The sequence below is a fragment of the Contarinia nasturtii genome, unplaced genomic scaffold (genome assembly GCF_009176525.2).
Source record: "Contarinia nasturtii isolate CC-2019 unplaced genomic scaffold, AAFC_CNas_1.1 Cnas_scaffold_1037, whole genome shotgun sequence".
Classification (NCBI taxonomy): Eukaryota; Metazoa; Arthropoda; class Insecta; order Diptera; family Cecidomyiidae; genus Contarinia; species Contarinia nasturtii.
The window spans coordinates 1-106,223 of NW_022198383.1; the positions used below are offsets into that span (position 1 = coordinate 1).

Consider the following 106,223-nt stretch of genomic DNA (forward strand, 5'->3'; position numbering starts at 1 on the left):
AATACCATAAATTATTTACCACAAAGTTTTCTACTTCATTTTTATGAATATTTATGTTGTGATAAAAACGCTTTTATTGTTGTAAATTAACATTCAATATTATTGACATATACAAAATAATAAATCCATTCATAGTAATTTCATTCATTTTAAATATCGAACCTTTATCATTGAATTTTATGTTAAAGACCGCATTTTCGTTGTTGATAGAATTTCTGTGCCATTTTCTGAACTTTGTATCGGATAACTTTGCCGGATGGTGTCATTGGCAATTCATCAACAAAGTAAACGCCACCATCAAGATGCTTGTAACTAGGCAATTGATCTGTGTTAAAAAATAATGGAAATTTACATTTTGACACTGTTACACACTGAACATCTTACCGGCAATAATAGCATAAACTTCATTTTCTGTTATTGAACAATTATCTTGTTTCACAACAAGTGCAGCGGGTAAATCTGTCACTGCTTCATCATCATAGACACTAACAACAGAAGCCTCTTTAATGGCTGGACTTTTTATGATGAGATCCTCAAGCTCAGCCGGCCAAATGGAGAATCCACAGTTTTTAAAAATTTCTTTTTTTCTTCCGACAACAATCAGCCGACCAGATTCATCGAAATAGCCAAGATCACCGCTGATAAAATACCCTTCACTATCATAGGCACTTCGAGTGGCTGTTTCATCTTTATAGTATCCGATTGCTGGAACTGGAATCTTCACATAAATCTCGCCTTCTTTACCGATTCCACACTTTTCGCCGGTTTTTTCACTTATTATTTTCATTTTTGCGCCTGGAACTAAGCGCCCAACAGAATTTGGATATTCTTCCAATTCATTTGGTGCAGTACAACTCGCGCCTCCACCAATTTCCGTCATTCCTACAAAATTTCAACACAAAGAAATATATTAATATAAGTAGCAAAAACCTACTTAAGTTGCAAGCAGTAGAAATTCAGTCATACCGTAACCTGTAAGCATACTGCATTTTGGATGGAATTTTTTTAGCGTTTGAACTAAAACGGATGGAATGAAGCCACCAATAATAAAACACGCCAAAAGTGATGACAAATCAGCCTTAGCACATTGCTCACTCTTAAGAAATGCTTGCATTTGACACGGTGGACCAAAGAAAAATTGAATCTATACAAGAGTAAATGAGTCAAGGAATTGAAATTGAGTTTTTAAAATGTAACCAAACTGTAAGTACTTACCTTATGTTTTACCACTAACTCGTAAAATAGTTCAGCAGAAAATGGTTTCGTGGTAAAGATACGGGTATTTTTAAAAGCCGGTGATATGCTTGCCCAAATGCCAGATAACCAATACAATGAACTAAAGCTCAAACTAATGAATGGAAATTGAGAAATTCGATTCGAAAACATGTTCAAAAAAAGGGCATGACTCATGCAAATCGACTTTGGAAGTCCGGTGGAACCAGAAGAGCAAGAAATTACAGCCGTTTGCAAACATGCATCGGCTATTTTTGCACACCTGAAATGAAAACCGGTGTTTTTACCAGTACAAACGCATTATTTTGTTACCTTTTTTGGAAATACATACACAAAAGAGTCTTCAGTGCCAGTTTCAACCATTAAACTATCGATTGAATCAAATCCATTGAGTGATCCATTCACCGTAAACAGCTTTGTATTCAATCCAATATCGGTGGTCGTTTCCTTAATCGTTTGCAAAACATCAGAATCGCAGAAAATAAATGTTGGTCTTACTCTTTGAAGAATCAAAGAAATTCCATCTGTAAATGAACAAAACAGTCAAATTTAACGATTGCAAAGCGCAATAGACAGACATAAAACGTCGTCCAACTGTTCAGATGAATAGCCACACCCACGAGAAAATTATGAATTTTAGAATCGTCCTAGTGACTTGAAATAATATTCCTTATATTAAAATGATCGATTAAAAACTTCTTTGTATATTGTTCGGGTCAAGGGGCGGAGATGAATGATACTCAAACATGTGCTTCTTCTTCAAGACAATACATACACAAGCATCAAATGTACAGCAGAAGTCAATTAGTACCCGAGTGGAAAAAAAGTGACTAAGTTACTATTGACTGTAAGTGACTATAGTTAGCTATATTCATGAATTTTAAAATTTTGTTTTTGGAAAACAATCGACTATAGCTACTCAGTCAGTCAGGCGATTATTTTGGGACGTTTTGACTATCGGGTGACTATGATTATTGTCAACTATAGTTAGCTGTTGCAGTTAACCATAGCTTACTTTAATTGATTGAAGTTAACTAAATTTAACTAAGGTTGCTTGTTTTTACAGTCACTTTTTTTGTACACGGGTATTCATCACAGAAACAAAGCTGAGTAGCGCGCGCATGTATTTGTGCTTGCACTCAGCACTTTGCTGTTGTGGCGTATACTTTTGATGTTTGTGAGTTAGTGTGTATTGTATTGTTTTGAAGAGGAAGCACATGTTTGAGTCTCACTCGTTTAGATGTAAATTACATAGGCATTTCCAGGCCATGGTTCGGGTAATTTCATGACGATTTGTGTCTACGTTTAATTTGTGTATAAAAACTACACAACGGCGAAGTTTCACTTATACACTGTTGCAATGATGTAACGTAGTACTTGAGTGCCATTGAAGTATAAATCAATTCCAAAGTCTTAAATTAAATTGAAACGAACCTTTCACTGTCACAACATCCAATGGACTAACCGGAGATCCAATGCAAATTGCTGCATATAGAAGCGGCGTTAAATTGTGATGATTACGCGAAATAATGCTGATACAATCATTTTGTTTGCATCCCAATCGAATCAGATTTTGAGCACATCGTATCGTCCGCTTACGAACTTCAGCCTTTGTGAGTGTTTCGCCGGTGTCACCATTAATCTACACATATGTCACAGTATTACATATTAAATCTGAAAAACTATTTTGAAATTCACTTTACTTGTATCACCCGTTCGGCATCAGTATCGTTAAGGTTTTCCAAGAGAATATCACCAAAGTTGGTTTGCTTATCTATTTTAAAGTCACTACTTGGACCAAACCAAACCTTTTTATTTGCATCAAATCGCGTTGAGTACTGCATCTTTGCTAATTTCCTTCGGCCGACTGATTCAATAGAAGAACTTTTAAACCTGCTATACCGCTTACAAAGTACTGGAATATTTCTTTGCTTCAACGGTTTTGCTTATTATTGATTTCCTCCACTCGATGAAGAAAAAACTCGTTTTTATCAATCTAGATAAATATAAACTTGTGATAATGGCGCACAAGTCTTTTTCTTGATAAGTTCTTATCGAAATCAGGGCAGATGAATTAATCGCTATTTTGAAATAAATAACAATTCACTCATCAGATTGATTGAATTCACAATTTTCCAACATATTTAAGCAATTCTGCAACCGATATTTTTGTATTCCACATATTCGTATTATTTACACATACAAGAAGAGTAATCCACTCAATTTTATGTCATAAATTCTCGATAGTAGGGATCTAGAGCAGGGCTGTTATTTTCACTCTGTCAGTGTGCGCACATAGTAGTGTGTACAATCACATTCCATGTACGACGCACACTTGCACAAAAGTTTGACATCTCAAAGGATGGTTTACAATTTTTGGACAACGGTCAAAAACTTGTGGCTAAATGTGCGTGCACATTGAAAATACAAGCATTGTGAGCGTCGCACATGGAACGTGAGTGTACACACTACTAACCAAGTCAGTAGAATACTTTTTTAGGAGAGAGTAGACTCTTTTCTCACTCTTTTCGTATAGTTTTATTCGACTCTCTTATCACTCTTTTGCATTAAACACGTATATTCAATTCCCATTCCTTCCATGTGTACTATGCATACGAATAGAGTGAGAAAAGAATGTACTCTCTTCTAAAAGAGTATTCTACTGACTTGGATATGTGCGCACACTGACAGAGTGAAAATTACAGCCCTGATCTAGAGCAAAAATATCAATTTGACATACTAGCTCGAAGTTTACATATGATCATCAGATAATGCTTTATTCTATATTGTGACTTTTTTTTATTTTGCACTGCATATAGGCTGTATGTGATGTTTGTGCATCGTTTAACTGGTGCACATTTAATTTTTTCAGATCGTATAATACATAATATACTTACGGATGTAGAATGATGTAGAGAGAAAGACAATAAACGTTTAATAGAAAGCTGTATATGCTACAACTTGTAGCCTACAAGGCGACACTACAAAGTAACTTTAGTTAATCGTCATAAAAAATGAGTGTACTTTTTGTTGTAATTTTGCCATATAAATACGTCGGAGAGTAATTGAGAGTATTCGCAATTATAGTTAATTTGTTCACTTAAAAGTATTTTTTTTTTTAATCCAACCATTACATTGAGTTATTTTCAGGCATCTGATTCAGCTCAGAAAGCTAACGTCAGGCGCTGAAACGGAGTGAAAATAACAGTAAATCACCTACATTGCTGCAACCGCTATAACAATAAGTTGTCAATAACTTCTATTGTTTCCACTCAGTTTCAGCGCCTGACGTTAGCTTTCTGAGCTGAATCAGCTGCCTGAAAATATTTCAATATAATGTTTGATTAAATCTTAAACAGAATAAACATGCATGTGTAAAACTAAGAACTTAATAATGAAAGTACGATCTCTTTAGCTTTTCTTCTCAAAATTTTGCCCGATGGAGTTGCAGGCAATGAATCAACGAAAAAAACTCCACCGCGAAGCTTATAAATGTCCGAATAGTGTTCTAAAAGGAATTTGTGGATGAGAAAACCTTGAAAAATGATAGATGTACTCTTTTTCTTCAATATCGAAATTACCTGAAACTAAATCAAACACATCCTTTTCCGTGATATTAGATCCTTCAGTTTTAACAACAACGGCTGCTGGTAAATCACCAGCAAAATCATCAGGTACTCCAACTACACACACCGATTTAATATGTGGCGATCCAATCAAAAAGCTCTCAATTTCTGATGGTGAAATCTGTGAATTGCAATATTTCAAGAATTCCTTTTTCCGATCCACAATGTATAAATAACCATGTTCGTCAAAATGGCCCACGTCTCCGGTCAAAATAAAACCTTCGCTGTCAAATAATTCGTTGGTGGCTTTTGGATTTTCGTAATAGCCCAAACATTTATAGTTCGTTTTCAGGCAAATTTCACCGTTAACATTAATACCGCACCGTTTGCCGTTTTCATCAATTATTTTAACATGTATTCCAACATTAAGTCGGCCAACAGTGTCCTTGTCCTTTGACAAAGGATCGTCAATTGCAGCTATGCCACTGATTTCGGTCAGACCATAACCAACATATACCCGCCCATTCGGAAGACATGAATTCATCTCATTTTTTACAATCATGGGAGTTCTACTTCCGCCCGTCATCTGTCGCTTTAAACTTGATAAATCTGTTTTAGCAAACGCAGCACTTTTCAGCATCAATGTTAGATGATGTGGTGCATTCATCGTAACCGTTACTTTATATTGCTCGATGAAACGTAATTGCAACTCTGGCGCATAGGCGTCGGTTGTAATGATACGAGTTGATCCATTTAATGTTCCATAAAAGAGAAAAACAATCCCACTCAGCCAATATAGAGAACTGAAGCATAAAATCTAATCAATAAAAAAAAATCACAGGTAAAATCACAGCTGGTGAGTGATCATATTTTCAAAAAATACCACGTCACTTGAATTTATCGAAGTGCCACGATCCATCACACTAAGAAGAGATGCATGCGATAAGCATACTCCTGCCAATAATTGAATATTATGTTGGGCAATTTATAAAAAAAAATTAGATTAGTTTATGTTAACGACAAGCAAGCAAGACAATGCAATTGTAAAGGTTTGGTAAAGACCTTTTGAAAGGCCGGTAGTTCCACTAGAACAAGCAATGAAAGCAATTTCATTTTCACCATCAATATTCAACGGACTGTTATAAAATACGTTATTTACATAAAAAACATCAAAAAAAATGATTGTATAATGAGTGTGGATTTCTAATTTGTTGAGTTTTGAAAGTTAACTCACACAAAATCGTCTTCATTTTCAGTTTTTGAAAGTAGATCCTCAACTGGTTTTGATCCATCCTTACTACCACCGAATGTGAAAATTTTGGCACCATTTCCCATTTCCGTTAAACACTCTTTCACCAAATCATAAGCCTCGACATCACAAAACATCAGCGCTGGCTTTGTTATACTGAGCATATGAATCAATTCGACTTTTCCAAATGTTGGATCTAGTGTATTGACTGGACATCCAATACTTATCAATGCAAATACAATCGGTGCGACATTATGTGAATTTTTTGCCATCAATCCAAACACCTGTTTCGGCTCATATCCAAGTTTTTGAAGATTTTGTGCGGCTCGAATAGTTTTTAGGCGAATTTCATCAAAAGTCAATTGAATTCCATTATCGTCGCTTATCTGCAACGAGAATGCGTTTAAAAAAATCACTTATCTAAAATGTTATTTACACGAATAAGAAATAATGAACCACAATTTATCACGAAAATCACTTAATACTGAATTACAAGCTGAATTGTATACGTACTTGAGCAATATTTGATTCATATATCATACAGGATTTTAAGATTACATGACCTAATGAGATTTTCGGATTGAAAATTGGAGGTCTATCATAACCACTCTATTCTTTGGCTTCTTCATTGTACTTTGTACAGCACATTTTTTTTAATGAAACAGATAAATAAAGGTGTTTTTTCCTGTAAAAACTGACTGAGTTAAAAGAGCGTGTTCTGAGAATGACTTTACTGTTAGACATTCAAAATTATACTGAATGAACATATACAGTAGATTCAATTATTATATATATTATTTGTGTACATATCATTTATCGCATGACAAACATGATACATGTTAAGATAATGATTGTAATGGGCCCATTACAATGCCCACTGTATTAGGGTGAATCGATTATAGAAGTAGTGCAAATTTCTTGGACGTTGAACTTTTAACCTATCAACCGGCTAAGCCTATGAAGAGACAAAATGCGAATTCCCCTCATCTGTGCCATCTTGTATTCCATAGTTGAACTCAATTTAGTTACAATGAATTGAATCGAAAAAGAGAAAAAAAACAACAACAGTAACATGGCTACATAGATCTGTTGACCAGTGAGATACGTATAGCAATGGAATGAAAGAATGAAGAAAGCGTATATGTGTATGTATGCATCAGCACGCATAGATGTACAGCTCTGTGTGGCCGTGCTATTGTTGTTGTTTTTTCACTTTTTCATTTCAATGCTACAGAATTAAATTCAGTTTTTGCATCTAATTCACACTAAAATCAGATGGCGCTCATTAGCGAGATTCGCAAAAAAAAGTCTCCAATCTCATACAAATATACACCGGCTGTAACCTATGCACTGCAAGTCGATTTTTTATTCTGACCCAATCAGAACTTAAATTTGACGAATTCCATCGAGCATCCGACCAATACTGAATTCCGAAAAAAATTCGATGGCGAAATCATTCCGATACTGACTGTTCTCCGACCATCTTCGGTTCGGTCGGGACCGGCGGCCGGTCGGAGTCGAACACTGAGCGTGTATGTAGATTTTGTTAGTGTAATTTGGTTAGTTCGAACTCGCACCGCTTCAATTTATAATTCAAATCAAATGCATTCGAGTGCGGCGCTGTTTGCATGTTCTTATTCTTACGCACAGTGTTCGGTCGGAGTTGCGAACTCTGCTATGCAGATTGAGACCAAGAGATGATAGATAACTAGATGTTGTTGTTCTTCGCCTTATATTGATTTTACTATATTAAATTCTTTCGAATTTACAATCCAACTACTTGCTTTCGGAGCGTCTAACGCACCATCATAAGCAACGACAACAACAACAACAACAACATCTAATTGTTAAGAATTTTACGACAGTTCACGCTGTGATTAGAATGAGAAAGCAGAATCTAAGTTTTGTGATAAAATTAATTTTCGATGTACTTTTTATATAAATATTGCGAAAATGGCCAACAATGTGGATCTTTGAATGTGAGACATGTATGATATAGGAAAGATGTGAAAATATTTGGTCCGAAAGTTCGAATGACTTCTATTGAAAATTGGGTGTACCTCTCGCACAAAATTATTTTTATTTGGATCAATATCAACTTTTCTCATCAATCTGCATAGGTTAAATCCCAGCGTTCAACTATTATCGATACAGCCTAATGGACATCTAAAACTACAATCAAAGCCGTGTTTTGAGTTTAAATATCTATAATACTGAATAATTGGACCTTGTATCATAGATTTTTCTGTAAACAATAATGATAATAAAGTAATAAAAAAAATAATAGATTTGCCTATAGATTCCACTGGAAGTTTCGTGTGTATTAAATGATACAATGTGTCGCATATGCTATTCCCGATAACAGCCCTTTGTGTAATTGCGCCATATCATATTTTTTGAACCAAATAAAAACAACTTCGACTTTTGTTCATAAATCAATACGTTTATTACTCAGAATTTAGCAATAATGTCAACAATAAACTGATTGATAAACTTTAAAAGTGCTAAATGTAGTTAAATTAAATTAAAAGTTCTTCTAACGTACGATAAATTCAAAGTATGAACTTTTGTATAAATTCGAATATATATTTAAGAGTGAATGTGCGTTTTCATGCGAATTTGATTTATTTTGATTTTCCATCAAACAAATTTGGTGAAAAAAAAACTATTCTTTATGTATGTTGTACAACTCAATTGTACTTTCTTTCACTTTTCTTCTTAATACTTTGCCCGAAGGTGTTGTCGGCAACGAATCAACGAAATAAACTCCACCGCGAAGTTTGAAGTGATCGGAAAAATGTTCTAGAATAAAAGTAAATATTATTTTCTGTTAGCTATATCAATAAATAGGGAAAACTCTCGTCTGAATTGAACTCCCTCATAACATACCTGCAACCATATTATAAATATCTTCTCCGCTCACATCAGATCCGTCTGCTCTAACAACAACTGCTGCTGGCAAATCACCATTTTCGTCATCTGGTATGCCAATGACACATACCGATTTTATCTCCGGCGATTCAATAATATAACTTTCAACTTGTGACGGTGAAATTTGCATGTTGCAAAATTTCAAAAGATCCTTCTTTCGATCAACAATGAATAAATCTCCGTCGTCATCGAAATGGCCAATGTCTCCTGTCATCATATAGCCATCATCGTCGAATAATTCTTCCGTTGCTTTGTCATTGGCATAATATCCAAGAAATTTGTAATTGGTTTTCAAACAAATTTCACCATCAACATTTGGTTCACATTTTTCACCCTGATCATCGATTATCTTCACTTCATATCCATTACTCAATTTGCCAACGCAATCTTTTTCGATTGACCCTGGGAAATCACATGATATTACGCCAGACACTTCGCTCATACCATAACCAGAATACACTTTTCCATTCGGTAAATACGAATTCATTTCAGTTTTAACATGGAGTGGACATTTGCTTCCGCCAACAAATTGATACTTCAACGTTGATAAATCCGTATTAGTAAATTGCTCATTTTTCATCATCAATGTTAAATGATGCGGTGCATTCATTGCATACGTCACTTTATATTTTTCCATTAAACGAAGCTGCAATTCGGGTGAATAAGGTTCGGTGGTAATGATACGCGTTGCACCGCAAATTGTACCTTTCAATAAAACCATTAAACCGCTCAGCCAGTATAACGAACTGAAACATAGCATGATATCACTGATATTCGACAAACCGAACATGTTGATTGAATCAAGTAGCGCTGCATGCGACTGACAAACTCCTACATTGCATGCAATCAAAGATGAATTTATTTAAATTGTAGATTGTAATAAATAAAATTAGCAAAAAAACCTGTTGTTTATTCAACAACATTGAAACAATTTGAAAAATATAAAAAACAACGCAATACGCAAATGAGACCTTTTGGACGTCCGTATTAGTGTAAATTACCTTTGGACAGGCCGGTCGTACCAGAAGAGCAAATTATCGTTGCCGCTTCGGTTTCACCATCAACTCGAACGGGGCTGAAATATAATTTCCCCAAAAAAGTTTATTTTCCGCGAATGTGTACATTTTGCTTTTTTTTTCACTCACATAAAATCATCCTCGATATTTGTCTCCGAAAAAAGACTGTCGACTGATTCTGCTCCATCTTTGGTGTCATTACCAAATGTGAAGACTTTTGCGTCGTTTTTCAATTCCGTCAAACATTCACTCACCAAATCATAATTATCGTCGTCACAAAACACTAGGCACGGTTTGGTGGTATTCAGCATATGAATTAGTTCAATTTTACCGAATGTCGGATCAAGAGTATTAACTGAACAACCAATACTTATCGATGCAAATACAATCGGTGCGACATGATGTGAATTTTTTGCCATCAATGAAAACACTTGTTTCGGCTCATAACCAAGGTTTTGAAGATTTTGAGCGCCTCGAATTGTTTTGAGGCGTATCTCCTCAAAAGTCAATTCAACGCCATTATCGTCGCTTATCTGTAACGAGAATGCATTTCAAAAAAAAGTGCACTTACATGATATTAAATTTGTATAATTACTTGGGCCACTTTCTGTCCCATGTTTTTCATTGTGGTAAGAAGTACTTGAGCCAGTGAAACCTTTGGATTGTACATCGGCACTTCATCATGACCCCTCCACACTTTTGTTTCTTCGTCGTATTTTGTTGAGAACATTTTTTCTTTCTTTGAACTAATTAAATTAAATCGAATGCATCCAATATAGCGGCCGACCGACGATATGATTCAAATCGAACTGAATTGCAATTCACCGTTTATAATATTGATTCCAGAAAAAAAGTGATGTAGTGTTTGTACAACACAGAAAATAGGCTTTTGTTAGCAATTTCAATCAATCAATAATATGGATATGATATGTTGATCCTTGGAATGAAAAACGGCAAATGTTTCAAATTCTGAAAATTGTCGCTCGTTTTAAGCGAGACGGTTTTTATTGAAATATTCAGTATTATTCACTGCAATTCTAATGAACTGCAGCTGTATCATTTGCTCGGAAACATTGAAACACACACGATAATTACGAATAGAAATAGTATTTTAAACAAGTGTGCAATGTATACAATGTAGTGATGAAGTATACGTATTCATTTGCACAGCGTTTTGTTTGAATATTGCATGAGAAAAAAGGCATGTGATTCATTTGAATTTTTCATGATTTAGGCGTCTAGTTCAAGTGTATCATTGTACAATTTGATGGCCGTTTCTCTTACACATCGACGTAGTATCTTTCCTGATGGCGTCAAAGGTAATGTATCCACAAAATATACACCTCCACGTAAACGTTTGTAATCCGCAAAATTATCTAAGAATAACAAAAGTTAAATTCCATATATTATCATGTCATTGTTCGTTCAATTTTTCTCGTAAAATTCCAGCCAAAATGTAGGCAACGAAATTATTGCAAGTCATTCTTACAAAACAAAAACAATGTCATCACAACTCATCGACAAACGTTTTTATCATTTACCTAGTTATTTAGTTGACAGTTTTTCATAAATAAGTTATGTGATGTCATAATGTACAATTCAAAAGTCTAGTCAAAAGTTGTCGTACCTGTAATCATTTTTTCAACCTCGTCATGTGTTATCGATGTTACGTTCTCATTTCGAACGATAACGGCTGCGGGTAAATCACCAACCGTTTCATGCGGAATACCGACGACACAAATGGCCTTAATACTTGGCACCTTAATCAAATATTGTTCCAGTTCGGTGGGTGAGATTTGTGATGAACAGTATTTCAAAATATCTTTTTTTCGATCGACCAAGTATAAATTATTGTCGTTATCAAAATACCCAATAACGCCCGTTTTCAAAAAACCTTCATCGTCAACAGCATCATTTGTGGCTTCTTCATTACCAAAATAGCCTAAAAATTTGAACTTTGTCATTATACAAAGTTCACCACATTCATTAATTCCTAACCGATTTCCATCATTATCGATAATTTTTGCCTTTGTGCCAAATACCAAACGGCCCACGGAAGTGTCTAGTTCGGTTCTCACAGCTGCAACTGATAAACAACCGGCCGCTTCACTCATTCCATACACCGGATAAATGGCGCCGTTTTTTAAAAACTTTTTCATTTCCAATGCCGTTGCAATTGATAATTTGGTGCCACCGCACATTAACACACGTATACTTGAAAAATCCGTTCGATAAAATTGCTCACATTTCAAGGCCAAATGAAGAAAATGACTTGCACTCATAAAAAATGTAATCTAAAATGGGACGGATTACTAGTTTAATTGAAAAAAAATTGGAAAATGTTCATATATCATATTTGAATACAGCTCGTACACGATGCTCTTCAATCATGTCCAGCATTAATTCAACGCTGAAGCGTTCAGTTGTAATTATTCGACGAAAACCCTTAATAGCACTGCATATCAATTGCAGAAGGCCAGAAATCCAATAAATTGTACTAAACGTTAAAACCACATCATCTTCACGGACCATGTTTTCAACGCATTGTTGCATTAAAATGGCATGCGATAAACAAACACCTGGAGAAAGAGAAAACATTTTGACAAATAATTTAAACAATTAACTTTTGAACTTGAACCTTTGGGAAAACCGGTCGATCCAGATGTACAAATAATAGCAACGGTTGTATTCTCTCCATCGACGTCAACTGGGCTATAACATATTTAAATCGATTTCCTCAACATTTCAATTCAAAACTAATAAAAACTGTCATGTTTTTCTTACGAAAATGTGTCCTCGTCGTTGACCTCTTCGAATAAATCCTCGACTGGAATAGAATCACCTGATTGGCCACTGAATGTGAACACTTTCGCGCCATTTTCGATATCGTTCAAACAATCTTGAATCAATTCATAGATGTTCGCATCACAAAACATAATTTTTGGCATTGTAATTGATAGCATGTGAATTAGTTCGGATTTCGAGAATGATGGATCCAATGTATTTACAGGACACCCAATGCAAATTGATGCAAACACAATTGGTGCAACGTAATGACTGTTTTTCGCAACAATACCGATTATATCTCCCTTTTCACAGCCAAAATGTTGGAGATTTATGGCAGCACGAATTGTACAGCGACGTATATACTCACTGGTCAGTTGGATATTTGTTTCGTGGTTGATCTGATGTTCACCGTTTTATATAATTAATAAATACGCTTTTGTAATGAAGCAGGCTTTATTTAACGTCAAGCTCATTACGTTACCTGTACGATTTTATGTGGATTCTTAGATAACGTCCATAAAATACCATGGCCTAATGAAATCTTTGGATTTAATACAATTGGTGGGCAAACACTAACCCACGTTTTCATTTCTTCATCAAAATAGTTTGAGGACATCCTAAGAGTTTCAGTGGATAATGTATAAAATGTTGAAGTGGACACGAACCAACTGCTTTTGATACTGAGAAATTTGGTCAACTTGAGCTCACCTTTATTTGACTCTAATTTTTTTTATTTATTGATGAAAATTGATCGAAGTGAAAAAAAAAAAACTCATCACCACATCGTTGTCGTCAACCACTTTTCATCAGAGTACATAAGAATCGATAATTGAATTTTCAGCTAAAAATATTATTCGGTTACAAATCAATACGTTCCGGCTATGAATCAGACAAACTATTTATTATTAACTTAAGGTTAAGTTCACTCAACCTCTCTACAGTAAAATTTCATTACCATCCGTTAAAAAATTATATGTTATCTCTTTATTAAGTTAAACAGACTTCGATTTTCTAAAAATGGTCTTCTAGTTTCATAATAAAGTCAAAGTTCATCGTTGGGTTTTTGTAATGCCATTTTTAGTTTAGTTGGTATCATTATCTAGTTGCTCCGCTGTTTTCTTCTTCCTTCCTACCTTGTTAAAGGAACTTTGAAGTTATGTTTTTTTAATGAAATTTTAAGGCCAACGCATTTTTAAGCAATAGAGAGAGAGAGAGAACTAAATATTTTCGTTTAAATATTGCATTGATTTATGTTTTGAATCTAGAACAACAATCATAAAACGTGTAGTACTTGCATGAAAGTAAATATGATTTGTACTTTATCGTTTATAATATTTGTTGAGGTCTACCTTAGGGGGTATAAACGTTTCATTGCGATTCTTTATAATTTGAATTATGTGAACGATTCGAATCAGTTTGACAAAAAAAAAACATTTTGTTTAATCGAATTTAAATACAAATTTCAAAAATATTAAATATATTTGAATTTTTATGCTTTAACCGAATAAATTATGTTATATGACATTCATTCAAGCATCAACTATCGGGTTAACAAAGTTTCCTGCGATGACTTTAAAAGATTCGAAAATATTTCAAAGGTTTCCAATTTACTTGCAATTGTTCAAAAAGATTTCTTTTTAAGTAATTTATTCTTTCAAAATTGATTCTCGAATATTCGGTGCGCATTTTTCATTTCAATACTAATAGAGTTGATGATATTAATTTGTAAAGAATAATTCTTTTCAGTAGAGCCGCAAAACGAGCACCCACACAGACATATATCTGTGCAGTGTAATACAAAAACAATTTGACAGTTGTTGTACTTAAGTAGTAATTAGTACAACTATGTGAGATTCTTAATTTGAGTATCGATAAATAGCACAAAAAATTACAACTAATTTTATTTTTTAAATTTTACTAAGAGGTTATTGAGCCAATGAAAACACTCGGTTAATTTTTTTAAACAAAATTATTTTGAATGATGGTAGTTTATTTCAAGAAAGTATCGTAAAGTTTGGTTCTGAGTATGTCAGTCTAAGTATGACGTCTCACGTTTTGATGCGTTCTTAAAGCTACTTTATGTTGCAAATCATTAGCAAAGAGTTTGCAAATGAGTAAGTAGTGATTGTTATTGTTTTTGTCGATACGGAGGCTCGGGGTAAATATGACTGTCGCAAAATATTTTATCATTGTACTACACTATTGTCCTGACTGTTGAAGAGTGAACACAAAAAAGGAATTTTGACTTCAAAAAGTGAATTAGTATTGTGACTCAATTGAAAAAAAATTGAGAGAAAAAATAATTAAATTGTTTAAAGATTTAAACTAATTATTATATCAAACAAAAGAATTATTATAACAGAAGAAAGTGTATTGCACCTTAATAATTATTATAAATTGAAATAAGATTGTGCCTTTGCGTTGAAATAAACAGCAAAAATGTCAGCGATTCTTCCGTATCGAGCAGAATATTCACCGCATGATCAATTCTATTGTAGATATTGTCGAAAATATATTCAAAGTGGTCACGCAAAAATCGGTTTTATGCAACAGGTGAGTACCTATTTTGTACTAATTACCATTTAATGTGAACACTGAACTAAATTAAACGATTTGTTTTATACAGAGCACGAAAGACGATTGTCGGGAAGTACAATGGTTCCACATAGAGTGTTTTTTCAAATTACGTCGACCTGCTTCCGAAGATCAAATCGATGGATTTGCCAACTTAAGATATTCGGATCAAATGACAATTCGCACATATTTTTCGCCAGGTGTGGATATTAATTTGCCAAGCACATCGGCTGCTGATGAGCCTCCAACGAAGTTAAAATTTATACCAACATTGGAACAACAAATTGAAGACCAAAACAATTCAATGTTTGTGACTTACGACAAACTTAAGAACCTTAAGGATGCGGATTTGGTTGCCATCTTGACTGAGATGAATCAATTTGTTCCCGAAACAAGTATAAATGTAAGTAATATGTTCTCTGTTCACTCAATTTTTCTCGACCTGAATTTTTTCAATAATTTTTTTTATAATTCGAATATTTCTGTCCATAGAAATTGAATCATGTGTGTGATATAATTTCCTTTGGTGCATTGGCACCATGCCCGACATGCAAAGATGGTAAACTTGTGTTTGCAAACTCGACCTATCGTTGCACTGGATATGTTACAGTCTGGACCAAGTGCCAATACTCAATTAAAGAACCGACGCGCATGCCAGTCCGAATACCAGACGCATACAAAGAACTATTGGGAACCAATTTTGAAATTTTGGGTCCACGCATTCTCCGCAATGTGAGTGAATTCAACGAAGATGAATTCGAGTAAGTATTTTTGTTTTTCGCTTGAAAACTTTGAACTCTAACTTTAAAAATAATTAATAATTACTTTTAATTGTTTAATTTTAGACAATACACAAAACAGCCACTATTTAACCTTGAATTTGTTATTATTGGCGATACAAAATATCCAAGAAATGTTATCGAAAAGAAGATTCGTGCCATGGGCGGTAAAGTCACTTCCGGTCCGATACATTCCCGTCTTGCGGCAGTTATCAGCAATGCTGACGCTGTGAACAAAGGTGATAAGGAGATGAATAATGCTTTTATACATAGCATCCAAGTGATTTCAGACGAATTACTTGACCAAGTAATGGACAATGATCCAATTGATCTGATCGTCAAAAATGACTTAAGCAAATGGGGTAGAAATGTAAGTTTATTTGGCCAATACTTATTATTTAATTTTGAAACTAAAAATGGATTTCTTGTTGCTTTTTTTAGCCATATGATCGTATACCTGAACGAAAACGCCTCTTCAATGACGAATATAACCCAACGAGTTATGACAACGAAAGATTATGGAAAAATTCCATAGTTTATCGCGAAGGTAGTCTACGGTACGAAGTCATGTTGGACTTTGTCGAAATCAATATGAACAGAAACTCATTTATTAAATTGCAATTGGTCAATGAAGGTAACTCAAAGTAAGTATTAGTGAAAAATAAAATGTACCCGAATCTGTCTCTTAAAATCATTTATTTTTCATTGCAGATACTGGGTATGCGAGAAAAAGGGCCGAATCAATGCCAATTTAACTGGATATTGTAGTCAAAAGAGCTATATGACATTGGTCGATGCAAAACACGCATTTCATCAAATCTATCTAGATAAGACTGGTAATACATTCGGTGCAAAGACTTTTGAGAAGATACCCGGAAAGTATAATCTTGTGAATGTGGATTATAATGTTTTGTATCGACATGTGCAAAATAACAACGTGCCGACTAAACTGAGTGAACCCCTATACAAATTGATGGAATTATTGTTCGTTGGGCGTGTAATGAATTCATCATTGCTTGCATTTTGTTTTGTGGATTTTGAACGAATGCCATTGGGAAAAATTAGCAAACCGCAAATTCAAATTGCTTTGAATCTCTTAGGAGAGATCTCATCGATGCTGAGTACAGGTGACTCGCATGAAATCGAAGCAGCCTCCAATCAATTTTATTCATATTTTCCACATGATTCTGGCCTGAAGCCACCTCCAGTTATAAACACCCCTGAAATAATTCAGCAAAAAATTAACTTGCTCCAAGATCTATTACAAAAAGATCTCAAGTATGACAATATTACCAGAGCATCGTATAAAGAGCGAAACCTACTCGATATATGCTATGAACATTTACAAGATTCGGCTGAAATAACAATGCTTAACAAGTCATCGGGAATGTATAAGCAAATATGTAACTATATTATAAACACCCAATTGAATGATACTGTGAATCCGGTACCAAGATTTTCGCGAAATGCAGGGGCGTTTGAAGTTGACGAGGTGTTTGAAGTGGCGCGTCATGAAGAGTTCTACCGATATCAGCCGCATGAACAGAATTTTAATCGTCAGTTGCTATTTCATGGTTCACCCATTCAGAATTTCATTGGAATTTTAACAAATGGCCTAAAAATCGCGCCGCCTGAAGCACATTTTCATGGCGCGATCTTTGGTAGAGGCATTTATTTTTCGGATTCAGCAACAAAATCAGCTGGCTATTGTTGTCCAACAAATCGAACTGGCTTGCTTCTATTGTGCGAGGTCGCTGCCGGGTTAACCGATGTTCGATATGTTAGTAACACTACGAAAAAAATTGATCACTGCGAATCGGTTCAAGCAATTGGACAATACCAACCAGATCCACTGCACATACGACCTGATGGTTTGAAAATCCCAAATGGTAAACTCATTAGACGTACCGAAACTACCGGTATAGCCTTCAACGAATTCGTGATAACTGACGAGTCACGAGTAAAAGTAAGATACATGGTCAAATTAAAATTTCATCCGGCAAGAGCACCCGAATTAGTTGGTAGTATACCAACCATGCCGAACCCGCCTAGTTCGATGAGCACCTTCCAGTTCGGGAATGCTCCACGTTAAACTAACTACAAAATTCAACTTAAATGAAAAATAATAACCCAAATTCAACTTGATGCATCCACACACCTGATAAAACAGTTAATTGAAACCATTTGAAAACAAATCCATATCGGTTTATTTTTGCATGCGTTTATTCATTGTATGTGTAAATTGCAATACATTATTATTTCGATAAATGGCTATGGTCAAATAGTTCAGTTGATTTTATGTCAAGATTTTATAGAGGAACTCTGTGGAAAACTGAAAAAAGATCACAAATTTTTAAACACTACCTCTTGGTTTATATATGTTATTATTGTTTTGAAATATCAATTTGTGTTATTTTGACAATCTGTTATAATTATATTAGAGGCTGAACGGACACACGTCCCAATCATGTCTTTTCGGTCGTATTAGCAATTCGGTCAATTCCAGATTATAATTCCTGCTCTTTTATATTCTTATTCCATAATTTTTGAAGCTAGCAAAAGATATACTTAACACAGTAAACAACACGCTACATCAGCTATGACATTCAAAATTGTATTTGTTTTTCTATCAATTAATTTAAATTAATATACTGTAAAAATGGGTTTGCTATGACAATTACATTTAGAAATCGAATATACTTAAAATGTATGAAAAAACTAGATTCTTATTTATTTTCTACCTAAATTTAGGTTCAAATTTCACTCATTATTAGAAATAGTTAAAGCAGGTGCCAAGCGATTTTTTTATGAATTTTTTATGTAATTTTTTTAAATTTGCAAATAAACTAAACGGAAAAAAATATTCTAAAGCCAGTCGTTTTTATTCGGTTTGTCCAAAAAAAAGAGGATTAAATCACAAAATCCAAATTGTATACGTATTTGTTATAGTTTTCAATTGGTTTTTGCATTGATGTTTTGGTGAAACCTTTTTCTACGAGTTTGTCAATAAATCATATTTTGCTTGACACTTCACATTTTTCTTTGAAATTAACTCATTCAACAACCAAATATTTGTATAAAATATATTCAAATCGTCATTCGAATCAATTTCACTCAATAAATTCACAAGGATTTTATCCAAGACACATTGCACTTACCAAACCTAAAATTTATCATTCGATGTAAATAAAAAATATTTTTCGGTTTTTTTCTTGTATTTTTTTTTAATTTGGAATGATTTAAATTATACAAAAATAAAAAAAGAATTAAAACTTATGATATACAAAAAAAAAAAACACAATAAAACTTAAAACTAAATTTGTTTAGTCTTTTTTTATATAAAAATTGATTTCAATAAAATACAAAAAAAATCCTCGAAGATTGTTGAATAACATAACAAAAAAATGGGTTTAAATAATGAATCATTATTTATGATATTAAATCGAAAATGATAAAAATATATAGATGTAGTAAGAAGGTAGCGTGTAACAAAGAAGAAAAAAATTTCAACGAAGAATACGGAAACGGAAAAGGGATTTTTTTTCAAAATGTTTCATGCAATCGTTTAGAAGGTAAATAAAACTAACGAGGAACACATTAATGAAATTATTAGATAAGAAAATTGTAATTATAACGTAAATATGATCAAGGCGAATTTTCAATTCTTGTCTTGCTTTCATTTTCTTGTGAAATGTGTAAATTACAATTTATAGCCTATGCAAATTCTAACGTAAAACAACATTGCTAAAGTGTATATGAGAAGGTGAGAGAGTCATTTCACCGAATTTCCCTTTTGTGACACATCAATTTTGGTTTGAACCAACTTTTCCATTTGATTTGATGACAATTTCTCAGAGGCGATTTTTAATTTACACTTGCATTTTGGGCATTTTTGCATGTTTATGAACATTTCCCGAAATGCTCATTCCAAAATCAGAGAAAGATGCTTTCTTTTTGTGTTTAAATAAATATTTGTTTTGTGTATTCGGTGAAATAATTTAATTAATTTTACTTAGACGAATGTGATAGCTTTATCATCTATCGAATATATCATGCTAATACATACTTTGTATTTGAACAATGCATTATCGAAAAGCAATATGTGAAAAAATACATAATAATCAATATATGTTTTCTTGATAATCCATTTTGGATTTATTTCAATTTCATAGACGAATGTGTTCGTTTGATTGATTTCCTACTACTCCTAATAGGATGTTCATTTTTTGGTACGAATTAGCCGTTATACTCCTGCAACATCGATGCACCACAGGTGATTCAGTGGTTTTGCGATCGCGATTCAAACAAAGCAGCGACATCTCGAATTGATATTTGTGGCGACACTGGATCGCGTCTGAAACAAGAAAAATAATATTTAGTTTTCAAAGTAAAAATTGCACATTTCAATGCAAACTCACTGCAAATGTGCTGACGTTCGAACCGTTCCATTCAATGCTGTATTGAACTCTTGTTCACGTTTCAGATCAATAGATCGCCGATCGAATTTTCTTGTTCGGAATGCGACACTTTGTGCATCAATATTGGTCGTTGTATCAGTACAATCGTTTTGATTTTTCTCATCGCTAATGCTTCTCACTCGACCCAATGACCCGTCATTGGCGCCGCTCATCAATGCCAATGACGAATCGGCATCATTTTTATTATAAATTTCATTACGTGATTTCGATTTGTACTGCAATGAATCGGAAATTTTCTTATCAGCATCTTTCAATTCGTTCAATTCAATTTTTGACTTTGATTTGGCTTTGCTATTTTCTTTTTCGCATTTAAACGATTCCGAACGGAATTTTTCATTCAATTGATGTCGACGCTCTTCTTTGATTCTCTCAATGCGTTCGCGATCCAATTTAAAATTGCTTAAAACTTTGTTGCTAACATTGGTCGCATTGCGATCGTCGTCGGTTGGTAATTTTTGATCAAAATTCACATTGTGTTGAATCAATGAAATCGGATTTTCCGTGGTCGGTGTGATTTTTATTTCAGCCGGCGACATTGTTTCATTGATATTCTCTTTTTTACATAATTTATTCTCGGCATCAGTTAAACTGGGCAAACGTTTTGGTGGATTTAACAGTTTCGGTTTTGTTGAATCGTTCATCGAACGCCGAATCGGACTGTTTTCCGTTAGAATATTTGTAACAATTGGAATTTGATGTGTGCTTCGATTGACCTTTTCATTCGATCGGCTACTACCGAATTCACGAACAAATGCATTTTCGTCAAGACTTCGTGTGAAATTTGAGGTTTTATTGAGTTGTTGTTGTTGTGGATTTTTCGCCTTTGGCGGATTTGGCGGATTTGCCGAATTTCGATTTGTATCACAGTTTTTACGGGCAAACGGTTTTGAAAAATCAAACGGTGGCTGTGCATCGATCGGACTAGTTTCGAATTTATTTGCCAATTGTTTTACCGTAAAATTGGCCGGTTTGCTATTCTCTTTGCCAATGGATATTGTGGCATTTGTTTCGGGTATATTTAGTGATTTTGTTTTACCATCCAAACGCATGTTTATGTTTTCGTATGCATTTGGTGATTTTCGTAAATGTACATTTTCATACATCGAGATGTTGGCATCAAATTCCAAACTGTCCTGAGTTAACTCTTGCTCTGGCATCAGAACATCGCCCGAATCACTTTTATTGTCATCGACAATTGTTTCGCCGAACACACGGTCGTTGGACGCGGTCACCGTTTTTGCACTTTCGATTGTAGGAACAATTTGTGGAGTATTCAAATCATTGTTAAACTTATTGTGTGTGCCTTGCTGTTGCTGCTGTTGTACATCATTGCCGTTGTTAAGCAAATGATTTACTTCGGAAACGGCACCTTTGAAAAATTTCAGTTGCTCGTAAACACCGTTGTCATCGAAACTTGTCTCCAATGGTTTTGTCACCACCGATGAAATCACATCGACCGGTTCATAATCTGGGAATTGATTGGGATCCGGCGATATTGGTCGATCATTTGTAAACATAAAGTTCGCTGACGGTGCATTGCGTATCGGTGATTTGTATGTGATGTTTATTGTAGCTTTGATTGGACTTTTCGTTTTAATCGGCGGTAGCGATTGTACAGGCGTCGTTACTTGTTCATAATTTGCAAATGCCTGTTCGAGCGTCTCGTATACATCTGACTTTGGTGAACTTTCAATTGAAACAGCATTCGATGCCCGATTCAAATTTTGATAACCGAATTCACTAGGTGTCATCGATTGACTGGTGCTGCCCGATGTTTGAGTGAAATTTGGAGTATTTGATGTTGATGACATATTTAAATTATGCTTATTTGATGGCGGCGACGCATCATCGATGGACATTTTTGATTTTTCCAAGTCCAACGATAAATCGCATCGAATATTTATCGGTTCGGCTTTTGGATTTTGGTTTGTCTGTGGAAAAAAATAGCGAAAAAAGGTTAACATTCAAAGTTAAATGAAAAAAAAAAAACTTTTCAAAAATTACATTTTGTTCAGTGTCTTCCGTTGACATAGGTAAGCTCAAATCTTTCGGCTCTGCACTGCAAATTAAACTCTTTATTTCATTCATTCGTTGATCAAAGTGTTGCGTTGCCGAAGACATATCCATATCAAAAGCCGGAGTATTCAATGTGCTACTGTTTTCCGAGCTACTTTCACCCAACAGCGAATAATGTGGACTCTTGCTCGGACTCGACGGTGTCGGTATGCTTGACTTCGAATGATCATTTTCGTTTGCTTTCAAATGGTCCGGCGAACTATTTGACAATACAAGTCCAACACTGCTGCGACTGTTGGTGTGTTTGAAATCACTGAAACTGCGTCGGTTCCTATCGTTATTGTCATTGATCGAAAATCGGCTTAAGAATCGTTTTTCATCCGAGAATTTTTCGCCCATACCCGGATAACTGAATCGACTCTCTTTATTCTCAAGTTTATCGTTGGTTTTATTGTCTAAAGCGCTGACTCTAAGCTGTGGCCGTTCGGCCGTCGGCGTTTCTTCGAGTATTGATGTTCGATTTGATGCTGGCGGATTATGAACTTGTGCACATGCATAAATTGTATTCGCTGTGATTGTATGTTCAGGTGTAATGCTATCAATGAATTGAATATCGGATAATGATTGACGCTCTTCTAAATTATTTTCCCGTTCTTCGACTTTCGTTCGTTTTCTCAAACTGCCGTCATCCGATTGGTTGTTGTGATTGCTTGCATTCCATTGATTCTCTTTGGAATTTGGCAAATTGAGACGCGGTTGTTTCTTTGGGCTTGGATTTACGCTATTTACAGCGCCTGAATCGTCCGTTCTACATCGTGTTACACGACGTGATTGCATCTAAATTGAAAAATAAAGAACGTTAGCATAAATTCATAATTTAATTCAAAATCAATTTCTTGTACTTACTTCTCTCGGCACTCTTGGACTGCTGACCAAACTTTCGCTTTCCGAGAATATTCTCATTTCGGGTTCTTCACGATCGAAATTGAGACCCAATTCCGAAAATTCGCGTGACGGTGAAACAGCAACAGCTCTCAATGGTGACTGAAGTAAATCAAAGTACGAATCATGTGAAACGGACCGACTGTGGCCGGCCGTACGTAAGCTGTCCGCTGAACTGGATCGTTGGCATATCTCCATTGGTTTGCCATCACCAAAATCAATACTTTTTATCACTTTCTTTTGGCAACTTCGTGTTATTTGCTTCAATTTATCATCCTCAATGATTGGACTGGAAATGCTTGCGCGATGAATTTCTTTGGCAATGCTAGGTGTCGATGGATTCAATAATTTAAGCTCATTTGAATTGGAATTTCGTTGGCCACGCGAAAACAATGATTTCCATGAATGAGTCTTACGTTTTTGCCAACTTCGTGGCACTGGAAGAACGGTATGATATTTATCAGGTAAGCTGGATGGACCGCCACCAACTTCGATGTATGAACTTGAACCGCCCGGTGTATTCATTGGATTTGTTTTATTCAAGTCAATGAACTCGATTCGATTATGACGATTTTGTGCCTCTTCGAGGCTTATCAATCGAGCACCACTACCAACACCCAAACTCTTCGGTCGCTCTATACAAATTGGTGCCGACAGCTCATGATCACGTGAATCGGAGTGCACCTCTTCAGCGTCTTCGATTGGGTCGCAGATACTTGTTTCAAGACCACTCTCAAATGTTTCGTCAAATATTTTATGACAATTTGTTATGAGATATTCTATGAATGAAATGAAAAATAAATACATATTTTATCTCAAAATTGATAAGAAAAACAATTCAAAATGTCAAAACTTGTTTTTCAGCTTCAAAATTTATCTTTGTGGTTTGTTTGTTTCCAACAAAAACACAAGATTACTTACCAGTAACTACGGCTTGAACACCAACACCTCTCAATGCTGCAACGCCACCCGCCTCAAGCGATGGACTACGCAGCAAATTTGGAGCCCAAACAATTGCCAAATTTCGATCGGTCATTCCAGTTCGTGCCGAATGCTGTGCAATTTTATTTAAATGCGTCATCAGATACTTTAGCGTTCTGCAAATAAAAAACAAACACATCACCAAACAATCAAATTAAGGATCGAATAAAACAATTTACAAAGCAATTTCGTGGAAATCATCATTAAATTGAATAATCGCAACCGTACCTGTAATGTGGCGGAGGTAATTTTTGTACCGTTTCTTTCATCGCATTTAGTCTTTCCTCGGGCTCACCACGATTTTGAATCGCTTCGACAAAATGCTCATACAATTGATATGTGCACAATGGATTTGGTAGCTCACGGAAATACATTTTAACTAATGAGCTCATCGCGTGTATATCTTGTCTCACTTCTGGATTGCCCAAGTCTGGGACGCGTTCTTCATCAAAACCACTACGAAGTTTTTGAATATTTGATGTGATGCCCTGAGAAATAAATGCAAACAAATGTTTTACATAGTTTGTCCATGTATTTTGATGGCAGGTGACGAAACACATTCGAATCATACATACCGATAGACGATAAATGCCATCAACAATGCCAAATTCTTCGATAAATTGTGAACAAACTTTTAGTACCATTGGTATCTCTTGTCCGCTATTCAATAAATGTTCACTTAAATCGCACGAAAATACGCGCTCCTTATAAATACCGCTCTGTTTGAGACAACGACGTGATGGCCGCGATAGAATAAAGCTACGGAAGAATGCAATCAATTTGCCATGTTTGCGTAGAACAGGTTTCGTTGGTGAGACATCCAATGAGCCAACCAATGGTGCTGGCAATACTAGATTACGCGGCACCTTGTCGCCTATCGTAGCCACACAACTTTGTGGAAAAAAACCGACCTCGTATTGACTCTTTTGCAAGTGGCTCTTTTTACCACGCCACCATACCGATTCGGCTGGACTTGGCATATCGATCACCGATATCATATCACCGACTTCAATCGAAATTTCATCACATGCCTGCGCATTATATCTACGACACACAGAAAGGGAAACAAAAAAAAGTTTAATGACACCATCAATCGATCGTCCATTTCAAACGAGAAAGATCTTGAATTGAGATAAATGAAAATATTTTTCCATCGATTTGAACGGTTACTTACTTGCGAATGCCATAGGCAGCACCGACAGCCGGTGTGTTAATGCTTTTCATGGTATCTGAATCGGCTAGTGGAAGACGTTGACCTTTATTGTCCAATTGAAACCAGCTCAATATTTGACCGCATGTCAGTGAATCCGAAACGATTGAAGTGAATCGTTCCAAATATTCGGCAACTATACTGTCCATTTGAAGATCATCTCTTTCCAAATCGCTTAAATCAACCAAATTACTGATTTTTCGATCGTATACGCATCGATGCAGCATTTCATCCAACATTTTCATATTTTCAAATGAACGTCGTATTAAAAATGGTTCCGTTTTTTCGGCCGTAACACGAATTATAAACCATAATTGTTGCGATGCCGTCGATGATCCGGATGTGTTGGCATCTTGTGCTATTAAATTACTATTGTGCGGATCGAATTTTTCGTCGTTTAATTTAATATGGATTTTTCCCAATTGAACACGTTCATAGTGGAAATGTGCGCATTCTTCCAGCTTCGGAAAGCGACAATACTCCTGTGATGAAGAGAAAGAAAGAGAAAGAAAAAACCACAAAAATTAATGATAAACATAAATAAATAAAAGTCAAAGCAAAAGCAACGTCAAATAGAAATATGTTGTTTATTCAGATGCAAATACATATCCACGTTATTCATCACGTGTTCGTTTACAGGATATACAGATATTATTGATTCAGTTTATTCAGTTTGAATACGTAAAACTAGAACGGTGTCGCCAATCAATGGCGATCGATTTCGAAAAACAAATTATTCAGTCGAACGACATCAAAATAAAGTTTTATTTACATTTCTGTTTTTTTTTTTGTTTTCATTAATAAATTTTGTGTATGTTTGTGACGGCCGATAAAAGAAACAAGAATAGTGTCGCAAACAATGAAACGAATATTTTTGCGAACAGCGACAGAGAAATATAAATTAAATTTATCGGCGACCATTTAGGTCTTTGTGATTGTTTGTAGAACAAGTTTCATATCAATTAAACAATTATTACAGAAAACTAGAAATTCATACTGCATTAGATAATTTGTGTTTTAATTAATTCATTTATATCATTGATTCAAGTTTTTTTTTGTTGGTTCTTATTCATTCAATCTTCTTTTTCATTGCTCAAGAGAATATTCCATGCCAAGAAATGCTATAAATCTATTTGAATTGACGATACTCGCTTTGATTAATCTGACACACAAATTCAAATGCATCGCTTCCTTTGTCTTTGTGTCACAAGCGCTCGAGCGTTTGCAAGCTGATTGCATGCATTTAAACGATACACTTAAAGTTATACATATTAAAATTACACAAACAGTAAATGCGATTGTGTGTTGATTTGAATCTTTGTTGGTCCGCTATATGACTGCTCTTTGCATACGCTTTCGCGATTTATTTTGTCGAACTTTTGTTTTTTATTCGTACGAAACGAGAGAGAGATGCACATAAAACTTCACATATGAAGTCATGAAAAACTCATAAATCTTCATGAAAACAAAGTAATTATTTTATTACTTGTCTTGGGTTATAACAAGCGCATTCGTAACTTGTGCAGGCACGCATGACCCACTCTATAAAAATATTCATATGCATTGCAGATTCACCCGATACGGCGGCAATTTGTTTGTCCATTCGGTTGATTGTCTCAAAAAAATAGTATGTATGCACAACGAAAGAGCGCAAAATATGAGCAGCAGAACCGAAAATATGAACAGTAGAAAATTGTTTACGCGCGCACATCGCGCTCCGTTGCAAATGTGCCAAAATTACAGTGAAAATATCGTAAAAATTTTGTGGATATGCGGTTGTGTATATCTCGAATCGATATTCAATGCGCGTTGAATTGAATTGGCGATTTTCCATTTCGATGGAGCGCATTTATAATCCATTTAGGCGCGCTCTCAATTTTCGATGGTGTCGATTGCTTCGATACATATACATCGCCACACCAAATGGCAAATTCAATTTTGTCTGGCAATTTGTACAAGAATTTTTCACACATGCAATGTTCAATAACAAATCGCCTGTCTGCCGTATCGCCAATTAAATGGACAAAATCAACATCACCGCCTGTTTACAATCTCTTCTTTTTTTTGCGTTCTCTTCCATTTCATTTTGTAAACGCTTTTTTTCGCTTTTTTCCGCTTCTTTTCTTTATCTTCATTTTAATTTCGTTCGATTCATTGTATGGAACCGGTAATGATTTGAATATCATAAATATATCATTTTATATTTCACTTCGTTCCACACAGAATTTCATTCGGTGATTTTCAGTTTCCGTTGGAATACGTAATAAATAGATTAATTGAGTGCACGTCGGTTTGTGTGACAGAGATAGATAGAGACGGAGAGAATCACTGTTGTGTATCGTAAATTAAAAAGATTTCAGCATCATCCAAGCATACGACACCCATCTATATCTCGACATCGGTCTCAGTCGCTCTCAATCATTCTATCTTTGTTTCGTTCTCCTCTTCACTCTTGTGAACTCTTTAAGCTTGTGGCAAATCTCCGCTCGATCGCCGAGCGCTTAATTTGTTACTTCAAATCAAATTGAGTGTGATGGCAAAAGACGGTTCGCCATAAATATTTTTGACATTGCATTAATTTATCGCCCATTCGCACTCGCTGCACTGTTGTATACAAGCACTTTTTTATTTATGTGTACAAACAATGAATGTTAATGGAACGAAACGCGTCACACATTCTCATATATTTTATCAGGTGCCTTAAAACAATTCCATGGTTAAAAGCAATATAATCAGTTTTAATATGGAATTAATTCAATTTTAATAAGTCTCCCTTCACAGTGTCACCATATACGCGATAATGAAGATAAACGCGCGCTCATTTTAATTTTCGCTTGCCAACAAAACAATTTATTAGAATATTTCCTGCGTATGCCTTTTTTTTTTGCGTAAATGTTTCTCTTCAAATTCATTGCCATAAATGGTGTTCACAATTGAGAGTGACAATGACAATCGACACATGACCATAAAGAATGTCAGCAGCAAACGAAGCAACGAAAATTATTCTAAATGAAAAGAATAACTTGAAATGAACACCTACATAGATTTTGGGAGTGAACGCGACTAAGAATCGAACAACTCCGAATGCTATGGAGTATCATTTTAAAATGTTTTTATTACTTCGAGAATATGGTGACCATATTGCGTTGTCAATGTTGTTGTCATTTGCACACACTTTCTCTCTCTCTGCCCCTCTCTCGGTCTATCTCAATTTTATACTCCGTTGACAAATTGTGAATGTGTCGATTATTTTAAATTATTATCGATGCTTCGCATTTTGACTTATAAATAATACAATTTTCCATTAAAATGTGTTTGATACGACGTGCATTCGGGCGAAGCCATACTATAACAGTCAGACGTACAGAATCTTCTCTCTCTATGCTTTTTTTTCTTTTAAATTTAATTGAAACTCGTTTTGCGTTTAATTTATTTCGTCGAGCGTTGTAGAGTTGTGTGGCTGTGGTATGGAGTGGTTTCTTGCATATTTTATGTTTTGATTTGGCATATTGGCAACCATAGCTCACACCTACATTCATTGGAATCGATTTTATGTTCTTAAAACCTGTCGTTCATACCTCATAAAAAAGGCAACTTTAGGGCGAAGTCAATAAAGAAAGAGATGGAGAAAAAACGCAGCATTTTTTTTGCGTTGTATGTTTAAGGCAATTTCCTTTTTGATTTTGTATTTTATCGGCTCGGTTGGTGTTTCGGTGCGTATGTTTATTCACATTTAGTTTGCTTGGCAGTCAATCAATTCATGTGAATGGTTAGTTAATTTGATGTAAAAACGCGAAATCGCAACTAAAAATCATTTGTCAATTTCAAACATTTGCACAAATGATTGATTGATCAAATGAGTGTAAATCAGAATTGCTTAGTCAGTTGTGGCCCATAAAAGACAAGTTTTATTCATATTAAATGTATGGGCATGTATACGTGTGTATGCTTACACAAGCGACCGTTAAAACCGTTAGATATTGACCGTTGAATGATGAATAAAATGCATGACATTCAGTAAATATAAGCGCTAATTGACCAAACCCAGAAAAATGGACTGCGTACTCATTGAGACACACACACACACACATAAACATTGTACGAAAAACCATTTATTGTTGAATAATCATGCGCTTCTTATCACTCTCCGCCAATTCCAAGACTCGTCTTTATTCACACATATCGACTCTATAAACAATGCGAACATAAACAGAAGCGAACGCACATCTAACCAAACCCATGCACAAATAGAATGATGTCACTCATAATGCTCTTATCATAGAACGAACAGTAGCTTGATATTTCTCTATCTCCCTCTCTCCCTCTTTCATTTGTATGCCACTAGCGGTTTCGAATTAGTTCAAACTTTATTTTTAATAAACTTAATGGAAAGCGCGTCAAATTTCGGTGCAGTTTAAGTAAAAGATATCACGCAATCTATTTTTGATGACAACAGGCGCACAAGATTTTAATGTCAAGTACATATACATAATTTATAATGAACTAACACCGACACAAAAAATTGAAGGACTATTTTTTTATATTTGCCATGGTGTTTTTTGTTTGTTTGACACCGCACCCACAGAGAAATTCCTCACCAGTTTTTCTAACTGCATTTTGTGTTCTTGTTTTTTTTGTGTTCTTATTCGCATGTATAGCAGAAAAAAGTGTCTTTGAAGTAAATTGAATTCAAGGACTTTCGAAAAATAAGTGGAACTAATTCTAATGTGTTAAAAAAATGAGGGGACGACACGACCATTGCACGATGGCGCTATTTGACCTTTCTGTTTACAAAAACGCATGACAATTTGCGTTGATTAAAAGACCGGATGAACGAAATTTTGTTTCATTCAATTGTTCGTTTACCATTTTCCCGTCCAATTTGATGGCATTTTTAACGCTAAATGAGTATTTTGTTGTTGTTTTTTTTGCGTTTCTATTGCGCATTTTCACAGAGAACGTGAACTGGGTCTTTGGAGCAAATACAAATATTTACATCACTTATACACCAAAATATGTAAATAAAATCAAAATTCCACTCACATTCGCTTGCGGTTCGGACAGAAGTGATTAGTAGCACATATGTTAAAAAAATGAGCCACATTCAACAACCAAAATACACGCTCAAAACCAATGTTAAATGAGAGAAGAAAACATAATCGTACAAAGTGTGTATGCAAATGAGAATATCGCTGCATAAAATCAATGTAAGATCGTGCACGAATTTAACAATGGCAACGAAAGATTTTCATGGGTAAGGTAAGTAAAAGCCAAATCTTTTTTTTTCTCATTCAATTTGCAATAGCAAAGAACTGTAAGTAAAAGTCTCTTTTTCGCACAACTACGAGCATACACAAAATATAAAGCCAACAAACTTGAATTTCTTTCGCTGATTTTTATCGATATTTATTTGCTGTACATTTTTTTATATTGTACTTTTTTTTCATTGAATGTAATTCATTCAACAAAGAGTGAACAGAACGGGAGAGAGCTAGAGCAAGACCTCGAGAGAGAGAGAGAGATAGAGAGAGAGAAAGAGGACGACAACGGCAGTTGCTGACACATGATAATTTAAACAACCGTATGGCAATTGTAACAATTGTGTTTAGCAGTCATCGACTACCACCGGAACTATGTGCATTGAAATTAGCAACATTATTTGAATAAAACCGTTTCTTCGCATACATCGTTTGTGTGTGTGAGAGAGAGATTGTGGATATATGTGTGTGATTGTTTCCGCCGAAATCGGGCGCATGAAGAATTGAAGAAGAGGCAAAATGTACGGGCACAATCAACCAAATCCACAAAGCTCCAATTACAACAAGCGCAGCAATTCGATGTTGTTGTTCCTTTTTTATCCAAAACAATTGTTACATGATTGTTATCCCAATTATTGTAAATAATTATTTTATTTAGATTTTTCATTTCAAACTTTTTTTTTATTTCGCTGTGTTGTCTTCGTTTTCCATCTGCATGCATATGTCGATTGTTTTGCTTTGTTGTCGTTTTTCATGAAGCCAAACATTAACAAAAGTAATCGTGAATTGTAGTAGAACGATCAAAGAAATCAAACGATGATGATGAAGATCGCACTGAACGTACGGAACAGTGAAAATAAATTGCTTTTTTAGTTGTTAAATTATTAGGTTTTTTTTGCCAATGTATTATGTACACAAAGTAACGTGTACATTTGGCTATAAGACTTTATGTAGTCATCGACATTGGGAAATGTTGTTGTTGTTACATTGTATGCGGGCATGTTCCAACTGTGTTTTTCGCTCTCATTTTTTGTGCTTTGTCATATAATCATTGAGCGTAAAATACATTTTGAATTGTAATTTAAATGGTCGCGGACAACGAAAATAAAAAAAAAAACTGCTGAAACCAGAGTGACTTCAATGATTAAGCGACGTTCTTGAGTATTACGTTTTTCGATCGATTTAGTTATACGCGCAATTACGAAATTCGTTGGATTATATAGCACGAATAATCTCCGATTTGATCCCATTCGATGTTTAAGTAACGGTTTATTATTCAGCAATGTAACTGTTTAACGACATTGATTTTATTGCAATGCAATTATCGGCTCTTATCATTCGGTCGATGGTGTGATGAATACAATAAATGTGTGAATCATCGAAATGTAAAAATCCCAGACTCAGTGTAATTAAAACAACAACGACATAAATTCAGTCGGAATTGCCATATGTTGGCACCATGTATAGATTAAATTACCTTCTTTTTTTTCGGTCACATGTCGGTCGCCGGAAATGTTTAGTCTATTTTGAATATGTTTTTATGTGTGTGTGTGTGATTTTTTTATTGAACGATTGAAATTGAAATGCCTTTCATTGACGCCACACGGTGTAATGCAGTAAAAATACGCGTGCATTCTCTGTAACTATATTAATATGTATATGTGCAATGATGGTTCAACAGGTTTTTGTTGTTTCTAATTATGTTGTTTGGAAAGGTTGAATGGCGAAAATGAAAATGACCAATGTACGAAATAGAAATTGAGAAAAAAAGCCGACGATTTCTCGTCGTGGACAAAATCGATCGATCAATATTAATGAAAGAAAGAAAAAAAAGAAATGATAATGACGATGATAAATGAGAGTTTGGTGATTGTTTCTCTGTCTTGCTCTCTTGGTCAATGCCATTGTCGTTTGGTTGAAGCGAAAATTACAAGAATATCACGTCAATACGATTATATCGTTTGATGTTGCCAATCATTTCACGCGCGCGTAGCGGCTAAAACGTGAATTGATCTAAAGTCACGGTTTCAAAATGAAGCATCGACTCTAAACCAACAACAACAAAAAAAGCGCACCGACTTTCTAATGCATTGCGAGTGCAACACGTATTTGTTTCCCTTCTCGTTCAATCGTTCATTTGTTCGTTTAATCGCGTAATGCGATTGTGTGAATGGGTGAAACAAGTGATGGGTTTTTTGTCATATTAAAAGCATTTCGATTCCCATCCTTTTTTTTCAATTCAAATAATGATCATATGCACTTAAATGGAACTGAAAACACTCATTCACCGACGGCTTATTAACTATAATTGTTTCACTAAATGAAATCAATTCGATCGTTTATTTTTCAATTTCTGCTCGGTTTGTCGTCGTCTTTCACTTGCTGATTGGCATGCTGATAGCGAGACAAACCGAACGAACGAAGAAAAAAAAAACATTTAATTGTTTGCCATATTTTAGCCGCTCGATTGTGTCGACGATATTATAGTTTTCTTCTTGTTTTCAATATAATCGCATTGTAATGGCCATTTTATTGGCATGCCAAGCTATTTTGTGAAAAGAAATGTGATTTTTCATGAATTTTTCTTTTCTTTTCTTTTATTAGAAAGAAAATGCCAGCCTTTTCTATGTTTGTCTCTCGTTCGGCATCAACAGTGAGCTTGTTCAAGTCGTAATGTGTGGCAAACCTATTTGAGCTACAATCATCATCAATTGTAGTAAAAGTGGTCTTGATTCGAGATAGCAGAGCAAAAAAAAAATATATAGAGCCGATTGTTTATTAAAATGCGCTTTTACTCTCATTTGATATCTCGCAGAAGTTTGCTTGCGAAAAAAACACACACACACACATACCACACAATTCGTAGGAAAGGAAATGTATTCGATTTGAAATAGAGTGAAAAAAATAAACAAGATTTTGGATTGAGATTTGGCAACTATTTTTAGAGACGGTTGGTTCGTTCAGTCGGGTCGTTGCCGGGAAGAGAATGAAACATAAAGTCGGGGCAAAACGAGTAACATTTGTGCTCAACAATTTTTTGTTTAGATTTATTGACGAAACTGATTTAACTGCTCTTTGCTATTGATATAAACACCTATTTTTCATTTAAATGCTATAGATTTCGAAATATATTTCGTCTCTACGGCACTTCTTCCATCGTTTCAGTTCACATGTGCTTGTGCACTTAGCAACAACAACTTGGCAGCACAATGAACATAAAAATAAATATAAAAAAAAAACAACGAATCGAAGTAGAGAAAAAAAATAAATCACAACACACACCGAGAGAGAATGAGTTCACAAATGATTACGACGAATAAAAATGGTTAGGTAAGAACGATAACGTGAATTATAAATTGCTCAAGTTTATTTATTTTTGTTCGACGGTGAAATCTTTCTCTTGCTTTGTCTTTTTTATTATTTCACTGATTCCCGATTAAACGCTTTTGCTTTGGCATTGTATTTTACTTATTTCATTGCAGTGTATTTAAAAAAAAAAACAAAAGACGGAAAAATATCATAATATTTTAATGAATGACCAAACGGGAAGGAATAAAAACACTCGGCGTGTGTATGCACCGAAAGTAATCGCGTTCAGTTAAGAAGAAAAAAAAGCACAAAAAGAAATTACTTTCGTGAATAAAATTATTTGGTCGTTATATAATTTCAGGTCGGTAAAGCAACGTTGGAACACGTTGGACATAGACGACAAAACACATGGCAGCTTATGGTTCCGAATTCGGTGTGTGTGTGTGTGTGCTGGCATTTGGTTGCCGGGGTTACATGTTTTTTCTGCGTGATAATGTCCAGCGAACCGTAAACATAATCTCGGTGCTGTTTTTTCTCTTTATTTATTTATGCAGTGAAAACGAGAGTTACCAATCCGGATTGACATGACCGAACCAACAAATTTTCAACGAGACAATATTTTTTTATGCTGATTTTTTTTTCATAAACATAAACGGTGTCTTTCTTCTTTTTTTTTCTCTTTGATTCGGTCGCCTGTATATAATTACACGGCGATGGTGGTGTTGTTGCTGTTTTTTCTCTTTTGATCGTGCTTGACTCAGCGAAAGTTGACTAAAAGACACATTGCATCAATTCGGTTCGGGCATTTGCCTATGCAAAATAACGGAAATGAGTCTTGAATACATTAAAACAGTTTTTTTTTTAATTCAAGCAAATAAACTCTCGGATAAATTATATGAGCGATTTTATGTGTCTCGTGGTATGATGTGTAACGAAAAGAATCTAAATCAAAATTCCGTGAATAAATTGTTGTATCTATTTCTAATAAACAATGCGGTTGGAAGATATTGATGACGATAAGCGATTTACAAAGCGCCAAAACAATGGCAACAGTTCGTGTACGTATGTACGTACGTCGAAAAAGTTCAGGCACACACCAAAAAGGTTTCGAGAGAGGGAGATAGAAATAATTATAATTACATATTATGCTATATTATCCATTATTTGTGCTCATTGTTAGAGCTGTATATTTCGTAAGTAATTTTAATGCTCTTCATTTCAAATTATTTTCATCATCATCATCATTTTTGCCTCATCGTTTTTCATGTACTCGTGGTTGTTGTTGTTTTTTTTCGATCCAATAGTTTGGAGCTCATTTGACGCTGAATATATACTTTACGATATTTGTGAAAAAAAAATTATTATGTATAAACAATAACGGCACATTACAGTGAAATTCTTCCATCATTTACAGGAATACCATCGAGAATTGCGAAAGCAAACGAATCTATCGTGCGGTGTGTGTGCTTCAAATAAATGCTCTGTGCTTGTTAAATTATACACACACGATCGGTGTGTAGAAAGTAGGAAAAATGTTTCGGCCGATTCTGACGGCAACAATTGTCCATCATCTAAACGCTTACCATTATATGGTGCAATAGCATGCCTCATTCGCACTTAGAATAACGACCATTCTGTGTGCTTTTTTTATACCATCATCAAATGCCGCATTTGATATTTATGTACTCTTGGTACCATTATTGGAATAGAATTATAAGCGGCTGCCTATGCTTGAACACTGCCACTTCGACGTGCCATGATGGATATTGACTATTAAGCTTTCATGCACTTTATTTTGCAATTGCCCGTTTTTTCTTGCTCTCCCTCTCTATCGCACTTGCTCTTGCACGTTGGCTCGCTCTTTATAGCGGCTATTCTTGGAATTTCCTTTTTTTCCATAGTTTCAGCACAATAATTGTTGAGCTCTGTAGAATGTATGTTTTTTGTGGGTTCTTTATCTATGTTTGGCTATCTGCAAACCATTTGCCCTTTTAAAAACGCTCGATTCTAAAGTTGTGGCATCGATTCGCACCACAAGTCGACTTTCAACAACACGCCGAGCTTATTAAAATTGAAATCAACAACCAGCCGTGCAACGTGTGAGCTTGATCGAAACGGCTCTCAACACCTCACATTCGCGTTCACGCGCGATTTATGAAATACGTGAATGCATACAAATTTTCAGCACATATCCAAACGTCCCTGGACACCGTCGTACAGTTTTGTGGAATTTACATTGCTTCGATATGTGCGCGCACACATTCCAACATGCCCGTGCTGCGACGATATAGAAATATATCGGCGGTGTACGTAACATAATAATTGTAATGAGCAATGCAGCGGAATGAAACAAATACAGCAAATACAAATAACAAAATCGTACCGTTTGTTCACCTGCTTAATCATTACGTGGCTGGTGTTTTTTTTTTTTTTTCCAATTGTCTCATGTCGATACGGAGTGTATTTACTTCTTGTGTTACACCTTTCAAAGACTGATCAATATAATGGACACTTGATCTCTTGAGACTGATCCAGTATCGCCATGTCGAAGCCTACCACCAAACTTCAATACTGTCACTCAAGAATTGCCCGAAATGTATGCTTAACTTCACACGGCCAAATTGATTGCAAAATCAAGTTCTGCGTACAGCTATTATAAAACTTTAGAAATTAACTACTAAATGTATGTTCCATTGCTGCACACATCGAAGGCACACATAAAGAGAAAATGGCAAAAACCCGCGAATTACATTTGCATAACAACATTTCGATAGATCGAAGAAAATGAGAGAGAGAAATATCAATAGCAAATGACATTTTTGAAGTTCCGTTACAACTATTCACTTAGATTCACGATTTTATTATGGATATTTTTTTAGCAATATTATGAACAAATCAACGGCTATCACAAAGCCATTATCTTTATGATTCTTTGACCGAAAAACAATGCACATTTTTATTCACAATGCTCGAAAACGGCGGAAGAGAGTCTGAATTCGCGTTTTTTCAAATATATTGTCCCATTGATCAAATCGAAATGCACAATCGTGAACCACGACGAACAATATTTTGAAATATAGCCACGATCCAGTTATATTTGTCGTATTCATTCGGATATACTTTTATAGCCATGAGAACAAAAGCTGAACATACAAACAAAAAATTATTATTAAAAAAAAAGTTTCATTGAACAGCTTGTGCGGCAATTTTTGTCACTTTGAATCAAGATTTGGTATTATTTTGCATTTCGTGGAAAACGGTAACAATTGAACACGTCAATAGAGAATATGTTCGTGGACAAAAAAAAATTGTTGCATTTTTCTTATTCCAAGGCGACGGATGGTGAACAAAACATGTCTATAAAGAGAGAGATAAAAGTGGCAGCGTAGACATTGACATAATCCAATATATCGATCGAACTGGTTTTTGACATAATTTTTCACCATGAAAATCAAAAACTCACTGCTCAAATACAATTTATAAACATAAAATCCAATTGATTCGCGACGGTTTCTCCCATAAAGTTGGCAGTAGCAAACAGCAACATCGCTGCTGGCTGTAGCACATATGAAGAGTAATAAGCTTGATTTTATCTCTGAAAAAGAACCGTTTTTTTATTTATATTCTGTATTCTTTGCATTCTGCTTGATGCTTGTGTATTGTGCCAAGCAGCCAAATGCAATTGGCAGCACCACAACTGGGCTTATTATTGATTTGGGTGTATATATATTTCTTCAGTGATTTGTGAATATTTCGTAGATTTATGTGTCCTAGATACTCAAGACGCGCGAAATTGCGCTGGTTTTCTGTTCGAGAGAAATAAAAAAAATGAGGCGCGCACAATTTTCATTTTCCTCGATTTTGTACGCTATACGTTTTCATTTCTTCGTCATCGCATTTGCCATTTCGCCTTGTTCTCTCTTTCTCTATCTTCGTCCAAGGTTTTGACAATACGTATTTTGCCTTTTGAATAAATATTTGAATTAAAGCACATTTCCATTTTTCGTTCTTCTGCACACATTTAATATATTATATCGCATTTCTGGTGTGCTTCATTTTCGCACAACACGTATTATAAACGTATATATATTGAATTTGTGTGGCTTTAAATAGAGTAGAACTCATGACACAAACCCATCATATTATTCGTTTTTCTTTTTATTTCGTTTGTTGTACTTCTGTTGTTGTGAGTTTTTTTTTTTCAAAAGAAAATTGGATTTAAATGTAGGAAGCTGTGCAAAAAAATAATTATTGGCAAAAAGAATGCCGATGAGTTCCTTTGCCCCGACGACCGTACAAAGTCCATATAGACATATTTTCTTTTAAAAACAACATAGACCGAGTTGATAATACAACGCGGACGGTTTATTTCATTAAAGAAAAAATATGACAGTAATGAGGGAAAAAATGTCAATGAAATATGCAATTAATGCTGAACAAACGAAGAATGATGTTCTGGAATTGAAAGGAATACAGTAAAGAATTTTTTGTTGAAGCTCTTTTTGAACGGCAATGTTGATTAGAGATGCATATACTGTATCAAGAAGAACCACATGCCATTTCTCAACGGCACACATCTAATGGAATAGTTTTGAGTTTTTGTTCTTTTTATTGAATGAAGAACAAAAAATAAAATGGCACAGACACACACACACACACACACAGCGAGAGAGTGGCAGCCTGTTCTTGTGTCCTGTAGCGAGCGTCTAAAGTGTGGCAAATGTGCGCATGCATGTTGCATTGGCTGGTTTTGATCTTCAATGTGCCCATTTGTTTCAAGTACTCTGTTTGCATGACCATTGTAATTTTTCAATGGACACACATGAACAAAATGAAAAAAGAACAAAGTTTCATAACTCCGACTGTGAAGTGACGAGCGACCGCTTCAGATTATAATGAATAGAATTTACTGTTCCAAATGCATCGTCTTTATCGAACAACATTTGTTAGCAATATAGAGAAATTGTGATTTTTTTTCTTTCTCTCTCTCTTTCTCAGACACTGTATTTCTTCTTTTGTTTCGTTAAAGTTTTTCTTCCTATTGTATGCTTGTCGCGTCGAGAACAAGTATTTCATAACGTTTTATTATCATTTTTTTTTTGTTCGACTTTTGCCTTGTGATATTTCCTCTTTTTCTCTATCTATTTAACAGCTAATGAAATAGAACGAATTGAATTGCGCGGGCAAACACCATCGAAACCGTCCACTTCTAAATCGGGCATGTTGCTACGTCAATCGTTTGTCTTGTCGTGAATGCAATGAGTCTATCGTTTTGTTCAGTAGTGAGAAGAAATATTCATTTTGATATATTTCGTCGACCGTTTATTTTTTTCTATATATTTTATTTATCTCATTTCTTTTGTCATTTGTGTGTGTGTGTGCATTTGTTCGCATGTTGCATGGATTTTATGCCGTTTGATACTTATAATTTGTGTGTCTACGTTTTCTTCTTTCTTCGGATGTATATTTTCATCGGTAAGTGTACAGCAAATGAAGTAACAAAAATAATACAAGAAACGGATATCGGCAGATGTTATTAATTGAACTCAACTTAAAAACCTAACTGAATGATGCACAAAACAAAAACAACAACAAAATATTGTAAGAAAATGAACACGTTGTGTTCAACGATGCGCACAAAAATATATATCTACTCCAAACAAAATGTTCTACACGAAATGACAACGGAACATAGCATAGCTGGCACAAGTACACAGCAAATTTTAAGAAAAGAAGACGACTGAGAGACACAGAGAGTGAGAGAGTAATGAGAAGAAATCATCAACAAAACAAACGAAACGAATGGATGATGCACATACAACATCTTTTTGTTGTTATCTCTTGTTGCTTCTTCTTATGGTTTTGTTGTTTTCTGGTGTGTTTCATCGTTTTTCTTCTTTGTTCAACAGATGAGTGCAGACGATGAATGAGCATCACTGACAAAGTGAAATATGTTCTCCAAGGCACTGTCAAATGTGTCAAATTGTGAGATAAGCGAGCGCAAAAAAGTCGTAATCGTTTAATCTATTCTAATGCGCAAAACTCCAATAATAAAACCACTTGTACGGTGTGTGTGCAACCGTTTTCAAACATCCAACGAGCACTTTGCCATTGGCATGCAGTTGTTGTGTGAGACGTCTCTTCTTTCCACAATTCTTTTATTTATTTGATTGCTTGCATCAGATAATTGTTCGAATGCAATTGCATTCGCAACACACTGACCATTTTTATGTGCACACCATAGCGTTGCACTTTACAAAGTGACATTGAATTGCCCTTTCTCTCGAACACCACAAAAACGAAACGAAAGAATGTGTGAAAATATAAAAAACCGTTGATGAACGGCATAGAAAATCGCTTTAACATGGAAAAGTCCATTAAATCACGTTAATTAACAAAAAAAGAACACACAAACACATTTGAGCACAATGATTTTTCTTCTATTTTTAACGAACTTTCTAACCAAGTTTTTGTTCTTCGAAATTCGAATCTATTTGAAATTGTCGATTGAGTGCGTTCTACATTGTAAAAACGTTAACTTATTGTCTTTGGCATTAAACGTAAACTCTCGGATTTTTGACAATCAATGCACAAACGCAACCGCGTTAAAATGTCACTTAGCACCGCTTAGCACACACAACAAAAAAAAAAAAACTAGGTTAGAAAATCACGTCATCAATTTTCTTATCGCATTTATTGTTATTTATTTATTATAAATCGTTGTTGGTGTTAGTAACATCGTCTCCACTTGTTATATTACATCGTTATTGTTTAAAGTTAAATTCAAAATGAATTGGATTGTGGAATTTGAAAATCAGCTTTTGATTCGAATACGAAATGAGTTGCTTTCAATGGCTGACCAGTTGATTGCTCGTGCAAGCCAAATAAATGTTATTTTACGTGAACGAAATAGCAATAATCGTGAAGCGGATGATAGGAGTGACAATGGAACGGATGCCGTAGCTACATCGATCGAAGGTGAAAACAATGTGTCGCAGGAAGATGGCAGCGGAGAAACCATGTCCGATATTTTGAATCTAACCAATTATGAATCCGTTGATATGGACCACAATGATAGCAGCGACAGTGAATTAGGATTTAGTTCACTTGATCTAACCGCAATACCATCAGATATATCGGATCTCTCCGACTTTTGAAGAGATTTAATTACATCGTTCCATGAATGAATCATTAACACATCAACTTGTTAAAAAAATCGATATCAAACACACGTACAGCATTCACATATCAAAACATAAGAAGAAAAAAAAATTGTTATTGCTCCCATTGAAAGTTGAGAGCGTATTAAAGATGTTTATTTATAGAAAAAAAGTTATTTGCATTTCATGTTGTGTGTGTGTGTGAAAAGTAATTTAATGTTCTTTAATACTTTGCATCGAATCAGAAAATAAATATTGAAAAGCGATTTACGTTGTTGCGAAAAGGCATATGTGTTTTTTATTTCTTTTTATTGTTGTTGAAAAGCCAAAACGAAACGCACTCGGTTTCGATGTGGAAACATTTACCCAATAAAAATATGTGAGTATGTTGCGATCAGTTTATTAGAATTATTTTATGGAAAGAGAGAAGTAAAGTGCTTTGTACGGTGCATAAAGAGAAGACACAAATGTACAATGCACGCATGTACGGCTGCAAAATTGTCGGACAACAGCAACAAAAAGTGACTAAGTCTATTGAAAAGTAGCCGCATTTTAAATGCTAACAATTCAATTCTGCACTTTGCGAATGCGAATAACTCATTTTATTAGTGGACATGCTAGTAGTCGGGCTAGAGACAGATATACACTATGCGCCACCGTTTTTAACTCTTTCCGCTTATTTTGAATGACCACTTGGTCATTTTGTCGCGGCAATTTTGCAATGATTTTCCTTCATATTCGCGGTCTCATATCGAATTCTGTGTTCTCTCTCTTCATGTTACATTGAATTCAATGCGTGTACGGGTTTGTTGTTGTCTACTGAACATGAATTACGCAAAACAAATAATAAAAAAAAGAATTCTTGTTCCACACACCGCACGTAACCGCCATTTTTTTCAACTGCATGCCAGCGTATGTGTACACATTAGCATGTGAAATCAACATAAATATAAAACAACTCAACCAGTTGTCACTCGAAACCCTCAAAATGTGAATCGTCGTATCGAATGCGTTCATTTTCCTTTATTTTCGTGTGTTTCTTGTGCTCACTCATTCCCTCTCTCACTCTTTCTTTCTCGCTCTCTTACTCTACATTCGTGTTCAAATGTACACACAAAAAAACACAATGCAGCGTGCATTCTATTGGATATAATATGGAAATACATCGCGATGAATATCAATAGGATTGAATGGAAATCGAAACAATTGCTGCGTAACAAAAATCATTTTTTTCTCTCTCTCTCTTTGTTATGCTTTTATTTCTTCGTTGTCGTTTGGATCGGTCTATTAATTGATCGACAATTCAAATTTCTATAGACAATTTAACAGCCACGACACCAATACTATAATTGATAGTACATTTTTTTGTTTTGTTTCTTTTTTTATTGTCGTCAATTTTGATTTCGAAAATAAAAGAGTCAATGGAATTTAAATTTCATGCTATTGAATAAACATTGTTTCCAAGGCGTATGTATTTAATTTGTGTGTTTCATTTTCGAATAGATTAAAAAAAAAGTAGGAGAAGCATTTTTTTATGATTATTATACTTACATTCTGTGTTGGCTTCTGCATTTTGGTATTCTCAGTGTTCCCGACTTGTTCTCGTTCCAAAGCTACACAATTTATTAGGCCATAACTTTTTCTCTCGCTCGATACCGTTCGGAAACTAGTAGAATGTTGGGATTATAGTCATATTTTTCGATAGTGACAGTCGTTCAATTCCTTCTTTTCAAGACCTGAATTGTTTTTCACGTTGACGATTGTCACCGACAACCAATTTATTCTATCACAATTTGTCGTTATGTTTCTTTTCTTTTACCTCTGAACAAGAGGACTACCGAAAACAAACTACTTAATCTCTTTCTGTTTTTATAACTTTTGTTACGATTCTTGTTTTTGGGGTGTGTATCACCAAAGAGTTTTTCACTTTTTGTGCGATGCAGTCAATTTTTTCAGTTGTTGTTCAACACATACACGCACTTCGGTACTAGTACTAGTTTTTTTTTACTTCGTCGTCTTCAATGGGATGTGTTTTCTAAGCAATTGTGTGCCGAATGTACGACATTCCTTTGTCTGACATCTGACATTATGTTCAAATATAAGCTCATCATTTGCACTGGCACTGAGCAATCAGATGTGCGCGAATCATATCCATTCGATATATGTGTGAATTCGTCTACAATGTCTGTGATGTGTGATTAAATTCCTGTCTTGTTTTCACACCGATTGACTTCAACGATGTTTCGTGATTTTTAGCAAGCACACACAACACGAAAAACTAAAAACAGCCAATTATGTAAGAGTTTATATGATCAAATGGAAAATGTATTCACTTGCAATTAAAATGTATAATCATATTGATTTTCATTCCGACCAAATGTCATCGGTCAGCAAGACGAAAAGGGTAATATTATATGCTGCATACGCATACATGCACAATACACCCAGTTTTTGCAATGTTCAAACGATGATAAACTGTGTCAATTGCCGTCAATGTGTTGACGACTCGAATTTTCCATTTGGCACCAAAGCCAAAAAGTACAGCAAAAAATCGTCTTTTATCTTGCACCGTACAAGAAAAATCAATTCAAATCACATGAATTTTTACACACATTAAACCGAAACAATGTGTGATTAGATACGAAGTGGGAAAAAAGAATTGTTGTTAAAACACACACGATAATACATAAGATAAATAACAAACATTCCAAAGTCATTCATCAAATGATGATGCGATAATCATAAAAAAAATAGAATTTTAGTAAACACATCGCACACACCAAAATCGTTGTATATTACAATTGTTTTGTAAAAAAAAATGTCAATTAATCACACACATCGAATGTATTTGCAAACATTGTCTTTTATCTGCGTTTTTTTAAATCGAAAATTCACAATTGCACACTTGAAGAATGAATCATGAAGATCGTAAAGACAAATTAAAACCGATTGATAAATAAACAAGTACTTAAATGAATAGAAACGAAAGAACGCGATACACGAAAAAAACAACAGAAAATCCACAAAAATATATTAGAGTCTCTCGCGCGACGACGACAACACCACGGATGCTTAAATATGTGCTATCTGTCCGATGTCTTCAAACAAACTCTTCGACATATGTGAAAGTATCAAATTCACTGGCAAACTGCGCTACGATACTCACACACTACACTCAATTTCAACTACTACAATAAACGACGTACAGGCAGGGCGCTCAATTTCATTTATCTCCAATGCATTCAACGGTGCCGAGAGCGCGATATGAATCGACAAAATATTGTGTGTATGCTTTTTTGGGAGAAGCCTGTGTGTACTCTGTACGTATGACACACGCATTCTCTGTCTCTCTCCCTATATCCATTCTTAATTCTCGCTCTGCTCTCTGCACATATATTTACACACTCTCTCGCTCTCTCTCTCTCTTCAGTTTATTTTATTTTGCGGCTGTCGTTCATTTTGGTGAATTATGAAACCCTGCGCTCCTCAATCGATTTTGACTGTATAACAGTTTATCGCATGACTTATAAAATAAACTCAGCTCATGGATAATTTTTTCTGTTTTGTTCTTTCCTCTGAATTTATCTTCTTTCTTTGAAATTTATTTTGAAAACAATTTTTTATGCGCTTTTCTTTCTTTTTTACATTCATTTAATTTCATTTAAAAGAAAATTAAAGAGAAGTTCAATGTTCATATGTATTGAACCCTACGCTCAACTGCTGCAACTTCAATTGCAATAATATTATTTTCAAACTGCTAGAAATAAACAACATTTGACAGATAAAATAACAAATTCTCACATTAATCAAAACAAAATCACACTAATTTCCAAATTCGTTTCGTATTTTGATTGAAAACCGTTGTGAAAATGTCTCTGTATTGTAGCTACAAAGATTGCGATAATAAGCATCGTTCATTTACGAGTAAAACATTCTTCAATTTGTAAGTAGCATCGAATTCAGATAAAACAGTATTTTTTTATTTTAAAAATTGTTTTTCTTAGGCCGAATGATGAGCGCCGTGATATTTGGATAAAAAATTCGGGAAATGAACGACTTAAAGATGTGCCCTCTTCCAGTCGACGGGTATTTTGTGAAGATCATTTCGATCCGAAATATTTGCGACGTCAATTTAATCGAGCATTGCTGCGGAAAGAAGCCATACCTTATCCGTATGGATCTGCTCCCCCAACTCAGGAACCAGATTCCGTAGAGATTGGTTTGTATTTTGGCATTTACTGTTTTTAAATTCAAAAGAAAACCATACGACCATCATAATAAAACCATGATTGAATGTTTACAATTGCAGAGTACATTGAAATGGGCGAAAGTGAAGAAGAGGAACAGGAACAGGAACAGGAACAGGAACAAAGCCAAACAGAATCAATTAAATCATCGGACGAAGTAGTTGTTTTGTTAAACCAAATGGTAAAGTTTCGATTATTCTCCGATTACTTATCGATTATTTTAAATTTTATTCTTTTCTTTTGTGATTCTCCCCTTAGGTAAAGTTTCGAGAGAGGACTCAACTTCAGTTCAAACAAAGTCCAAAGAAAAGAACGATAGAAAATGACGCAAATACCAAACCAGAAGAAAAAGAAGCAGAAAAGATGATCTTAAACGATTTAAAACGAAAACCGATAGAAAACTTGTTGCAAAGTCTTGAAGATGCAGACGATGAAATTAATTATATCTTATTAGAAGATAAAAGTCAAGATTCAATTGAACCGGAGGATAATGAACCGAACACAAGTAAAAAGATACGTATTGAAATTGAACAAAATCAATCGAATGGGATTAGTCAAGAGGAGAAAGTCGATAAAATTGTACAAAAATCAGGGACGCCAATTAAACCGGCTGTAATTGTGGCGAGAAATAATGTCGATGGAGTTGTATCGTCAAGTGAAACAGTTGATCGTAATAATGAAGAGACTTATTTTGCATTATCATTGGTTGGTATTTTAAAGCGATTACCACCCCATAAGAGAGCCATTGCAAAATGCCACATTTTAAGCTACTTGACTGAACTTGAATACGGCTCGAGCTCCCTTCCATAAATCATTTTTAAGATTGTAAAACAGAATTTGCATTGTAAGAAGACATTTGAATAAAAGTCATTCATAAATTTATGTTTTTGCTGTTGTATGAACTTCAACATGCATCATGAAATAAAATACATTGTTCTAAGCAACAACAAAAAAACTAAAGAAAAGAAAAACGAAGACTGCTTTGTGTAATGTGTTCATCAAATGTAAAAGAATTTGAATTATCTATGTGTCTAATGTAAAAAAAAATGAGTACGGTAAGTATGCAGAAAAGGGCATAAATGTATGAAGAATCATTATTTTCAGAGGCCGGTCATTAAACATCATTACGGCAAGCGCTTTGCTTGTGCTCATTTCACGTAAGAACATTATATATGTATATAGACCGTTTGCCGTATTTGTTGAATACGTGACTCGTTCGTTGCATTTCACAAGCACATGAAATTCATCATGATGTACGCGATGTGTGGTTCGGCGTACGTTTGATTGAAATGACGAAAACGGGTTGTTGAAATTTTGAGGAATACAGAGATGAGCATGAATTAACATGTTCAAAGCCGTTTCCCGTTCGTATGAGGTAATCGAATTTGATGCCATATTTCCCCCTTCAATACAATATACACAACAATCGAGCGACCCATAATAACTGTTCAGTTGTTGGTTACCATGTGCCTATTTCGATTTTCGATGTATTAGTAGCGAAATACTTGCTTGATACACACGAAATCGCTGAATTTAAACTTAAATTCAACACCGCAAATACTTGATATTGTTTGAGTTAAAAATGAACGTTGAATACTCAATGCAAATGACCGATTTAAGCTTCCAATCGTATTTATAATTGATAACCTTTAATAACAAAGCGCATCAACAATTGCGTCAAAATTTCGACAGATATAAAGAATGCGTAGTATAGTATATATAATTTTTTTGATTTTTGCTGTACGAAAAGTGCTGTGGTGTGCAAAAGAGAAAAATTGGCATTGTATTTGCTGGAAGTGTTTGAAAGGGATGAATATAGCAAGAAATACAAGCGGTACGAAAGCAACAACAACCTAGGTCCGCATCATAATTCCACAAATGCTGTCGTCGACAACAATGGAAATGATATTAGGTTTTTTTTTTCTCATTTATTCTTGTTAAATGTGTACTGTATATTCTTGGCTGCTGTTGCTGCAACGGCAGCGTATTCACGAAACTGGAGTCGGAGATGTTCGGTGGTGTTTCCGAAATCTAAAGCGGCCGTACGGCATTTTCAGATATGTTTTGTTTCTTTCGAACACAACCGGTTCTAATATCACTCCATCACTTTCGGCACAAACCAATGTTGTACAATGAACCAATCCAATTCGATACACACCAATACACTCGCATTCGTTTAACGTATAATTTAACACAGTATGCGCGCGTGTGTATGCATATATTTGAAGCATTTTTTTTCTCCATTTATTGAGTTTTTCTTGCATCTCATCCACTCTGTATTATGATTTGCTGGCAGCTGACTCATTCTATCCAAGCGATGGCATTGTGGCGGCAATTCGTCACATAGAATTTTTTTTATTTGTGCAAGTGTGTTGTTGCTTGCTTGTTATTCTTACTGAAGCAACATTTCCAATTTCCAACGCGCGCGTCCATTTATCGATGTATGCGTGTGTATCGGTGTGTGAATGTGTATGTGAACGACCAAACGGGGAGAAAACGGCAGTCAGTTCGTGTAGCGCAATAATCGTTCTCAGTCGGCGTCTATCTTCAAGCAGATCAAGTTCTCGTAAAAGATCAAGTTCTTGTGCTCTTGCAAATTCTCTGTGTGATTTTAATCAAATAACTTATAACAAATCTCTATTTAATTTTGCTTAACAAAACTCAAAAAAATCCGTAAAAATGGCAGATGTGACAGAAGCAGTTGAACAAAAGTGAGTAACACAAAAAAAAGTATTAATTTATTAGAAACACAAGGACTAGTTTAATCCAGACAGAGAGAAAAAAAAAATGAGTTTTCGTAGAATTTTTTTTTTATTTGAATTCCGCGAAAAATATGTATTACATTGTTTAACCAATAAATATTTCGTACGAATGTTGATGATTTTGTTGGTGACGGTTTCATGATGATTGCTTGTTGAGAAAGAGAGTACAGCAAAAATAAGCGAACCGCAGAAGCGAATATGAAGAAGAGACGTGCTTTTTGTTGTTGCTATTTTTTTTGTGTTGTTCTTGTTGTACTGCTGCTTCTGCAGTACATAGAGAAATATAGCTTTGTTTTTTGGCGGCAATATGGCGTCGGTTGCACCGAAAAAATTTTTTAACTTTTTCATAATATAATGCGATCATAATTATTAATTAACGGGAAAAAAAGCATGTGAAAAAAAAACGGATCAAAAATCATTTGAAAATTAAATCGGCTCGGATTTCGCATCATTTGAATATACATCATTTACTGTATTTTTGGGTAAATGACGCGCACCGAACACGTTTCTTTTTCTCTTCTTCTCCTCACTTGTAGCCTTTATATCTTTTGCGTCTCATTCTTTCTCATTCTGTCCCGTTTCGCTTCTCCACCACATCTCTTCTGTGTGTCTCGCGCGCGCGTTTGCCTATGTGCTCGTGTGTATGTGCTTCGGGTCGGTGTGTATTGTAGCCAGTTCAAGTCAGTATATTTTGTTGGAGTTTGTTCGCATTTAACGATATTCGTTCGTTCGTTGCTTTTGGTTCTTTTCGGAACGAAAGCAAAAAAAAAATACACTTGATTCGGAATGTGTTTTGTGTTTATGTACGTTTCTCAAGTTTTAATAGCACGGCTCCAAATAAAATGGCGTCCCATTTTTTTCCTTATTAATTTGTATGCATTTAAAATGATTTTATGCGACGTAATGAACGATAAATCAAACAATTTAATGTGAAGCGTTCTTCAAATGTTGTTATTGGTCAAATGACCGCCAAAAAAAGTGCATTTTTCAAATTCAATCATTCAGCACACACATTATCAACACACATTCGCGATAAAATGATTTTTTTTTACCTTCAGCTCTTTTTTTTTCAATTCAAATTATGATGTATGCGAATAACCGTTGAATTAGTTTCATTTTATACCATTTCGCTTGATGGTGGCGCCACTAATCGCAGCGTCGATTCTCGTATTTTCTTTTTCCTCTATTCAGTATGTATTCTTCTATTCTTCACCTCTTCTCCTCTTGAGCGTGAGTTTTTCCCTCTTGTATAATCGAATAGAGTGTGCATTTGTATAGGTGTGTGCGGTGTGTGTGTATGTATGATGCTATCGTTTTGGATGGAAACGAATGTGATGTGAGCAAGATGAAGGAGGAATAAAATGCACAGTTTTCCGTTTAGAAACCGCTTCTTCTCTGTATGAAAGCAATCATCATTACCGTCATCATCATCATCATTGAAGACTGTAGAAAATATAAAATGTTTCTCTCTAGTTCGCGTAACATATAAATGCAATTGAATGTTGAATTACATGCGATGCGAGTGAGAAAGAGCGTGAGTGTATGTGAGTGTACGTATGAATGTATTTTCTGTTGGTGGTTTGTTTAAAAGAGCATCGTTTGTTCAACGAAAAAAAAATGCAAAGAAAATAAATGCTGATGACGGTGATGATGACTGAAGAAGTCAATTCAAAAACGTTTTTGCGTGCAAAATGCTATTGCAAAATCGTAACGGTAAAACGTCATGGCATTTTGAATTTCAGAGAAATTCTTTGTGTTACATTTGTTCAGCACATTCTTAATATTATAATATCGCTCTGATTGTTTGTAGGCTTGCTCAAGCAAAGCCTAGCAATTTGTTCGCTATTGTTTTCACACTTAACCATTTGGAACTGAACAAACATTTTATTCTTTCTCGTAACAACAAAGTGATAACTGTTTATACACCGTTCAAATGCATTTTTTAAACAAAACAATATCGAGAAATCGAAAACGCTGATACAGAAAAAATGGAAACGTTGACCATATATATGTGTATCAAATATAAAAATGATTAAAAATATCTTTTTGCGCTTCGAAATTAATATTTTTTGCACACCACACAAAATTCTCTCCGGCAAACGCTGAGCCAAGCACAATCCATCGTCTCAAATTCATTGCATTTCATTTACACACCATTAAAGCATACACACACACGAGCGCGCGCGCGCACGTTGTCTATTTTCGTTTTGAAAATATGTCTCATCGGAATATTTTACCTGATTTTCTTTCAAATTTTTTTCTTTCTCCCTCCTTCTGTTCTGCTTCAGATTTTGCGCCAAATGTCAAGCGATTCACAGCATGGCTCATTTTATTTTAGTTTTCTTTCAAGAACCAAGACTTTTCTTCATTCAAAACGATCAAATCCCATTTGTCAATGACAGACAATGGGAAAATAGTTGAAAAAAAAAACGTTTTTACTTTACGATTTGGTCGTAAAACTGCAGTCAGTTCCAAAAACAACAACAAAAATGAAATAGACGCTACGGATAATCCGTTGAAAAAAACAGAGTTTCGAATGAAACCGAGAGAGACAAAACGAGGGGCTAAAGTAAATGACATGCAGCTGTCGTTGGTTTTAGTGCATGTGCTCAATTATCATCGACGTACTTCCTTCTCTTCTTTACTTCAAGGCATCTTTCGAGCACATGGCAACTGTCTCAATTGTGCGGCAATGTGCACACATTTTTTGTTCGTTTATGCCATTTTATTGTGCACAATATACTTTTTTTTTGCCATTGTCAATTTCATTGTAATCTTTGCGAATAACAAAATGAATATATCCACGCGTCCTTTGGCTATACAAATATGGTCTATCTTTAGAAGTTTGTTTGAAATAAAGCCATTTGTACAAATAAAATTGCCCAATGTCATTTTGGTTCTGCTTTCACTTAAATCGCGTGAATTCAATTATCACTTGGTTCTAACAGAAAATTCAGGTTTTTCGTACCGAATTCGTTAAATTCGAAATTCAAATTATTTGCATATGTGTGTGTGGTTTTTTATTCTTCTTTCTTTTGTTGTTTGCACATGCTGCCGCAAAACAACGCAAAATTATAAACACCGCATTCGCATCATTTCGTCTGTATTACTACGTTTCGAATTTCAAGCGTGGTTCACATTAAACAAACTTATGTGCTTCTGCTTCGCTCTCTCTCTCTCATTCTCTCTCTATTTATTTAATTCGTGAATGTTCAGCGAATTACTTAAGCGCGAATCATACATGGAACACAGTATGTGTGCGTGTGAATGCGGCAACGTTTAACTGGCACACATTTAGCATTCATTTTATGAGCTCATAAACAGCAATAGTTGCATGAATAAAAAGAGAGCAAAAAAACTTACATTAATGCAATTCAGAAAGGGAAAAATACAAAGAACGAGAAAAAAACGCACTCATTTTGTGCATAATAAAACTTGTTGCTTTTGTTTTTATTTATACGATTTTGACACATATAAATAAATCGTAACCACTGATTACAGTCGTTTGGAATGTTTAGTAACAGTTTTGCTCGTAAGTATGAGAGAAAACGTTTCACTGTTTACGTTGCGATCGAAGCAGAAGAGAAAAGGAAACATTCCGGAAATGTTTTCTAAATAAAACGAAATTATTCTGAACAAGGCAACTCTCTCATAATAATAATCATCATCATCATCATCGGCATCATCGCATTTCGGCAAAAATGATTTCTTTGAAGTGGACATACCGAAAACAGTTCTGAAAATTTTCCATTGCCGAAAAATTCGGTTGGTTGCCGGGTGTAAAAGAGCGGGTTTTGCAGGGAACGAGCATGTCTATTGCTTTTTTGCGCCCGAAAATATATATATGTATATCATTTTAACGACAACATTTTGGGCTATGCTATGTATTGAAAATTGTACATAGCGTGCACAAGCGCTTTTGCGTTGGGCCAAACCATTCAAAGCAATGGGATAGAACAGCTGAATATGATAAACATCTCCTGCTCCAACCAACAGTAACAGCAAACAGCCAAATGAATTGATACGCATTACGATGCGGATCACATAGAGAATATGTATTGTGCTACGCGCACGCTATTCCAAATCCAAATGCTGTGTATGTTTATTGTGACGCCAAAATTTGAAACCACGCTGTAATTTTCCAGAAACTTCAGTATCGTTATTTGTGATACACACTCACACACACATTCAAGCATGTACAGTCATTGGCAAAATGCCATGTTTGTTTGTACGCACATGTGGTTGTAAAAGTGAATAAATCGATGCTACCAAAGCATCGTTACAAATTGAACCGCCAAAATGAATATGGTTACATGTGGTTGTGTGTGTGTCGGCATATACATAAAACATAAGTAAATTGTATCGAGTAGCGTACGCTGAAAAGTTTTCCTCATTTTCTTCGTCTGCTCTGTGTTTTTTTGTTCACAACATATTGCGCAAAAGCGATCGCTTGCAAATGAATGATTGTCGTTTCTTCTTTTTTTGTTCAATACATACATACACACATGGTTCCATGTGTATGCCGGGATGAATGTTGAGTGTTGTATATATATATATCGAATAGATAGTAATTAATTGCCAAAATGAGTTTTTGCGCTATTTTCTTTGGTTATTTACTTCTCCCTTTTAAACTGGATAACAAACGTGATTACTAATAATAAATCGTTTTTGTTTTGACTCTCTCTTTTTATCAAATAGCGAAACTCCAGTTGTCGAAAAGGAGGTCGTCGAAGTCGATGCCCCAAAGGTTGTTGACGAAGTCGAAAACGATGTTGCCGAAAAAGATGTCGCTGAAAAAGATGTCGAAGAAAGTGATGTCGCCGCCGAAAATGGTAACGGTGAAGAAGCCGCCGCTGAAAATGGTACCACAGAAGAAGTCAAATCGGCTGAAGAACCAGTTGATGTCCAAAATGGTGACAGTACCGGTAAGTAATTCGTCTTCAAAGACACAACACTCAAACCCACTTTATTCAAATCATCGTACATCTATTTTTAATGTTTGCGGCACATAAAGTACATACGACGTGTGTGTATATTGAACATTTTCCATTTTGGTTAGATTATCTTCCAGCACCGTATAATTTACAATCGAAACGCCTTTTATATGCTGGTCTCGTAAATCGTATCAAGAATCAACGCCGTTTGTTTGGTGTACTCTCTTTTTTTTATTACGTTCATGTTACTTATGATACGGTATTGTTGTTTATACAGCGAAAAAAAGATAGGTTCCCTACATCAAAGAGTGAAAGAATATATTGCGCAGCAAAAAATAATCAACCTAATTTCATTGCGATCAAATACACTGATTTTCATATGTACTGTGCTCACTAGTACTATTTCCAATTGAACGAAAAAAAAATTGTTAAGTTAGAAGAGAAAAAAAGGCACCCGAGTAATTTGCTCTTTCGGAAAGTCGCAATTAGCTGGTTCTTGCGTATTGTATAAACACAAGGCGATATGGTCGACTGCGCTCCATCGTTGAAAACCATTAAATTTTATTTTCCACTTTAAGAATGAAAAACTCAACGTGAGTTCAACGTACACAACACTTACTATATTATTTTTTTTCTGGAGTATACAAAAATAGCAGATATCTGTTGGATAACTTCTTTTTATATTATTATGGTAATATCCAGTGAAGAGAAGAAGTGGCTTTTGAAATCTAAGAACCAAAAATATAATCATCAATGATCTTTTTCGTTGGCCAAACAATGGTTTGCTACTCTTCTTTTTCATTCGCTTTGTCTCTCTCCGTTTCAAACACCTTGAAAAACACATCAAGTTCATTTACACCGAAACTGTAGCGTTGAAATGAAACTAAGACGAGCACGTACAATAAAGAATGTTTTGTATTTTATGCGTTTTGTAGACACAAAACCACAAGCAATTGCTTTCGTATACACAACGTGTCGAAGAAAAGAAAAAAAAATTCCATTACTTATTTTTGGAAATACACGAATCGTTGTCAAATGTACTGCCGCATAAATGTATTGAAATTCACAAGAAATTTAGGTCTTTGTCGCAAAAATTTGCTAATTTGTTTCTTTATCGTTTCTTTGAAAATGTTTAGAAGCTGCTCCAGAAGCCGTAAAGCGAAAAGCCGTCGAAGAAACCGATGCCGCTAAGGCCGATGAAGTTGTTCCCACACCAGAAAAGAAATCAAAGGTGGAGGAAGCCGCATCAAACGGTGCTGCCGAAGAAGTGGTTGCCTAAACTGGCTGACGAAATCAAATAAAAACACACACACACCACTTAATACACACAACTGACACATAAAATACAAAATAAAAAATACAACAAAAAAACAATCAACAATTGATAAAAATAACATCCATTACAGAATAAAAACCGAAGTTTAAACAATCCATCTCATTTTCAACAAAATTCTTATTCTTTTTTTTTTTAATTTTTGAAACAAAATCATGAATCGACCACAAAAATAAGCAGTTTCTTGTATTAGAAAAGAAGGGAAAAGATTAATAGACACATGAAGAAATGAAAAGAATAATATAGGAAAATATTTTTAGCAAAAAAACAAAACAAAATGGACAAAACATCTCTCAACACTTGTTAGAACACTTTATTTTTCTGTAATCGTGGACTCGATTCACTGTATTCATTCTTTTCGTTTTACATTCGAACTATTCGATTCATCCATTTAACAGATTTTATATTCATACACACAAACACACACCCACAAAAAATCATTACAAACAAATATCTTAACTCGTAAGAATCTAATTAAAAAAAAAAAACAAAGTAATTAATAAAGTAAATGATAAAAAAAAATGGAAAAGAGGAAAGTTTAAAAAAGTAAAATAAGTAAAGTAATAAATCAATTTGAATGAAAACAAACAACATACACACACACACATACACAAACAGAAAAAAAATGCGAGGTGGAAAAGAAAATCAAGAGCAAAACACAGTTTTTTCCGTTAAAATTAAGCGTATTTAGTGGATTTCCTGATTGATATACACATTAGTCATGAGTGGAATACATAAATATTCAATTTATATTTGAATTTGTACTTGCATCCTCCACACACACAAATACACACACAAACCACTAATCATCCTGTTCACGCACACACACTCATCGCACATACACATCATCATCATCATAATTACATTCATATTTCTCATGCGACACAAAACCGAAACGGACCACATTAACCATTGTCTTTTATCCATAGATTTTTATCTCTTCGATCAAAATTGTCGTGTTTCGAATCTATTTCAAATCGATAAAGAGCACATGGAAATGTTCGAGTTTCAATCATCAATTCGTTTCCATTGTTTGTGTTTCAAAACAATATCATTCATTCAATTGCACTTTTCACGTGAGATCATCAAAAAAGAAAAATCAATGTGCATCATTTTTCATGTGTGTTAAGCATAATGATTTGTTGTGTGGTGTTTAAAATAAATAAATGCGCGTTCGTTTGCTGACATTCAGTAATCAATCGAAATAGAACATATCTTACGATTTATTTTGTTTTTTAATCGCATTGAAAGAGCTTTGTGTTCAAACTCTTGCCAATTTCCAATCCATCTCCGAAACCGAATCCATCGATTCATTTACAAAGTTCGATTTTCATTTTGTTTTCATTTCAAATTTTGTTTATTAATTTATTCGATTTTATTTTTTGTGCTATTTTGCTGTTTTGTTCATATACTTCGATGTATATTATCTTTATACAAAGATACGAAAACAAACAAATATGACAAAAATGCTGCTTGAGCCTCGTCTCTTGGAAACGAAAACCAACCGAATTTTGAATTTTCTCTTGTTTTGAACGATTGAAATGTGCGCATCTCAATATTTGATCACTTGTTGGATTCTATTTATTTACGCCGAGACAAAGTGTGAGAAACAGAAAAACGTGTTTATATATGTGGTGTTTCAATTTTTCCACAGTCGCACATGTTAAAAGTATGATTATTGGTGTATAATTGCCACAATCTCTAAATAAATAAATAGAAACTTAGATCAAATATTCACGTGCCCTGTACTTACTTACGTATACGAACTTTATTTAGTTAAAGAAGAAAAAAAATTAAAAGATTAAACAAATACAGTAACGATGAAGAAGAAGAAGATGATGAAGAAAAAAGAAGAATAAAACCGTAAAACATCGATTTGTCTGGGATTTTTCTTTGTGTCTTTCTGTAATTCAAATGAAATTCTGTCAAATCGGAACCACGAAAAACAACCGTCTTATCTTTGCGGAAGTATTTGTGTTGAAAGAAGAGGTGAGTCTGTGAGTACTGCAATTCCAGTTGAAGTCGTTCATTCTTCTATTTGGATTGGTTTATTGTATTCCATTTGAACACAAAGCTCTATTTTTTGCTCTACTAGCAGTAGCAAACGATTAAAATGAAATGTTGCAATTGTTTGACACTGCACGCGATTCCCCAATGGAAACGCACTGATTTTCCACATTGTTCTCATTCTCATCAACCATTTTTTTGCTATGTGTGCAGACATTTCGCATGTTTTTCTCTCTCGCTCGCTCTATTTTTCGTTGGAAGTGTTGTAAACTGATTCTTAATCGAGAAAAAAAAAGAGTCGAATCGAAGTGACATGCAAGCGTGCGTGATTTTCGTAATTATTTTCGTCGGGATGCAACACAAGAAACATTCATGGGAATACTTGCACTAAAAAGCAAAAAAAAGCATTCATCACATCATTCATTTATTTAAAATATGTTTTGGGTCGAGCGCACGAAGAAGAAGACGTCAAGAATTGTATGACAGCACATTTTTTATTTTGGCGCAAATTTTTTTGTGTTCAATTTTAAAAGAGTGTGAGTATTTTGATCATTTCATGTTGTGACCACCTGTTATATCTCCTTCCAAAATAGTGCATACGAACTACTTTTCTTTATTCATCCAAGCCAAAATCACCTTCCTCAACACATATTCACATATTTAAAAAGAAACCGATACAGATTCTATTCTAATTGTTTATTCGCAGTGTATGAATATGTATGTGTTACTTAGGGGTTGTGTACAACCAGATTCAAATAAACCGAAAATAGATAACGGAAATACTCCGAATTGTTCATTTTGATGATGATTTTTGTTCCAAACACACATATACACAAAACACACAACTGATATAGTTCCGCAAGAACAAGAAAAATATATCAACTTTGTATATCCATAAACAATCAGTGGTCATATACAAACACATATACATATAAATGCGCCTTTTTTGCGTAATTGAAAGATATGAAAGAAAATGAAAGGAAACAAACAAAACAATAGACTAAAAAAAAGACAAGCCATTTTATTATGTATACAAAATTTGAATTGTACACAATTTCCATAAAATTTAAATGAAAAATAAATTGAAGTTTCAAACCAATTTTCAATATTGTGTTGTTCGCTCTATTCCCATTTCAGAATAATCAATAAACGTTCTGTTTATTTCGACCGAAAATGCCAGATGCTATTTTAAGGCAATTGTATCAGTCTTTCGTGTGTGAGATAAGAGAGGACTAGATATATATCTATCAACAGTGTATCTATCTCATATTTAGCCAAAAGTAACCGAATTAGCTTAATAAAACTTGTATATTTTTGTTGATGATTAGAGAAAATGAGCTTATGTATTGAGAATTCCGTTGGCTTATCGTGTTTCGCAATTCAACGAAATGATCGTGCTCGCCGTATTATCGTCATCATATTTACAAAAAAAATATTTACTAACCATATTAATGTGCAAAATTCAATACAAAGAAATCTACATGGGCAACACACAATTCCATCACATGCATTCGAGACATTTCACTTAAGAAAAGGGATCTGGATCATAAAAACCAAATTCTTGCAAACAAAAATCGAAGAAGAAAAAACTAAAACCAAATTCTTGGAAGCACCAAAGAAAATAACCATAACATCCGAATGCACTGGGTTGCTGCAAAACACGTATCACTGGCGCCCTCACTGTATTGCATAGTGAAGTAACTCAATAGTACGTGTGTGAAATGTGAAGATTTTTTCTCGCACGAACTAGATGGCGCTAATAACTAAGTGTCTTTGCAGCAATGGTGTGTCCGAATGTGAGAAAAAAGAAATATTTTTCGCAAACAGCGTGAACAAAATCTCTGTGTCCATTACATTCATCATGTTGAAAATGTCCAAACCGTGTCTCAATTCGATTTATACTCAAGCAACCAAAGAGAAACTGAATGTTAAAACTTTTGCTTTCGAGCAAATCGGCAGAATTTAAAAGAGTTCAGTGGTAGGTATGTCGATTCCAAATCGTTCACACACACACATACGGAACGTACGTCGTTGCTTTGTTCGATTCAACCGGCAAGCGCGGAGCTGTAGCGCAAACCATTTCGTATTTTATGTACGGTATACCTTATCCAATTTTCCCTGAATGTATTTCAATCTATTTGACTTGGTTTTTTTTCTTCTTCTTCTTCTTCCACTCGCTTTGTCTTCAATCAACTCTATATATCTACTCTCGGTCTGTTCGGTATGAGTATGTTTGTACTTTCGTACGAAAAAAAGACCATACCAACAATAAATGAAAACAAATTTTATATGTTGTTTTTTTTCTGCTTCTTCTTCAATTTCGAAATGGTTCAAATCTTTCAAATGGTAACTCATCATGGTCTATACTATATGGACGAGTATGTATGAATCTAAACGTAGCCCAATTGATTAACCAATGTGGATTATGTGTTACAATGCACTTTTTTTTGTTCATTCGAATAATGGGTATCGAAGAATCTCACGAAGGTGAGACCAATTTCGAGGGAAAAATGGAATTTTGAATTGACTTGAATCGATCTTTATTATGCTGATGAAACCGATGGGTTCAATGTTGCTGCTGTTGTTGCCACATTTATGACATTATTTGTGGTATAAAATCCAATTTACAGATTCATGTCGTTGAAACGACCGTCCCTCGATTCGCCAGCTATCAAATAGATGCTACTGAAGTACATACTGAAGTGAATCGATATTGCTTCATCATCGACACAAGCAGGAAGCTTGTGTTGCATTTTGCAAACATACAATTGCATTCCATCCATACATAATATATACAACGACATCCAGATCCAATAGAACTTAATTTTTTTTATTAGATATGTGTTGAGAAATTGATTTTTCTTCAAATGCCATCAACATTTATTATTCAAAGATGAAACGTGTTCTAATTGCATTCGGAGGTAACAAAAGGCGAATAAACATAAAAAAACACGAATAAGAGGATAGAAAATTGATTGGTTTTGCATGTTGACATTAGCGCATCGGTTATTTGTTTGCAAACAGGCATGAATTATAAAAACATCAATTATCGAATAGTAAATTGATAGAATATAACCGTTTTGGTGTAATCATCCGCAAATTCCATCATCAATTTGGTCATTTTTATGGAAATTCCATTAGTAACTGAAAATAGATATATGAAACAAGCGACAACAACAGCGCCATTCGATTATGTGAACCAAACATTAAATGTCAGTCGAACGAACGACGGATGATAAAGTGAACCGAGCGCAGGGCTGTCAAAGTCGAATTCATTCTTATTGGCTTTTTTTGGTGCGATATGAATTTGGCTTTAAAAAAAAATGTGAAAACCGAAATTGATTTTGAAAACGATAATTAAATTTAAATTCATTGTAATTTGCTTAAAAGGTGTTCAGAAAATAGAAAAATATATTTTATCTCATTTAAAAGCTCCATGACATCCAATTGACAGCGCAATGTTGGACAGCGCAAGTCCTCCCCACAACCGATGAGAGCCACTTTGAAATGTCTTAGACAAGTGAGTGTGTGTGCGTTAGAGTAGTATGGATACCGTATGAAACAGACGAGTTCGACTATATGCATCGACATTGCAATTGGTTGTATTGAATGAAGAAAAAAAAAAGTTGAGAGTAGAGATTTCATTTCAGTAGTCGCCATTTTGCAGAGCTCCGCGTATTGAACGTCAAGTCAAGTCAATAGCCAGTTTTTCTCGGGACAGATCTATTTTTTCTTCTCTCACTTTTGGTAAAGTGGCCAGAAAGAGTAAAACTGTGTATGGGATTGTGTGTGCAAAGTGAACCGTCGATAGCAAAGGACGAGGAAACAAAAAAAGAGAAAAATAATAAATAAATCTGCACCTTTTCGTTTCGTTATCGACAATGTTTAGCAATTTTTCGACCAAAATAAACAAATTGTGAGCTATTTAAATTGTCAAATTAATCGGCTGATAAACAACAATCAACATACAGCTAATATTCGATTACCACCAAGCAACACGAAATACGGGAGCCAAGCTGTCAAATTATTGAAAAACAAAAAAAAAACGAAAGAAAAGTGAAATTGCAAGACTTGAATTCACTTGTTCGGAATTCTTATTTGAATTCCAATTTGAAAAAGAAATTCGAAGGAGACTTCAACAATTCACAGTCAAATTGAATTACCACCACAAATAAAAACGTGAACATATAAAGTGATTGAAATTCAAGCAAAAATCATTGAACGAAAATCCAAAAAAAACAAGATTTAATTGATTTATCGATAATATTTATCGCCACTTAGATTACTGTTTACTTGTTTGTGAATTTTGACAGCAGAAAAGAAAATTATATCCAGTTTTAGTCGTCATTTAATTTTTATTGCTTATTAACTTTGATTTTTCATAAATATCATCATCATAACCATCAATCAATAAACTATGCAAATATAAAGATTTGACTAGTCGATTGGATCGCCGTAAAAAAAAGAAAAAAAATTCAGTGAACAAATTATTTGGATTAGTGTGTATGTGCGCGCGTGAATACAAACAAAATCATCTACATAATCGGAAGTTCAATTCGAAAAGTTTCCGCGATACAGACACGTAGATAAAGAAAAATCGATTTATTTACTAAAATAAAAGGTGATTCGAAAGAGAGATAGAAAACAAGCCCATTTAAACTAAGCTAGACTCGAAAAAGGATAAAAAAAATTAATAAAAATGGGTAACAACGCAACATCGGCCAATAAAAAGGTGGACGCCGCCGAAAGCGTCAAAGAGTTTCTCGAACAGGCCAAAGAAGAATTCGAGGATAAATGGAAGCGAAATCCAACTAATACAGCCAGTCTGGATGATTTTGAGCGAATCAAAACGCTGGGCACCGGTTCGTTTGGTCGTGTCATGATTGTGCAACATAAGCCGAGCAGCAGTTTTTATGCGATGAAAATTTTGGATAAACAAAAAGTAGTAAAATTGAAGCAGGTCGAGCACACATTAAATGAGAAACGAATTCTTCAAGCCATTTCGTTTCCATTTTTAGTCAGCCTGAAATATCATTTCAAAGACAATTCAAACTTGTACATGGTGCTGGAGTACGTACCCGGTGGCGAAATGTTCTCACATTTGCGCAAAGTTGGCCGATTCTCTGAGCCACATTCACGTTTCTATGCCGCACAAATTGTTCTTGCATTTGAGTATTTGCACTATTTAGATCTTATCTATCGTGATTTAAAGCCAGAAAATCTATTGATCGATTCGCAAGGATATTTGAAAGTAACTGATTTTGGTTTTGCAAAACGTGTCAAAGGACGTACATGGACATTGTGCGGTACACCTGAATATTTGGCGCCCGAAATTATTCTCAGCAAAGGATATAATAAAGCTGTTGATTGGTGGGCACTTGGTGTACTTGTTTATGAAATGGCCGCCGGCTATCCACCATTCTTTGCCGATCAACCGATTCAAATTTATGAGAAAATTGTATCCGGCAAAGTACGATTCCCATCGCATTTCGGTTCCGATCTCAAAGATCTGCTACGAAATCTATTGCAAGTCGATCTAACAAAACGTTATGGAAATTTAAAAGCTGGCGTTAACGACATCAAAAATCACAAATGGTTCGGTTCAACCGATTGGATAGCCGTATTCCAAAAGAAAATCGAAGCGCCGTTCATACCGAGATGCAAGGGCGCTGGAGATACTAGCAATTTCGATGATTATGAAGAAGAAACCCTTAGAATTTCAAGTACTGAAAAATGCGCCAAGGAATTTGCCGAATTTTAGACTCTTATCATTGGAATATATTTAATAAAAATAATTAAAAAACAAAAAAAAAAACAAAAACAAGAAATACATTTAAATATAACTGATAAATGATTTTGTGTTTAATAAACCAACAAAACAAAACAACAAAGTAATAATTAAACAAATTGTGCGTCTGTGTGTTTCATTCGTTTTTATAAATAAAAAAAAGTAAAGTAAAGGAAAAAAATATAATAATAATAATAGTTATAATTATAATAACAAGGAACATAACACTAAATGGACATTTCACAAAACACAACATAATGAATAGTTCAAACTTCGAAAATGGAACCGAATGATAAAGAGAGAGAGTAGTGAACGAACGCCCGACCGCCGCAATTATCACCGCAAAGCGGAAGGCGAATGAAAAGTAAAAGTCATCAATGTGTGTGAGAGAGAAATGCAAATGAGTGCAGCTATGCAAATAACACAAAAAATCCAAAAAACACCACCATGCAGACAAAACCGAAAATCCATTTGAAAGTCAATGCACCACAGATATAGAATAACAATCGAAAATAACAGCAACACCAGCGAAACAAAAATGAATAAAAAAAAGAATCATATATGCACAATACACTAGCGAACCGGTGCTCACACGATGCACCCACGACCATTGGCAACAACAACAACAACAAAAAACTGTCGGATTTATTCAAACAAACAACAAAATACGATGTATCAGCACCAGCCGGATTATGCATATTTCAAAATGTAAGCATACGATTTTTTCACAAGCAAAACCCAAAAAAAAAAACAAAACATTTGAACTGATTTTTGGCTTTCGACACAACTAAATGTCATTCAACTTTTTAATCTGTATGCGTGTATCACTCACTCACTTACAACCATTATAATCATCATCATGATCGCAATCGACCCATTTAACTCTCTATTTGTCCAGTTGTATGTGTGCGCTTCTCTCACCAATCATAACTGCATCATAATAGTATAATAATTTAAGGATTCACCTCAATATACAAATATAATAATCATATATGACATTCACCATTGACACATTAATCGACATATCTAACATACAAATCAAAAGAGTTTATAATAAAACACATCGTAAAATAAGTAACAAACTACACAATTACATACACAATCATGCAATCAGCAAAGCTTATGCAAAATATCACCTTTAAAAGAATCCTGAAAACTATATAGATACTAGGCATTGACATTGACTGTGCACCAATAAAACCATCTAAATAGACTAATCAAATTTATTGAACATACACGATCAAAATGAACCGAATTGAACTGTTGTTTCGTTATTCGCATGAAAAGTCAGAAACTGAACCAAAAAAAGCTGCTTGATTTGAAACAGCGAATTTTGCGAGAAAATCAAGAAAGACATCGAAAACAGAAAATAAACAATTCGCGAGTATTTGTGAATGCGTCAAATAATTGTTTTGACTCAAAAAATGTGTGTTGCGTGAATAATGAAATATTGTTCAATGTATCTGAGAGCAATAAAAATTGTTTGTCGTGATCATGTGAGTGTGTTTTAAAGAGCACGTGACATACCAAATAAAATAAAGTATTTTAACCACTTTAAATAATGACAAAATCAACAACAGCACCCGCGCTCTTTTTATTTGACTCACAGTGTTTTCTGGCAGTGCACCATCCTGTTTTCGTCCATATTGACGGGAATTCCGATGCGAATGTGTTGCCAAAATGAAATAATTGGCGTCCGGAATAAACCATAATATAAACAATGCAACCATTTCCCTTCTCACTCTGTGCCATTGACGCAAAGTGCTTGGCCATTCAATTTGATTCAGACGAGATTTAAATGTAAACCCAGAGATTTGTGGTGTGGTGACAAAATGTTCGTAATATGTTGGTGTGTCAGCTCTCTCTCTCTCTCTGTGTATGTGTGTTAATGATAGAGGAGCGCTGACCATGCAAAATAGAAGTCAAGCGATAAATTGAACTTCAGCCACAATCTAACATTCACACCAAACTACGGGTGGACAATGGCAATGAAAGAAATTTAATCGATGTAATGGCCCTTGACGATGTTAAAAACAGGAAATAGCATCAAACCATCAATTGATAGTAACAAAACCGAAAACGGTCATTATCACCGACATAATAATTATTTTGTGATTTTGTCAAGCAACCATTGTTTCATTCACGACTGAAAATCGATTATTATGTTTTCTCCGAAACGAAATTGCACTTATTAGAAAAATAGAATTGAAAGACAATCGTGTCTTATCATGAGTGAATATTTTCGGAAATTTACCAGGCAAAAGAAAATCAATTGAAATTTTACGCCACAGAATGTACATATTTCCGTGCCATAAATCGATTTCGAAAAGGAAAAACCACAAATTAAATATTAAATCCTTTTTTTCGGAAATGATCACAGAAAATATCACGAGCACACGTACGCCACACTGCCACCAGTCAATCAATCATGAGCTCAGCTGTGTCGTGTGCAATTCAACCGGGCAACCGAATGAAAAAAAAAACATCGAATTTTAATGAAATTATTTTATCACACGCGTTCGCCTACTCATCAAGATATTTGCGAGAAAATCGAGAGAAAAAAGGAGCACACGCATACGAAAACAAAGACGACGGAATAAAAAACGTCTTGAGCGACTTTCATCGATACCGTAGAGAGGCCTGATTTCTGAAAGAAAGAAAAATAAAATATTTCGTGACGAAAATAGAATTTTCAGTCTGGGTTAAAGAACAAGAGAAACATCGCGATGAAAAATTTCTTGGAGGTATGTTATGTTCACATATTTTAATCTCTTCTTACCTCCCCCCTCTAACTTTCTCCAAAGAAAATAATTACCGAAATCTCCTTCGTAATATTCCGTCGTTTAATTTATTATGAAAGATTATTTTATTTTCCATAGATTTCCGTATGAAAAACAGTGCCCAGTACATAATTTCGTATTCATTTTGTTCATTCTTAAATGTCGGTGTGTTATTAATTAGTTTACATTTCCATTGATTTATTGACCTGATGGACATTTCTATTTGTAAATGGGCGTGTGAGCCAGACAAAGTACATTTTTTTCGCTCTTATTGTGTCATCTTCATTTCGAGTTAAAGCCGAATTCATTTGTCTGTGTGCATGGTACAAACCTGAATGGAAAATTCGACCTTGAATCGAGCAATCGTGTGTGTGAGCGTCTCATATCGAAGAGAAAGAAAAAGAAGAAGAAGCCATATCGCACCGAATAATAAATAATTCCACAGATGATTCAATCAAAATGAAATGAGCCGAACAAATACGAATGAAAAATGTATAACAATTATATCCAAATATAGAAAACAAAAAACTCGAACAAAATCATTCGAAAGAACCGCTTTCTCAGCGATACATTTCATCGCGAAAACAATCGAACAATGACGTTGAGCCGCATTGAATTTGAGTTGGCGTTTATGTAACTACATTTTATCGGCTTCGCAATAAGCATCTCCAGTGTGTGTGTATGCAAACAGTGTTGTTGGTTCAGCCATCAGAGCCAAGGCTCATCTCCCTTTCGCTTTGCAAATTCCTTATCACGGTAGTGCTGCCGCTTCAAATTGCAAGTGAGAGCGATTTATTCTTTTCGCTTTTTTTCGATTATTAGAACAATGTCGAGTGCGTATTTCGATGGAATACAAAACAAAACGACAACAACAATAAAACATTGACCACGATCCATATCTACAAATTCTTCAACGGTATCACGGTTATAACTGGCTATAGTATGCATTGGGTGGACTTTATACATTTGTATATATATAAATATACACATTATACTGGTCGAATTCGGTCGATATTTTGAGTTAGCGTGACGTCAGCATACCGAAAACAATCCATCCAAAAAAAAGCAGTATAACGACTCTCATATACACATTTTGCTGATAAAACGCCATAATCTGCACTCTCTCTTTCTTAAATGTGGAGACACACCGTTGACTCGCACGTTTTCACATCGCTCCTCCGGTTCATTTTGATTGTGTACTCCGAAATTTTTGGTGTGTGTTTTTATGTGTATTTTTTTCTGTATTGATTTTCCTCATTGCCATTGAGCAGTAGTGTTATTGTTGGTGTTACGAATTTTATCAAGTAAATTTTTCTTCTCTCTCTTTCTCGCACGCTGTTTTATGTGTTTCTTTCTAAATACTATATAGACAATGTCTAAATTCTATGCAGCGTTTTTTCTTCTCTCTTATATTCTCCTCCGTTTTGCACGAATATTTGTATATACACATGTATATGTAAAGGAATTCTTTACACGTACGAAAAATTCTTATAAACGCTACAACAAATCTTAACATGTATATATATGTACGGGCCGCCAACTGAATTGCCGCATAAAAACAGAAGAAGACGGAAAATTATAGCAAAAACAATGATAAAAAAAATGATCGCAAATTAGAAAATTGTGTACTTGAAATGGCACAGTGGCGACGACAACGCATTTTTTTTTTCATTTCGTCGGAGTCGTCATTTTAATTCCGTCAATTGAAATAAATAAATGGTTTTAATTCAACTTTCAAACAAGTGGAAATAAAGTTACTTCTTATCGTGAATTCTAATTACAATGTGTCCCCTCGATTTCGTGGAAAATAATTGCACAATCCGACATTGAGAATGATGGCAAGCCATTTGCAAGTACTTTCGCTCTCGCTCTCACTCTCTCAGTCAGTCTTCTGTGCATTTCATTCAAATGGACGATATATTTTCTTCGTAACAAAATAGATTAATCCAAATGTTACCCAAATGAATCAGTTTGAAATGTACAGAAATTTTGCAACATTTTTGAAAATCGTATTATTTTGAAAATGCCCTGAAAGGATGACGTATTTCCCAATTCAATTCAGTAAGCATTTCATATTATTCCATTTACTGATATGACTGCATTCGCCCTTCGTTCAGATGAAATATATCGAGCTTTTTGTTAGCTGATGATATGGAGTGAAGCAGCGAGCGCAAGAGGAGATGAGAGTGTCATGCTCATCACACTATCATTGCCAGTAATCATTGTTCCATTTATTTCATTGTATAATTAAATTTTTTATTATAGATTTAGAATTTTCAATGGATTTACGCTCTGTTAGTTTCATGTTGTATTACATTTATTCCAAATGAAATATTTTCCAATTTTCTCTCTTTCATTGTATCATATCCCATCTCTCTCTCCCTCTTTCTGTGCATGTGTCGCCAAACTACCGAATCGTTTGGTCATGAATTGTAGTTGTTGTTGTTTTTACATTAAAATATCTTTGTATCGTAGTTATGATGTGCAAAACGATTTATTTCATTTTCCAGGGTGTGTTCTGTGTTGGGTTTTCGATTTGCCATTGTAACCCATTCAGATAAAGCAACACCACACCGCAAAAATACACCAATCTATGACTAGCTATGTGTATGTGTGCATATGAATGGCGAACGAGAGTGGTTTTTTTTGTTTGTTCTCTGTGAATAGAAATGTATATATATCAGCAGCACACACCGATGATAGGCACACAAACCAAATACATTCTGTATTTGTTGCTGATGGTTATTCTATTTATTTTTGCATACAGACTCTGGCATTTGCCCACACACAATTGTTGGCGCTATTCGACCCATTATTACTTGATGCTATACGAGCTCTATCACACTCTCCATCTCATTCTTTCTTTTTGCGCTCGTCTCATCTTCAACGCTGTAACTGTGTCAACTGCCAGTCGCACGAACGGAAAAGAAACGATGAAGAAGACACAAAAAGTCTGACTGAAAAACTTTTAAAATGCTCCAAATGTATTGAATGATGTGGATGAGACTCAGTCTCTTATTTTTCGCGCATTTCAAATACACGCATACAATGTATGTGTGTATGTAAGAGAGACTGAGCCGATTAAGGGAGACACACGATCTGAAGCAATTAGTAATGACGCCATTAATAACAATCGAACAATTGAAATGCAATTATGGTCGTTTTTCTCTATTTTTCTTCCGATTTCGAAAAAAAAAAACACAACAAAACTTTTTCCATCATTCGATTCAACTAATTGGAACAGTTTTGATTCCATTCGAATGAAATAAGCCACACAAACAGAAGAGATCAACTGAAGTTATGGTGAAGTTTGTTGTGGCCGAGTATGACGATTTGAACAGAGAAAAAAATGGAAAATAAGAATTTAAAAAAAAATTGTTTGCTTCGACTCAAATAAATTGAAAAACTTTTTCATAGATGAAATGAGCGAGAGTGAGCGCGTGCGTGCGACAGAGATAGAGTAAAGCAATGACAGCATGTACTCTTTGTCTAACCAAATATATTCTATTTTCAGCGCTCACTCGAACAATATGCTCGAGTGTACAGAGTTTGGTTGGTGCGTGCTACTTGTGTCCTCGTTTCATGTGCCCTATCGCCATAAAAAGAAAGGAACACACCAAGTCACATCATTGACTTAACGTAATAACAATAGAAAATTCAATCAATAATAATATTGTTTTTCTTCAAGTATTTTTTTTTATTTGAGAGAAGAAGAAAAAAATATCAAAATAACATGAATAATAGAGAAGGCGATGGGTTTGATAGCAGCACTTATTTCAGAGTGAAAAAGCAAAACAACGAAGAAAGAAATAAAAAAAAACTCCCGAAACCAATTCTAAGCAAGTACCACTCGCTAATTCGGTCAATGTATTGACTATGTGCTGAAGTACACTCGTTCGGCGTGCCGGTGTGTTTATACAAGTGATAGAAAGAGCTCTTTACCAGTACGCGTGTACTTTTATACGTGTGTATTGTTTTCAAAAATCCATCTGTGGATTTCGACAGCATGTTTCGCTGTGTGTTAAATGTTAAACATTCAAAATGCCATTCATGGCATTTGTCGAATATTAAGTTGATGGTTCTCATTTGCATTCTTTCATACATTATGGTGTGTATGTGTTTGTGTGCGACCGCAAATCAAATGATTGAATGCAGCATTTGTGGTTTATGTACGTCTATATTGTACACTGTACGCATTTGTGTGCGAGTGTGTACACACAAAAATGTTAAGCTGTTTATGGCTCAAAATCGAAATCACAAAGCACATTGACTATATTTTGAAATGGCAGGTAGTTGTTTTTTTTTTAAACCATCACACACCGAGAGCGAGAATATCAAATGTTATTTTGAGACTGGACGCCGATAAACTCAAGCTCACTTTATAGATCAATATCTTAAATATGAACGTTCAATGAACAAACATGAACTTCATATGTTGGTTTAATACAAACATCTACCTCGAACAGCCATCCAACCCAATAGATATCGTGAATATTGTATGAATTGAACTTTTAGACAACAAGTAAAAGGCACAAGAGTGAGAGTTGAATAACAACAACCAAAATTACGTTGTTGTGTTTGAGTTTTTCATTTGCCCTTTTGATTATTTGATGTTGATTTGTGTTGAGAATCGTTGACACGATAAAAAAAAACTCCCAAGGTTCGATTTGTTTCATGTTGTGCTATCAGTGAAACATCGAATAGTCGATGTCAAACAAGTCAAGTCTCCGCCCGTCCAAAATGACTAAAGAAAAATCAATATAAGTTCCGAAGCAAAATTTAGTGCGGTAGTCGATACCTGACTAATATTCAGTGAATATGTACGTGCACGAAGTGAGATAGACGGTGAAAGAGTGTATTCAAAAGAAGGAGATGTAGAGCTGTATAATTATACCAAGAATATACACAATTGATTGCGAACAATTATTGAGGTGCGAGTGTGCGTGTATCGATATGCACATAACAATTGTATATGAATTGAAACAATTGTTTCGCTCATCGTCTCTTACTATTTATTACTCGATCAACGTGTATAGTTTTTCGATAAAAAAAAAATTATACGAACAATTCAAATGCTGATTATTATGAATATGTATGAAATGGCTTCGATAATTCATACTCTCATTCACTCCACAGTCAGTGCTGTTGCTGGTGTGTGTGTGTATGTTGTCACCTTTATCTAAATTTCGAATATGTGATAATGAATGTTCATTATTGCTATTATCATTTTGAAGCGTCGAAACAAAAACAAACATTTTCAACGATAATAAATTTGTCTGTACGCTATTCATCATCGCACTCTGATATCTGTACCATCGATATATACAGTACACACAGCTGTGTATTCTATTTGCTGTGCCATAGATGTGAAATGTTCACCCAAAATTCCATAAACACAATAATAACACACGAACAGCTAGAGAGATAACAATAAGTTGAGTCTTCAAAATAAGAACAATAATTCATATTCACAAGGCATAAAGAAAGAGCGCGCGCGTGTGTTTATACGAATGCGAATAAGAGAAAGGAAAATTTCAAAAAATGTCTTTCATTCACGCACGTCACATACGCTTTTAACCTAGAAGCATACGAGAAATTTGGCATTCCATCGACGTTTGACATGTCAAGATAAAGACTAAAATTGCCGAAAAACTCATGTGTGTCAATGCCCAATTCAAATACCAGGTATTTGTCTATGGCAGAATCGAAACAAACAAACCATCGGCACTCTTGCACAAAATTAACATTACGATACCGTACACTACTGTTTGCAAGAAATGTGTGGCGCTTAGGGAAACATAATTCATCGCAATTAGAAAAAAAACGCACACTTCCATTTGTTTGCTATTCGACGATTCGCATGTGTGCGCAACTAAAACCCTGCATATCCAAAAGTAATCGAAATTAAGGAAGACAATGAATGGCACAAGACGCCAGCTCAAGCGCAAAGCTTACCTATATAAAACACGCGCACATAAATAAATAGAATATGGGAAAGAAAACGAGCGACACAGTTAGAGTATGTTTTATCAACGAAAATCCACCATTATCAGCTAGTGCACTCGGAATTCCATACTTTTCACCAAGTTTTTTTCTTCAACTTATTTACTGTGGTGCGGCCGCATTTACATGCTGACAAAATATTTTGACGTGATGAAAAGCAATAATAAAATATTACTGAGGCTTGTCATTCTCGCTACGTCGAACAATTCATCAAATTATGTACGGTTTATATGAATTTGTTTCGCTATAGTTTAATATCAGCTCATCACACTTCAAGTGAAAATTAATTTGCAGCAGCCATATTATATATATAAGTGCATAATTTTTGATGGTGGCTGAACACATTCCGCGCGCGCGTGTGTGTGTGTACAATGTGCAGAAACAACACAACAATTTCACACTTTTTACTTATATCAATTATGAATTCGAAATTTGAATAACCAAGCATATTCGACTGGAATTATGTCGAATAAATAGAACAGCAGCTCATCCATTAAAATGCATTTAATCAGTGAAAAATGTGAACAGAAAAACTTTGACATCGTTAGAACGGCAAAACTGGATGTATTTGTCATTTTGCAAAAGTCAATAATGGCGAAAAATACGCGGAAAAAGGGATGATGATTCGAATCGGTTTGAAAATCAAATGAAGAAAGCTAAACAAAAATCATGAACTCAAATCCAATGTGCAAATAAAAACATTGTTTGCATTTTGAATGTTTTCATTTGATTATTCTGTCGCTCTTCCATTATTTGAATTTGTTTTAATCTGATTTGCCCCGAAAAAACAAGCACTTCCATTCATAGCAGTCCACAATAGAGAGCGACTAGATATAAAGTGTGCCACATTTTTTGCTGGAAATATGAAATTTCAACGTTTTAACCGATTTTCTTCTTTCCCATCTGTTTTCATATTTTTAATTTAAAAAAGCAAAACACAGAAGCAAACAAATTGCTAAAAGGCACGGAACATCTCTTATGAAACGAAAGAGTCATGAAGTTGCGCATCCATCAAGAAAAATACCCATTGAAATCATTCATCTTTTTTTTTGTTCCGTGCAACATTGTTTGAAATCTCTCTTTTGACATTAGTTTTTGTTATTGTTGACTTCTCTTCAGTGTACCGACTTTAAAATTTTTCGGCCAAGTATATTCATACAGAAAATGAAACGAAATTGTTATGTTTTATTTTCGGAACGTTTTGACGATGTCATGACGCACATGTGTCCACTTTAATTTATGGCGTCAAATTCACATCTTTCGCACAAAAAAATCGATAAAATCGCATCGAACTATCCAAATGATTGTTTTGCGATCACTTCCTCTTTTGTTCGTCAATAAACAAAATAATATAGCCAAACACATTTGACCTTGAGTGTTGTGACCAAAACAAATTGTTTAGTCACGAAACGATTTAGAAGCGATTGGTTGTGGCAATTGGGGAACAAATGTGAACTAAAATTAAAATCATAATTTTACATTAAGATAAGCAAAGCTTGAAAATGAGCAGCAAACAAATCTTGATGGAGCAAGAAAAAGACACAGCGAAGGGGAAAGAAACGGAGACGGTTTCGGCAAGGGCCATATTTAACAAATTGCTTTTTTTTTTAAATTGTTTTGTATACAAGGGTCACCGTGAACGCAAACGGAATGAAATAAAACGGTGTGTATGTGTGTGTACATTTCTTTTGTGTCGCTCACATCGTAAATAGTGGCTATTGTATTTGGCAGTGCTATTGTTGCCAATATATGTGTCCATTCAATGCTTAATGCTCATAAAATCAATTTGGTTATTTATCATTTATCAACAAAGTGATTCGTATAGATTGTGCATGTGTGACAGATTTCATTAGAATTTCGTTGATTACATCCGCTCCATTCTCCCGATAAGCATACACACGGCATTCCAATCAAATTTCACAAAACTCACATATATCTACATTTGTTTTCTATTCAAACGATTGAGTGCCAAACAAAATGACGATTAGTTCTATCGACTTTTCTGTAATTAATTTGGTACTATAATCGACGTGTGTATGCTTTCTGCTCCACATTTTACATGACATACTTGAACACCAAACATTTTAGATAAATACCACTGAGTTGGACGCAATGCGAGGAAATTTTATGACATTTTCCATATGAAATAGAAAAAGCGAGTGGCGCCCCCGTCAAATTTGTCGAATATTTACACAAAATAAAAGAAAATGTACAAATATCAGTGTTATTTCACTGTGGATGCCACCACTTTTAATACTTACCTTTCTCTCTCTGGTCAGACGATAAAAGCGTCACATAAACCAAATAAACGTATCTACTTACATACGATAAAAGCGATTTATGATTTTGAACCAATATTTGAGCCGAATTGGCTGTTTCGAATGTTGAATTTGTCTGTTCTAAGCCGCATAAATAATACGAATGCCGGCCGAAAATACATTTCGACTGCGAGAGCGTGTGTGAGAGAAATTGAGAGAAAGAGAGAGAGATATGAAAATTCAAATGCTTTCGACGGCTAAAAATGAAAATATGAATTCGTAAAGTGTTTTATTGAAGATTAGATTTTCAATGCGACACATTCGTGTGCAAGCGTGCGCACACATTCATCTATATGCGACAAGATTTATCGGATTTCAAATAAATTAGCAATTTGTTCTCGTGGCTATAAATAGTTTTGTGATTAAATGAATGTCGAAAAAGTGAACCGGCTCATCAAAACTTGTGCCATTAATGTTTCTTAAACAGAATAATATTGCTAAAATGACAAAAATAGCATGAATTTGTCTGTGAACATGAAAAATCCGATAATCTAACGTTGACGGTTTAATCAACGAGATAATTGTGGTTTCAAGAACAATTTTCGCTTTTGCTAAATTTAAAATGTGAAAAGTGTTTTTGCAGCACTTTTTTTTTTGTTTTGTTTCATAAAAACATCGTCGGGCCCGTAAGTCAACGAAATGCTGCGTTTGAATTTATGAGTTTGATGGCAACGACATAAGCATTAAAAAAAAAATCAGCAACTCAAAGCAAAGATGTATGTAAAAATAGAATGCCATCAAATCGTTTCGCACAAATCGAAAACCGACTGGTTGGTCTCACTCTTATCAATTTTATTCAAATTCCATTCGTAATATACGTAATTTTATTTTTGCAATTCAGTTCGAGCGAACTGTATACACACTTAAGCAAATTCAATGCGTTTTTTATGTTTTACTCTGATCGGCTCATAGGTCGTCCTCTGAATTCATTTAAAGGCATCTTTCGCTCGTTGCTCCTATTATTATCATCGCTTCTACTTATTTTTTATGATTGAAATTTATGCGTTATGTGCGCGCTATTCTTCATTTCATTCGTTCGCTCGTCAATAGTGTGTTTGTGTGTATACGCGAGTGCGCTCGTTATTGTATTGTAATACCGTGTGACCAAAGGCATCGATACGAGAATCGTCGCTGCTGCTGTTGCTCAACGACAACCATAGCCAGATAGAGAAAAGAAAGAGAACGTAATTTGGAAAGTCACTTTTCAGATTAGTGTATGATTTACGCGAAGTATGTGACACAATGAGATTGAGTGAGTGGAGGCTTCTGATTTGTCGCCAGGCCGTAATTCAATATGCTAAATAGACTAATATTAAGCGGAGCTCAAAGTAATATTCAACATTCATAAGACGCAAGTCGAATGGAAAAAACTTTCTGCCTTATAGCCACTTTGCCTCGGAACAAAAGAAATCGGAACAAAAATAGCAAATTCTGATAACAATATACACAGAGCAAAAATTCAATATGACCGCTCTCGAATCAACAACAATGAAAAAAGATCTTTTCTCTCTCTCTCGCTCGCTCCCTCTGACTTGTTCTCGCATTTCATTTTTATCGCGGAAAAAATTGTTGGAAATTCTTTTATTCCGTATTATACTCAACCCCGAAAAATGTGCTCATCTATTTTGTGTTATGCTGATAATAGTGACCGAGTCGTTGCTTCTTGATATATATATTTTTTTTCGTCTTTGCAAACGTGATGTTGATAAATTCATTTTTTTCTCTGCTCGCCACGTTCACACAATTCTATTTTTGAAAATCAAAAAATCAGCAACATTTAAAATCAATTTAATTCTACGACCCCAAATGATCTCAATATGTTTTAAATGAGCGGTGAATTTTCGACCGCAAACGTGAAATTCAATAGGATGGTTAATGCTAATGATGCTGAAGGCAATTCATTTCATCGGTCTCTGTGAACGGTATCACTTTGCTTTTGATTTCGTTCAATTTTCTGTGGTCGGAATTCCCTGAAATTTACAAAACCGTAGAAAATAAGCCAAAGCTTCTGTTATGATGTTTTGGTTGTTTTTTTTTTTCAATTTCAGCTTCGACACTTCTAAAAATATCACACACAGCCACCACAAACGAAAGAAATGTTGATAATTTTTGTTGTTGTTTTTGCATTAACACAGAAAACAAATTATTCGACAGGATTTTTTATTCAAAAAATATAAAAATAGCTCCGATTTAATTGAGTGCTGCGAAAGGGGGTGCAACGAAAAAGTTGCTTGAGTGAGGTCATGATGGTGTTATCTGAACTAAATTTGAATCCATAAATTTACATGAAAATCAATTTTGAATGGGAAAAAACATTGAATGAGAATTATTTGGGCGGAATATTGATTTGTTGGTTATTATCGAAAATGACTTTCAGCATTGGTAGCTGCTGTGTTTTGCCTAGAAACTCATTTTTCGAAGGCTCTGCCAAAGCTGTTAACAAATTGTTTCCATTTTTGGAATCGAAAACTTGATGCAAACTTCCATTATCCGAGTTTATGCAATGTTAGCTTTACCATTCAATCTTTTAACGTTTGTCTCTATCGCTCACACATATATTTGCTCATGCCGGTCCGTTTGCTCTTGAGAAAGAAAAGTTATAGCATACATCTGGTGCAGAGCAATATACGCATACATTTCAACTAATTCAATTTCGATTTTGATTTTCATCCCTTATCAATGGCCTTTGATTTGGAAAATCCCAAACTCATGCATATGATTCCATTGTGAAAATACACGAGGAAAAATGCTTTAGTTTATTATTTATCAATATAGAAATCCATTCGAGATGGTGAACATAAATTGTTCGACCGTAGAAAGTGACACTCTGTGTATGAGAGTGAGTGTGTGAGACGCTTTTATCGGATCATGGAAAGCTTGTCATGCCCATATGTCTTCAAATTTTTGATGACAATTTAAAAGCAACCAAGCATGACAAAGACATAAGTTTTTTGTCCCGATTTTCTGCGCTTTTGATGACATTGTTTCAACAAACCCAGCATCACAAACGAAGTAGAAGTTTTTCATTCGCATGGCGTGGCGCATATTAATTCGCTATTGTTGTTGCAATGACAAATTTCTCAATTAAAATACGTGCGCGCAACGCACCATCACACAATCACACCAAACACCGCACCGGTGGCGATCTATATTGTATGCTTGTCGCTTCATCATTATTCATTGCAATTGAATGAAAACAGCAAACGTGCGGGAGAAAGAGAGAAGGTTTCATTTCCATAGTGCATTGCTTGTGCTCATCGTATATTTGAGAGAAATATTTTATAGTGTCATTTAAATACATCTTGTTATCACTGTGAATGAGAAAAACAAAGAGACCAAAATCGAGTGAGCGAAACGGAGAGAGAAACAAGAAAAACGACCGATTCAGTTTGAATCACAAAACAATGTATACCGTATTCACATGGTGAACGAGCACTCATGGCTGTTGCCGTTGTTGTATTTATTGAACGATCTTGTGGAGCTTTCAATTGATGTGCATAAAAAATGGATGCAAACAATATAGCCGGGGCGAAGCCAAAGTGCTTTCCTTTGCAGTTTCGTAGTGTGTCATCATTCTCATGTTCAATGAGAAAGCGAGAGGAAGAGAGAAACAGTGTGTCATGAATGCGTTTCAATTTTTAATGATATGAACTGTATCAATGATACATGCCAACGTTGCGCTCGACGACAGAAACAATACACAAAAAAAAACGAACTACACTCAGCAAGTAAATTGGATCGCTTGTACTTGGAATTGTAAAAAACAGCAACAACAACAAATGAGGATGAGCGTTGAGCGCTTGCCAGCGCAAAAATATGTAAAGCGTTGCGTTTCTTTGATTGTTGAGAATTGATATTTACTTGTGACTTCTTGTGGGTTGCATTTCAAATGGCTTTCCTTTTTGTTCTCGTATTTCATTTAACTATATTCTGTTCATTTGTATTCACGTCGTTTCGCTCTCTCTCTCTCTCTCTCTATCTCTCTCTCTCTCTCTCTCGGTCGCTTGCAAATACATTTACCCGGATAGAAAACAACGAAACGGTCTGATTTGGTCTGGTTTTGTTAAGCATATCATCATAGCTTGGCATGTGTTCATAACGTCAAGCCGGAAATTTAATTATACAAAAAAACAACCGAGACGTGCACACTGTCTCAAACAAAAAAGAGAGCGAGAGTATTCTAGTGCTGGTTCATTGTATTGCTGGCATCATTTAGAGATGTATTTCCGTGTTTGTTTTTTGTTTCGGGTTTTGAATTCATTTCAAATGATTCGCATTTTGCGTGATTTCTCACATGATTATACAAACATCCATCCTTGTCGTCGTTGATACCCAACGGTAGCAGTTGATGTAAACCACTCTTCAAACTTTGCACAAAATTAGCGCACCGAAATCCCATTGCTGATGTGCTATTCCTTCTCTGTATATGTAAATTCTCATTTAAATGAATGTATGCAAAAATATTGAACATATTCGTGTAAATAAATGAATGCGAAGGCAAAAGTCGGTGAGAGACAGAGAAAGATATGTGCAAGAGATGATGGCAAAGAACATACGAACAAATTAAGGGCAATACTTAAAATGCAAAATCGTGTAGGATTATTATAGAAGTGTGAATAGGAAAATGCTTTCAGCTTCATTCATAAGCGTCTTTGTCACATTGAACACACGCACGCACATACATTAGAAAATATCTGGTTTGCGTTGCATTTGAAAATTAAATGAAATGTTTTATAGCAACGAAGCAAAAATGTTTCAAGAACTCGAAAAAGTGACGATGATTTTTTTTTCTTTTTTGAAAACACGATGTAAAATGATGTGCTCAGAAAATACTAAAAATACAGTAATCCTTGTGTTCAGTTCAATTATCCCTTTGAAATTTATGATGTCATATACATCATGCAGGCGGTGAATAGAAGTACGCTTTACCAAAAACAACAACCAACGATTCACTGGATTAGGAAAAAAGAGTAAAAAAAGCACATACACATGCACACAAAGACGATAATGGCAAATGAATTTCTTATTTTTAGCATTAAATATTTTATGATGTGATGACGAAAGTGTCACTATGTTGTTCTTCGTTGGTGCGCATACAATTTGAATGCTTAATCATGGCGTGAACGTGACATAGCTTTTGACGCTTTTATTTGCGTATGCTCTCATTAGCACGAATGCACACTTGTCGCGCTATTCTATTAACAATGTTAAGAGAAACACACAGATAGAAATAAAAGCGATCGAGAGAAAAGAGAAGGGAGAGAGAGCAAGGGGGTAGAGAGTAAAAAAGCGATTATGTCAGTAAATTTATCAAAGCAAAAATGGCTTCACCGAACCAAATACACCGATTCCAATTCAAAATAATCTCTTTTTCAATGTAATCGCAAGTCAGCATTCACATCATACGATCTATACATGCTCAGCAAATTTTTCTCATTGTATATTGCTCGCACAGTATATGTTTGAATATCACGTGCATTGCTTGATTAGAAATCTGGCTTTATATAGCCAACAAATATCAAAATGTCTGTCGTAAAGGTCTTGGGAACGGTTGTGTGTTTTAATTATTTTTAGGCACTTGATCTGATTCACAAACAAAAACCGAACCGCTTTGCATTTGTTAACATATTACAAAGTGGTTGGTTAAAATTCTCTTTCTCTCGCTTTTGATTTGTTTATCGATGAATCGATTTAATGCAAGCCTTTCAACAACTGATTCTTTTTTTTCTGTGTGTGTATTCCGATTCTATCTCAAACAGTTTTGCCCGTTCACTCTTTGTCGTCAAAGCCAATGCAAACAAAATAGACGTTAGTGTTTGCTGTCGTAATGCAATCCACACGAACAATTTAAATTAACGTTGAATATTTTCCAATTAGAAACTTTGCGCACAACAAAACACACAGTATGCATTCAAAGTGCGTGACATAAGCAAAAAAATCGATTGGCAATGCAAAGTAAATATACCAAAAAAACTCATTGAAATGTATATCCAAATGGATTGATTTTTTGTTGTGCTATAAAGGTGAACAGAAACCGACGACCGATAGAGTATGGCACATACACCATGCCAATGGTTTGGAGCTTTTCGACAGTTTACGAGGGTTCACATTAAGAGAATTAGTGAATGAAATGGAATCGAAGCTAAAAATACACAAAATAGATTTAAAAAAAAGGTATTCGAGGTTGCATGCGCCAATACAATGGAAAAAAGATACGGTTTTATTTGCAAAAAGTATGTATGAAAATGGGAACGAAAAAAAAAACAATGACCACATTTGCTAAATGTATAGTCTCAAATTTATAGTTAAAACAGTTATTGTATCCTGTTCTGGTTTGTTCGCGTGCACGCAAAAAACCATTAAGTTGAAAAGCATTTTGTAAAATGTCTCAAAACCCAAACGAAAACACAGAAATTGCTTCGTTTTGGTAAAATACACACACGCCAGTACATAATTTTCATTTGTGCATACTGATATGGCTCACGTGAGAAGCACTAGCCCGAACTTCAATTCGACCAATGGATTCGAATTTGTAACATGAAGCCCGCGAGCTAGCAAAAATGCCAGAAACAGTTTCTAGCCTGATATATTGCTTTGGCATCGTTACGACGTGAACGACAGAAACAAGCATTAAAACCGAATAACACAAATAAAAAAAAAGAAACAGAAGCAAATTCGGATATTTATGAGTTCGTTTTCATATATATGAAACTGTGTTCAGTCCGAGCACATACACAAAAACGATATGGTCGACATAAGCCGTCACAATTGATATAGACTTTCAACGAGGGATTACTTATTCAAACTATACACGTTCACATACACACATATGGTGATTTGTGCATGCCACAGATTTTGTAGCCATTTCGCGAGAAACAACCCAACATAATTCAGACGAATTGGTGTTCTCTTTTTTCCGCATTTTCGAATCGGACTCGATGTACTTGGACGGTTCAATTTTTGCATAACGTGACCACATTCAATTAAAGCCACATTTTGTACGTTAAACAACAACAAAATGAACCAAAAATTCGACCACATTCTATCGAAAATGCTATCAATGCGGTGCATGAAAATAGGAATATACCACCACAGCCCAAAGAAATACATGAGCCTAGTAAATGACAATAAAATCTTCTCAATTTATAATGCTAATTGGTCAGCTACTCAATTTCATTTACAAATTCAACCATTTCGCATATATGCGCAATCATAAAAAAAAGTCGACGCATCAACACTATGGTGCAAATGTTCGATGTAATAAAAAGGAACCATGACGGCAATGTTAATGAATTTTGTGACCAAGTACATTGTCATTTGACTGCCCGATTTCATAGTCAACAACAGTTTCTACTATTATTTTTTTTCTTCATTCTTGCTCGTTCGTAGCCATTATCAATGTACATCATTTCCACTGATCTCCGATGACTATACCAAAATGGTGTCTCTTCGCTAATGATAAAACGGTTCATTTTTAGTAGTTTGGAAAATTTTCCACAAAAATCCAAATACGATGCAAACGAACGAATGAATGTTCTGCCAGACCTTGGTATGGTTCATTCTCGAAAAAGTTGCGGTAGTCAGTTGAATGTTTGTTAGCGTGTGTTTGTGTGCATCAAACGATAATTTGCCATAAACTCATACAAACCAAATATGCTGGTAGCGCAAAAGCATTATCAAACATCAAATAGCGCTTTATTGTTTGTTCATTTAAATTTTTATTATCATTACATAAACAGGCCAAATATTTGCCATTGTTGGTTTGATGTGTGTGTGTATATGCTATTTCGTTTTTGTTCGGCTCTTTTGATTCTTTCGATTTTGGTTATTTTCTTGTCGAACCATTGTTCGGTTTAATTCACGCGACGAAAGCTGTTAATTTGGCTTTCTTTCTAGTCTCTTTTACTCGTGCGCATTTCGGCTCGTACATGAAACATTTGCATTAAACGAGCTCGTTTGTGTGTATCTGCTTGTAATAATTGCTGTTTGTCTTTTTTTTCTTCCAAGTTCGACTTGGTTTCTAATTGTCATATAGAAACAATTTGCGTCGATTAAGTTGCTTGGTCCCGTTTCTTTTTTTTTGTTTTGTCGTTATTGCCTAAACGCCAATTTAAACGACACTTACTGCTACTTCAGCTGTTAAATAAACTCAAGACTTTGACTTTTGATATGAGTAAGTGTGTGTGTCTATATCATTTTCAATGTGGCACCGCATGATTTTAATTGCTTAATTGAAACGCAACATAAACTGGGTCGATTCGGTTTTTCGTTGTCCGACATCATTGTCCCCGCACAGAGGATTCGAGTTCAGCGTCACGTAGACAACAGCCAACTCACTCTTTTTTCGCCTCTAAACGCACTAAATTAATAAAGATTATTATTCATTGAGACATTTTTGCGAGAGTGTCGATTGGCCTCAGGTCACTACTAGAATATTCATTTTGGTCATGCTCTTCGCTTCAATTCACTTATTCGCTGTGCCAGTTTTTACCCTTGCTCACTTCTGCTCACTGTTTCGGTCCCGATTTATTCAAATAATTGCGCTGATCGAATTGTTTGGCTCAATTTTATCAGCCCATTTCAATGAAATAACAAATTAAGATTTCATTTGTCAAACTAACTGAAAATAAGTTGATTGAAAATAAAGCCATTAAAATATTTGCGCGTAATGATAAAACCGGCTCTCTCTCTCGTTCTCTATCTCTTGCTCCATCGCTCTTCATTCAATTTAAAATCAGTGTGCCGCTGCTGCTGCTGCCTCGCATATGAATATTTGATTTTCGAATTCCATTTTGGATAATTATGAGCAACATCACGTGATATCATTCTCATTTATTAATGTATATATTTTGATATTGTTATACCTATCATTTTCTCTTGTTCAACGCTCGATTTTCGGTCATTTAAATAGGCATTGAATGAGCACTGAGTCTCAGACAGAAATATATATTATTTCTATCATTCTCATGCACACACTCATTCATGCGACACAAAAAGTGAATTTCGACTGAGCTGATATGACAATACACAAACGTTTATGTTACATTTTTTTATATTGTATGATATCAAGTAATAAAAAAAACGTTCCTCTGATTATTGTTGTGTTGTCTAGGGATTTGATGATTGTTTTGGTGTCGAGTTTTTTTTTCGTGTAAACCTTTAGACTGATATTTGGCTATTTTTGCACGGCGAATACTCAAAATGAAGTGGGAAAAAATCATTTGGATTTTGATGGTTTCAAATAAAAGTTAAAAATATTACCGACAACACTCCAGATAATAGGGCAAGCGATTTTGTTGTTGGCTTCAACAAAACGAGCAACAAATATCTAATTGAGTAGGCACAAACACGCCGATGAAACACAAAAAAAACGACCAGTGTGCTTTTAAACTCAATAGAAAATTTTAGACGCGAATTAAGTCCTAATACAACTACAATATTCACCTCACGCGCCGCAAGCAAAAGAGAGCATTTTTATCGGACGGCATTTAATGTATCTTATTAATGGGCGAAAAAAAGGTGTTCTAATCGCTCAGGTGATACAATGGCATAGTGGGAGGGCTGAGCGAAAGAAAGAGCGCAGTAGAGTTGATTGAACGGTGACGAGGTCATTTTGGTTTATAAAATTTAGTGCGCATACACCAAATATAATGTTATTATTTAATCGTGTGTCACGATACCGAAAATTGCATGGGAAGCAACTTAATATTTGCATTTATTGACATCAATTTTGCAAATGCAATAATTCGACATTTCAATTCAGTGTGTGTGTGTGTGTGCATTCGATCGCAAATAGCATTCGAGTTTGATAATTTATTTAACACAGAAAACCGATCAATAATGATAATTTCACATGAAATGAAAGTGATTTTGGCTTCCAGGTCAAATTCAATATCTGGTAATACGCGTCAAATGCAAATTACTTGGCAAACCAGTTTTTGATGGTTTGATGAGTACACACCTTTTCCCGTCTTTCTCTCTCTATCGAGCTTTTCTGTTGTTGTTACGACGGTCGAAGGTAATATTGAAAAAAAAAAACGTTGTTGAATACATTCGAAGCTGTGTGTTCCTTACGTTTGAAATAGTGTCGAATTAACGTCAACATTTCATATTTCCATGTTTCATGACATTTATCGGTTGTGCGCGATGTCGTGTCATCGTTCGATCGCCATTAATGGCTAAGCGAATAAAAACATTACCATTTTGGTCTTTTGTGTATACTTTTTTTTTCTTTTTCGTTACAAAAGCTGTCTTTTTTCTCCGCTGCCTGTCGCTTTGCACAATAATACGGCCAACTCATTGAACGAACGTGAAAAATGTAACATCTTTATAGCGACGTTGTGAATATTATACATATACATTTGTTAATATGATTGTTGTTGCTGTGAATAACATAAATGGAGGGGGTGCAATAAAGATAACATTTGCACGTTCCATAAATTTGATGAATTTCAAGTCAAAAAGGAAATACATCAATTAAATTGAATGTTTATTTAATGTCAAGAAAGGTGTTAAAATCGTTAAAATGGTTCTGTGAATTGATGAGAAATTGTGCTTTTTTGGGTGCAATATCACCAAACAATTTTCAATGGGACAGAAGTGCTTATGAATTTTGCTGTGAGCAGGCATACAAATTACTCTATTTGAATTTGCAATGCCCGTCGGCATGCACATATAGAGAGAGAGACAAACATAAATACGACAAATGACAGTAGCAACAGCAGCAGAAAACAACAACATTAGAAACGACAGCGCGGTGAGACATTAACCGCTGTATGATGATCGAAAATGCATTTGCAAATGACGATTCGAAACGAAAACTTGAAATTAATGATAATGATTTGCAAAAGCGATTATTATTAGCAAGATAGCGATGCGCTCATTCATATATAAATGCTTTGAGCGATACACGTAAAATAACTTTAGCTAGTTTTCATTGCAAACATTGTAATAAATATACCGTGTTGGTCCGTGTGGTTCTTGTTTTAGATATGTGTGTATGCATATTTGTTATTTTATCGCATGGTAATGTTAAATGCCGCGTGATTACATCTTCCTTTCTCACTCTGACACTTGTCTGTTTGCCGTGCAATGGTTTTTGCCTTGTTTTTGTTTCTATCTCCCTTTTTTGGCATTTGTAGCAACACCATTTATATTTTGTGTGTGTGTGTAGAAAATTTAATTGGCAAAAAATGGTTCGGCCATTTAAATTTTCAGGCTATTTGAATAGGTTTTGGGGTGAAAATCCATATGCAAATATTGTGAATCGGCGGCAAGCGGTCGACGCGGGCGACTGCAAACATAAATAAAATATTGAAAGACAAAATGAAATTTGTAAACAATATCCATCCGAAATGTACATAGAAACCGGGCCCCGAAATGTGAACGCCAAAGCGTTTTAGTTCGGTTTTGCGCATTTGTTGCATTTGTCGTGCGCACACACCTTTGGCATTTGCATAATTTGGCGAATATTGAAAACGGGCTAAAGTCGCGTATATCGTATAAAAATAGAAATGCTTCGATGCCAATTGTATTGTTTGCTTATCCATATATTGAAAATATCATATATTTTTTTAACGTTATCATTGAATTGTTTGCGCGACAGCCTACAGCCTATTTGCACACAGTTTTATTTATATATCCAAGCAAATTTGAACTCGAAAATATTAAAATATCACACCAACTGTTCCACAGATTTGTACAAACATTCAAAACATTTGTCACATGCTGTGTTAATCTTGTTCCTTTGTGTGAACCGCCAATAAACTTTATACAGTCTCCTCAAGTCATATCATTACCCCCCGAAACAAAAAATAGTACACACATCCATTATAATAACAATAATGAAAATACATTATTTTAGTTGTAACTTGTTTGGGTCTAGTGCGCTTGTCTTGCTCTTTATTCACAATTTATCTTTCGCTTCGTTTTCATTCAATTTCGAAACACAATTAAATGTTTCCATCATAACTAAAAGTCTTTTCGTGAGTTTTATTATTATTATTTACAAAACTCTTTGACTTTGTATACGTAACATCGTTTTTGCTCTCTCATTCGTTGTGTTTTTGGTTTGTGTGCTAGTTGCTGCTGCCATTGCTGCTATTGAGATTGAAAAATGACCTTCATTATATAACAAAATGAATATGAATTTTAATAATTTTACTAAAGTTTTTATTTATTTTCATTACACGCGTGTATACTTCTCTGTATTGCTGCTGCTGCCACGCGCAGCACTACTTGCGTCGCTGCCGTGGTGGTCGTCGTTGTTTCTATCTTGTATATATCGTGTCTGTTCTATCATGTCGAGTTGTTGTGCTTTTTTCTGAATAGTTTGAAAAGTTTTTGACGGGCTTCGTGTTCGTTCACTTTGTGTGTGTGTGTCTGTGTGCTTTTTTTCACTCATTCAGTTTCATTCACTCGGTAATTCCAATTAAAATTCCTTGTCAAGACAGGTATTTTTAATCAAAGCGAGTGCGTTTCGATAGTTAGATTGAATTGAAGTGCGAATCAAATTTGAACTTTGTGGCTCATAATGTCATAGAATGTTCAGTCTTAACTCTTTGTTGATGATGTTCCTGTGCCATTCATTTGCCGATGTAACGACAGTTTTCAAACTACTTTAATTAAAATCCACTTGGTAGTGAAGTCTATAAAGTAGATTTTTGACGATGACGAGCAATGGATTATCCCATTAAAAATCTTTAACAATCTACTTCTCGGTACTTGCTCTTGTTTCGCTCGTATACCAACAGACTTTTGTGGCCACATAAAAAAACGTCTAACCACTCGAAACAAGCAAAACTTTTTGGACGTTGACATTCAATCAATTTAACCAACATCTCGCTAACACTCATTTAATTCATTGCATGATACATGTACCCACCTCCTTCCGACCCACACTCACATATACATATAAAATTTATGTATGTGTGCATCGACTTTATCCATAGCTCAATTCACTTTTGAAAACTTATTTGGCCTTATTTTTACCATGAGTTCCACCTTGGATAGAAGAGTGGAGCTAACGCAAAGTTTTGAAATACATATTCAATGTCTTCTTATCCAGTGCGCGATCTCTTTCTAACAATTGCATCTGCTTTCGATATTTTAACCTCTTCACTTTATCAGCACATACAATTTGTATTTGGATGTATGTGTGTGTGTGCCACAAGGAAATGATGCTCAACAGGAAAACTTTATGTGAAAACTTTTGAGCACACAACAATATATCTCTCTGCTCAGCGTTCATTCTTTGGCTGCGAATTTTCTGTACATGTATGCCACATATGTGATAAATATGTGCATGAACTGTTGAGTTCAGCTAATAAAAAGAATGTACACGATGTGTCTCGAAGCACATTCAATTCCAAGTATTTGTATGGAAACTGTGTCAATTTAGCATAACCGTTTGCACTCGAATGCACATGCACAGAAGGCACTCGGAAATAAGATCGATTCATTCGGGCAAAACGCTTTTGAAATAGTATGCTGTGTGCTTCTTTTTTCGGGGGGCGAAAACTTTTTTCACTCCTCATTATTCTCGATCACAACCAGTGACCGGTTCGCGCATATTTCTATGCCTGATAGCTATGCTAAGCATAGCGGAGACGCAAGCCGCAACGCACCCGTCGCCATTCGATTCGAGCTATATTGTATGCGCACGGTCGTCTGCATAAACGAACATGTGCATTGTTCATATAGAGTGAACGGCGATGCGTCGGTTGCGTTTGCGGCTATGCTTGGCATATCTATGCTACCTAGCGTATTTAGGCAAGCATAGAAATATGCGCGAACCGGTCACTGATCACAACAAGTTTGAACCATTTGCATTCTTGTGCATTGCACATCATTGCATCTCGATTGGTTTACTCATCGTTTGTTGGAGTTTTGTTCCAATAAACCCCCCAAAAATAGAACGCACACTACTTTTGGAAATAAAATTCCTTTTTGATAGAAAATCGCATATTCAAATAGCTGAATAAAGGAGGCACGTACATTGATTCTTCGTAAATGCCAATGATGAAAAACGGAGATAGAGAGATAGAGAGAGATAAAGTTTGATTTTCTATTGACAGCTTTAAAATAGGTCAATATGAATCGAGTGTAATTTGCAATTTGAAAATTGCATTCAGATCAATCATCGATCCATGAATCGTCATTATATTCGCATTCTCATCAAATTGCCATCATGCGAATAAGGCATTCAGTGTGAAATTATTATTAAAAGGCAATATTAGCTCGCGTTATTATTACTCTTTCAGTCCGTCTCTATTCTCGCTGTTTTTTGTTCACTTTCACACTTATTTTGCTTCTTGTCATATAAAAGTGTTTGGCGTTTTCAACAAAGCGTGAATAATGCCATTCCGATCAGATTAAAATGTGTGTCATAAATGAATTTAATGAGCAATTTTGTATTGAATGCGTTTCTATAACACACGACGAATTTTTGTTATTTTTTGTTTTTTTCACTTGCGTCATATGAATTTAAAATCAAACATTTTTCTGATATCAATTGGTTAATGCGAACGGTGTGCGAAAAGAATTGAAAACCTGATTTGCATGACTCATGAGTTCATGACCACGTCAACAATTTCAAATTATGTATACACACAGCGTACATGTAATCATATTGGAAAGCTGGATCAAACAACTTTTTGATAAAAATGTGTGTTTACGTTTGCTCATGTTTACATTACTCTTGCGAATGAATGAACTGAAAATATAAAAATGTGTGCACATAACATGGCTCTATTCTTAAATAACGCCGCAATAACAAAATCACTTAATGATGTAGCTTGAATGAAAAATGATATAGAAACGAAACTGGCGCGAAAAAAAACAAACTTAATTCAACTTTGATTATAAATCGACAAGTATCGTACATTCCGTTGAAGAGTTCACATTAATTTGCAGCTATTTCAATTAGTTAATGGCGCGCCATTCGAAAGCACATACAAAGTTGTGATTTTGTTTTTGTAGTGATTTCAAACAAAAAACTGGCCATTAATCAATCTAGCCAAGAGCTGTGTGGATGCTCCATCACAACGTTGAAAAACTGCCAATAAGTTGTCATTCTGTATGTGTGTGTGTGTGTGTCGTTGCATTTGTAAACAATGTAATTGAATTACATTGAATAAAAGAGAGAATGAAATTCAGGCAACACACGTACACACATGTCTATATTAATCAATGGAAATAATTGTGCCTTTGTCACACTGTGTGTATGGCGCAACATTCATGGGGTCGTGTACAGCACGTATCACACCATTTTAATTGAAATTGAAACCGAAAATGGCAAACATATATACGCATTTAGTTGACAGCGAAATGACAAAGAGATAGAGAGAAAATGAATGAAACGACTTTGACATAAACAAACTTTTGTCAATATGTTCATTGTCGTTGGCTGTTGTCGTTGTTGATTTTACTTAAAATAACATTCAAACGATGAATTAATTTCCATGTGACTTGCAATGCTGCAGTCATTTAAATAGACAAAATAATGTGTATGCGCGAAACAATTGATAAATTACTGCTGTTATATTTTTTGCTCTCATGCATGCGCTCACTTTTTCTCAGCGTATATACTTTTGGTTTCGATTTATCAAAGACGTCCAACGGTGTGTTTCTTACATCGCTTTTTTCTTTCAATCTAATCGCCGCTGCCATCTTTGATATAATCACAAATGAAAAATGTGTTTGAAAAATTTCGCCATTTTGTGCTATTAACCGGTTAATTAACGAATTTTCGTAGGAAAAACGCCTCAACCCGTCGCCACCACAGCGCCCCCCACGTCGTCGTCGTTGTTTCTTTTTCGACACATGCAATATTTTTGAAGATACCGTCTGCTTGGTCGGCGAGACGATATGCATATTGTACGGTTCGCGTTCAATTCTCCATAGGATTTCACTTGTAGCTCATGCATTAAGTATACGGATTTACTTAATTGATTTAGAACTCAAATAGAAGATTTAATTAAATTACAGCCAATTAATATCACATTCATCGAAAATGCCATGATTGACATGAACTCACTACGCGTGCTGCATACAAACACACTTTCTAAATTGAATTGCGAGGTATGAACTTCAGAAAATGCAATACGAGAGAAGAAAAAGATTTAAAATGATCCGCTTATCACTGCATTCCGTGTGTGCTAGACAACATCTATTTAAAGGCCATGACAATAATCGGCTCATTCAAAATGCATACACAATTCCATTTGGATGTGTAATGTGAAAATATCTCCATCGACTTTCAGATTGAAATATATACATGGAGAAAGAAAGAGGGACAGAGAGAGTGTGTGTGGGAAAAACAAGTCAAGGACTTAACTCTCTCCCTCTCTCTCTTTGAATAATAAAACAATTCTCCTACATCAATTTGCACATTTTTGTAAGTTGCGTGAGAATTTGACTGCTGATTGCCATTGTTTGAATGCGGTGCAAATATCGAAATATAACCATGTATACTATGCGAGAAAAAAAATATACACACACACTGATTTTGCTTACGTCAGTATGATTATTCAGACTTTGAGAAATGTGGAGTGCCATAGAAAAAAATTCCAGAGTCACAATAAGTTTTGTGTTGCGTCCAACCAAATGTAGTAGCTGAAGAGAGAGAAAAAATCATAAAAAGCTGTTTAAAAGTTTTTCGATTTTCGGCAAGGATTTTGCCAAAGGGACAAATTGAAAATGGAATTATGTACTCCCCAGTCGGGAATCAAATGACGAACGGGAGAAAGAAAGTTTACCATTTGAATTTTTTCTTCTAACACTCAAAAGTCATAAATGAGACACAAGAGAAAAAAACCAACCAATGAAGTCTCGACCACTGAAATAGAAAACATAATTAAAGTAAACTGTGGCTCATCCACACCGTTTAAAAGCATTCACTGTAAAAAGTCATTCACAAGTGAAAATGAACATTTTCCAAATGGTTCGGTTGATTTTTGTGTGGAAATATCTAATTTCTGGCCCGAAAAATTCATTGTCGAATGCAATACGGGCGCAGAGAGAGAGAGAGGCGATGCCAAAGATACACCAGGACCCCAATTACGATTGTATGTGTATGCGCGCGATTGAGTTTAACTTTGCATTCCCAATGCTACACGAGTCTGACAATAAATGTGGTATAGCATAAAAAGTGAGCACATTTTTTTCTGCCCATCTCGGTGTCGATGGCATAGACCTTGACGTTTTTAGTATTATTTTTCGCATTTTTATCGCCCAATGAAACAGCTCCGAATCTAATGTGCAATGAAATGCTGAAAAATATTAACGAGTTTTTCTCTGATTCTCACTTTCTCTCTTCGTTACCCCCAAAAAATGACCATTCCGTTGTGAAAATGTGTAGTAGACCGAGAACATGTTGAGAAAAGTGGTAGCAGTAGTTGGCCATGTGTCGCGCTTTTTTATGTGTGTGCATATAAAATACCCGAATAAGTCCATTGCATTGAACGCAGAAGGGACTGGTGATCCAAACTCAAAGCACGTTTCCTTGACAGACTTTCATCTATGCGAATGATTATTTGCTGTTTCTCAGTAACAGTGACATTGATTCGGATAATTTGCGCTTGATACGCACAACAAATGTTTGGAAAACAAGTAAAATTGAGAATGAAAGAGATTGGGAACGGGGGAAGGGGTAGAATTCGATGAAAATTCTCATCTAATGCGCAGTTTATTTTTGAAACAGCATAATTTATATATGGTACGTGTTTGAACACGCAAGACTATACAGACATATCAAATACGACCAAAAACCAATGACATGCAAGAACCCAGATTCATCGCCAAATCATTTACGATTCTACATTCAATTCCATACAGACGAATTGCATCGCATTGACCCACGACGAACTGAAACGAGCGTCACATCACATCATCAAACCAATTTCCAACATCGTTAATTCAACTCACCAAATTCCACTGCACAGCGTGTATTTTGATGTCTTATTCTCTCGATTTTCTGCTTGTAATGACACACATAAACACACGCACACACACACACCAGCAAATAATGAGTTCAAGTTCACTGAATGAAAATGCGATGTGATTTATGCATGATTTCCACTTTATTTCGTATTCTTTTCCTTTTTCTCTGATTGAATGTATTTGGAATTTTCGGTATGTGACAGGCCGATTACTTTAAGATACCAATCTTCACCGCAATTTGAAATTATGCTGCTTCTTACAAAAAAAAATCAATCGATCATTACAAAAATGTCGAACGTGAAGTAATCAACGTTATTTTTCTAAATAGACAGTAACAACGTACATGTACAAACATGATGATTGGTGAAAAAATGGTGGTGGAAAACATTTATCCATCACGACGCAATGAAAAATTTATACATTTCCCATTTCTCGGCACTGTAGCTCAATAGTAATGGCATAATCTGATTCCTTTTTTCTATGTCGCCCACAATTTTACTTATATTCATTTCCATACCCATGAAATGGGCAAGCTTTGTTTCCCGGAATCGAAAAAGGCATTGCAATTTCTTTCTTGATTCACTTCAACAATTGACATAAAATATGGCACAGCGAACATGTAAAAGACGTATTGACATTTTTTCTCGGTAATCTAAAATGATTGAGACATCAGTTACAGTCAATTTAAAAGCAATTGAATTGATAGGAAGCAAAAGCATGCACACATTTGAATACGCACATGTATGTGTGTGTCGCGAGTAACGATTTATATTGTCTGTGGAAGTGCGCACACATAAGTAGCATATGTTTAGCTGATGTGTGGCGCAATTTTATGTGAAATGGCTCTTCTTGTTGAGACATACAGAAAAAAAGCCTGTCACTTAAATTGTGGTGTTTTAGTGTGCGTGTGCGATTTCAGCAGATGCTTCGCTATCTATCCAAACTGCCGAAATGTTTTCTTTTTTCTTAATGTAGAATTTTATTTATTAAACGCAAAATCGGCTTTGACAAGCGTCGCATCTACTGAAAATATCGGAAAATGAACATCACACGCAAAACTTTTAAGACATTGTCAAAATACGAAAGACACACGCACATACACACACCTAACAACATTCTTGTCTGAATATTTCATGCAGCTGTTCTCTTCGCATCCATAAAATGTTGTTCATTTGCGTATATATTTTGTTTAAGGTTTTATACACTTGAAATAGAATGTGCCACAGAATAGAAAACGTCGCAATGTGCCACAGAAGAGACGAGGTAAATAGAGCGAAAAAAATTTAATATCGAAAATGTGCGGGATCATTTTTCGATTCATTTTTCCTTATCTCATTCTTATATTATCGAGCGTATGCACATCATTGAAAGCGATTTTGTCATCATTTTTCCACTTCAATATAAAAAATGGTAAAGCTATTTCCGACCAATGTAAAATTCAAAATCGATTTGACTGGTTTTTCATTTACAATTAGGATTAGCTCGTAATTTTGTTGGCTTTTTACCAAATTACATACCACGTTTATGTGTGTTTGTGTGTGTAAGTCGTATTGTGGTTTCTCGGTGAAAATATCAATTCGATTTAAACGTGTGTACAAACCATAATGATGATTATTTTTGTAACACAATTGCAACCCAAAAGCCAACGAACTCACAAAAATAGCACCAACGATGGTGCTTTTTTCTTTTCACTTTGGCCATATAATCACAGTAATTTGCCATTAGCCATTTTGTGTACGTGCCATTTCATTAAAACTTTTGTTCGTCTTAAGGTGTTGACAAATTAAATGAAATCCAAAATCTGACAATGAATACGATCGTTATCGTTTCAATGAAAATCGTTCTTGTTTGAACATTTTCCATCGAGCATATGTACGGGTTGGTATTGCAATATAAGCATTATATTGCACAAAACATGCACTGCACATACATATAAAGTTTTCATATTGTTTCGGGCGCAATTTTCTACGACGATTGTTCTATAAATAAGTGTATATGGCAACGAGCCACCACCACTCGACACACGTCATAAAAATACCAACTTACCAAAAAGCCAATGAAAAACAACTAGCAAAAAAGAAAATCGAAAGCCCCCCACCACCCAGTGCATGAGAGCTACACATATATACTCGACTTTATTCGAATGCCAATCGTAAAAAGTTTTTTTTTCTCATCGAATAATTTTCCCTGAATAGCAATGATGATTATATCGATGCAAGTTGCTATCGTTGCACAAAAAAATCCCTGCAGCTATATGGCTCATAGTATTGTTGGCACTTTTTTTTTCTCTCTCTCTGTAGTTTTCGTCCAACTTTTTGAAACTTTAAAACGTGATCAAACTGCACTATTTTTCGGATTTAAATTGTTCAGCATAGATATTTCGATGAAAATTCATTTTAACTTTTACCATAGCCAAAAATAACATTGCTGTTGTAAAAGTTTTGAATCTATCTTTTGGCTGCGCGTGCATTCAACAACATGACCGAGTGCACATATGAAGAATGGGTATGTGTGTATGTCTGACGTAAAAGGACAGAGCCAAACCAAGTGGAGAGAGGAGAGAGAAAGGGTGAAATGACGTTCAATGCATGTTAATTCAGTTGAAGTGCTTTTAAATTACACCAATTTTCAATTTTAAGCGCATACAAAAGGAGCTTATTCACCTCAATCAATGTTGAAGTAGCTTATTGTTCATTATGAATTCATATTTCAGATGCTCGCATGTGATCGGTATGATTCTCATTATCCATTTTTTTACTCTCTCTCACGCTCTCTTTCTCTTGAACCCCCTCCTCGCTCTGTATCTATCTCTCTCTCTCTTTTGACGCTTCATTTAATTTGGTAGCACAACATTTTTATTGCTCTTGTATTACGCATTTAGTGTTCATTTTAAGAGCTCACATTACATTTAAAACGCACTTGATTGATTCATGTTTATATATGTCGTAATGGATGTTTACGAATTTTCCCATAACAAGGAAGCCATTAATTTTGATTCACTTCATCATTTGTTCATTTCCAATCACCAGAATGTCGAACACATGATGAAAACATATTGTATTCGGGTGAAAAATATACATGTTCATACACCGCATTATCCTGTTTATTTGCTGACAAGAGAGATAGAGTGTTCGAGAATGCGCGCGCGCGCACAACCACTTGCTTATTGGAAATTATTGGATAAGTTGAGCTTTGTAAAAAAGTTTTTCATAAAACTCCCATAGCCATTTTCACCATTTTATAGAGATTTTGGCATTTAATCCAGCTTCTAAAGTTTTACGACTGTAGATTATTATAGTTTACTGGCTCATCGTTTTATGTATATTGACCGCCTGTGGAAAAGTGGTCGTTCACTCGATATTTTTTCTTCGTGATCTCGTTAACCATAGGACAAGTATAGTTGTCAGACATTGAATGGCGCTGTATCTATCCTATAAACATCGAACTAATGAAAATGTGTGGTGGTTCATGTCTTATTTAATATACAATAGTGGAAATTTATCCAATGCACAAACCATTTCTTCTAGTTCCTCACCATTTCTTCTAGTTCCTCTTACATTAGTGTAGGGGGATTCTTCTAAAGTTCAGAGAATGACGTTTGCATATAAATACATATAAAAGACACTTTTAGGCTCGTCCTATGTCGTTAACAATGATATGTACTACCACAATACTATTGCTGCACGAATGAAATGAACTCAGTCATACTATGAATTCGCAGAAATGTCACATTTCACAAGAAATGTTTCGTTGAACCTACCCACGAACGATGGTTGAAGTACTTCCGTATTACGCTTGAGCAATGCTATCGATTCATATATCATCCAATGTAACATTCACGCATAGTCACCCACTTTGCGAGTAAATTAAAAGGGAGAGTCAAGGAAGCCTCCTAACAACAGTCAGAGCATATCAATTAAGGAAACGAGCGCCTAAATTAATAACCTAAATGTATAGCGAGAAACATAGTGTTCATCATTGTAATGAACGAACGATGAAATCAAATATAAACGCATCCAGCATGAAATTAGAGAACGAACAAAATGACGAACGAAAGACGAGGAAAAAAATGATCACGGGTCAAACGTGTCTCTGAAAAACTAGTTTAATCCTCTTGTTATAATTACGCTATATAAGGTTGGAAAAAAAAAGTATTTCAAAATCATTACACGTTCTTCGTTTTCTTTTCACATGAAAATGGCGCTTCTCCAAAGTTGAATGAAATAGAAAATGGGGAAAATAGAAACTTGATAGCCATTTAAATATAAGGCCAATAGAAAATGCTTGGATTTGAAATATATTTTCTGTTGGCATAATGTGTGTGTGGGTGCAAAAATTAGCAAATTATTTGAATTTCGTGAAACTTAATAAGATTAATAGCGTGGCATTTAACTACGATATAAATTGAAAATAGTCAATTTTTTTACCAAATTACCGTGAGCGAATTATTGTATTATATACAGTTAAATGAGTCGCACCATTTTGAGCCATTTTGGCTCATGGCTAGTCAATTACACGTAAACTGTTGATGGTTTTATACGTGTAAACGTATTTGTAGTGAAAACGCATTAAAATGCCCCCCAATATAGTTATAGTCCAGATTATTATTCAAGCAGTTGGCTAGACAGTTTCCATTAACGTATACATGGCAAACGCATATTAAAACATATTGCCAAAAAGTTTATGCATTTTTTGTCACTTTGTCATAAATATTGACGCATTATCTTTGTACGAGGGTTGGGAATAAGAAACCAAAACAATGAAGGTCATAACGCTTATGAAAATTGCATTTTGCTGACCGATTTTTTGTTGATGTGCTCACAATTTGTTTATTGAAATAATTACATGTATCGAAATGGACACTGATTCATTTTAATTTGCAATTCAATTATTTATTCAATTTGGTTGCGCTTGACGTGAATTTTTGAGTGAAGCAACAAAAAATGAGAGCACTGCTTCATCATATCCACAACAGTTGTGAAGGTCATTGAGCATCAGCGCAAATTCGGTGGAGAACGGATGTGGCCACGTATTTTTCAAACGAAAAGAATCAATAAACAATACAACATTTGTGCGATGCACAAATACACAAAGAGAATGAGATCCAATTTAAATTCCTATGACTTTGATAGATTAGTCAGTCGTGTGAGAGTAATCAATGTCAATAAAAAGCGAAATGGCGATAGTGGATTTCGGTGTGTCAAAGAGAAAAAAACTGCTATCCGCAATGGATTGATCGATATCAACGTCGGTATACCATCAATAATAATATTATATTGAAAAGTTTTTGGTCTCAAAGGTTCGCGCTATTTCAATGGGGCGTGGTATGATTGATATTTTGTTTGATTTTTCGTTGAACCTAAAAAAAAGTGATAAAAATAACCACTGACACAGCGTAGGTTTTTGTCGCACAGCCTTCAACCAAAAATACACACATTTTTTCCACACTCGTAAGCGACGCATAACCGTATATTCAAAAGAAACTTTGCAACAATGCAAAGAAATTAAACTTTTTTATTCGCTTCAATTTATGCATAAAGCGATTCAAGGAAAACGAATGAAAAAATTTATTGAATAGCGAATATTTATATTCAATGAATAGCGATGGAAGCATTCACATCGAAAATCAAATCATTTACTAAATCAACGAAAAGCATTCTTTGGTTCTCATTTTTCTTGTTCAACGCCACATCTGATTTAAATGAAAGCGAAACATATTGCCTTATTAACATCACAAATTCTCACTTGGATAAACGGTAGAAATTACGTTGACAATTTTGATGGCCTCTCTTTCCCTTCTGTGAAACACTCACGAATCGTGTGACTCATATTTCAATGGATCAGTATTGCTATTTCGTTTATATTTTGTTTATTCTGTATGCCAATTTTACATTCGAAACTCGGTTACACCGTGTATTAATCTCATGGTAGCATCATGTGTCGTCGAAATGAAAGAACAAAATTGATTCAATCTCATGATTCGAGTGGAAAAACTCGTCGAATAAGAAAGGAAACACGGAAACGAAAAGTGCTTTTGTCGCCTGAGATATTAACGCATCGTTGCAGTATGAGCATATTTGCATGGCAACGATAAGATGAAATTTCTTGATGCGCGATATATTCATAACACTTATATGATATAATACATATATTTAAATAAAAAAAATCTTTGCGATATCCGGTTCTGTCATCCGTATCGATTTTTGTTTCGTGTTGCTGGTTCGTTTCCATGTACATTTTTATTTGTGGATTGTGCAGTATGGCAATAGGCATTTTATTGGTATGTGCTGGAAATAGCAGCTGTACCATATAGTCCGTGATGTGGTTGAGCTTTCATGATACAATATGGCATCGGTATCTTCAGAATGGATTCAACCCACATGCTATCACAAAAACATCAGCCCATATTACACTTACATAACAAGCTGTTCATTCTTATTATGTGTTCGTGTTGATTTACAGTGAAAATTCATGCCTTACCGAATGTGCACAACGATTGGCACATAAATACACTACTTCAAAGGCTCGGCTCAATTCACTCGCTCGATTCATGCGGCTGCCACAAACACATATATGTAATTTTCAGTCTCCTTCTGCCAAAATAAATGTCTCTAACCATCGCAATGCCACTTTTGCCATACACTCAACGTTCGCACTTCGTTCAATGTCTTCATGTCATACGAAATAGAAGCGAAATACATGAAATTGTGTAAGTCAATTTGAAAAGTGGTTTTGCTGTATTCTATTTGTTGAGATGTCCTCTTGATGAAATGACTAATGATAGAACGAATGAGCAAAAGCTACACGTCTAAATTGTGGCAATAAAGCAAGAAAAAGAAAAAAAACACATACACATTGAAAATATATAGACTATGAGCCGGCAACAATCAAGAGCACTTTTGAAAAGCGGTGGACGCTACACAGTGCAGAATATAATAATTTAAATATTTTCATTGGCTTCGCTTGAATCGCATTGGTACAGCTGATTGAAGATACAGCACATATGCCGCATCATAAAGCAATTTAAACGGCGGCATTCAGTCTGTGTCAAGTAATTGGCAAGTGCTTCCCCTTTACGGCACTGCGAAAAGAGATTCGTCATTGTTCTGTAATGGCACCAACCACATACAATGAACGACACGAATCAACACACAGAGAGCGTAGGAAGAATATGTAGATATATTCTTTATTGTGGCCATCGCTTTTTCTGTTCCCATCTATAAATGTGAATAGAAAAACCAATTCGATAAATATCATTCGATTTCCATTTTTGGTCATGTAATCAATTATATTGTGTAGAGTCGTTGTTCTCACAACTCGGCTCACGTTCGATTTTGTGTTCAACTAGTTGAATTAGTCTCTATCAACAACAGAATGGGGAAAAAAGTATCAATCAATCCCAAAAAGAAATGCAAATCGATTAAGTACAATTTGTATGATCTCTGTGGTCGCTCTCTCCCTGTGTCTATGTGAAATAAAATGTAATTAAAACGAAGAGAAAAACACCATTTAATAAATTGTTTGGCCTAGATTGATCGACACATGTTTGATACAGCGTATAAATGAAGAAAAAAAAAGACGAACAAACAATTTGCGCACGGAACACACTAACAAACTGGAACACAAACTCACATGGAACCATGGAAGTGGTTAAGCTAAACTTTGTTACAGCCACAACAACACACTTTATATGAACAGATTTTTTAAGTAAACGTACCAACTACGCGTCGCAAACAAACACACACACACTCTCACGATGAATGTGTTGCGTTCAACAAGAGTGTCACACAATTTTCAATTTTCGCAACAAAAAAATTGCAAAATCGCACACCGCAAATTGCATTTGATTATCATGTTATAAAGATGAAGGAGAGGAAAAAAAACTTCCATTTCTTTGATTATTACATTTTTATAAACAAAAAAAAGTGCAAAATGCACATTGTGTGACAACAAGTCCAAACAAGTTTATAATTATATCGGTAGAAATTTTCGAAGCAAACATTCAACAACAAAAACAACGCACACCACATAAAATAATAATAAGTAAATACAAACAAGCAGCAGCAGGCAACAACAACCTAAATGCATTTTAAGCGCCCCGTTCAATATGTGCTCTAGATTCCCAGAATTTGTGTGTATATATTTAAAACGTAACAACATTGTCACATGTCAATTCAGTGCAGTGCAGTTGTTGTTATCGTTGCTGATTTTGTTTCTGTTTTGTGCATTTTGTTGGCGCTGCTGAGCCGAGTTGAGGTAAATTGTCAACGAAGTCATTGGTTTTTGTGCACATTGCTCCGTTTTGTATCTCACCGCACACACAATCTTTTTTTTCTCTTCTTGCCAACAACATCCACGTATTTGGATGCAGGTTTATTAATAAATTTAACGATATTATTCATAGCAACAAACTATGGGACCCAATTACACTGAATATGCTCACTCTTTGCATAGTGGAAAATACAGATAAATCGGCAACATGAAACATGATCGATAAATGTGTTGTATGCGAGTGGATGTATATTTTTTCCTGCTAAAATATTCAAACAGTTTTCGAGGCAAAAAAAAATTATTATGTAAAAGCACAAAAGAATATTATTATTATTATTTTTAGCACATTGCTTATGAAAGCGTTCAACTCGTACATTTTAATGCATGCATGGAGTAATATGTGCTCACGCTCAGTTTATTTTTGGCTAGGAGTAGAATAGAGCAAGAGAGAAGCAAACAAAAAATGTGAATGTGTGTGTTTAAATAAATATAAAATGTATGGACCATTTTTTTAATGTGTCAGTTGCAACTTCCCAAGGGATATTCACACAGGTAGTGAAAAATAATTGAAGTTTTTTAATATCGTCTGCAATCACACAGCCGTACCGGCGTAAAAACACGAATGAACATAAAAATGAAAATGATGATGATGATGTGTGTATGTGTGTACTGTGCAATAGAACATGAACGAAAATATATCGGAAAAATACGGCCTTTGGTGAAATGAAATGAACGAAAGGGTCATAGAAATGTTGGTAAGCCAATTTGATCCTTCCTTTCGCTTCATTTATTATTTCCAGTTGGCGTGTATGTGTGGCCGTATACAGTGGGGCTTAGACACATTCTCTATTTTTTATTTTGTTTAATGAACTTAAAACTCAATCAATTGATAGTAAATTAAAGAAAATGGCCACTGGAGTTCTTTTTTTTACATCCGATTAACTATAAAGCACACATTGCAAAGCACATGAACATGTTCAAACAAGCACATCGCACAGGCGAGTGGAAGCGAAATTGAACGAGTTGATAGCTGAACGAGAGTGCAATTTTGAGGAAAAACTAGAAAATGAAATATATCACACTATCTTATATATATCGTATCATATGAACACACTGAGTGTGTATACATGATGTTGCACTTCAAAAAAATAAAATACACTAATCAAATTAGCCTAGAAATGAACGGCAACGGAAAATACGAAGAGCTAAACGACCGAAGCGAATGTTTGAAATAGTAAATGAGAAAAACAAACACACACACACACTCACACGGAGTGTACGCAAGAGCACAAATCATTGGACGGTATGTGTGTGCATCCTATAAGAAAATGCCATTGGTTGGTTGGTTAGTTGCTTGGTAAATCAGGCCATTGTAGAAAATAGCGAATGCGAAAACAAACATATACATCCGGATATATACCGAAAAAAGCCAATGTATATATGTATTTGTATGTGTGCGCTTTTCTCTCTCATATTTATTCTTAACTATTTATATTTTGCAAGGACTTACGGTGGTTTCAATGGTTTTAAGTGAAATTGAGGCGGTGGCAGTAACGACAACGCTGTCACTGAAACGATGATGAGGAAAGTAATAAGGCATTGTAAATATTTACCAGTGTTAATGCTAACACATTGTCGTTTGCCAAGCAACCGCGCGCATTCATACAACGCAACAATACAATTCAAATCAATAACATTTAGTTTACGCGTATTTTTTTTCTTCATTTCTCTAGCTCTTTCTGATGGTATTTCCATTGTGCATACCGCATGAAATGGTTTCCATTAATTTTCACTTGCAAGACGACTTTGCATTGTATGTTCGCGACTTACTCGATTCTATGCTTGCACACAGGGTGGCAGATATCGCGATGCTTTTAGTTTCTCAAACATCCTTCTCCCAGTCTTTCTCTCTTCCTTTCGTTCTGAACACATATCGATTACACAATGGTGCGCACACATAAAAATGTGCTTGTAAATTCCATTTGTATTTATTTTTACTGTCATTCGAAATCCACTGGCCTTAGAATGTTCCGTATCATGGCTTGTGGGTGTACATTGGTTAAAATCGTTCAACATTCATGTGATAATCTGTTGGAATCATAAAATGAAAATAATTACGAAATAATTCAAAACTTTATGAGTCTATTTTTTGAAAATCTTTCTTTTGAATTACGATGTTCACCCCCTAGTCATTAAATCGTTATTCATTTACATGTGTTTGAAAGAGGCTTGAATATTTTACGTAAGCTTTTCGTCGAAAAAATGTGCGAATCGACGATACGATACAACGAAATGGCTTATAACTTTAACAAAAGCGTCAATCATTCTAATCGCTGTACATTTAAAGTTTTACCATTTGCATAGGCATCGATGATGCCACGAGTAAAATAATTCTTTTTTTCTCTGCCTTTATCGTCTATTTATTGCTTATTGACACATAGAATGGGAATAATAATGAAGATTTCATCATTTCGTCTTTGGCACAGTTCACAAACATTAGAAGGATATATTGTTGATATTGACGTTGCTGTGGCACCACATCAAAACCCCCTCCCGTTCATGAGATTACAACGAAGCATGCCAACGGATATTATGTCTTCCGTTCAGATTTAATGGAAAATTTTCTACATCACAAAAGCGAAACAAGTGAATGTATGTGAAAGACTCTCACAGAAACTCACTTTGTCACTCACACAGTGAGGTTTGAAGAATCTCGCGCTTCATTGGATAGTGTCTGGTTAACAGTAAAATCGTGTGAATTGTGTGGAACAAAAATAAGGAAGAATGTATGCTGGCAAGCTCTAATATGAGGCCAGTGTACAAGTAATGTGTACTCCATATAATGTGCTCATGTAAACATTTTTCAGCTTGGCAATTTGTTTCTTTCGATGATGATATGAAACAACATCACCACATCTATCAATGATATGGTTGCTGAACATGTTACGTTCAGCTGATGGTGTGTTTTAAAATGATTTTGAAACGAATGAACGTTCATTTGGATTACATTGGTTGCCTTTGTTGCGCATTCCATGTGTGCGATGTCAGCGAATCCTCGATAATGTGTTCATGCTATCGCTTTGATCATTGAAATAAGGACGAAAGCAATCAAGTGCATTCAATAGCATAGCGTAGCATGAGAATTATAAACACTGCTCATATTTTTGAAGAAAGCGTGAAAAAGAGCGAAAATATATAAAAGCAAATCAAAATAAAAGCAGAGTAAACAGTACAACAAATGGAATGTCAGCCGAAATATATAGCAAACACATACTTTCTCTCTCTCTCTTTCATGAAATGCTTATCACAATGAAAGCTCTCTATGTCCTAGCCAAAATGGCTTTACAAAACGAACCGTTTATAAACAATATTTATAATATATTTATCAAATGAAACGGTGCCGTGGTCTCTTGTACATTATTTCAAATATTTGTTTGTGAGAGTGAATGTTATTTTTATCCCAACTGTTTATCCAGTTTATCTTGAAGAGATTGTTGAGCTTACAACTTTGGAAAACACGATGCTGTTCATTCGCTCGTGACTTTTCTATATGTAGAAAAATTCCGATTTAGTTGAAAACTACTATGTACGTGTAGAGATTGTGTAACAGTCGGTTGCCTTTTGAAATTCCACTATTTGCACATCGACGAATGTCCACAATCCCCTCAGCCACAGCAGAAGGACGAAAATGCGCTCGTTTAATCTCAAAAACTGTGTCATATATTCACTGGCATTCCCTGTACACACACACATACACAACAACAACTACTCAGTGCTGTAGCTATTTTTAAACATGTTCGCCCATATACATGGAATATTTTTAGTTTTGACATGGAATTTTGTACTCTCTCACCCATCCATCATCCGGCCTGATGCATTCGATCGATTTGATGGAGGAAATTAAAAACGGTCGATAGGTTTTATACATCCCAGATTGTTAACCGCATCTCTCAGCTCAAATTCAACTCAATAGAATACAAAAAGATCACGAATGAATCAAATCCGGTGTATGGAAGTATGTTGATATTGTTATTTGTTCGCGTGTGTATTGTGCTGATGATGCTACCTCGTCCGTTAGGCCTTTCATTCGATGTATTGCCAACTGAAGCACATCAATTGATGATTGGACACTCTTAATAACATTTTCAGCTCATTGATGTTACACGTTTCAATGATTCTATTAAAAATTATTATCAATTTTATTGGATTTTACGAGAAATATCTTGTATTTTATGCTTTTGTTTTGCAAAATTACATTTTCTCATGACATGAATCGGTTACCTTCCCATTCTGTTTTTCTACACACAAAACGGTAGATATTTATTGAGCATGCAAAACGTATATGGTTTTGTTGATAAGATAGATTATATAAATTCCACGCAATTATGCAATCATTGCATCATCACAATCCGCAGCTCAAATTCGATTTGATGTTGGTTCATTTATTCGTTTTATCCATCCGCCCACAATGCTCAGGATACACAATTTCCAATTGACATTTTCGTTCAGTCCATTTACAGTTCTATATAATGTTTCAAAAGAAAAAAAAAAATAATACAAATATACACAACAACGAAGCAGAGATATAAATGTGCGTGGAATATATATATTTTTTTATGTCTCGTTTGTATCATGTTCAACAACATCAAAAACGTTGAACAAGCAAACATTTTACGGAAATCAATGTTTGGAAAAGCGAATTAATGAGACAACGATGAACAAAAACGATGACGATGATGGAATTTGTTATTTTTTTGCCCTCGCTTGCTATCTCGACTTGATAAAAAAACACCGAGTTTTTACCCTCTACTGGTTTCGTATATGCAAATGAAAGATTAAAACATTTACCATGGTTATTTTGTGAGTTCGAATTGTTTTCATGTAATGGATGCGAAATATGTGTCAAAAACAGCGATATTGACCAATAAAAACTCACTTTATTCCGTTATCTTTACCACGTCATGGGTGTAAAAGGAAATTTATCATCATTCAAAGTAGTTACCATTCATCTTTAACTTTACCAGAATATTAAAAGCGATGCCATAATTCAAAGTGTTTTACTGTACTTTTTTACCTTGCCTTGAAAATGTATGCGTAAGTAATAAAAAAAACTGCTCTACACCGGCCATTTCAATATTTCGCTTTTATATTATTCTGTGAGCGCACGAGAGAGAGGCAAAAAATATGTTGATTCAAGAGGTAAAGTTAAACGACGTAAAATGGCAAATTATTCTGCTTTTCATTTCTAGCGGAGTTAACTGATAACAAAAGTTCAACTTGGATATTAAAATAAAAACGTCGACTTTTGCATTCACATTGATCACAACAGAAATGTTTGAAGTTTGATCTGAATTATTTACATAAGGTAATAATTCCTTGATTTCACGACCATTGAAAAAAGAAACTTTTTTCTCTCTCGATGCCAATTAGCCTCGTGGAAATAGTTTTTTTTTCTCGCTTTTTATCGCTGCGCAATCATTTTTGTGTAATTTTTACCTCTTTGTAAAAACGAAATAATGGCTCAGGTACAAACATTCATTTCAAACGATGTTCTTCATAATTCAAATTTCCCCTCAACTTGAACTTTATTGTTTTCTTCCGGCAAATGTATTGTAATATAAAAACGCATACACGCTCAAAAAAAGTAGACACACAAAAAATACGAAATGAGAATATAACACAACGATGAATTTGAAATGTTCAACGACGTCAAACAAACGAATGTTGGTTTTTTCCATCTTGCTCGTATTTTTAGTTCCATTTTCAGAGAATGTAAAACATGGTTGAATTTGAATGAAATGGGTGTTAAAGCTGTCGATATATGCGCAACTTTGCATTGCAAATTGAAATGTTCAATACAGAACTTCGGTTTTTTTTACGGTCGAAACAAAGAAACATGTATTGCAGCAGATGGAAAAAAAAACAAACGAGAGACGGAGAAAAGGAGAAAACTTTTTAAATTGTGGTTTTCGGTCCAATGCCAATTTCATTGTGGATTGTGTTACAGGGAAAATGTATGCAAACTGATTCGAACATTACGCAGCATGGATTTTGGACCAATTTCCGTATCGGATTTTTATTTTTTCCTCGTTGTCACACAGCACACGCTATTTCGATTCCAAACAGTAGTTAGATTACGACTGACTGATATACTGCTGAACTATCACACAATGGTTTTGTAATCATAGCGATGATGACGGCCTCACGGTTTTTTGTTACAATTCTAGATAGTATTGTAATTGTGCCAGATTTACGAAGAATGATTCAATCTCTTCCATATTGGAAAACCCATTTGCGAAAAGTACAACACGAAGCACCAAAAACACACTGTCATAAACACACTTGACGTCA

At 34.9% G+C, this 106,223-nt stretch overlaps 9 protein-coding genes across 11 annotated transcripts; 4 read left to right on the forward strand and 5 right to left on the reverse strand.

Moving 5' to 3' along the window:
- Positions 1-50: 50 nt before the first annotated feature.
- On the reverse strand, positions 51-4,239 carry LOC116344329 (4-coumarate--CoA ligase-like 7). 3 transcript variants are annotated; one of them, XM_031772813.1, is made up of 8 exons: positions 4,131-4,239; positions 2,937-3,229; positions 2,668-2,875; positions 1,565-1,757; positions 1,216-1,495; positions 967-1,144; positions 385-882; positions 51-325 (listed from the first exon to the last, which is right to left on the reverse strand). In XM_031772813.1, exons 2-8 carry the CDS (start codon positions 3,075-3,077, stop codon positions 183-185), a joined length of 1,641 nt encoding a protein of 546 aa, XP_031628673.1. In that variant the 5' UTR covers positions 3,078-3,229; positions 4,131-4,239; the 3' UTR covers positions 51-182. The 3 variants fall into 3 exon arrangements, with proteins under 3 accessions (XP_031628673.1, XP_031628672.1, XP_031628671.1); XM_031772812.1 differs by having other exon boundaries at positions 2,937-3,314; positions 4,131-4,238; XM_031772811.1 differs by lacking the exon at positions 4,131-4,239 and adding an exon at positions 3,437-3,469 and having other exon boundaries at positions 2,937-3,314.
- A 353-nt stretch (positions 4,240-4,592) lies between these two features.
- LOC116344330 (4-coumarate--CoA ligase 1-like) lies at positions 4,593-6,786 on the reverse strand. Its single transcript, XM_031772814.1, has 6 exons — positions 6,562-6,786; positions 6,034-6,434; positions 5,862-5,935; positions 5,683-5,753; positions 4,815-5,616; positions 4,593-4,741 (listed from the first exon to the last, which is right to left on the reverse strand). Exons 1-6 carry the CDS (start codon positions 6,586-6,588, stop codon positions 4,614-4,616), a joined length of 1,503 nt encoding a protein of 500 aa, XP_031628674.1. The 5' UTR covers positions 6,589-6,786; the 3' UTR covers positions 4,593-4,613.
- Positions 6,787-8,566: 1,780 nt separating this feature from the next.
- LOC116344039 (4-coumarate--CoA ligase-like 7) lies at positions 8,567-10,968 on the reverse strand. Its single transcript, XM_031772409.1, has 5 exons — positions 10,591-10,968; positions 10,125-10,528; positions 9,981-10,054; positions 8,938-9,810; positions 8,567-8,850 (listed from the first exon to the last, which is right to left on the reverse strand). Exons 1-5 carry the CDS (start codon positions 10,723-10,725, stop codon positions 8,714-8,716), a joined length of 1,623 nt encoding a protein of 540 aa, XP_031628269.1. The 5' UTR covers positions 10,726-10,968; the 3' UTR covers positions 8,567-8,713.
- Positions 10,969-11,168: 200 nt separating this feature from the next.
- On the reverse strand, positions 11,169-12,943 carry LOC116343641 (4-coumarate--CoA ligase 1-like). Its single transcript, XM_031771838.1, has 5 exons — positions 12,780-12,943; positions 12,634-12,707; positions 12,369-12,574; positions 11,623-12,289; positions 11,169-11,371 (listed from the first exon to the last, which is right to left on the reverse strand). Exons 1-5 carry the CDS (start codon positions 12,941-12,943, stop codon positions 11,226-11,228), a joined length of 1,257 nt encoding a protein of 418 aa, XP_031627698.1. The 3' UTR covers positions 11,169-11,225.
- A 2,190-nt stretch (positions 12,944-15,133) lies between these two features.
- LOC116343918 (poly [ADP-ribose] polymerase-like) lies at positions 15,134-18,981 on the forward strand. Its single transcript, XM_031772237.1, has 6 exons — positions 15,134-15,335; positions 15,409-15,759; positions 15,849-16,117; positions 16,202-16,505; positions 16,577-16,779; positions 16,847-18,981. Exons 1-6 carry the CDS (start codon positions 15,222-15,224, stop codon positions 18,225-18,227), a joined length of 2,622 nt encoding a protein of 873 aa, XP_031628097.1. The 5' UTR covers positions 15,134-15,221; the 3' UTR covers positions 18,228-18,981.
- A 1,138-nt stretch (positions 18,982-20,119) lies between these two features.
- On the reverse strand, positions 20,120-44,604 carry LOC116343743 (GTPase-activating protein CdGAPr). The gene is made up of 9 exons (XM_031771959.1): positions 43,041-44,604; positions 25,727-26,244; positions 25,128-25,596; positions 24,781-25,040; positions 24,493-24,668; positions 23,536-24,350; positions 22,618-23,466; positions 20,554-22,544; positions 20,120-20,489 (listed from the first exon to the last, which is right to left on the reverse strand). Exons 1-9 carry the CDS (start codon positions 43,059-43,061, stop codon positions 20,414-20,416), a joined length of 5,175 nt encoding a protein of 1,724 aa, XP_031627819.1. The 5' UTR covers positions 43,062-44,604; the 3' UTR covers positions 20,120-20,413.
- Positions 44,605-45,263: 659 nt separating this feature from the next.
- LOC116344138 (PH domain-containing protein DDB_G0275795-like) lies at positions 45,264-46,618 on the forward strand. Its single transcript, XM_031772557.1, has 4 exons — positions 45,264-45,432; positions 45,494-45,708; positions 45,799-45,917; positions 45,995-46,618. Exons 1-4 carry the CDS (start codon positions 45,359-45,361, stop codon positions 46,544-46,546), a joined length of 960 nt encoding a protein of 319 aa, XP_031628417.1. The 5' UTR covers positions 45,264-45,358; the 3' UTR covers positions 46,547-46,618.
- A 1,641-nt stretch (positions 46,619-48,259) lies between these two features.
- LOC116343561 lies at positions 48,260-55,253 on the forward strand. The gene is made up of 3 exons (XM_031771692.1): positions 48,260-48,447; positions 53,197-53,423; positions 54,569-55,253. The coding sequence occupies exons 1-3, from the start codon at positions 48,416-48,418 to the stop codon at positions 54,709-54,711; spliced, it is 402 nt and encodes a 133-aa protein (XP_031627552.1). The 5' UTR covers positions 48,260-48,415; the 3' UTR covers positions 54,712-55,253.
- Positions 55,254-60,380: 5,127 nt separating this feature from the next.
- On the forward strand, positions 60,381-62,646 carry LOC116343576 (cAMP-dependent protein kinase catalytic subunit 1). Its single transcript, XM_031771727.1, has one exon. It carries the CDS (start codon positions 61,472-61,474, stop codon positions 62,531-62,533), a length of 1,062 nt encoding a protein of 353 aa, XP_031627587.1. The 5' UTR covers positions 60,381-61,471; the 3' UTR covers positions 62,534-62,646.
- Positions 62,647-106,223: the final 43,577 nt, after the last annotated feature.

Bases quoted from the DNA above. Each gene is read 5' to 3' on its own strand.
- LOC116344329 (XM_031772813.1), bottom strand. From the start codon at position 3,077: ATGCAGTACTCAACGCGATTTGATGCAAATAAAAAGGTTTGGTTTGGT. The intron at 1,496-1,564 runs GTATGTATTTCC...TTTTCATTTCAG, and splicing joins GGCACTGAAGACTCTTTTGT to GTGTGCAAAAATAGCCGATG. The intron at 1,145-1,215 runs GTAAGTACTTAC...ACTCTTGTATAG, and splicing joins AGTTAGTGGTAAAACATAAG to ATTCAATTTTTCTTTGGTCC.
- LOC116344330 (XM_031772814.1), bottom strand. From the start codon at position 6,588: ATGATATATGAATCAAATATTGCTCAA. The intron at 5,936-6,033 runs GTGAGTTAACTT...ATTTTATAACAG, and splicing joins GAAAATGAAGACGATTTTGT to TCCGTTGAATATTGATGGTG. The intron at 4,742-4,814 runs GTAATTTCGATA...AATTCCTTTTAG, and splicing joins TGTGTTTGATTTAGTTTCAG to AACACTATTCGGACATTTAT.
- LOC116344039 (XM_031772409.1), bottom strand. From the start codon at position 10,725: ATGTTCTCAACAAAATACGACGAAGAAACAAAAGTGTGGAGGGGTCAT. The intron at 10,055-10,124 runs GTGAGTGAAAAA...ATTATATTTCAG, and splicing joins AATATCGAGGATGATTTTAT to CCCCGTTCGAGTTGATGGTG. The intron at 8,851-8,937 runs GTATGTTATGAG...CTTTTATTCTAG, and splicing joins TATTTATAATATGGTTGCAG to AACATTTTTCCGATCACTTC.
- LOC116343641 (XM_031771838.1), bottom strand. From the start codon at position 12,943: ATGCCAAAAATTATGTTTTGTGATGCGAACATCTATGAATTGATTCAA. The intron at 12,575-12,633 runs GTTCAAGTTCAA...CTCTTTCTCCAG, and splicing joins ATCGACCGGTTTTCCCAAAG to GTGTTTGTTTATCGCATGCC. The intron at 11,372-11,622 runs GTACGACAACTT...TGTTATTCTTAG, and splicing joins GGTTGAAAAAATGATTACAG to ATAATTTTGCGGATTACAAA.
- LOC116343918 (XM_031772237.1), top strand. From the start codon at position 15,222: ATGTCAGCGATTCTTCCGTATCGAGCAGAATATTCACCGCATGATCAA. The intron at 15,760-15,848 runs GTAAGTAATATG...TTCTGTCCATAG, and splicing joins TTCCCGAAACAAGTATAAAT to AAATTGAATCATGTGTGTGA. The intron at 16,118-16,201 runs GTAAGTATTTTT...GTTTAATTTTAG, and splicing joins TTCAACGAAGATGAATTCGA to ACAATACACAAAACAGCCAC.
- LOC116343743 (XM_031771959.1), bottom strand. From the start codon at position 43,061: ATGCAGAAGCCAACACAGAAT. The intron at 24,669-24,780 runs GTACGGTTGCGA...TTTTATTTGCAG, and splicing joins TTACCTCCGCCACATTACAG to AACGCTAAAGTATCTGATGA. The intron at 23,467-23,535 runs GTAAGTACAAGA...TTTTCAATTTAG, and splicing joins GTCCAAGAGTGCCGAGAGAA to ATGCAATCACGTCGTGTAAC.
- LOC116344138 (XM_031772557.1), top strand. From the start codon at position 45,359: ATGTCTCTGTATTGTAGCTACAAAGATTGCGATAATAAGCATCGTTCA. The intron at 45,709-45,798 runs GTTTGTATTTTG...TTACAATTGCAG, and splicing joins ACCAGATTCCGTAGAGATTG to AGTACATTGAAATGGGCGAA. The intron at 45,918-45,994 runs GTAAAGTTTCGA...TTCTCCCCTTAG, and splicing joins TTGTTTTGTTAAACCAAATG to GTAAAGTTTCGAGAGAGGAC.
- LOC116343561 (XM_031771692.1), top strand. From the start codon at position 48,416: ATGGCAGATGTGACAGAAGCAGTTGAACAAAA. The intron at 48,448-53,196 runs GTGAGTAACACA...TTTATCAAATAG, and splicing joins ACAGAAGCAGTTGAACAAAA to CGAAACTCCAGTTGTCGAAA. The intron at 53,424-54,568 runs GTAAGTAATTCG...GAAAATGTTTAG, and splicing joins CCAAAATGGTGACAGTACCG to AAGCTGCTCCAGAAGCCGTA.
- LOC116343576 (XM_031771727.1), top strand. From the start codon at position 61,472: ATGGGTAACAACGCAACATCGGCCAATAAAAAGGTGGACGCCGCCGAA.